General features: G+C 33.5%; 6 protein-coding genes across 7 annotated transcripts; 5 read left to right on the top strand and 1 right to left on the bottom strand.

Annotated features, from left to right (window-relative positions):
• The first annotated feature begins 2,549 nt into the window (after positions 1-2,549).
• On the top strand, positions 2,550-24,468 carry LOC114335502 (uncharacterized). Of its 2 annotated transcripts, none has more exons than XM_028285748.1 (3): positions 2,550-2,795; positions 8,135-8,337; positions 24,057-24,468. In XM_028285748.1, the coding sequence occupies exons 1-3, from the start codon at positions 2,579-2,581 to the stop codon at positions 24,417-24,419; spliced, it is 783 nt and encodes a 260-aa protein (XP_028141549.1). In that variant the 5' UTR covers positions 2,550-2,578; the 3' UTR covers positions 24,420-24,468. The 2 variants fall into 2 exon arrangements, with proteins under 2 accessions (XP_028141549.1, XP_028141550.1); XM_028285749.1 differs by having other exon boundaries at positions 24,049-24,199.
• A 26,417-nt stretch (positions 24,469-50,885) lies between these two features.
• On the top strand, positions 50,886-55,361 carry LOC126879488 (uncharacterized). Its single transcript, XM_050642528.1, has 2 exons — positions 50,886-51,018; positions 54,762-55,361. The coding sequence occupies exon 2, from the start codon at positions 54,762-54,764 to the stop codon at positions 55,359-55,361; it is 600 nt and encodes a 199-aa protein (XP_050498485.1). The 5' UTR covers positions 50,886-51,018.
• On the top strand, positions 51,028-54,747 carry LOC126880669 (uncharacterized). The gene is made up of 4 exons (XM_050644722.1): positions 51,028-51,165; positions 51,631-52,174; positions 52,940-53,790; positions 53,869-54,747. The coding sequence occupies exons 1-4, from the start codon at positions 51,028-51,030 to the stop codon at positions 54,745-54,747; spliced, it is 2,412 nt and encodes an 803-aa protein (XP_050500679.1).
• A 5,128-nt stretch (positions 55,362-60,489) lies between the features above and the next one.
• On the top strand, positions 60,490-61,278 carry LOC126879487 (uncharacterized). The gene has a single exon (XM_050642527.1). The coding sequence runs from the start codon at positions 60,490-60,492 to the stop codon at positions 61,267-61,269; it is 780 nt and encodes a 259-aa protein (XP_050498484.1). The 3' UTR covers positions 61,270-61,278.
• Positions 61,279-62,892: 1,614 nt separating this feature from the next.
• LOC126880668 (uncharacterized) lies at positions 62,893-64,155 on the top strand. Its single transcript, XM_050644721.1, has one exon. The coding sequence runs from the start codon at positions 62,893-62,895 to the stop codon at positions 64,153-64,155; it is 1,263 nt and encodes a 420-aa protein (XP_050500678.1).
• Positions 64,156-66,379: 2,224 nt separating this feature from the next.
• LOC114335504 (bromodomain-containing protein DDB_G0280777-like) lies at positions 66,380-110,481 on the bottom strand. Its single transcript, XM_028285751.2, has 5 exons — positions 110,177-110,481; positions 101,265-101,510; positions 97,750-97,929; positions 85,818-85,910; positions 66,380-66,561 (listed from the first exon to the last, which is right to left on the bottom strand). Exons 1-5 carry the CDS (start codon positions 110,465-110,467, stop codon positions 66,478-66,480), a joined length of 894 nt encoding a protein of 297 aa, XP_028141552.1. The 5' UTR covers positions 110,468-110,481; the 3' UTR covers positions 66,380-66,477.
• Positions 110,482-122,771: the final 12,290 nt, after the last annotated feature.

The following is a 122,771-nucleotide window of genomic DNA, read 5'->3' as shown; positions in this document are numbered from 1 at the left end:
AATGAATATGAAGAAAATGAATGGTGAAGATTACAAGGAATACTTTGTTAAAAATATTTGGAATGTAACAGCCAAAATGATTCAAGAAAAATATTTTTCAGAGTTTAATATAAGTTTTAACCCGTTTATCGACATTGAATTTAAGAAGGCAAGAGACGTGAGAAATGCAAAAAGGAAAGAGTTACAAAGTCGTCCCGAAAAAAGAAAACAAAGTGCTATAGCGCTGGATGAAAAAGAATATTTGAGTATTATAGACTCGTGCGATGAAAATAATCCGCTAGGATTAGAGATGAAATTTTTTTATGTTGTCTCTTACGAGTTAGCATGGCGCGGTGGTGAGGGTGTTCATTGTAGAATTGAATATTTCAAATATGAAATAAATAATGCCGGCAAATAAACAGGAAGGATTGAATATAATCCAATTTTTACCAAAACATGCCAAGGTGGTCAAAAAAAGTGTTCGGATTCAAAATGGCTGACACCAATCATTAAAGATCCAGAAAGGTGCCCAATAAGACTATATAAAAAAATCATGGAGAAGCGTGGTAAAAATATTACCAGCGATAGATTTTTCCTTACCCCAAATCCATACTGGCAAACAGGTAATGGAATATGGTATAAAAATACTCCCATTGGACCAAATGAAATGGCTAAATGGTTGAAGAACTCTGCAAAAAAATGCGGATTGGACACACAAAACCGAAAAATAACAAATCATTCAAGCCGATCCAGTGTAGTATCTCATCTTGTTAAGGCAGGAATTTAAGAACAGGAGGCAATAAAAATAACTGGACATGCCACAGCTTCTTCGTTAAAACCTTATTTACAAGTTAATGAAGAACATCATAAAAAAATTATTAATAAACTTAGAACAACTACTACAACTGAGTGCATTGCCAGTACATCAACTGCGATTGTAATTAATGATACTGAAAGTGACGACAGATTATACGTTACGAACGACATTGGAAAATCTCATATTAGTTATAAAAATTGTGTTTTTAATAATTGTTCATTTTCGATTAAAACAGTTTTTTATGTATTAACAATATAATAAATAAATTGGTTCATTTTTAAATCATAAAATAATTTATCTATAACCTACTTAAGACATTGATCCTAGTTGTCTTAAAATTATTTCACAGATGCCCGTATTTACTAATAATACATATTGGTTCACAAAATAATCTTTTCAAATACCACTCGTCCTCTAAATTTTGCTTGATAAATTTTTTCGTTTTCATACTTAAACTTCTTTATTTAGGGTAAAATCACTCAAACAAACCGAAATGATTTTATCCGTGATTTTATCATTCGGTTTGTTTTCGTAATTTTACCAAATAAAGAAGTTTTCGTGAAAAAAAAAATTATCTATAAAATTTGGAGGACTCGTGGTCCTTTGATTATTTTTTAATGATTTTAATTTCAATCATGTAGTATGATTTTTCATCGCGTGTTTAATTCTGTCAAATCAGATTATTATTACATCGGTAATTTTCTACTGTACAAAATTACAGTGGGAATTTTTTTAAGTAGATTGTTTCTGTTTAATTGCAACCAGTTAGTTTTGACCACTGTCACATTTAAAAAAAATATTCATAATAAACTTTGAGTTCTGCATCTAATGTCAAATTGTCACAAGGAGAACACAAATCGGCAAATTTAAGCACTCGAATTCACTTCATGAATAAAACTGTATTTATAAATAATTTTAACTAATATTTTATTAATATCTTCGTCTAAATATTTGCTAAAATGTGCTGTTCACTTTGACAAGTTGAAAAATGTCTGTAACATTAATTGGGATCAATGCCACTGACTGATTTTATACAAAGACTAAAATTTGATATCCAAGTATTAAAAAATAACCTTACGACTTACGAATATCACACTACGGTAAGAATAAATAAGAAAATAATGATCCACTGTTTCTCAAACTTGTTGTCATTGGGCAATAGCCACCAGACAATAAGTTTTAGAACAATTGTCGCATTATTCTCAATTTATTCTCACTCTCTTGTGATATTAATGCCGATAATTTTTGATAATATCCCGTGGTCAAGAATTACGTCAGATGCCCTTCGTTACTACACAAAAATGAACATAAGCAAAAAACAAAACAGGTTTAGCAAATACTCAGGTGAAGATATCAATAAAATATTAGTTAAAATGATTTAAAAAGACAGTTTTATCCATGAAATAATCTCAGCGAATTACACTAGAATACAAAGAACATGACTCAGTAGGAAAGATCCTTCATCAAGAGATACCTATAAAGCTGGGACTTCTCCAAATGGACCATCTCCCATATTACCAATTCTTATTCAATCAAGTTACTTAACATAAAGAATAAATTGTAAATAACCTTATACCTATGCAAAGATTCACCAGATGCACTTTCTATAGACGCCCTTTTACATCCTCGACGATAGGAGAGATTAAACAATATGCTGCTGAGTTTAAGTAATCGAAGAAATAAAAAATATAAGATGAGCATTTCAAGTCAATGAAGTCAATTATTATGAAAAAGAAGATAAGGTAGTGTCAAAATGACACTTTAAAAAAATTCTTAGTAAAAATGACTCTAATTTCAGGCCAAATTCTCAAAATTATCAGTAATGTACGGCAACAATTTTATTGCAGATACAGCTCTCGAGCAACTAAAAAATCTAAGAAAGCAAGTGATAGATTTTCACAATATCTTATTTTAAAAGCATGTATAAAAGACTATCCCCAAATTCTAGAAAGTATGCACCAGTATTACTATAATTTTGAACCTACGTGTTATTCTATAGGTGAGTAAAAACGAGTTTCAAAACACTTTTTAATAAAACCACTATGAAAATAAATTTCATTCATTCATTTACTCAGCATATCTGACTATATTTTCTCTCTTTAATTCTTGTTCAATTTCGACATTTGTTTTCATTCTTATTTTTCCCTCTGTTGTTATTTTGTGGCCCAGTATTGTTCTCGTTATCTGTCTTTCAAAATTTCAGAAGGCTAAATTCCTCTTTCTTGCTAATCGTTGTTGTTTCCATTTCATATGTAACAACAGGTCTTATATAGCTTCATCGTTCTCTTTTACTTAGTCTTGTTTCTCCGCAGATTTCTATTTATTCCATATGTTTTTTTGCCTTTTATAATTCTTTCCTCTATTATCTCTTTTCCGGTTTTCCCAATTGTTACTCCCAAGTAGCTAAAGATGGATGCAGTTTCTTTATCGTTCTGTGCTATTGATATTTCTGAGTTGCGATGTCGACCATAGTCGTGTATTTTCTTTTGTGTTGGTTTATCTCTAGCTCTATTAACTTCGCTTCCTTATCTAATTTTTCAACTGCTTTTATCAAGAAAATACTTTTCAAGAATCGAGAGAAAACAACAGAGAGATGCAGCTAATATTCATAGATTTCAAAAGTGCTTTTAATCCAACCAATCGGACGAAAATAATGGAGGAGCTAGGGAATCTTGGAATCCTAGAAAAATTAAGATATATGCTAACAGTGAGCCTAAAAAACACCACAAAGATCAGTTTCAACGGAACAACTTCTAAGGAGATCAATGTAAACAAAGGCATGAATCATTGGAGAATCGCTGGAATTGGCGACAGGAAGCTCATGTCCGACACAACTGAAGAAATCAGGGAATGTGTATGTTTAACTTTATACTCAGAAGGCTGAATGATGATGATGATGATGATAATGATAATGATGATAAAGGACTGTAGCACCGTGATGATGCTACAGCCAATATTTATGTATTAAACATCTGTTGCTCATTTATTTTTTTTATGATTTCGATTTTTAAATTTTACCTTATCTAATATTACTGTTAAATTATTTACTCACGGGCAAAAATATTGCATATTTATCTTCAATCGTTATTATCTGTTTATCTTTTATCTTTGAAATGCTAAGTATTTTTTTATTTACCTATTTATATATTTACCTTATTTATTTACTTGATGTATTTTACTTTATTAGAGATAAAAAATGGTTAAACGTAGCCCTTATAACCGAATATGCAATAATGCTACAAATTAATAAACATTGCATAGTATATAAAGTGTGCTTTGGCGACTTGACAATTCTTGTTTTGTGGAAATTTCAGTTAGAATATGTTAGTTGGAGGGTTTTATTTTTCGATTCTGCAGTTTTATTGCTGATATGCCACATTTAAGCGAGTTAGTGTGTGCTAGAATTGTTACTTTAAGAAATGAGGGTTACAGACAAGAAGATATTGCGCGGATAGAGAATATTCATCAGCCGACTCTTTCTCGTCTAGTAAAGCGATACAATGAGACTGGAGAATACAAGCGTCCGTCGCCCTGGTCAAGGACGAAAAAGATGTACAACTCCAAGAGATGACCAATATTGAAGACTTCTTCTTCTTCTTGTAGTGCCTATCCGTTTCGGATGTTGGCGACCATCATGGCAATCTGTACTTTGCACACTGCTGCTCTGAAAAGATTTGTAGTGGTTGTGTTGAACCACGTACGTAGATTTTTCAGCCACGAAATCCTTCGCCTTCCTGGTCCTCGCTTTCCCTCTACTTTTACCTGTAAGACCAGTTGCAGCAGTCCATATCTTTCACTGTTACTCATGATGTGACAGAGGTATTCGATTTTGGCTGTTTTTATTTTGATTAACAGCGCTTTTTCTTTTTGCATTCTCAGCAAAACACCCTCATTAGTAATGTGGTCGGTATAAGATATCTTCAGGATTCGGCGATAAAGCCACATCTCAAAAGCCTCAATTTTCTTGCAGGTGGCGTCTGTGAAAGTCCACGACTCAACTCCGTACAACAGTATAGGGAAGATATAACATCGTAGTAATCTGACTTTTATGGGTATCGACAAATCATGACATTTGAACAACTTTGCCATTTTTTTAAATGCAGATCTTGCTTTCTCTATCCTACATTTGATTTCTATAGAATGGTCCCAAGGTAGGTATATGTCTTTACTCTTTCTATTTGTTAACCATTTACACTGATTCGTCCAAATTTCTGTTTGTTCTTAGAGATAATCATACATTTTGTTTTCTTAGTGTTTAGTGAAAGTCCGTATCTCTGACTGACCTCCGCGATTCTGTTCATTAAGTCCTGTAGGGCTTCAGAACTGTCAGCGAATACCACAGTGTCGTCTGCGTATCTTATGTTATTGATACATTCTCCGTTAATTCTAATTCCGGCTTCAACATCATCCACTGCTTCTTGAAAGATTTCCTCAGATTTCCAGTAGATGTTAAACAGCAGGGGGGATAGTATACATCCCTGACGGACCCCACGTTTGATTTTGATATCGTCGGATTCTCCTGCCTCTGTCCGGATAGAGGATGTTTGATTCCAGTAGAGATTGCTGATAATCCTTAAATCACAGTTTTTAATTCCAATATTGGTTAGCTCCATCAGCTTGTCGTGCTTTACTGTATCGAACGCTTTATGGTAATCAATGAAACATGCATAAATATCGCAATTTACGTCTCTACATCGTTGAAATAGCACTTGTATACTAAATAGAGCCTCTCTTGTACCCACTGCATTTCGAAAACCAAACTGTGTTCGGCTGATTTTTTTTAAGACTTCAATCTTTGCGAAATCGTACCCAGCTCCCCATCTCAAATATGAACTACTGATTACAAGACAAGTTAATGTAAATGTCAAAACTGTGACTAGAAGACTAGAAGACTTAACGAGGTTGATTTGAATCCAAAATGGCTTGATAGAGTTCCACTTCTTCTGCCACGGCATAAAACTCAAAGGTTGCACTGTGCAAAAGCCCACGTTAACTGGAATGAACATCAATTGGAAAGAGTTCTTTTCACAGATGAAACGGGGGCACAATTATCGAAGCCAGATGGACGTGATCGAGTATACAGAAGGTCTGGGGAACGTTTCGCCGAATGTAATCTTGTACAAAATATTAGCTTTGGTGGCGGTTTCATAATGCTATGTGGTGGCATTAGTTGAGAAAGTCGTACGGAGCTTATTGAGGTGAATATTCGAATGAATGCTGACTGGTACATACGAAACATCCTTGAAGATGCATGTTTTCCTTATGCCGGCTTCATTGGGTATGATAACTAAAGACCGGATTATATGTTTTTTGCATATCGAAAACCATCAAAGATACAATCAAACGCTTCAGGATGTGGACGAATTATGATAATTAAAGGCGTTTGACACTAATTTAATTTTACATATTTAGAATATTTTCGGTTTTTTAACATATTTTGATGGTTTGAACATATTTTCGACCGTTTGACATATTTTGGCATATTTTTAACATATTTTGGCATATTTTTAACATATTTTGGCATATTTTGACATATTTTTGGCTGTAAACAGCTTGACACAGTTAACCATGTAACAATGGTTAGGTTTTTAAATGATGCATTCATGAACTTTTTCCTTCCCGACATTGTTCCAGCTAACAAAATCTTGCTTATGGTTTCCGATGCTGCGTCATACATGGTCAAATCTTGCCAACAACTAAAAGTTTTATATCCCAATTTAATTCATGTGACGTGTTTGGCGCATGGTTTAGACTTTTAGACAGAGTGGCGGAAGAAATTCGAAATTCATTTCCTACATTTAATAGTTTAATTAGTAACGTGAAGAAAATATTTTTAAAATCGCCTTTAAGGATTCAGATATATAAAGAAAAATTTCCAAATACTCCTTTGCCACCGGAGCCTATAATCACAAGTTGGGGAACATATTTAAAAGCTGCCTGTTTTTATGCGGAACATTTTCTCCCCATAAAAGAACTAATTTTATGTTTTGAAGAAACAAATATTGGTGCGATTTTAAAATGCAAATCAATTTTAGAAAACAGAATCGTTTCCACTACAAGAGTCCCTTAATTTAATTCAGAAATTTAAGGAAAACGCTGAAGAAGTTTCTGGAAAAATTGGACAATCAATAAATAAAAAATGGATTGAAACTTTACAGAAAAATAGTGATTTAAAATTATTATTACAGGAAGCAAACCAAATTATTTGTGACGATTTTGATGTCACTACCAATTTAAATGCGGAGATTGTTAAAGTTATAAAATTTGCATCAATCACATCAGTTGATGTTAAACAAAGATTTTCAACATACAAATTACTACTAACGGATAGGCGACATAATTTTACTATTGAAAATATTTTAAAAAATTGTGAATTGTTTTTATAAGAAGGAATAAAATGTAGAAACGTAAGTAATAGTAATAGGTACTAGATAGGTATACATTCGTATATTTAGGTAAATTTTGTCAATATATGTACTTACCGTTATTTAATAAAACTTTTATACATTTTTTAATGCACATTTTCTTCTTAATTTAAAATATTTTTCACATATTCCACATATTTGGAACATATTTTAAACTTTTAGGGAATATTTTCAACATATTTTACTCATATTTCAGACATATATATGCACATATTTCAGTCAAAACAGGAACATATAATCCGGTCTTTAATGATAACTTTGTGCTAATGCATGATAATGCCCGTGCAGATACCGTAGGAACAATCATACATACAATACCTTAAGGATGTTGGGGTAGAGGCTCTATACTGGCCACCAAAAAGCCCTGATGCAAATTCCATAGAACATATATGGAACATCCTAAAAAGACGTATACGAGCACGAAATCCAGCTCCAAACTCAATTGCAGAATTAAGAATTGCTGCACAGGAAGAATGGAATCGACTTCCACAAGAAATTATCCAAGATATTCTGCGGAGCATGCCTAGAAGGATGCAGGCAATCATTAGAGCTAGAGGAGGAAAAACTAGATACTAAATTGTTACAATGTTGCCGTAAAAATTGTTCTATTGTCTTTATTGTTACTCTCTCTAATTAAATGTTATATGCAAAATCAGACTATGTATTTAATTTTCTCTACAATCTAGTCGTGTCTATACAATATGCAAGTTGCTTGACAATAAATAAACGTAGCATAATCCAGCTCATCTTATTTAGCAATAAAAAGTAAAAAACAATTTAAAAGGAAAAAGATATACTTCAAAAACCAAATATGCAATATTTTTGTCTATACTTGTGTATATATATACATTTTTAAGTTTCATATAAATATGTATTTCCTTTTTGTCGGACTTAATTATTCTTTTGTGTGAAGGTTTACATCAAAACTCAATAATGGATCAAATAGCAATGCAGAAGATGGCCGAAGGAATGACACTTGTTGCCAGGTGTAAATATGATGGACACATAGTAGGAGCAGCTATCAACGAATCATCGAATCCTTGGGATCCCGATTTAAAAGAAAAATTGGCATGCCATATTAACTGTCCACAAATGAAGCATTGGCTTCTTTTTCAAGTAAATATATTTCAATTAATGTTTTTTAATAAATTCATTAGAGCTCTATATTATGTTGTTTTCAAAATAAACAACATCTTTGCTTCCATTCATTTCACTCCCCTATTCTCCAATAACGTGTGTCTGTCTTGTTCCTCTTCTTTTATTGTTTTTTAATATTTTTGCTTCCCGCACTCTTTTGATTTGTATGGCATTTTTCATCTGGTGTAAATGACCCCACCAACTTAGCTATCTTTGTTCTAGAATAATTTAGTGGCCGTTTGGCAAAAGCTGATATGTCCACTTTCGATATTTTTCAGAAGAGCAAATTCAAATGTCCACGACGTCCATAAAATCACAGTTATAGAAATATCATATTTGGATTTGAGTTTAATGTTTATACAGCTATTTACGTGAGTTGACATATAAGAAAAAACTTTAATTTTATGGCCATCGTGGAAATTTGAATTTGCTCTCGTGAAAAGTACATCTGCTTTTGGCAAACGACCAGTGAATTGTATTTTAATTTCGTTCCTTATATCCCTGTTTCGTATTATATCCATTTTTGTAACACCTTTAAGGGCCAAACAGACGGGCCACTCTGCAGCGCTAGTTTGTGGATCCACAGAGTGGCTGAAACAGGCGATATTCTAGCGCCGGCGACTACGCTGCGAAGTGGATCGTTTGGAAGGGTGCGGCGTTTAATGTAATGGGTAAGAAAAAACAGTAAGTTTAATCAAATGATTAAAAACTTGCCGGCTGTTTTTTAAAAAAAGCATTGTCGTCAAAATTAGTGTTTGTAATATCCATAGTTTTAAATATTTTATAAAATTTCAACGCTTTTGAAAAAATGCCACTAAACTCCATAAATGGAATTAAGAAGACCCAGACAAAAACAGCTATATCACAGAAAGATGCACATAAAAAATCAACCAGTACATCTGGTATCCTACAGGCGTAAATAGTTTGATACAACCTGGCCACTGAGTGAAAGTGAAAAACATGTTAGCTTGCAACCCCCTTTTAACTGATATCTTATCGTTTTGTTTTCAACAGCAAACAATGAAATCTTTTTTGACCTAGGATGGGGCCCCACTATTTAACATAAATAAACAAACAAGATTGTGAGTACATATTAGTTTTGTTCAGTTCAAATGCATCCAATGTATAATAAAATCGAAGGAAGTGAAAGAAATATATTAAATGTAATATAATATTAAGTATAATAAAATGTAAATATAAATAGAGAAAACATTGCTTATGGGATTTATTATTTTCTATAGGGCTACCTTCTTTAAAATCAGAAACAAATAATTCAAAGATGACGTCTCACGCTTTTCCTTTTAATGCCCTAAAAATATGCTCTCGGGTTCTTGTATCACATATATCCGGTCTGTTTTGCACTTCCATCAAAAACCGTTCCGAATTGAAATTCATTTTAGGTGCATACCCTATAAATTCTCGTAAACATCTGCGGCAGCTACAAAAGTGGTCCGTCTGAATGGCGTTTGCCACTAGTGGACGCCACTAGCAGTGAGGCTCGGCGACTGTGGCTGGCCACAGTCGCTCGTCTGGGGTGCGAAGTCCACTTCACATAAGAACCCACGGTAAGACCCAAACCAGACGGGCCACTCTGCAGCGCTACTCTGTGGATCCACAAAGCAGCTTCCGATGGTTTACCGTAGGTTCTTATGTGAAGTGGACGTCGCATCCCAGACGAGCGACTGTGGCTAGCCACAGTCGCTGAGCCTCACTGCTAGTGGCGTCCACTAGTGGCAAACCCCATTCAGACGGACCACTTTTATAGCTGCCGCAAACGTTTACGAGAATTTATAGGGTGAGCGCCTAAAATGAATTTCGATTCGGAACGGTTTTTGATTAAAGTGCAAAACAGACCGGATATATGTGATACAAGAACCCGAGGGCATATTTATGTGACATTAAAAGGAAAAGCGTGGGACGTCATATTTGAATTATTTGTTTCTGATTTTAAAGAAGGTAGTCCTATCGAAAAGAATAAATCCCATAAGTAATGTTTTCTTTATTTTTATTTACATTTTATTATACATTGGATGCATTTGAACTGAACAAAACAAATACTTACAATCTTGTTTGTTTACTTATGTTAAATAGTGGGGTCCCGTCCTAGATCAAAAAAGGTTTTATTGTTTGTTGTTGAAAACAAAACGATAAGATATCAGTTAAAAGGGGGTTGCAAGCTAACATGTTTTTCACTTCCACTCAGTTGTCAGGTGTATCAAACTATTTTACGCCTGTAGGATACCAGATGTACTGGTTGATTTTTTCTGTGATATAGCTGTTTTTGTCTGGTTCTTCTTTATTCCATTTATGGATTTTATTGATATTTTTCAAAAGCGTGGAAATTTTATAAAATATTTAAAACTATGGACATTATAAACACTGATTTTGACGAACACACTTTTTTAAAAAAATATTAGCCAGCAAGTTTTTAATTGTTTGTTTAAACTTACTGTTTTTTCTCACCCATTACATTAAATGCCGCAGCCTTCCAAACGATCCGCTTCGCCGGCGCTAGAAAATCGCCTGTCTCAGCCACTCTGTGGATCCACAGAGTAGCGCTGCAGAGTGGCCCATCTGGTTTGGGCCTAAGTCTTCTTAAAAACCTCATCTCTATAGCCTGTATAATTGCTGTTTTGCCGTTCCGTTAGTACCCATGATTCGTTGCCAAAACTGCTTTGAAAACATTAATTCTTATATTCCGTGATCTTTCTTTTTTGTATAAGTATACATTTTTTGTTTATTGTATATTAGAGTTGTAGCGTTTTCTGCACTCTGCTATTGATTGCTAAGTATGTAAAAGTTTCAACGTTTTTTATTTTGTTTCATTAATTTCTGCACTATGATGTTCTCTTGTTTCTCCTATCTGCATGACTTTTGTTTTGTTGATATTTATCGTTATTCTGTTTTCAATCAGTACCTATTTTCCTATTTCCAGATAAGTCTGAAATTCTTTTTCAGTTTTTACAATTAGCACCAAATCATCAGCAAATACCTCTTTCGAGATTTCTCCTTTCTATAGATTTCTATATGATAAATTCGGCCTTTCAGTCCTTCTTGTGCAGTTCTTAATAATTTAGTATATACACTCACCGGTACAAAATTCCGCCACCCAAAATTTTTGATTAAGTTTGACAATTTATATTATTTGTACTCCGATTTTCAAGATTCCTGCATCAGTTTGTAGGTACATGTATTGATATCGTTTGGTATTATTCCGGTAACAAAAAAATTTTGCTTGCATGGCACTATACAGGGGTGAATGGAAGCGCTGTATTTTCTCCTAACTTTAAAAAATTCTGTGAAAAAATGGAATAGCTGATTTTCTTTCATAGTCCTATCATATTATCCCGGAGGCATCACTAAAATTTTGTTTCTTGAATTATCCGAATATCTTTTTTCTTGTAAGGGCTGTACAATTTTGTACAAATAAAAACACTGATTGACTCATAACATAGAGGTTGGATTGATAAGATTAGAATGGCCAGCATGCAGCCCAGATCGCAATCCTATTGGACATTTATGGGATAAATTAAAAAAAGCTATTCGCCATCATCCTAGCCCTCCAGAAAATTTGGTACAGTTATGCTTTGGTAGAGGAATATCGGGCTATTCCCCAGACAAGGATAGCACATATTTTTTCGATGCTAAACAGATTGCGAGCAGTCGTTGCTGCAAGAGGTGGACATACCCGCTATTGAATTGTTTTGTTTTGTTGTTAATTTTATTTTGTTTTGTTAATTTTAGTGCGTTTGATATATTTATTAAATAAATCTTCAAAGCAGTGTTTATATTGACAGCTCTTACAAGAAAAGAGATATTCGGATAATTCAAAAAGCAAAACCTTAGTGATACCTCCAGGATAATACAAAAGAAGTATGAAACAAAATCAGCCCCCCAATTTTTCCACAGAACTTTTTAAAATTATGAGAAAAAACAACACTTTCATTCACCCCCGTAAATGCCATCTATGCAAAAAATTTTTGTTACCGGAATATAATAAAAAACGACATCAATACACGTACCTACAAACTGATGCAAGAGTCTTGAAAATCGGAGTACAAATAATAAAGTTATAGATATAGATTTTCAAACTTAATCAAAAATTTTGGGTGGCGGAATTTTTTGCCGGTGAGTATAGATATTAGAAGTATTGTTGGACTAAGTGTTTAGTCCTGTCGCCAGGGGGGGGGGGTACAACGGCCTCCTTAATTCAGATGGACTTACCCAATTTTTTTTATGTATTTTGACCCGTAGAACACGAATTTTTTGGGTAACAGTTGATCCGGATGTCGATAAGATTGTTATAAAAAAAGAACTTGAGGAATTGCATAACAGCGATTTCTCGCAAAACAAAACTTTTTTTGGGTCATTTTAGGCAAAAAATGTACTTACAAGTTTTTTCGTAGGTTGCACAGTTTTCGAGATAAACGCGGTTGAACTTAAAAAAAGTCGAAAAATTGCAATTTTTCAACCCGAATAACTTTTGATTAAAAGGAAAATAGCAATTCTGCTGATCGTGTTTGAAAGTTCAAGTCAGATTATATCGGTTTTGATTATTTGCATTGCTAAAAATTTATTTTTTTATTGTTAATCAAAGCTATAAACACATAGTGTTTGAGTGATGTTTTCAATGATTTCCCCTTTTAAAATCGAACGAGTAGGTAGAGTATGTACAAGTGCAAGCGAGGGTATTTCTACGTAGCATGCGTTAAAACGCATGTATTTCCACGGGAAACACTATGTGTTTATAGCTTAATTTAACAATAAAAAAATCAATTTTTAGCAATGCAAGTAATCAAAACCGATATAATTTGGCTTGAGCTTTCAAATACGTTAAGCAGAATTGCTATTTTCTTTTTTAATCAAAAGTTATTCGGGTTCAAAAATTGCAATTTTTCGATTTTTTGAAAGTTTAACCGCGTTTATGTCGAAAACTGTGCATCCTACGAAAAAACTTGTAAAAACATTTATTGCTTAGAATGACCCAAAAAATACAAAAAAATGTTTTGTTTTTCGAAAAACCGCTGTTATGTGATTCCTCAAGTTCTTTGTTTATAACAATTTTATCGACATCCGGATCGACTGTTACCCAAAAAATTCGTGTTCTACGGGTCAAAATACATAAAAAAAAACTTGGGTAAGTCCATCTGAATTAAGGAGGCCGTTGTACCCCCACTGGCGACAAGACTAGTTCCCCCTGACTTAAACTTTAATTTATTGTAAACATATCTGATGTTAAATTGTTAGTAATCATTGTTAGTAACTTGCTCATTCTTTTTTATCTTAGTTTTCCCATGGTTCCTGACGTTCCTGTCTTGGTACTTTACCGAAGGCTCTTTCTAGGTCAAGAAATGCAATGTAAATTTTCTTTTTCTCTTTCAGAGCTTTTTGTGTTATTTGTTTTAAAGTAAATATAAACTTTTTCCATACCCCTACCACGTCTAAATTTACTTTGTGCATCCTCTAATATGTGTTGTGTCATTAGTATTAATCTTTTGTTTATTATTTTTTCTTAAGAGTTTCATAGCATAGCATAGTACATACAGTAGGAAAAATGAAAGAATACCCATGAACGATCACATCAATCACTTATTTTGTATTTGCTATCTTTTTCTATAACAAACGTTTGTTATTTATAGAAAAAGAGAGCCAATACAAAATAAGTGATTGATGTGATCGGCCATGGGTATTCTTTTTTTTTTCCGACTGTAGTAACACTAATCCTCGATAGTTATTATATTCTCTCCTATCTCTTTTTTAGTTTATTTTGTATATATTTACTCTTGTGACATTTTCCAATTTTCCGGAATATCTTAATTTTTCCATATTTTATTCAATATTCTTAGTAATATTTGTCTTTCCACTCCAGGAGCTTTTCCACATTTCAACGTTTTTATTGCTTCTTCTAGATCTTCCTAGTTCGTTGAGTTTTCTCTGTTACCTTCCAATACATTATTTTATTTTTCATTAATGTAGTCTTGGCTTATATCCTATAATATTTCCCCAAAATGTTGTTTTAATCTTTTAACTATTTGTTTTGTTTCCATTATTAATTATTCGTTTTTATCTCTAGTGCTGTAGTTAGCACGTCTAGCAACCTAACTTCCCAAAAAAGAAATTACTAACGTCACTAGATAGTTGTGTCTCAGATTAGACACATATATACAAGGAAACTTTTTAAACTGAGCTGCTCATGTTTTGTTGGGTCAATATCCAAATGCAGTATGCGGCAAAATAAACAGTACTGAAATGGATGTTGAAATGTTTATGATTATTTATATATCTAGTATAAACAATATAGCCTTGCAAACATTATTCACGAGGACGTACGTTCCCGATAAAACATATGTCAAAGATTCCCTCTAGCCAGTGGCGGATCTACGGATAAGGAATATGAGGAAATTTCCCCCCTAACAAGGTCCACAATTGAAGAAAAAAGATTGTTCAAACATAAAAATATATTAGCTGACATGAAACCGAAACCACAGAAAGAAAACTCAACCCAATAAACACGCTAGTTGGGAAAATTAAGGGAACAATGCCTATAGTCTGGGCAGATTATCGGAGATTAGCCCATTTTTGGGAGAAGTTATTTACCAGAAATTTTATTGCTGAAATCGAATCTTATGATTTTATATATTAATAATATAGGTATGCAAAGTCCGCAGATAGTGTGCTACTTTTTTTATAAACAAAATGGCAGCCTAAAATCGTATTTTTTTTCAATTTTTGCTCTATAACTCCACTTTACACCAAAAATACTCAAGTAAAAATTAACCATATTAAATTCTGCATAGAAACGTGTTTTTCCCGATTTACTTCGACGAAAATTTTTTCCGGAAAATGCATGTTTTTCCAACAAAATCTTTAATTTTGAACTAAAATTTTAGATTAGTAATTGTTTATCAATAAATAAATAACTTGGTAATATAAAAGCTCTTTTCGGATAGATTATAATTCCAGAAGCCAGTGGAAATTTAGTAAACAGTTTAGCAACAATTAAATTGTTAATTAAAAATTTACGGTCGCTATAATAACCACAATAATTATGATACATAAGAATAACTATGATTTTTGTATAAAAAGACACTGTACCTATCTAATATACTTTACTGAATTAAAATTGGACTATTCAAGCGGCCTCAGAAATATTTTAAAATTATAAATAATTTTTTGGCTTAAAAACAAATACAATATCTCGGGAAATGTTAAACTAAATTAAATAATGCAAACGGTATTGGAAAAAAAGCAACAGGACGCTTCTTCTAAAAGAAAAACCATTTAATTGTTATAAGTGGTTCCTGAGATACAATGGATCAAAGTTTACCGGCATTTACGGCAAAGATGTAAACAATAGGATCATAAATTTCGAACCATCACCTTTTTGTTTTTGCCCTCTTTCTCCACACCAGTTTTCATATCTGGAAAATACTCACAACATATATTATTATAATAAAAACTATCGATATTACGAGTAAAAATTGACAAAAATAGCAAAATTCCAATCAAAAATTAGGTTGGAGAAAATGTAATCTCAAAGTTCAAAATCGGTATTCGTTAAAAAAATGCATTTTCTCGGCTTCCCATGGAGCAATTTTCTTCATTGTTTTTTTGTTTCCCAAGTAACTCGAGTAGAGCCATCTAACTAACGCATTAGTAGCTAAGCATTAGGTTGCTTTTGTTTTTTTATAATAAATTAATTTTTTTATTATAACAAAATTTTTTTATTTGTTTAAATAGAGATTGTTTAAATCATTATACAGTTTTCAAATGAGAATATTTATGTTTTTAACGTTAAAAGGTAAACTTGAAGTAAGTTTATCTAAAAAAAGTCTACAACTGGAAAAAATATGTAGTTTTCTTTTCTTATAAATAAATTAATCTATTAAAACAAAACAAAAGCAACTTTGACATTTAATAATGCGTTCGTTAGATGGCTCTATTCGAGTTACTTGGGAACAAAAAAGAATGAAGAAAATTGTTCGAGAAAATGCATTTTTTTAACGTATACCGATTTTGAACTTTGAGATTACATTTTCTCCAACCTAATTTTTGATTGGAATTTTGCTATTTTTGGCAATTTTTACTCGTAATATCGATAGTTTTTATTATAATAATATATGTTATGAGCATTTTAAAAATATTAAAATTGGTGTGGAGAAAGTGGACAAAAATAAAAAGGTGGTAGTTTGAAATTTATGATCCTATTATTTATATCTTTGCCGTAAATGCCGGTCAACTTTGACAGGTTGTATCTCAGGAACCACTCATCACATTAAACGATTTTTCTTTCAAAAGAAGCGTCCTGCCGTTTTTTTCCAATACCGTTTTCATAATTAAATTTAATTTAATATTTCTCGAGATATTTTATTTGTTTATAAGCCAAAAATTGTTTATAATTTTAAAATATTCCTTAGGCCGCTTAAATAGTCCAATTTCAATTCTGTAACATATATTAGATAGGTACATTGTCTTTTTATACAAAAATCATAGTTATTCTTATGTATCATAATTATTGTGGTTATTATAGCGACCGTAAATTTTTAATTAACAATTCAATTGTTGCTGAATTTTTTATTTAATTTTCATCGGCTTCTGGAATTTTAATTAATACGAAAGGGCTTTTATATTACTAAGTTATTTATTTATTGATAAACAATTACATATCTAAAATTTTAGTTGAAAATTAAAGATTTTGTTGGAAAAATCCGTATTTTCCGGCGAAAATTTTCGTCAAAGTTAATCAGGAAAAACAAGTCTCTATGCAGAATTTAATTACGGTGAATTTTTATTTTGGTGTTTTTGGTGTAAAGTTAAAATTTTTGGAGTTACAGACCAAACATTGAAAGAAACACGATTTTCGGGCGCCATTTTGTTTATAAAAAAAGTAGCACACTATCTGCGGACTTTGCATACCTATATTATTAATATATACAATACAATCATAAGGTTCGATTCCAGCAATAAAATTGCTGGTAAATAACTTTTTTCACCTACCTCTACCGAAAGTATACTTTTCCGGACCTGATTGTAGGGAGCAAAGTTGTACTTTTCCTCCCTAGAGAGGAAAATATTTTTCCTCCCTAGGGAGGAAAAGTAAAAGTGACGTCATGGTATTTCATTCATGAAATATAACTTATTGACGCCCTGTACAATATCTATTTTCTATTACGTAATTATCTATACATTTTAACGTTTATTTAAAAACACTCTGTATTTTGCAGAATGGTAAAAAACAGTAAATTGTTATTCTGATTTAACAATGTTTACATTAATAATTTGACTATATTTGACAGTTGACAGTTATATTGTACCTACTTGTTAGTTTTAGTTCTAATAAATTTTGTTGGTTAGTTACATAAATAAATTAAGTAAAAATGAAAAAATGACTTGTTATTTGAGGAAGGTGGAAAAACCATATGTATAACATGGGAGTAAAGTTCCTTTTCCTCCCTTGTTATACAAATAGCTATTCCTTGTATTTTGCTAATTAGCGCAGAGTACTATAAGTTATTATTTATGTCTTGTATGTAATCTGAGCTTATCTTTTTTATGTCTTTTGGTTGGTTTTTCATTGGAAGTTCCCCCTAAAGCAAATTTCTCCTCCCAAGGCAAATGTCTAGATCCGCCACTGCCTTTGGCACAAAAAAATCTTTAATTCTAATCCGCAAGTATGAAATGGCAGAAGGTGGTTCTGTCTGACTCCTTCAGAATTTCCCATATGCACGCATCTGGTGGCGTTAGTCCTGGTGAGTGACAACTCCCAAAATAATCGCGCAGTATTGGAAGAGACTCCCTGGCAGTGTGACAGGTTGTCGCGTCCTGCTGAAATCAATGTTGATTGTAAGCTTGGACCATTTTCGTGACCTTTTCCATATGACCGAAAGTAGTACTCCACCATAAAAAATTTTTCTGCAAAAAAATGCAAAACGACTTTCACATATAGTCCTGTCGCCAGTGGGGGTACAACAGCCTCCTTAATTCAGATGGACTTACCCAAGTTTTTTTTAAGTATTTTGACCCGTAGAACACGAATTTTTTGGGTAACAGTCGATAAGATTGTTTATAAACAAAGAACTTGAGGAATCACATAACAGCGATTTTTCGCAACACAAAGCATTTTTTTGTATTTTTTGGGTCATTCTAAGCGAAAAATGTTTTTACATGTTTTTTAGTAGGATGCATAGTTTTCGATATAAACGCGGTTGAACTTTCAAAAAATCTAAAAATGTCAATTTTTGAAACCGAATAACTTTTGATTGAAAAATAAAATAGCAATTCTGCTTACCGCATTTGAAAGAGCACGTCAAATTCTATCGGTTTTGATTACTTCCATTCCTAAAAATTATTTTTTTTTTATTGTTAAACAAAGCTATAAACACATAGTGATTGAATGGTGTTTTCAATGCATTTCTCATTTGAAATCGAACGAGTAGGCGCGCATACAGACAATTTCTACGTAGATTACGTACATTAAAACGCATGCATTGGGCACGGGAAACACTATGTGTGTATGGCTTTGTTTAACAAATTAAAACTTAATTTCTAGCAATGCAAATAATTAAAAGCGATAGAATTTGACTTGAACTTTTAAATGCAGTAAGCAGAATTGCTATTTTATTTTTGAGTCAAAAGTTATTCGGGTTCAAAAATTGCACTTTTTCGATTTTTTGAAAGTTCAAACGCGTTTATCTCGAAAACTATGCATCCTACGAAAAAACTTGTAAAACTATTTTTTGCTGAAAATCACCCAAAAAAGACAAAAAATGTTTTGTTTTGCGAAACATCGCTGTTATGTAATTCCTCAAGTTCTTTGTTTATAACAACCTAATCGACATCCGGATCAACTGTTACCCAAAAAATTCGTGTTCTACGGGTCAAAATACATAAAAAACTTAGGTAAGTCCATCTGAATTAAGGAGGCCGTTGTACCCCCTGGCGACAGGACTAATACGTTATAACGACGCGACGCCGACGTTCGGAAACAACTCAGAACGTTGCGGCGCCTGACACATACAGGGTGTTTGGTAAAGAATGGGCCATAGCTTAAGCGGAGATTCCTAAAGTTAAAATAGGTCGATTTAAGGTAACTTACCTTAGTACAAAAGTTGATAATAACCGAAATACAGGGTGTCAAAATTAAACTTTTATTTTAATTATTTTTGAATATTTCCTGACAGGCATGGGACAACAACACGAAATTTGATAAGTGGTACTGATACTATAAACCCTACTAAATTATGTTAATCAAACGTTTCTGGCTACTACCAGAGACGTACGACGAGGGAACGTGAATGGTTAAGCCTTCCCAAATTCTACGCAACTAGCGAATGCTATATTAGTGCAATTTTTTGATTCTCCAATACTTTCTATGTAAATAACATACTCCTCATTCGTAACGATAAAGCCATTAGTTTTTGGAGATATTTGAAGCTAAAAACGAAGGAGCATAAATACATTAACTTTAACATAACTACATAACTTCAAATATCTTGAAAACTAATGACTTTATCGTTACGAATGAAGAGTATATTATTTGCATAGAAAGTATTGGAAAATCTAAAAATTATGCTAAAACAGCAGTTTCATCAGTGGCGTAGAATTTGAGAAGGGTCAATCATTCACTTTCCCCTGTCGTACGCCTCTGGTTCTAGTCAGAAACGATTATTTAACATATTTTAGTAGGGTGTACTGTGCCTACACTTTCTGCAAATTATGACACGAACATGTCAAACTATTTTAAATATTTTTTTTCATATAATTTATTCTTTATTTAAAACTTTAAGAACTATATGTGCCCGGTACTATAAAACTATTTGACATATCCTTATGATACTTTTTATAAAGTGCAGGTACTGCGCACCCTACTAAATTATGTTAAATAATCGTTTCTGATTATTACCAGAGGTGTACGACAGGGGAAAGTGAATGATTGACCCTTCCCAAATTCTACGCCAATGATGAAACTGCTATTTTAGCATAATTTTTAGATTCTCCAATACTTTCTATGTAAATAATATACTCCTCATTTGTAACGATAAAGTCATTAGTTTTCGAGATATTTTAAGTTAAAAATTAAAAGGCACACTTATTTTGATTAATGTATTTATGCTCTTTCGTTTTTAGCTTCAAATATCTCGAAAACTAATGGCTTTATCGTTACGAAAGAAGAGTATGTTATTTACATAGAAAGTATTGGAGATTCAAAAAATTGCACTAAAATAGAAATTCCGCCTGTGGCATAGAATTTAGGAGGGGTGAACCATTCACGTTCCCTGGTAGTACACCTCTGGTAGTAGCCAGAAACCTTTGTTTAACATAATTTGTAGGGTGTACAATACTAGCACCCCTTAACTAATTTCGTGTTGTTTCGTCCTATGCCTGTCAGGAAATATTCAAAAATAAATAAAATAAAAGTTTAACTTTGACACCCTGTATTTCGGTTATTATCAACTTTTGTGCTAATTTTGTACTAATATAAAGTCATCATCATCATCATCCAGCCTTCTGCATCCAAAGTTGAACATAGGCCTCCCCTAATTTCTTCCAATTTTGTCGGTCTTGGGCTTTCTGCAACCAATTCCCAGCAATCCTTTTTACGTCGTCTGTCCATCGTGTAGGTGGTCTACCTCTAATTCTTCTGTCTTCTCTTGGTCTCCACACTGTAATTCTTTGGGTGCAACTCCCGTCCTTCATTCTGGCTACATGGCCCGCCCAATTCCACTTCAGCCATGCTACTCGCTCTATGACATCTGTGACGCCTGTCCTTCTTCTGATTTCTTCGTTTCTGACCCTGTCTCTGAGAGTCAGTCCAAGTAGTGACCGTTCCATTCTTCTTTGGGCCACTCTAAGTTTCGTTGCTGTAGCCTGGGTTAACGATAATGTTTCAGCGCCGTAAGTCATGACTGGAAGCACACATTGGTTGAACGTCTTCCTTTTCAAATAATTTGGCAAGCTGCTCTTGAAAATGTCTGATAGAGCTTCATATGCGGCCCATGCTAAGGTAATCCTTCTCTGTAATTCAGCAGTTTGATTGTCCCTGGCAATTTGGATTTCATGCCCTAAGTATTTATATTTATGGACCAATGCTATTTCGTTGACGTCGACTTTTGGATTTTCGCTTGGTACCAGGTTTGTCATGTATTGTGTCTTTCCAAAATTTACGTTTAAACCAACTTTTTTACAGGCGGCATCTAACTCAGTAAGCATAGTTCTAATCTCTTTTAAGTTGTCTGTTATAAGAACTATGTCGTCTGCGAATCGTAGGTGGGAGAGCCTTTCACCGTCGACATTTATTCCTTTGGCGTCCCACTCCAATTGTTTGAAAGCATGTTCAAGGACTGCCGTAAAGAGTTTGGGAGATAACGTATCTCCCTGTCTAATTCCTCTTTTGATTTTTATAAATTTGGTATCTTTGTGTAGTCGGACGGCCATGGTTGCATTATTGTATATGTTCGCTATCAGCTTGGAGTACCGATAATCTATACGACTTTCCTCCAATGCTCTCATTATGCTGTTAATTTCAATCGTATCAAATGCTTTGCGAAAGTCTACGAAAGCCAGGACTAATGGTCGGTTGTATTCGATAGATTTTTCTATAATTCCTTTTATGCAGTGTAGGTGGTCGTTAGTACCAAAGTTTTTCCTAAAACCCGCCTGTTCTCTAGATTGGTAAAAATCCAATTTTGTTTCCAGTCTATTTGTTATTATTCTTGTGAATAACTTGTAGAGGTGGTCTAATAGGCTTATGGGCCGGTAATTTTCGAGGTCTGTTGGATCGCCCTTTTTGTGTAATAAGATGGTAAGTGCACTGTGCCATCTTGTAGGTGTTTCACTTTGGTGCAGGCATAAGTTGAACACTTCCTTTATGTTGTTTAAAAGTCTGTCTCCTCCAATCTTTACGGCTTCTATAACGATATTGTCTTCTCCCGGAGCTTTATTTCTTTTCATTTTTCTCAATGCGTTCCTGATTTCGTCTGTTGATATATCAGGCATCAATTCCGATCCTTGGTTGACTAACCTTTTTCCTGAATCTTCTAGTGACTCATCATGGTTTTGTTGGCTGTTGTACAGTTCTGTATATAAGTCTTCTACTACCTTTAATAATTCATCTCTGTTGATGATGATATTTCCATCTCTATCCTTTAATTTGGTTATTTCTTTTTTGCCATTTGTTAATTTTCTTCTTAGAACTTTGAGGCTCTTGTTATCTTCAATTGTTTGTTGAATTTGTTCGTTTTTATATTTTCGGTTGTCCGTCCTAATAGATTTTTGTATTCTTTTACTTATCTCTCTAAGTTCGTGGTGTTCTTTATTTCTATTACTTTGCATTTTTCTCCGCTCTTCCATTAATGCTTGTGTTTGGGGGCTTACTCTTTTGTTATGTGATGTCTTTTGGCAGTGTATCTTCTGGCTTTCTTCTATAGCTTGTATTATAATGTCATTAAGGGTGTTAACATTTAGGTCTGTATTCCTGTCGCTTTCGAGAATGCTGTTGATATGTTCTTCAAATGCATTTATATTTTTAGGCTCGGTCCAGGTAGTTGTGGACTTCTTTTTGATCATGCGGTATCTCTCTTTCCCAAGGTCTATTTCTATAGAGGCTTTTACCATTCTGTGGTCGCTACCTGTTGAAAACTGGTTTAGAACTGTAACGTCTTTAAAGATTTGCTTCTTGTCGGTGATTATAAAATCGATCTCGTTTCTAGTTTTTCCATTTGGGCTCTGCCACGTCCATCTACGATGTTCTTTTTTGTAGAAGAAGCTGTTCATTTGAAATAGGTTTTTCTCCAGCAGTAAACTAAGTAAAGTTTCACCGCGTTCGTTTCTATCTCCCAAACCAAATTTTCCCAGTGATGTTTCTGTATCGTCTGCCTTTCTCCCCATTTTAGCATTAAAGTCACCGCATATTATGGTATAGTGTGTTGTTGTATCATTTAAGGCTAGAACAATATCATCGTAGAATTCCTCTACTTCGTAGTCTGCATGGCCACTTGTTGGGGCATATACCTGTACGATTTTTAAGGCATACCGTTCATTTAGTTTTAAGGTTAAAGAAGCTACTCTAGTAGAGAAACTTTTTACTGATATGATGTTGCTTTCATGCTTTCTATGTACAAAGAAGCCAACGCCTCCCGTTGTTTCAGTTTCACTACTGACCTGATAAAATAAATTACCTGATTTCAGCTTTTTCAGGCTTTCTCCTCTCTGTTTTACCTCGCTGACGCCTATCACATCCCATTTAATTTTCGACATTTCTGCTTCCATCTCTATGATTCGTTCTTCAGTTGCCAGGGATCTAGCATTATATGTAGCGACGTTGAGTTTTAAGGGTTTTCTAGGTTTGGTATATTTATTTGTCATAACCTTGTCCCCCCCAGAATCCGAGTTCGTGGGACAGATTATCAGTTTAGTGCGAGATTCTGGAAGTTTTTTCCTACTCGCCTGGAGTACTTCACTTTTAGACAATGACATTTTCATTTTGTTTTAGGGGGTATTTGGCGTGATTTAAGGTAACTTAGCTTAAATCGACCTATTTTAACCCCAGGAATCTAAGGTTTAGCTATGGCCCATTCTTTACCAAACACCCTGTAAATTTGAAGCATACGAATTTCAGTACTGTTTATTTTGCCGCATACCGTAATTTTCCCAAAAAATATTTATTACTTACAATCTTTTATGAACTTTTAGTTTTTTAGGCACATCTACAAAGATTTCCGAAACTTTGGAACTGTATGCATGTACAAAAGATATTTGAGATGACCTACATTTTCGTTAAGAGAGAGATCGAACATCCTGAATTTTTAATGAGAATGATGGAGGAATCTCGGTCCTTGGCTGCAGATTGTGGTTTTAAAGCTGTAAGAGTAAACGCAAGTACGTTTAAAATCTCCGAGATTTGCAAAAAAATGAAAATGATACGTCAAGCGGAGCTTCCTTATTGTTCTTATTTAAGCAAAAAAATGGAGCCGATATTTAAACCACCGTATCCAAACGAATCTGTTAAAGTGTATATTGATAATAGCCCTCAAAAGAATGCACGTCTATTTAAATCTAATTAATCATTGTATACTGTTTTAATCAAATTTGAAAATAAAAAAATTAACTTTTTTTGTTTTGGCTCTAGGATTAGTCCATGCATCCTGAAACGAAGTCAGATTTAAGGCTATTTTTTTTAATTTTTAGTGTAAGATTATCTGAGTCTGACCAATTGGTCTTGACCAGTTATCAAGACCTGCGAGCGGCAGGCACCCCCAAAATGACATGGTACTAACCACATTGTGCTTAATGGCTTATTTTGCATCCTTTATGTTTTTGATGGTGTTGAAAACGAAAATGAGGTTTGAATAATAAGTGGGGGAACATCGTCAAAAACAAAAATTTTACTCTAAAAATAAAAAAAAATCACGATTTTTTGCGTTTAACACGCTAAAACTTTGTTGTGTTTTAATACTTTTTTCTGAAATTTTTACATATTTCTCACCTTTTATAAAGACTATGTGACCTGTTGGAAAAATATTTCGTTGGAATTTTTCCGCGCTGGACAGGTGAGATGTGAATTTAAAATTTTAGAATTTCCCCTTATTCTTTTGCTCCAGCATCCGCTTATCTTGCATTTTTAGAAGCCACGAAGGTGTAACCAAAAAATGGTCCCAATAAGGTTTTTAATTTAATATTATTTTATATTTTAATAAATTGAAAACTTTGACTTGTATCTTAAAATTATTAATCAGTATCTTTTATTTTAAGAGTGTAGGAGCAAATAAACTGCTCGTCAAAAGTTAGGGATATAGAAAATTATGCTCATTTTTAGTGATGCGAGTCGAGAATATTTCCAAGCGAATATTCGCGAACATTGGAAAGTTTCCGAGAATATTCGCCTATAAAAAATGGAAATATTCTCCTGACCGCGAATATTCCCGGAAACTTTCAATGGAAAATTCTCGAGAATATTTCCTAGAATTTTCAAGAAGGTTTCCGAGAACTTTCCATAATATTTCCGAGAACTCTTGAGAATATTTCCAAGAGCCTTTTGGACATAAGATTCAGTGACGTAATTTGAATTTACATGGAAGTAGCGCTATTTAGTTCACATGGTCGGCGAACCTATACCACTGCCAAGCCCAGTGGAACAATGTTTTGATCATTACCTTCATTATTTTTATACTAAAAATGCCTAAACTATACTAAAATCACAATAAAGATGCACTAGAAATAAACAAACTAAGACACGTTTAATGTTAAGAGGAGTACTCCCGAATCATGATTTACAATATATAAACTTTGCAAATCATGATTTGGGATTTACAATGTACATAAATATTGTAAATCTTGATTTCCCAAATCATCAATTTCCCAACAATCTTCCAAATCATCAAAGTCCTCCTCAAACATTCAATGTGTCTTTGTTTGTTTATTTCTAGTGAATTTTTATTGTGATTGTAGTATAGGTATAATGCATGGTAATATTTCAAAAGAAAAATAATAAATAAAAAGAAAAAATTCAAAACTACAAAACTTAGATCATTAAAATTTCTTGTAAAAACTAGACGGGGTTCAATCGTTAATTGTATATATAACATTATTGCGTCTAAAAGTGCTTTACCGATACTTATGGTCGTAGAGGGAGAAAATTTAAAATTTTCACGGACTTTTAAACAGACCTGTCTGGATGATGAAATATTTTCGATAAAGTTGCAAAAAGTAGCAGTTGTTCGAACACCAATTTTAAAGTGGATTAGGTACTTTATTAGAAGGCAATATGTTTAAAATATCCCAGGTTGTCGATGCATTTAAGGATACAGAAAATATTTTTATCTAGGATATTCCATTACTTCCAATCAGTAAGTCTGAGGAAAAGGAATACTTATCTAAATTAGAAAAAAAAAATGGCAGTGAAGCCTGTGCACTATGCTGCAAACTTACTGATTCTTCTTTAACAGGACAAAGCCTCACTGGTGAAGAGCATATTAGCTATGCAGTGTGCATTTTAATATTTTTTTTAAATAAAATAACTTTTTTATTTTTAAATTCTAATGACTAATAAAAAATATTCAGAGTATTTTTTTAATTAAGTTAAATAAATTTTTAGTATTTTAACAGATTTTCTCTGTAGTCGTAATACCACAAAAATAAGTAAAGCTAACTACTGATTTTTATAATTTATTATAATCATTTTAATAAAAATGCAATATTTCCATAACTTTCCGAAAATTTTCAATATTCCCGGAAAGTTTCCCGAAACTTTCCGGGGTTTGAATCTTCCCGGAAATTTTACATCACTACTTATTTTCATAGTTGATTTTTTCGTGAACAGATTAACGGATTTCGCTGTTTTTTTTAGTATTTTAGATTTATTTTTCTTTAATATTTACACATTTGTGCAAAGGTTCACTCAAACTCCTTTTTTGTACTTATACCAGGTGGAACAAAAGGAATGTGTTTCTTATGTTAAGTTTGTGACACCCTGTAGGGAAGACGAGGTACAAATGTTAGTATACATCGGAATTCTAGTGTAGTCTTATGTTTTGGAATATTTTGTTTTTTGAATGTCCCTGATATCTTTAGAAATAAAGAAGATAGGCTGTTTTACTGTTTAACGTGTTATAACTGAACCAAAACTAAAATAACAATAAAAATTAGCAGTTAACAAAACTTTAAAAACAGAAGCGTAGATAAGATAAACAATTCTTATCGACACCAATAAAAGTTGTTTATCGGCCAGGTAAGCGGTATGCACACAGCAACATAAGAGAGACGAGATTGTTTAATGGCGGCTCTGTGATGTTTTGGGGTAGAATTTTCTTGAAAATAAGTACGGATTTGGTGTATTCGTGGAGGCTCTTTAAATAGCGAGAGGTATATTATACAGATTTTTTTCTTTAAACACTCTGTTTCTTTAGTATTATATGTAGGAAATAATTTCATCTTAGTGGTATGATAGGACATAATCTCCTCACGTATTGCATGTCATCAGTTAAAGCACATATTAAACAGTAAAACCTTCTAGTGTTGTTATTACTTTTAATAATGTTAAAACTTTTGTTATTAAAGATATCAGAGAAATTAAAAAAAAATACTCACGAAATACCTTTTCACCTTTGTGCCTTTTCCTCCCTACAAGGTGTCTCAAACTTTTGTTTCGGTTAAAGCACATGTTAATTACAAAACCGTCTATTTTCTTTGTTTCTAAAGATATCAGGTATATTCAAAAAACAAAATGTTTACAAAACGTAAGACTACAATACGATTCTCATGTATACTCACATTTATACCTCGTCTTCTTTACAGGGCGTCTCAAACTTAACATAAGAAAAACATTTATTTTCTTCCACCTGATATAAGCTCAAAAGACAAGTTTGAGTAATCCTTTGCACAACTGTGCAAATACTAAAGAAAAATCTAAAATAATAAAAAAATCAGTGGAATCCGTTAATTAGTTCACGAAAAAATCGACAATGAAAACGAGCATAATTTTCTATATCCCTAACTTTTGACGAGCAATTTATTTTACGGCTATCCCTACTTTTTTCTTTATTTACACGGAAAATTACGTGTAGTAAAATTCTCACTGGTATGGAAATGTAAACATTACTTGGTCATAATTGTCATCATTAACTTAAAGATGTCTGTTGAATCTTCTTGGATAACCGTTACTTTTTACCACTTAAGTTAGTAATTAAGTTAATTAATATAATTATTTTTCACAACTATGTATTTAGTGATTATAATAATTTATATATTACACAATAAAAATCAATCATGAAACAAGTAATCGAGAAAAGAGAAAAGGTGATAAAGTGATTTTTTAATAATATATTGTCACTATGGAACGCTTAGGTAAATCTTCAACATCTTTAACAACAAAATACTGGGATCACAGAATATATTATTTGTGTATTCTCTGCTGGGATCTTCCACAAACAATAAATAATAAATAAATTTTAAAATCTTTTTAATAATTTCACGTCTTAAATCGATTATTTATCAAATACACTATCAATATTATTTAATATACAACTCAAAATATGAAACCCTGTCAAATATTTGGTAGCCTTATTTGTCACAGTATTGTCACCACATTCTGTTCGGCTAAGTGCGTTGTATGACAAAGATAGCGAATCTTCGATATGGAAAGTATCACTACGGACATGGTGTTCATTTTTTTCGAATCCTGAAGAAACTAATAAATATTTTTAAAAAATTTAAACGCAGGATAAAATACTATATTAATAACGAGGACGGAAAGTCCCTTAGAATAAATAAATAAAAAGTTTATTTTGAATGATATATTTGAAATTAAAAATCACACTTAATTTTCTCTTTTTTCTTCATCCTCGTAACTTATCAAAATAAACATAGAAGTTTTCATTGACTTTCGGCCCTCGGTAATAACGTAATATATTTCATCCTGCGTTTAAATTTTTAAAAAATACTTATTAGTTTTCTTAGGATTGGAAAAAAAATGAATGCATTTAAAATGTATTGTAGCCGACATTTTGCGCCTATCCCCTTACAATGTTTTTTAATGAAAATTGTAGTTTATTAAAATTAAATAATAAATAAATAAATATTATAGAGGTAGCACAAATAATAGATTCAAAACCACATCTATTTTTTCATTATATACAGAGATTATCTAGCAATTTAACATTTTAAGGAATGAGATTAGTATTTTAAGTAGCACTTACAAAAGAGAAATACTGTAGTTATTCGAAGACACAGACAATGGCTGATAATGGCCAAGTGGAAAAGGCAAAGGACATAAATTAACATTTATTAACGCCGATTTCCCGACACATTGATGTAGCTACTTTGAAGCCGACTGAAAATTTGGCATAAAATGTTTTATAGTATTCATAAAGCGTTCCTTTATTGAAATGGTTACATTTTATAAACGAGATATTCGTTTTATTCAATATATTTATTTTTATATAAGATTTAGAAAGATAAATTTCATTTTAATTGTATTTTCTCTGAGAAAACTACCTACAAAAATCTAAATTTACAACATACATTTTTATTATTAATATTCCCACTTCTTTAACTTGAATCTATAAGTCAAACAAATACAATTGTCAAAGCTTATCTTTCACTTTTTATTTTGTAGTGTTTGTGTAAACTGTTGTTCTTTGTCCATCATTCGCAATAATTTTTCACTTGGAGCACTTTCCATGCCTGTACATATTATATACGCACACCTTCTCTCAAATTATATTCTTTTTCTCATGATCATCTTTCAGTGCGTCACAGTTTTTTGATTTCTTTCTAACGCATTCAATTGTATGTGACAGAAAAAAACGCACGTCAGTGATTACATTCCATCGGTGACATTTATAACATTTATTCTAGTTATTCTAGTTGTCGATAGATGGCGCCATAATAAAAAAATATTTTTTTAATTAGATAATAATATTACAAATATAATCTGTATAATTAAGACTATACAAATCAAAGAAAATACCATTTTATAAATGCAAGAAACACATTTGATTTGTTTTTATTCCAAATTGAAAATAAAATGTGACAACTGTCAGATTTAACTAAAACTTCATGTTAGAATAAATGTCATGAATGTGTATTATCACGGACTTACCCTTTTTCCTATCATTTGTTACGCACTGAAAAATGCTCATGAAAAGGACAATACTATATGTATACGAGTATTACTCCTGTATTATATCACATTATCATTTTTTTCTTAGCCTTTATCCCTGTGCGGGGTCAGCTTCCATAATTTCATTTCCCCATAAGTTTCTATCTTGGGTCATATCAATATCAATATCCTTTACCGACATGTCTTGCTTCAGTGTCTAGTCTAGGTCTTCTTTGATATTCTTCTCCAACTCCTCCCAGAAATACGTGGATAAGCAAATCATATTGGGTGATTAACTTGTTAGCTTTGAACATGACCAAACCATCTTAACTTATTCTTTCTGATTTTGGCATCAATTGTTGCCACGCCGAGACTTCTCCTATTATACTAGTTCCTAAGTTTACCTTTTTTGTCACTCCACTGTCCACGTTGTTCCTCTTTCTTTTTGACTGCCCAACATTTAGTTCTGTACGTCATAGCCGATCGAATAGCTGTTTAATAGGATTCTTCCTTCAGTCTCATTGGATTTTTTCTGTCAGACAACACAACACTTGCTTTCTTGCATTTCATCCATCCAACCGTATTTCCACTATATACATCTCCATATATTTCCTCATTACACTGTAATAAAAATCCCAGGTACCTAAAACTATTACATTTCGTAATCATTTCACCATCCAAAGGGATAATTTTATTTTTGTAGTAACTACTTCTTTAAATCTAGATTCAAAATACTGTGAATCTGACAGTGAATAGATATTTATCGATCAGCTGTACAGCTAAAGAAACAAACCGATTAATAAAAACGTAGGATTTACCTATTTATTTATTATGAGTTAATCAACGGGTGGTAATGTGCCATTATGTAATGATACAAGCTTAATGGACAGGGAACAAACAAGCTGGAAGATGGATGAATCGGATGTAGCTACTAATTCACGAAATACTTACACCCACTACGTCACATATATATTACTCCCCGGCAAACCGTATTCTTCAAAAGAAATAAAATGTATTATACATACTTTTAGCCATACGGGAAATAAAAGTTTTCGAATATGTAAAATTTTTTGGAGGAACAAAGCCCAAAAAAAATGTTTTTGTGCATCCATAATCGCAAACGACCGCATTTGCATCTGCCTCTTGTCTAAAATTGTAATCGAGAAATCTCTTCATCATCATCATCATCATCATCATCATCATCATCATCATCATCATCATCATCATCATCATCATCATCATCATCATTATCATCATCATCAGTGGCGCCACAGCTCTTTATGAGCCAAAACCTTCTTCAAAACAATCCTTCATTCGCCCCTGTCTCTAACAACTCTTCTCCGTGCTCTAATTTCAATAAATTTTAAATCATTCTCTAAGTTGTCTTGGCACCTAAGTCTCGGTCTTCCCCTTGCTCGTTGTCCTATCTGCCCTCTTTGGCCAAATCTTTTCTGACTATGATATATACCTTTCGCTTGATTACATGCTCTATCCATCTAATGCGTGCTACCTTAAGGCTGTACAGTACACCTTAATGAACTTTACAACGTCCGGTTCTCCAAGACTTGGAAGCCTTGACAAGGCTGTATACAACTTAAAGTTGTAACGTCTGCCCCATAGACCTTGATTTTCATCCCTCGATTTACTCTTCTTAGGATTTTTCTCGACTAATCTCCCATAAATATATAAATGTTGATGGTAAACAGATCGAAGTAAGAAGACTGCTCAGCGATTAATCATATTAATTTATGTCCTACTATACCTATACAGGGTGTTTCATTAATAATTGTCCATATAGTAACTGGAGAAACCTTAGCACAAAATACGAAGATTTAACCTAAAACACTTAAATAAAATGTGGTGCCGTACTGAGTTACAGGGTGTTTAAAAATTTAAAAACTATTTTTGCTCAGCATGTTAAAACTATTCGACGTATCCTTTTCATACTTGGCAGAAAGTGCGACTACTAGACACCCTACTAAATTATGATAAACAAACGTTTCTAGCTACTACCAGAGGCCTACGACAGGGGATGGTGAATGTTTCACCCTTCTCAAATTCTACGCCACTGGAGAAATTACTATTTTAGTGCTATTTTTAGATTTTCCAATACTTTCTACGTAAATAATATACTCTCTACTAGTAACGATAAAGTCATTCGTTTTCGAGATATTTGAAGTTAAATATGAAATGGCACAGTTATTTTGATTAATTTATGATATGATTCATATGATTAAAATTTAAAAATTATTTGTACCTAGTACTTTAAAACTATTTGGCGTATCCTTATCATAGTTGACAGAAAGTGTAGGTACTGTGCACTCTACTAAATTAAGAAAAATAAACGTTTCTAGCTACTACCAGAGGCGTACGACAGGGGATAGTGGCTGGTTGACCCTTCCCAAATTCTACGCCGCTGACGAAATTGTCATTTTAGTGTAATTTTTTAATTTTGCAATACTTTTTATGTAAATAATATACTCTTTATTCGTAACGATAAAATAATTAGTCTTCGAGATATTTGAAATTAAAAATGAAGCGACACAATACATTAATCAAAATAACCGTGTCGTTTCATTTTTAACTTCAAAGATCTCGAAAAATAATGCCTTTATCGTTACAAATTAAGGGTATGTGATTGTCAGAGAAAGTATTGGAGAATCCAAAAATTTAACTAAAATAGCAATTTCGCCAGTGGCGTAGAATTTGGAAAGGGTCAACCAGTCACTTTCCCCCGTCGTACGCCTCTGGTAATGGCCAGAAACGTTTGTTTAACATAATTTAGTAGCTTGTACAGTACCTATACTACCTGCCAAGTATGAAAAGGATACGTCGAATAGTAAGGAACCACATTTCATTTAAGTGTTTTAGGTTAAATCTTCGTATTTTGTGCTAAGGTTTCTCCAGTTACTATATGGACAATTATTAATGAAACACCCTGTATAATAGCATAATTGAAGAGCACTTAAAAACGATGGTTATACAATTCGCCTACAGTATGACTTTTCTACGTGTAGGAATGTAAGGCTCGGAACACAGCCACGTACTCACCTTTAGGAGACAAATGTTTCTAAATATTTTAAAAAATGCATCAATTGCTGACACATTCCTAATCTCATACAAGACAATACATCTCCATAGACGGATTAAATTGTTCCAGATGCAAGATAGTCGGACACCATTTTCTTATGATCATCAAGTAGCCTAAGTAATCAAATGGAAACTGACCATCACGTGAATATACATAACTATTCCAAACATGATCACACTATCGATAAAATTAGTGCATATAAGTAATTGCAAAAACAAACCCAAAAGAGAATACCAATATTGTACGGAAACATTAATAGCTCTTGAACCAAAAACTATAGATATGTATTCAGAAATTAACATTATCTGCAAAGGAATAAACCACTTCTTTACAAACAAACTAGTAATCACAGATTTTGTCACAGCCGCTAGTTATCTGAGAAAGGACACCCACCGCACACATCTTATGGAAAATATAATTTACATAAATAGATTGGTCTCAAAATTGCGACCATTTCATATCATTGCGCCAACTCTTAATTTTAATTAATAAGGGCGTTAATTGTATATAAAATTTAGCGAAATTACATTTTTGAAGTTCATGAAACTGTCATTCATAAATAATAGTAGTCTAATGATTACTCACAAGGGCTTACCTTACGTGAGTTAAGCGGATTAAAGGAACTAGTTACTTTTGTACGCCTGGCCAAATTATACCTACTTTATTATCTATAATCCTCTGCCTTAAAGATTTATAAAGTGGCGATTCCGAAAATCTTTTTTTGCCTCATTTAAATTCACATTATTTGATTTTATATTTATTTATGCATATCAATTTACGCCCTAATTAAGCAAAATTCAGAGTTGGCGCAAGGATAGGTATAGAATGAGCGTAATTTTGAGACGAATCTATTCATGTAAATTTTATTTAATTTGGGTGATTATATTTTCCATAAGATGTGTGCGGTGTCCTTTTTAGAATGTCTCAGATACCTGCCCAAAAATATCTACCAGCTCTCGGACCATACATTTTCCAGTCAGTAGTAAAAAGAAAAATGAATCCAAAAAGAATGTCTCATTTAATTAAGTACACAGTTTACTATCTAGAGCATTTTAAAGTGGAATCTCTGGATTTTACCACTACAGACAAGTTATATTCTTGGAGACGCATTTTATAAAATAATGTTACATGAAGCTTCCCAGCAAGGTTTATGGATCCGACAACAAAAATATACTGAACTGACAGAAATATGAGGCGAAACTAGATCTTTCCACTGGAAAGGTTTGTTACTGTTTTAACTCGTTCGTAATGTTACACATTACATTGTCCAGTTCTTCTCTTAAATAATTTTTGGTTGTTTTATAAAAAGGTACTGGATTTATGGCTGCCATATTTGTAATATAAACAAATGTTTATATTTTAAGGAGTTATATTTTAGCAGCACTTTGTGAGATGTTCCGTATGTTGTAGGATGACAGTGGCGTTGCCTTTGTCGGCAGAAAAAATGACTAGATTTGGATTTATCAAAATATTCCAGAGCTTTTCTCTCGCATTAGCCAATGTTTGGGGAGGGATGCTTTGAGTTTCTAAGAACTCTAACGGTTTCTTTTCTAACTATTTCACCATCTTCGGAAGGTAAATTGGAAATCGCTTCTTCAGGTTGACAGATGATCGTCTCAACTGGAGTGTGACTTGGAGTAACAGAGCAATTGAAACCTTTTGCTAAATCTTGAGTGACAGGGGTATCAAAAGTTTTGAACCACTGTGGCGGGTTTCAAAGTTGTAGGTTTTGGAATTTGTTCAGCAAATGGATGCGCTAATTTGCGTTTTTTGAGCTTCGGAAAGATTAGATTTGAAAGTGTTTCTATCTATTTACTTATACGGTGAAGTCATCAATATAATTTGCGATATGTAGACGACACTAGTACTCCTAGTCTCTGCTCAAGAAGATCTGCAAACATCACTTGATAGTGTCGTTGAGAGCTGTAAGAAAGCAGGTCTGGAACTGAACATACGGAAAACCACAATACTCGTAATAAGTAAACAACAGAATATAAACCATCTTTATATGTATCTAAATAATATCAAACTTGAGCAAGTTGATCAAAATGTTTACCTTGAATATCTATTAAATTGTAACGAAGAGACTCACAGCGAAATTAGATCTAGGATAGAGCCAGCTAGAGCCGCTTTTAGATGGATGGCCAACGAATTTCTAACAGAGCCCTAAAATTTTCATTGAGGATTCGCCTACTTCGCTGCTACGTGTTCACGGTCTTACATTCTAGTGTCGAGTCCTGGATTCGATCTAGATCATCTTGAGGCTTTCGAAATGTGGTGCTGTAGAAGAATTTTAAAAAAGTCTTGGGTGGAGAAGATTCGACAGTCCACAATAATACTAGAACGTCTCAGCAAGACTACTGAGATTTTAAAAAGCATCAAGAATAGAAAGCTGGAGTATTTCGGACATGTAATGAGAGGTCCCAAATATGGGTTGCTACAAAATATTATGCAAGGGAAAATAGCAGGCAAACGCAGTTTAGGACGAAGAATAGGTCTGGATCCCGCGTATGAAAAAAAAGTTGATTAATAGCAAGCTGAAAATTTGTTAATAGCTTAAAGGTGTCTAGTCGGATAAACTTTGATATATGGGAACACTGGAACAGAGGCAGTTTTAATTGTGGAACAGGTTAAAAATTTGAAACGGCCAGACCTCGAAAACGGCACATTTATTTTGTCCGACAGAATAGAATTAAACTCTCCGAACAGAGATTAAACTCTCATGCAAAAATCAGACTGCTATTTATTACCTGTCATAATTCCTGTCATTTGACATATTCTACATGTTCCACTCATTAAAACGCCCATTTGGTGATAAATAACAGTCTGATTTTTGCATGAGAGTTTAATCTCTGTTCGGAGAGTTTAAGTCTGTTCTGTCGGACAAAATACATGTGCCGTTTTCGTGGTCTGACCGTTCCAAATTTTTAACCTGTTCCACAATTAAAACTTCCCCAAACTTCCCCTGTTCCAGTGTTCCCATATATCAAAGTTTGTCCGACTAGACACCCTTAAGTTATTAACAAATTTTCAGCTTGCTATTAATCAACTTTTTTTTCATACGCGGGATCCAGACCTAGAAGAACTTCATAGTTGAAGAATTTGAGAGATTTGTATGGCGTTGATGCAAGCATGCTATTTAGGGTGGCAGTTGTAACGGTCACGTTACAAAATTAGCTCTTTAATTATTATTATAATTATTTTCCCTCGGTCTCCATTTAAATTCTCTAATTTCTCGTATAGGACTACTGGGGTGACGTCATACCTCGGTGATGGAACGTACTCCACCTATCGAGAATGATTTCGTTTTCTGAGAGAATTTGACGTTCACCTTGGCGGAGAAACGTCTCTCGTTCGTCACTTGGTTTGTGGCTGCTAATTAAGTGGGTTGGTTTGGTACTTGGTACTGGTACCATGAAATGGCGAATGAGTTCCATACACCTTATTTTATAACATCAATCCAGTTTTTTTAAGTAAAAAGTTACCAGCAAGGGTTGTCTGGAGTTAGGGAGACATGTGTGTGACAACTCCTGTTGGAGCCTAATAGGAATCATTCGGTGAGATTTATTTTTTTTGTAATAATTTTTTAATTAGCCATTGTCATGTGTTTTTTGTTGTGGAATATTTAAAATATTAGTCCCATTGTTAAACTTTCTTAGTCAATCTATTAAGGGAAGGGTGTAGATGATTTCGATCTTTATATTATCTTTATATCGATCTTTATATTAATGGGGTTTTTGGTTTTACATAACCAAACATTTTTGAAGTCCTCAAATTAATATTGGAAATAATTACCATTTCTCTGTAGGTTTTAAATTTATTGAACATCCAATATTTTATAAATTCAAGATATTTTTACAGATATTTCCTCAAATAAATCATTTCAGTGTCATTTATTCATGTCTTCACACTTAAAATAGTTCAAGGTTACCTGAGATTGGTTTTTTTGTTCCATTTTTAATGGCCGGTTTTTCTATACTATTGCTTCTAAAAAGTATTTCTTCTTCCCTTTTACTTTTTGCTCATGTTTAAAATGGGAAATAAAACTGGGAATGTTTTTAGCCATTTGGAAGAAATCCTAACATGAAACCGTAGCCCTTTGACCACCTAGGGAAACCACTGCAGCCACGGCCAAGTCACCATTGGGAGTATGTCTATTTGGGAGCAAGCTATGGGAGCGTTCCAGCTCAATTTTCGTCTTGGCACCTGGGCCTACAGGAGTCATGGGGTCGCACCATCCTGGTGCATCATTTTCTAGGATGTAACTGCAACCTCGTTTGGGAACATTTAGTGAGGTGTTTTAGTAACTATTGGTTTTTTTTTATATTTCAGACTATCTGTTAAATACACTATGTTTTTTTTTCCAGATTTAGGTTACCTCTGGTTTTTTTTTGACATATTTGTATATTAGATTATTTGGTTCCCAAACTTTGTATCTACGGTAACTTCTTGTGCACAGGAATAAGCCTAGAGAAAATTAGGTTTTTAATACCTTATTATTGCTTTGATATTGGTTTATGTAATTCGTGTCAATTTATTTTTTAATATTACTAGCTTGTTTCCCAAATATTTTACTGTTATTCGCTTTATTCCATTTGTTCGGTTAATTTAGGTCATGGTCGGTATTTATCTCAACTTCATTTCTACTTTAGTCAATTGTATATTTAACTTTATTTATTCATTATTGTATTTTCCCTTAGTAAGGCTTGGGCCTATTTATTTGTAGTATTTTCATCTTTGTCAGTTTCCTTTAGTTGTACGTAGCAGGCGTACTATAACCATTTGGTAGAAGACTTATGTAATTTTGTACCCTATATATATGTAAGAGGTATTTAAGTTTATAACAGATAACATTATTGTTGTTATCTTTAAAATATATATAGCTTCTTGTATAACTTATGTCATTTTAGAGTTACATGATATATGCTTGTCTAACTCAGAGATTGTTAAAAATCTAGTAGTTATTTTAATAAATATTTATTTATTTTGTATATCATGAATTTTACTACTCCTTTATGTTCATTATTACAGGTTTGATATATTTAATATTTGACAGCAGTATAAGATACCTGGGAGAATGATCGAAGATCATTTTCATGGCGCCCATGATTAGTTAGTTTTATTTATTTTGTTCGTTTTTAGTCATTAGTCATCTCCATTCATTTTCAGTACATTATTCTTATTTTATTATTTCATCTTTTAGTCATCATTACTATCTATATAGAGCTACTGTTCTTCGACAGGCATGCAAATGAGCCGTATCCATCCTTGAGTGTCAAGTTGCTCTCTTGCATCTATAGCTAGCCAACTCTATTCAGTTTGCCTCTGTCTCTTCCCACTTCTACTAATTATCCCTTCTAATCCCCCTTTCTTCAGTATTACATTTAAAGTAGTATTTTTCCTATTGCGGCTTCTCAACGTAGAAGCCACTTCACCCTTTCTCTTTACAGCCCATCTCTCTACATCTATGTCCCATTAGTTATTTATTTACTTTTTCCTTCGTCTGTTGGAGTTTATCACTCTCTGTGCATTCATTCCAACAGAAAATCCTCTTCTTTTTTTTTTCCTTACTTCTGTTGGAGTACCTATATCTTTCTTTTTACTTTCACTCCAACAGAAGTTTTCTTATTTTTGTTACAATGGCTGCCCAATGCGTGGTGCCAACCGTTTTATGGTTCTAAGACAGTAGTTCTTTTAGTTCAATTTTCTTTTATTGGAATTTTCTGTTTTATTAACTTTTTGATATCTTTGTATACATGTTACTTCTGATTTATTTTTGGTCTTTAAAACTTTACGAATACTAAACAGGTAGACTTATGCTGCTTTTGGTTTTGATTAGTTGATTTCGATACCTCATTTTTAGTTTTAGTGGTACAGCTCATATTTTAGTTTGAATTTTATATTTTTATTGGAAACTTATTTGTGTATTTAGAATGAGTATACATGACTGACATTATGTTCTATTATTATGGATTTTTAGTCCTTCTACCAATGGTAGTATGTTTGCACGTACAATTAATTATTGACTATATGCATATATTTTTTTTCTAGTGTGGTTATATTTTACACCTAACTAGAAATTATTTTCAGTATTTAGGTATTTTATTTACTTTATTGATTTGATTATTTATATATTTTGCTGGCATTTTGATTTGTTGGTGTGTCGCTAATATTTTCTCCATATGTATCTTTGTCTTACAAACTTTAGATTATATTTTATATTTGTTATTTTTGATATTTGGGTTGTTTGGTAAGACAGGCACACACCACAAAGCAATATCGGTCCACAACATTAGCTTCTATACATGATACGTTGAATTCGCATGGTTCGGATGATTACAGATGGTCATCCAAATTTAATTTCTTTAATTGGTAGTGTTAAACATTACAATGATAAATTGTATAGTAAAGTACAGTGGAACCCCGATAAGTCGGCCCCCGATAACCCGGAAGTCCTGCTAACCCGGACCGATTTTCATCAGACAAAAATTTAACAAATAAACAATTTAACAATTTTATCAAATAAAAATGTATGTAGGTCAAATAATATTTGAGAGATAATGTGTATTTGTGTAATTTGAACACATATAAGTATGTATGTACAACAGTAAAAATGATTCATGCACACGGCGGCAGGCAGAGCGACCGTCTCAGCTTATCGGAAAGAACAGGCACCTGGCTGTATTCCTTTTCCGTTATTTATGTCAAACTGTCTTAGCATTGTTTAAAATAGACGTGACTATTTAAAAATTCTTTTTTAAAACAATGGCCTTAGTCTGTTCTTAAATAACAACATTGTTTTAATCACTTCCGTTCTGTAATCGTGCTTCAGATTGTGTTTGCCTGATTTTTGTCTACGTAATGGTAACAAAACTGTAATGTTAACAAAACGTAAAAATGTTGTGACAATGGAAAATAAACTAGAAACATTAGGTAGGATTGATAAAGGCGAATCTTTAAAATAAATTTATTGCAGCATCATAATATGATATTATGATACCATAGGTCTGGATCCCGCGTATGAAAAAAAAGTTGATTAATAGCAAGCTAAAAATTTGTTAATAGCTTAAGGGTGTCTAGTCGGATAAACTTTGATATATGAGAACACTGGAACAGGGGCAGTTTTAATTGTGGAACAGGTAAAAAATCTGGAACGGTCAGAACACGAAAATGGCACATTTGTTTTGTCCGACAGAACAGACATAAACTCTCCGAACAGAGATTAAACTCTCATGCAAAAATCAGACTGCTATTTATCACCTGTCATAATTCCTGTCATTTGACATATTCTACATGTTCCACTCATTAAAACGCCAATTTGGTGATAAATAGCAGTCTGATTTTTGCATGAGAGTTTAATCTCTGTTCGGAGAGTTTAAGTCTGTTCTGTCGGACAAAATACATGTGCCGTTTTCGTGGTCTGACCGTTCCAAATTTTTAGCCTGTTCCACAGTTAAAACTTCCCCTGTTCCAGTGTTCCCATATATTAATGTTTGTCCGACTAGACACCCTTAAGCTAATAACAAATTTTCAGCTTGCTATTTATCAACTTTTTTTTCGTACGCGGGATCCAGACCTACCATATTATGGTGTCGGTACATCTCTACAGTATGACTGAGTTTTTTACCAAGAAATGAACAAAACTCTACACTCTATACAACTATACGTAATTTAGATGTGTACTGTGCATATGTGTTTCATGTTTTTGTAATTATAATGGAGGTTATTTATTAATTTTTACTATATTCTCCGGCTAACCCGGATTTTCGATAACCCGGATCGGCCGCGGTCCCGATTAATCCGGGTTATCGAGGTTCCACTGTAGTTCCATTATCCATCTCACCTTCTAGTTTGTTAATGTTGATAATAATATTATACCAGTGTGGGTACCATAATATAATGCTTATATAAATCAGATGCTTTGGGTTGAGATGTAAATATAAATTTTTTGTTAGCTAAGAAGCATTGATAATAGTCCTTATTTGTCTATTAAGTTTTAGAACAATACTCAGAAGAAGATTGACTTAACAGTGGTTGAGCCAATCTCTTCTTTGGTTTGCCTTTAGCTCAATTTTTATTGTTATATTTTAATCTAATGTTTTTAATCATCAGGTAGTGCAGGTACCTACATTACTCGATTTCATCTTTTGGCTTTGTTGTCGATGACTTTTAATTTATTATTTATTAATTTAATTATTATGTAGTACTCTGGTTTATGAGCTTATCATTTTGTTGCATTATTAATGGTGCACTTTTCAATATGTAAGCTCAGACAAGTACGTTGGTTTAATATTGATATTTTGTATGGAACTATGGAACTTATCATAAGGTACACTACTATATCTCAGTTTATGTGTTATATTTTGAATATTTGATTACTTACTATTTTTTTATATTATTTCTATATCTTGTTCTTGGATTTGCCATAGTGGAAAGATGTTGTGGTTTATAATTTGTTATTGGGTTACTCTATTAACATTTGTCTCCAATATCTTAAACACTTTATAATAATTTATATCCTTATATCCTACACACTATGATTCTGGAATTAGTTTGGAAGTTTGAGGTATGTACGGATTCTTAAGTCTCTAAGTCTGAATGTATGCATGGTATGTGGTTGTATGCATAATGTATGTATGTATGGATGATGTATGTAGGTATGGATAATGTATGTATGTATGAATGAGGTAGGTATGTATGGATGATTTATGTATTGATTTCTTCTTTTGGACTAGTTTGTCATTACTCTGTTGATACCCTGATTTGTGAATGCGTGGGTTCGAGGTTGTTGCTCAGCAACTGATCACTGCTGTTCGATTGACTTCGTGATCTATGTCTTTCATGGCTGAGTACGCAGATGTTTTTTTTCATCATAATATTTCTGGTCAGGAAATGTTGGCCACATTTCCTAACCATTCTTCTGTAATTAGTCCAATTATTCCAGTTACATTTTTACCATTAGATAGGGAAGTATTTAGTTCATATTAGGTCTTTTACTTCATAGTATGTTTGTACTTTGAGTTGATGAGTAAACATGGATAAATATCTTGCGCACTTGTTTATAAATCAATGCTTAGGCCATCCCTATACATAGTAGGTTCGTTAAGTCAGTATTTGCAGTGTTTAGACAGATGAGTTGTTCATTTGAGTATATTCCCACTTCTTTCCTTAGGCATTAGTGTTGCTATTCCGATTTTGGAACATTTCCAGAATAATTCCACGTATGTGAGAGCGCATGAATCTGCAGTTTTAATTAAAATTGGTTGCCTGTTCTCGTCAATTTTTTTTCCTATCACTTATCATATTTTTTTTTCCTATCACTTATCATGGTGTCATAGAACTTGTAAGTTCACCATTCATTCTGTTTTCCTACTTATTCTTACATTATTGGTACCTTATCTGAGTCTGGTTATTCTAATACATCTGTTGTAGCAACATGCTATAGTTCGTGAATACCAGCACGAATTAAGTTTATGTAGTTTCTATAAATTTTAGTCAATACACTGTAGGTATTTATCATACCTTTGATTTAGTTTGGTTATCTCTCTGTTACTTAGTCTGTTAGCAATATTTATTCTGACTTATTTTGATTACTTAGTTTGGATAGGTTCATATTACCGGATGAGGGTGTATGTAGACCTAATTTATTTATTTTGTTCAGTATTAGTTACCATTGGATCCAATAATTTAGTATATTTAGTATTAGTAAGAATTGGTCCATAAATTTGCCTGATCGTTCTTCTTTGGATATGCTCTTATATAAATCTGGTGTCCATTGATAGTCTGATTCTGGATAAGTGTCCGATTCTTCATTTATTTTGTGTATTTGGTTGGATAGGTTCGTATTACCGGATGTGGGTGTACGTAGACCTGGTCTGTTTATGTGGTTTAATATTGGTGTGAATTGGTCCATAAATTTTCCTGGTCGTTCTTCCTTGGTTATGCCTTTTATGAATCTGGTGTCCACTGATAGTCCGACTTTGGATTAAGTGTCCGATTCCACATCTATTTTGGTTATTGAGTTTTGGATTCCTTTGGTATGTTTATTATTGGTATTATTTGGCATTAGTGAGAGTTGTTCCATAAATCTTCCTGATTGTTCTTCTCTGGATATACTATTATGAATCTGGTGTCCATTGTTAGTTCAATTTTGGATTAAGTGTTCAATTCTTTACTTATTTTAGTTACTGATTTTTTTTTATTCACTTGGGTACATTTACTTTTGATATGGTTCGAATTGGCTCACACCTTTTCCTGGTTGTTCCGTCCTTGGATATATCCTTTATAAATCTGATGTCCTTGGATATATCCTTTATAAATCTGATGTCCATGGATAGCTCAATTTTGGTTTTAGTGCCCAATTCGACACTTAGTTATTAGTATGAACTTTAGTACAATATTTAGTTTGTTTGGTTTTTGAAGCAATTCATTAATATTGGTAACAGAGAGTAACATAGTAACATTTTAGCATGAGTTTGAGTCATATATTTATTTATTTTTCCTTGAACCTTAGTTTATGCTTAGTGGTAATCTTGCGAATCAACGTGGATTGTTAGACTATTGTAAATTTAGTTGTTAATATTTTGAAGTTTAGAAAAAAAATTTTATGGATAAAATTTTTTTTCCCGAGTAGAAGGGGATTGTAACGGTCACGTTACAAAATTAGCTCTTTAATTATTATTATAATTATTTTCCCTCGGTCTCCATTTAAATTCTCTAATTTCTCGTATAGGACTACTGGGGTGACGTCATACCTCGGTGATGGAACGTACTCCACCTATCGAGAATGATTTCGTTTTCTGAGAGAATTTGACGTTCACCTTGGCGGAGAAACGTCTCTCGTTCGTCACTTGGTTTGTGGCTGCTAATTAAGTGGGTTGGTTTGGTACTTGGTACTGGTACCATGAAATGGCGAATGAGTTCCATACACCTTATTTTATAACATCAATCCAGTTTTTTTAAGTAAAAAGTTACCAGCAAGGGTTGTCTGGAGTTAGGGAGACATGTGTGTGACAACTCCTGTTGGAGCCTAATAGGAATCATTCGGTGAGATTTATTTTTTTTGTAATAATTTTTTAATTAGCCATTGTCATGTGTTTTTTGTTGTGGAATATTTAAAATATTAGTCCCATTGTTAAACTTTCTTAGTCAATCTATTAAGGGAAGGGTGTAGATGATTTCGATCTTTATATTATCTTTATATCGATCTTTATATTAATGGGGTTTTTGGTTTTACATAACCAAACATTTTTGAAGTCCTCAAATTAATATTGGAAATAATTACCATTTCTCTGTAGGTTTTAAATTTATTGAACATCCAATATTTTATAAATTCAAGATATTTTTACAGATATTTCCTCAAATAAATCATTTCAGTGTCATTTATTCATGTCTTCACACTTAAAATAGTTCAAGGTTACCTGAGATTGGTTTTTTTGTTCCATTTTTAATGGCCGGTTTTTCTATACTATTGCTTCTAAAAAGTATTTCTTCTTCCCTTTTACTTTTTGCTCATGTTTAAAATGGGAAATAAAACTGGGAATGTTTTTAGCCATTTGGAAGAAACCCTAACATGAAACCGTAGCCCTTTGACCACCTAGGGAAACCACTGCAGCCACGGCCAAGTCACCATTGGGAGTATGTCTATTTGGGAGCAAGGTATGGGAGCGTTCCAGCTCAATTTTCGTCTTGGCACCTGGGCCTACAGGAGTCATGGGGTCGCACCATCCTGGTGCATCATTTTCTAGGATGTAACTGCAACCTCGTTTGGGAACATTTAGTGAGGTGTTTTAGTAACTATTGGTTTTTTTTTATATTTCAGACTATCTGTTAAATACACTATGTTTTTTTTTCCAGATTTAGGTTACCTCTGGTTTTTTTTTGACATATTTGTATATTAGATTATTTGGTTCCCAAACTTTGTATCTACGGTAACTTCTTGTGCACAGGAATAAGCCTAGAGAAAATTAGGTTTTTAATACCTTATTATTGCTTTGATATTGGTTTATGTAATTCGTGTCAATTTATTTTTTAATATTACTAGCTTGTTTCCCAAATATTTTACTGTTATTCGCTTTATTCCATTTGTTCGGTTAATTTAGGTCATGGTCGGTATTTATCTCAACTTCATTTCTACTTTAGTCAATTGTATATTTAACTTTATTTATTCATTATTGTATTTTCCCTTAGTAAGGCTTGGGCCTATTTATTTGTAGTATTTTCATCTTTGTCAGTTTCCTTTAGTTGTACGTAGCAGGCGTACTATAACCATTTGGTAGAAGACTTATGTAATTTTGTACCCTATATATATGTAAGAGGTATTTAAGTTTATAACAGATAACATTATTGTTGTTATCTTTAAAATATATATAGCTTCTTGTATAACTTATGTCATTTTAGAGTTACATGATATATGCTTGTCTAACTCAGAGATTGTTAAAAATCTAGTAGTTATTTTAATAAATATTTATTTATTTTGTATATCATGAATTTTACTACTCCTTTATGTTCATTATTACAGGTGTGATATATTTAATATTTGACAGCAGTATAAGATACCTGGGAGAATGATCGAAGATCATTTTCATGGCGCCCATGATTAGTTAGTTTTATTTATTTTGTTCGTTTTTAGTCATTAGTCATCTCCATTCATTTTCAGTACATTATTCTTATTTTATTATTTCATCTTTTAGTCATCATTACTATCTATATAGAGCTACTGTTCTTCGACAGGCATGCAAATGAGCCGTATCCATCCTTGAGTGTCAAGTTGCTCTCTTGCATCTATAGCTAGCCAACTCTATTCAGTTTGCCTCTGTCTCTTCCCACTTCTACTAATTATCCCTTCTAATCCCCCTTTCTTCAGTATTACATTTAAAGTAGTATTTTTCCTATTGCGGCTTCTCAACGTAGAAGCCACTTCACCCTTTCTCTTTACAGCCCATCTCTCTACATCTATGTCCCATTAGTTATTTATTTACTTTTTCCTTCGTCTGTTGGAGTTTATCACTCTCTGTGCATTCATTCCAACAGAAAATCCTCTTCTTTTTTTTCCTTACTTCTGTTGGAGTACCTATATCTTTCTTTTTACTTTCACTCCAACAGAAGTTTTCTTATTTTTGTTACACAGTGAATAAAATTAAGATAGCTATGATGGTAACCAAAATTCTGAAAGGGCATGGTACATGAAGAAAAAGAAGAGTTTACTTATACCCTCGAAACTGTCCCATACTATAAGCAGGAGGTATATTAAAAACATTAAAAGGATGAATATTCGACCAGATATTAAAAATTTGTGTTTGTGTGATTTAGTTATCATCTATTAGACTGAAACGTTTCTCGGAGAAGCAAAAAACTGGGCTTTCTATGAGATTGCGAGATTGAAGAAGAAAAAGTATGGTGTTTGAGTTTTAGAAATTTGGGCATGACCATATGGTCCCGACAGGTTTTAAGGAATGTTAAATCGCAAAAAAGACGTCGATGTAGAGGCGAATAATATATTCGGAAAGATTTCTGTGGTTAATTTAAATAAACCTGAAATTGAAGTTAATATTATTACAACAATGAAGATTATACTCACCAGGCTTCTAGGTTGCACCGCGTCTATGTTACTGTGCCGTGTTTTCGACATCCTCTCTGATGTCTTCCTCGGAGCTTTCGGTGTCTCAGTCTCCCGAGTCCCCAAACAATATACTCTTCACTAATCACTGCACTACTGCTGTTGGGGATGGCGGACAGTTCATAAATACCATCGATGGTTTATTTATTACATGCAATCAATACATAAAAATTATAAGCATGTTTTTTGTTGTTACAAAAGGGTGTATGTATGAATTTGGATTTGTTATCCAGTAATAACAAAAATTCCACTAGTATCTTTAATTGTTAAAATGTCCCTTTAACGCTAAGTACTTAATTGTACCTGTACTTCACTTCACTGCTGTTTAGAATCTATGTGGTAGCTCCAATGGTTTGTGCCCCTTCAGTCTCCGAGTCTGCTCACTATTATCTAGCAGGCTTAGTGAAAGACTGTTTGGATGGTTTTCCAATTTTACCAAATAGCGGCTGTTGTATTCACTTACTACTTCCTTAACTGTGGCTACTAGGAGATCGTCTCGGATTTCCCTGTTTGGTATAAACCAAGGTGCATTTGTTATGGTCCGTAGTACATTCGACTGAAAGCGTTCCAATATCTCTATGTTTGAGTTTGCGGCCGTACCCCATAGTTGTGTACACCATAGGTCCATATTGGTTTTAAGGCTACTTTATAAACCAATAATTTGATGTTTAAGCTAAGTTTTGACTGTCGTTCCAATAGCCAATAATATTTGATAAGTTTCAAGCTAAGTTGTTTTCTTTTATTGAAAATGTGTTTTTCCAGGTTAGTCCTTTGTCCAAGTGCATCCCTAAATACTTAACGCTGTCCGATTGAGGCAAATTTTGTCAATTTAATGTAACAGGTGGCACTGTACCTCGGCATTGGCTTAATGTAACCTGCACTGATTTTACTTCGTTGACTTTGATTCGCCAGTTTCTTGTCCAATCCTGTATTTTCACTAGATGTTGTTGGAGTGGAGAATTGTTGCAGCTATGACTGGGTCTTTGTGTTTGACCATTATCGCTTTATCATCTGCAAAGGCATCTGTGATTATTTGGTTGCTTACTGGAAGGTCAGCTGTGTACATAAGATAGAGAAGTGGATCAAGAACACTGCCCTGTCATACCCCTGCCTTTATCAATGTGATTTCTGATGCTGTCTGTCCGTACCTCACACTAATATATCTTACTTTTAAGTAGGATTACATAGTGTGTGGGAGAGTGATTTTTAATTTAATTAGTAGATCATCATGCCACACGTTATCAAAGCCTTAACTCACATCTAAGAAAGCAGTCGTGCAGTTACTCTTTTGCTCAAATATTTCATTTATTTTGTCCACCACTCTGTGTATCCGTTCGATTGTGCTATGATCCTAGTAGATGATCTAAACGGGTGTCACTACAGATATAGGGAATTCTGTGTGTTAGAGAGAGAGGTATGTGATGTCACAGCTGATATAGGAAAGTATGTGTGTTAGAGAGAGAAACATGGTATCTCTGCTGCTATTGGTCCGATTTAAACGTACGACGGCTCGTTGGAATGGGCGGGAGATAACGAATACAAAAAAACATGGCGGCATAGTGTCAAAAGGGCGCTTTCCGATGTGACGACGTCCGATGGGGCGCGTTCCGATGTGACGGCGTTCTAGCGCTGATCGATCGGTGCGCGATACCAGATGTGCGATCGGTACCTTAATTTTTCGCGGAACGCGAAGCAGATGCGCGGTCGGTACCTTAAGTTTTTCGCGGATCTCGTAGATACGAAGCGCGCGGTAATTTTGGAATTTAAATAAAACAACAACATAATGCAATTTTTTTATTAAAAGAACTTAAAAGGAACACAGCGGCGCAGCGGTGCGCGATACCAGATGTGCGATCGGTACCTTAATTTTTCGCGGAACGCGAAGCAGATGCGCGGTCGGTACCTTAAGTTTTTCGCGGATCTCGTAGATACGAAGCGCGCGGCTGGTAATTGTGGAATTTAAATAAAATAAAAAAACATAATGCAATTTTTTATTAAAAGAACTTAAAAGGAACACAGCACGTCAACGCGTCACGTAAAAACGTCACATCAAAACGTCACGTAGGCTTGTGAAATGTCACGTGAAAACGTCACGTCAAAGCACGTCACGTAAAACGTCACGTCAAAGCACGTGAAAACGTCACGTCAAAGCACGTCACGTAAAACGTCACGTCAAAGCACGTCACGTAAAACGTCACGTCAAAGCACGTAAAAACGTCACGTCAAAACGTCACGTGGGCTCGTGAAATGTCGCGTAGGCCTTATTGTCATGGGGAGCTCAGTCGCAAGAACTTATTGTCACAGCGCGACGTGAGGTAGTAACATCATGTCTTTGAATGAGTATAGACGTAAATTAGCAGAATTTAGAGAAAAACTGACACAGTTAAGAAGTCAGGTTTTATTTTATGAGGATAAAAATAAGGTTATAAAACAAATAGAGAACCTAACACTGGGAAGCAGCATAGACTGGACACCTAAGGAATTTAGCCAGCAGCTGCGACAAGAATATTCAAGTGCTGCGGATTACTTATTTAGGGAAACTCCAACAAGGCGAATTCATCCAATTACTATTAATGATGTTATCGACGCCGGCGCCAACAACGATGAACAAAGAAAGCATGAAAAGTGAAATAGATAATGTTTTTGCAATGACTTGTATAATATTAGCTTCAGTGTTTATTTTAATTATAAAGATTATATTTAAAATTGTTAAGAGAAAATTTGAATCATCATGTAATATAAGACTTGATCAATAAATAAGGCGTTTAAATAAAAAACCCATAACTCTAAAAAATATTTAGTTGAAAATAATGAAAATAAATGTTAGCAGATAATTTACATATCGCATAGGAAATAGCGGTTGAGGGTCTAATCGCATTACTATGCAATTTTCGTTATCATACCCACATTTTGTTATTGAGTTATATTTCTTATCATGTGCATAGAAAATGTTGGAATTTTTAAAACCAATGACAATGATAAAACTGAATATAATTTTGCACACGCACACTTTCTACAACACGTCATAGGGTGGGGCACGCAACCTTATAAATTTCAAAATCCACCTCAGGACGGTCTATTCCATAGTCTATTCCTTACTGTTAGTGCTCGTTGTGGTTCAACTAGTTTTGCAAGGTAAGTGTTCTCTTAATTATTTTTTGTTAAATATTTTTTATTTTTCTTGTTTGATTTTGAATAAAACTTAATGTTTTCTGCTCTGCTATTTATAAAATCTCTTCATTCCAGCTGAGATTTATTATTTCAACATTAAATAATTATCTAATTGTCGACATTTTGAATGACATTTATTTTTTATTTTCTCGTAATTATTCGTTGTTAAAATCTTTTCGGTTTTTCAAGTTTTTGGTTAGCTATTTATAAAATTCCTTCATTCCAGATGAGATTTATTATTTTAGCACCTGATTGTCTACAAGACCTCATGTCAGCATGACAATTATTTTTTATTTTCTCGTAATTATTATTTGTTAAATCTGTTCGGTTTTTTCAAGTTTTTGGTCAGCTATTTATAAAATTCCTTCATTTCAGATGAGATTTATTATTTTAGCACCTGATTGTCTACAAAAAAGACATGCTAGCATGACAATTATTTTTTTATTTTCTCGTAATTATTCGTTGTTAAATCTGTTCGGTTTTTTGGTCAGCTATTTATAAAATTCCTTTATTCCAGATGAGATTTATTATTTTAGCACCTGATTGTCTACAAGACCTCATGCCAGCATGACAATTATTCTTTTTTATTTTCTCGTAATTATTCTTTGTTAAATCTGTTCTGTTTTTCTTTGATTTTTTTAATTAATGTTTTCTACTCTGCTATTTATCCCTTTATTCCAGATGAGAGTTATTATTTCGACATCTGATTGTCTACAAACAAAAAAGACTTACTGTTAGCATGCTGAATGTCAATTATTCGTCATTCTTCGTAATTATTCTTTGTTAAATCTTTTCGGGTTTTGATTTTGAATACAACTCAATGTTTTTTGCTTGGTTATTTATATCACTCCTTCATTTCAGATGGATTTATCAAAAATTAATGCCTCATCTGTCGTAGCGAGGAAACCCGTGAAGAAACTCAAAGAATTACCGATCGACATTCCAGTACCCATTACGGGAGCCAAAATTGTGAAGACAAAGTTTGGGCAAGCTGTTCTGTTAGATTTGGGGGAAGAGGTGGTGTTTCTACCGCCTAGAGTCACAGATACCTACAGCCCCGTCATTGAGGAGTTTTCGAGCGGGAAGTATTCGATAGTTTATCACGGCCTGGTGGACTGCGGCCAACAGTACCAGCCCATGACATCATTTAAAATTATCTAAGCGAAAATACTGAGAGAAAGAGAGGTAAGCAATATGGATATTGTTAAACAATGTAAAAATTTACTGTTATTCATCAAAAGAATCAGAAAGATAGTTTTTGATAAATTCACAGCTAAAGACAAAGAAATTTGGGTGAAACGCTTAACGAAACAAATCAAAACTTGTAATAAAGTAATAAAAAAACGCACTTTGCCTATAGGTACAATTAGAAAACTGCAAACGCATGTAGGACATTTTAAACATTTTAAACAGATTATTTTCAATAGACATGTCGGTATGGGGCTAGACAACAAACTAAAACATAGAGTTAAATGGGAAAATGTAGTTTCCGCGTTTAAAAGTCGAATTAAAACTGGAGTTATAGTTAATTTATGGCATAAGGACTTAGCACATTTCCTAAATGATTGTTATATTATTTTTAAAAATAAAATCAGAAAAATTTTAAAAGCAGATAAAGTTGTTAAAGTTAATGTTTGTTTTTGTGGAGAATTTATTAAAAAATCGGGGGAGGAGGAAATTGTAAATTTTAAATATTTTAATACAAAAAATGCTGTACTAGACGTATCTACCGATACAGAGCGGTGGTTTTTTGAGAATGTTAAAGATAAAATAAATCTTAAATTATCCGAGTTTCAGGAAAGGGACTCCGGTTTTGCATTAAATAGAATTGTATCTTTAGAAGTAAATATTAATCGATATGAAATTGGAAATGGTTCCTCGTATATTAAACTTCCTGAGAGTATTCAAAAAAAGCGTGCTTGTATTAATGTAAAAAATTCTGATCAAGCATGTTTTTATTGGGCAATAGTTAGTGCCCTCTATCCAGCTAAAGCACATAAAGAACTCCCATCCTCATACCCATGGTACAGTACAGTACTAAAAACAGAAGACCTAGAGGCACCAATGCCGTTACATCAAATTTCAAAATTTGAAAAATTAAATAATATATCAGTCAATGTATTTGCTTTAGAATTAATAGAAAATAATGAAAAGTCATTTTTCACAGTATATCCAGCTAGATTAACTAAAACAGTCGTTGCCAAACATGTAAATCTTCTTTTAATTCAGAATCACTATTTTCCTAAATTAAACGATTATGAAGCACCTCCAGTGGATAATGATAATTCAGAAATTAAGTACCACTACTGCCACATTACGGATATGTCTAAATTAGTTGCTGGTCAATTAAATAAAAGAAAGGCCAAATTATTTCTTTGCAATAGATGCTTAAATTATTTTTCAACTGAAGGGAAATTGTCGGAACATGAAAAAATGTGTGCAGATATGAATAATTGTAAAATGTCTTTTCCTAAATATGATGCTGTTAGTTTTAAAAATTATACTTATAAACAAACAACGCCATTTGTCATATATGCAGATTTTGAGTGCATGTTAGAAAAAGTTACAGACCTCCAAACATCCTGTTGTACTAAAAAATATCAAAAACATATTCCGTATAGTGCTGGATACTATGTAAAATGTAGCTATGATGAAAAGTTGTCTTTTTTTAAGAGTTATAGAGGCATTGACTGCATGGAGTGGTTTGCTAATGAATTACCAAATTTAGCTCAAAGTATTCATTCGAAAATTAAGAAAATTATACCAATGCAGGAAAACCCGAGTACCAGTAAAGCCACAAGGTGTCACATATGCGAAAAATGTTTTTCTCCTACAGATATCATTGTTAAAGACCACGACCATTTTACGGGGGAGTTCAGAAATTTCGCCCACCAAGCCTGTAATTTAAATTTCAAAAAATTGTTTGTCGTCCCAGTTATTTTTCACAATATGAGTGGCTACGACAGCCATTTTATAATTTCAGAGTTAAGCAAAAAAGGAGATATTAGTCTACTTCCAGTCAATAAAGAAAAATACATTTCATTTACACTTAACGATGCTGTTACTAATATAAAATTTCGATTTATTGATTCATTAAGATTTTTAGGAGCCTCTTTAGATGAATTGGTCTCAACATTAAATAAAAATGACTTTAAAATTTGCAAGCGAGAATTTAGCAGGTTAAGTGACGATGAATTTAAATTAATAACTAAAAAAGGGGTATTTTGCTATGATTTTATTGATTCTTGGGAAAAATTAAACATTACCGATTTACCTCCAATAGAGGCATTTTATAATAAGCTAAACGATACGAATCTTACAGATGAGAAGTATGCTCATGCTAAAATAGTTTGGGATACCTTTAACATTGAAAATTTAGGTCAATATTCAGATTTGTACTTAAAAACCGATATTGTGCTTTTAGCAGATGTTTTTGAAACTTTCCGCAAAAAATGTTTTATAACTTATGGGTTAGATCCAGCCTGGTACTACACAATGCCCGGTTATTCTTGGGATTGTATGTTGAAATACGTGGGGTGTAACCTCGAGTTATTGCGTGACGTTGACATGATACTATTTATGGAGAAAGCAATTCGTGGAGGAATTTCAGTATGTAGCGGTAGAATGTCGGAGGCCAATAATAAGTACATGTCTAATTATGACCCCGCACAGCCCTCAAAATACTTAATGTATTTTGATGTCAATAATTTATATGGGTGGGCTATGGGAGAACCCTTGCCCTACGGAGGGTTCGAATGGATGGATGCCAAAGACATTGATGTTATGTCTGTACCTGATGACTCTCCCGTAGGGTACATGTTACAAGTTGACTTGGACTATCCTCGCCAATTACATGATCTGCACTCAGATTTTCCATTCGCTGCCGAACACCGCAAAGCTTTGGGTTCAAATCATACTAAACTAATGACAACACTTTATAATAAAAAAGAATATATCGTTCATTATAGAAATTTAAAACAAATGCTGGCTAATGGGTTAGTTTTAAAAAAGATTCATAAAATTTTGAAATTTAAGCAGTCTGCGTGGCTACGACCCTACATAGAATTAAATACTCGACTTAGAGCTGCAGCTACGAACGATTTTGGAAGAAATTTATACAAATTGGCCAATAATAGTGTATTTGGAAAGACTATGGAGAATATAAGGAAACATAGAATAGTAAAACTAGTCAGATCATGGAATGGGCGATATGGTGCTAAAAATTTAATTTCTAGTGCCAGGTTTCATAGCAGAAAGATATTTAATGAAAATTTAGTAGCTATAGAACTGATTAAATCAGATCTAGTTTTTAATAAACCCTTATACATTGGCATGACTGTTTTAGATATATCAAAATTATGTATGTACCAATTTCATTACGACTATATGCTTCCAAAATTGGGCGCAGATAAATGTAATTTAATGTATATGGATACCGATAGCTTTATTTATGAACTGTACTGTCATGATGCATATGAGGAAGTAATAAAACAAGATCTATCAAAATTTGATACATCCGATTACGCTGTAGATAATATCTATAATATTCCTCGCGTAAATAAAAAAGTTTTAGGAGTAATGAAAGATGAAAATAAAGGAGAAATTATGACAAAATTTGTGGGATTACGATCAAAAATGTATACTTTTAAAGTTCAATCTGGTCGAATCACTAAAAAAGCAAAAGGGACTAAATATAATATAGTAAAAAATGTTATAAAATTCGATGATTATGTAAACTGTTTAAATGATTTTAAGGAACAAACTGCTACTCAACACTCCATTCGGTCATATAGCCATAACGTCTATAGTATAGAACAAACAAAAATTGCGCTAAGTCCTTATGACGATAAAAGATATTTAATTCCAAATAGTTTTAGAACCCTACCATTGGGACATTACAGTATTTTAGAATAGATTTTTTTTTGTAGATGAATGTTCCATCATTGACCGACCTGTCTATCAAAAAAATCTGTGAAACAACAGTATCAGCATCATATTTCATCGAGCAGTCCCCCTTGCCGTGGACATTAACAAAAATAATATTAAAAAAATTTCCTTTATATAAATGGGAAACGATGATAAGCAGTGCTAAAAATGATCCTATTCCTTCATATAAAGGAATAGAATTTATTGCTTGCTCTAAACACATACCGTCACATTTAAGAAATGTCGTATTAGGAAAGTCAGATTGGGGGAGTATATTTGAAGATGAACACTCCAGTTATTGTGTATGGGCTAATGGATATTATCTTAAGCAGCATCGCCTAAACGTATGTAAATCATGTTTTTTTGCATTCAAAAATGCTCATGAGACCTTAAATAAATTTTTACTGGTGCGTTACGACCATACTCACGAAGTTTATGATGCTGATGATATCGTTGAATGCGTATATCAGCAACCATATTATTGGTGCAATAGTTGCTTTACTCAAGTTTTATTCGATTTAAAAGATTACGAGTCTTGCGTTAATGCATTACATGAAATGCCTAGAAATAACAGGTTTGATGATTCTGAACCAGAAGTCTGAAGTAGGCAGTAATATTGATTCTTTTTTAAGGAACAAACTGCTACTCAACACTCCATTCGGTCATATAGCCATAACGTCTATAGTATAGAACAAACAAAAATTGCGCTAAGTCCTTATGACGATAAAAGATATTTAATTCCAAATAGTTTTAGAACCCTACCATTGGGACATTACAGTATTTTAGAATAGATTTTTATTGCAGAAGAACGTTGAAATGTCTCACAGATGTGTTACACCAGACCTATGGACTCCCGCTAATCTGCAACAAATAGCAGCCAATAAAATTTATTGGGATGTAGTTGATGCTAATACAAAGACATTTACGCTTCCAAGTGGAGAGCAACATCCTCTCCCTCAAGATGTGATTGGTATTGAACGATGGTACAGCAAGCAAGGATGTACCGCGAATTTTAAGATTCCCAAGCAAATACGATTCAGTTTAAACGTAAATTGTATAAGAGAATTAAAACTACAAATTGTGAAGAACTGTGAAAAAGTGATGTCATGCGGGTGTCGAAGATGCGGGGCTCCCTATGGATTCCCCCCAATTTACAAAAAATAGCGAATACAATCCTAAGTAAATTGTCTAAGAGAATTAAAACTACAAATTGCAAATATTTAAAAATTGATTTTTGAGACGAATTATGTTCATAAGCTACTATCTCTCTTTTGTACTAAACGCATAACAATATCCACTTGCTATCTCTCTCTTTCTTGTATATATATTGTAAAATAGTGTGTAATATATATTATGGTAAAATAAAAACTCTAAATTGGTATTTTTTTTTATTTATTCAAATCATTAATTACCCTAATTTTATAAAAATAAATGAACTCCCTAAGAGCATTGTTTGTCATATCATCTGACATTATAGAACAAAAAGCATACAATATTTGCAAGGGGTTTAAACTATCTGCAGCATTTTTACAAAAATCTAAAACATTATAATAATATTCACAAAAGTTCAAATTTTCTAACAACTGCATACGAGGCGATAGCACACTAGTGTTAAGTTCAACAATTTGCTTCACTTCTTCTTCATCCATATAGTACTCCACACCATGCTTCTTAACAATAATGAATTTACAATCATCGTAAACTATCGGGGTAACAGTGCAGTATTCTTCGCATGGAAAAGTTGGGTGCATGAGGTCATCAGTTGATTGGAAAAAATCAATTAGTTGTTGTGTAATGATTGAAATAAAGGAATACCATTCGTATGCGCTGAGTGATATTCTGGTTGGTTTATATTGCTGAGATAAAATCACTGCAGGCGAAAATGATCTTGCAGGGCTTATACCACATTGTACTTCATAGCCCGATAACGTGTATTTTGTTGCAAGCAGGTAGAAAACTTCTGATTTGGCGGCAGCCTCATAATTTTCCAAAGCTCTATCTAATTCTTGATTATAGTCTTCGTTGCTAGGCATATCGATGCTAAATTCACAACCACCTGAGGAATACCCACTATCTTGAGAGCCACCTGAAGAATACCCACTATCTTGAGAGCTCATGTTCACTTGTACTGACATTGATACTGAAGCATGAGTTCTTTTATATTCCCCTACTCCTTGTGGTAAAAACAACCTCTTTGCAAAAAATGTATTGCTACGCGGCGGATTAAAAGATAGATCCTCCTAAACTACGTCATTAACGTTAATCCAGCTGTTATGTTTGCTGTCCATACCGAGCCATTTCACATACATCTTATTGCCTTTTCGTCTAAGTACTTTTTCAACCAAGTAAATGTCAGGGTTTAATGTTTTCTGTAATTCTTCTTCGTAAAACCCCCCGCTAATCGGTATACCGTGCATGTCTTCAAGCAAATACGTTATAGGATTTGTTATCTTAACTTTTACAATTTTAAATAATTCCGTCGTCCAATTGGGCGTGTAGGCCTTTTCAAATAAATGTTTTGTCTTTGAGACACGCACAATGTCACCAATTTTATATTTTCTTGGACCAGCAATTTTTAAATGACTATAACTCTTGTTTAAAATAGCTTTTTCGTTGGATTTGTTGACCTGAGATGGTGTGTATCCCGTTTTACTGTGCCTTGTATTGTTGTATTCCTCGGTAATTACAGGTAGAGCTTCTAACCATTTGTATGATCCATGTAAACTGAAATACTTGTACAACTTTGCTTTTAACGTTCTAATGACTCTTTCACAAATGGCGGCTTTTTTAATCGTGTAGGTGCTGTAATGATTAATTTCGTGTTTTTTCATTAAATTTTGAAATTTTCTGTTATAAAATTCTGTTCCCTGATCGGATTGGAGGTTCTTCGGAAGTCGTCGAGTATGGGCGAGAATATCCGAAAATGCTTGAGTAATTTCCTCGCCAGTCTTGGTCTTTAGAGGGCGTGTCCACACATATTTTGAAAAACAATCAATTACGACTAGTATTAGTTTAAAATTTTTATTTTGGTGTGCGTAAGGACGCATTTCGGCCAAATCCATTTGCCACAAGTCATCGATTCCTTTGATTATTGTTCGTCGACGAGGATAGATTTTTCGTGCTGGTTTATGCAATTCGTTCACCACCTGTTCCTTTTCTGTAGACATTTTCTTATTAACGACCAGCATCTACATCTACAACATGTGTGCGCAATAGATCAATATTACGTACTATATCCTGTAATGTTTGCTCCACTTGTTTTAACCTCTGTTCCATCTTCATATCGTGCATCGTATGGTTTGCAAGTGTTTCTGCAGCTTCTTTTATGCTTTTATCCGTATCCTTTTTTAGTGTATTCACATCATCTTTGATTATTTTTTTCAATTTTTGCTCGAGAAGTGGAACTGTGGTTTTATGAAGCTCTTCTCTTACTTGATTTAGTTCGATCGCTAAATGTGGAACTGTGGTTTTATGAATTTCTTTTTGTACTTCGTTTAGTCCGACGGCTAAATCCTGTATATCATTAGTTTTTTGTTGCAACAACTTATTTATATTGTTCTCCGTATCCTTTTTTAGTGTATTCATAGCATCTGCGATTATTTTTTGTAGCTTTTGCTCGAGCAGTGGAACTTCTTTTCTTACTTCGTTTAGTCCGATTGTTAAATCTTTTATATTAATAGATTTTTGATCTAATATCGCATCATGGGCTTTAATTATTGGAAAGTATACGCTACGCATCTCATTTATTAGATTATCAACGTATTTTTTCGTTGCAGCATCACTATATTCTGATGGGTCCTTAACATTACAAATTTTCACATTTTCGGCATTAATGTTTCCGGCAGGAGTATGTGGAAATGTAACTCGTACTGCCTTTTGGGTGATACTGTTACGAGAGTGATGACCGAATTTGTCGACACTCATAATGGAAATGATGCCATCATTCTCAGTTACTCTATTATATTGGCTTCTTTTAGTTCATTGATGATAGCCACGATTTCGTTGTCGTGAGATGTGTTGCCGGCGTCTTTCGAAGCCACCAAGAGTTTAAGACGATCAACTAACTCATTGACGTCATCCCAATAAATATACTCTAAGGGTGCAGCGTTGTATGTTAAACGAGAGTCATCCAACCCCGTTCCTTTGACCGTAGATGAAGATGCTGACCGAGCTGTTTTCGTTCTGTGGTCGAGTTCTTTTTGTGATCGAGTTGCATGCTTTTTCATTGTTGCATCAGATGGTTTGAATAGAGGTTTAATAATAGAATGATATTTTTCTCCGCTGGAACCTTTAAGGCGTCCTAAGGTATCCAGATGAATCTCTGTGTTAATCAGCAGTGTTTTATACTTTTGTAAATCCTCATCATTATACTGTTCTGGGTTTGGGTTGGCATAAAATAAAAGGTGATATAGGCCTGGCGTACCACTTAACCTACGTTCTTCAAAATCCCGTTCTCGAATTATTACTATGTCTCCATTGTCTTTGTCAAAGTTTATTCGACGTTTTCCCAATATCCAGCCACTAATACTATCGTAAAATGGACCATAGTTTTTATCGATTTTATCGTCTTTTATCAAATATTCTTTTATGTACTTGTGACTTATTGGAGGATAGTGGTCGATATATTCGTCTGTGGCGTCCATCGGAATCTCGTTAGAACCGGAGATTGGCTCTTGAATGTTTTCATCAGGTGCCTCGGGTGCATCAAGAAATACATCTTCATCCTCCTCCTTTTTCACCTCTTCTTTTTTAACATGTCCAAACTTGTTAGTGATAGTATGATGTAACGTTTTTGATGATTGAGCAATATCCTTGAGAGGCTTCGAGATTGGTTTAAAAAGTTTATTTAGTGACTCATCTTGCTCTGTTCTACCTAACTTCAATGCCAAATATTTTTTGCGAATTGATCTAGCCAATTCGGTAACTTTCTTCTTGCGAAGGGCAATGGCGACCGTATCATCTGGCATTTTGCTGGCGACTAAACAAACACCTTACAATTTTATATATTTATCAAATCCTTTGCGATATCGTCCATTGTTGAGAGCAAAATCTTTCATAATTACCACAGTACCATACCTATCTCTCCAACATTCTGAACACATTTTTTTAAATTCATCAAATGACATGTCTGGCGATACGTGTTCATCAAATATATGTTTCAAATTTATCTCGTCTTGCTTGAACAGCACAATCATGTTACAATTGTCTCTTATTAGCTGCTTAGGTATTTTTGAATATGTTTGGCATAAGTAAGCCGCATCGATATCTTTATGTCTGCACATGGAATAATACTCACGAATCTTGTGTTGGCCATCACATGCGACATCGTCAAATAAAAACACAGAGTTTGGTTGAGCTTTGTTGGGATCAATAATTTCTTCATTGTCTTTAAATGGAAAATACCCTACACCTTTGACTTGCGCTAATGCATCTCGCAATAGTTGGTATTTCGGTTGAAAGAGGGATTTTGAATAAACATAGACATTTTTAAACTTGACGCCATTTGGACTAAATAAAAGTGATAGCATGGCGTTAGTTTTTCCACATCCACTTGGACCACAAATAATGGCTCTGAATGAGTTTGGTAATAATTTTCCATGTTTACTGTTGGTTGCTTTCTGTACAATATCTAGATTATCAATTGGTAACGTCTGCTCTTGTTGAATGACTCTCATCGTGTGTTAAACATAGTAAAAATATGAACAATATATTACCAATGTCACCAAATGCATGACCATCAGTCCAATGTTGGTGTTCAAAGGGGAAGGTCTTTTGAACTCTCTAATTAATAAACTTCCAGTTGAGCTTCATATTCCTGGTTATCAGTATTGTGGACCTGGAACAAAACTAAAAAAACGTCTTGCACGCGGAGATCCAGGAATTAATCCTTTAGACGCAGCTTGTAAACAACACGATATCGCTTATTCGCATCATACATCTCTCGAAGAACGTCACAAGGCCGATAAAGAATTGGAAGATAGGGCTTGGGAGCGATTCAAGTCTAAGGACGCTAGCTTTGGCGAAAAAAGTGCTGCTTTACTTGTAACCGGTGGAATGAAAACGAAAAGAAAGTTGGGAATGGGATGTCCTCGTCGTCGTGGAAGAAAGGGACGTTATTCTTTCAATCGGGATGTGGTACCTAAAATTGCAAAGTTCATGAAGAGAGGAGCATCGTTAAGAGATACTGCTTTGACAGCTGTACGAATAGCAAAATCGGTAATTAAAAAACTTGGTGGACGAAAAACAGTTGATCTTCCACGAGTGTTGCCACTAAAATCTGGAGGTTTCCTACCCCTCATACCCCTATTTGCAGGTCTTTCTGCATTGGGGGCTTTAGCCGGTGGTGCAGCAGGGGTGGCGAAGACTGTGGTTGACGCAAAGAACGCCCAAAAGAAATTGGAAGAGGATATGCGCCATAATAAGGCGATGGAACACATCGGCTCAGGTCTGTACTTGCGTAAGAAACCAAGAGGCGGATTCGGTTTGTATCTGAAAAAAAACTTCCAATAAAGCTACCCAATCGTCCGCTGTACGACTTAGAGATTGCGCATTACGCGAAAACACTTAAAATCCCACATTTTCGAGGTGTTTTCATGAATGACACTCTGCCTAGACACGGTCCTCGAAAACGTGAATGCGCAATAGTTAATCTAGATGCATCATCACACAGCGGAACACATTGGGTAGCATATAGAAAGATAAACAACGACGTAGAGTATTTCGATTCATTTGGTAATTTGAAGCCGACCAAAGAACTTGTTAAATATCTAGGTACACATACAAAAATTTTCTATAATAACCATCAGTATCAAACCTACAATCAAATCATTTGTGGACATTTATGCCTAAAGTTTTTATATAATGGAGCATATTAAAGGCATGGAACTGCTTCTGGACCATATGTTTCACAAAAAACGTTTTGAAGGATTCAGTGAAGAAGAACTAAAATTAATACCGCTAGATTATATTATACGAACTGTAGAACCTATAGAATTGTTATATATATGGCATAAATTGCCTGGGGAATATCGACAAGAATTTAACCTGCAGATACTACTTCCCTGCTTCGTGCATTACAACAGACCTGATTGGAGGACTCATTGTGATGGCCCACCCGGTTCTCAAGCATCTTGTCATTTATGTAAACTTGCTTTAGAACAAATAAAAAAAATGTGAATAAATTTGTTTTTTTACTGTATATAAACCTATTAATCTCTTGACCTGAATCAGTCATTATGTCGCAGTTGTTGAGAGTAAACAGCACGAATAACATATTCTCGTTTCAACCTCCCACACCGATCGTATTAGATCCGAAAAAAGATTACGAAATAGCTCTTCGATTTTTCCATTCTTACAACAGTATACCAAACATCGAAAATTGCAAGTTTTATTACTACGATGTCAATAACCGAGTGCAACATTTTGATTTCCCCGATGGATGTTATGAAATTATCGATATTGAGGAATACATACAAAAGAAATTGGGGGCTGCCAATACATCTAAACCTGACATGATATTTAGTCTAAAACCTAACCACAATACGTTGCAGTGCGAAATCTTCAGTCAATTTAAAATTTCATTTCAACCAAATGACAGTCTTGGTACAATATTAGGGTTTTCTCCCGTAATACTAAATCCTAGACAGACACATTCTTCAGATCTACCTGTTAGGATTATTAAAGTATCTAGCATACGCTTTGAATGCAACATTAGTACCGGAGCCTTTGACGGTAACAGACCTGCTCACACGCTCTACGAATTTGTCATACAATCAAATCCTGGGTACGCAATTGACGAAACCCCTCACAATTTGTTGTATTTACCTGTTGTGCCACAGCGTGAAATTACCAATATCACTGTGTTGGCTGTCGATCAAGAAGGACGACCTGTGAACTTTAGAGGAGAAGAGAGCACATTGGTGCTGGAACTTAGATCAAAAAGCAGATGGGATTAGTAATAGAACAATCTACCCAGAGAACGCCATTAGTTGTGCAACCATCTCAGCAGCAATATCTTAAACAATCTACCTACAGAACACCATTAGTTGTGCAACCATCTAAGCAGCAACATCTTACGTCCGCAAACAAATTGTTTTTACAAACGTTGGGTTTTAAACTGAAAAAATGACTACAATGTATGGAAAGAGAGCGCGTTCAAACAACATCACAATGCCTCCAATATTTGATATTTATCGTAAGCCAATATTTGATGAATCGATTCGAAAGGCTGAATACCGAACTTATGCACCATTCATCAAATCATTCAACTGCAATGATATTGTCGAATTTAGCATTAATCAAGTTGACTCGTTTTTTGCAATGAGCGAAACCTTGTTATGCATTAAAGGATCACTCGAAATAACTGGAAATGGTGGCGTCAAACTAGCAAATAATGTGGGTGCCTTCCTTTTCGATTCGTGTACGTACAGCGAAAGCGCAAGGGAGATGGAAACAGTGCGGGATCCTGGCATCGTAAGTGCTGTACGTGCCATGACATGTTATACGCAAGAAGATTCTAATTATATGGTTATGGCTGGATGGAATTACCCTAAGGATCCAATTCTAAACGCTGCAGATCATTCATTCAGCATACAGATGCCTCTTAAGCATGTTTTCAACATTTTTAATGATTATCCATTGATTACGTGTGGTCGTCAAACAATAAGACTAGTTCGAGCTCGAAATGATAACGATTGCATAGTTATTACAGAAAAACAAAACGCTGACAAAACTACAACTGTTACAACCGCTAAGATTAACATTACCAATATTGAGCTTAGAGTGAAGCACATATTCCCCAATGATGATATTAAATTGGAACTCATGAAATCTATTCAACAAGATCAACCTATAGTTATTCCGTTTAGAAAGTGGGAATTACATGAATTACCTGCTATTACGAGAGGTGCCAGGCGTGAAGTTTGGGCTGTTAAAACTAGCACATCAGTTGAAAGACCTCGTTATGTTATTGTTTTCTTTCAAACCAACAAACGCGACAAGATTACAGCTGATCCTACTTTATTTGACAATGTCAACATCCAAAGTATTAGATTATCGTTAAATGGAGAATACTGGCCAAACGAGAGAATGCAATTGGATTTTAGCAAAACCGATTACAATGAAGCCTATTTTAACTATACCGAATTTTATCCTAGCTACATACATTCCCAACAAAAACGACCTCTACTCGATTTCTCAGCTTTTAAGAATCGTGCATTGTTCGTTATCGATTGTTCGAAACAAGAAGAAAGCATGAAAGCATCCACCGTTGACGTAAAACTCGATATTGAAGCGAATAACGGTTTTCCCGACAATACCAAGGCCTATTGTATTATTATTCACGACTGTGTAATGGAGTACTTCCCTCTCACCGAAATTGTAAAAAGTCTAAATTAGATGCATGAGGTGTCAGTAGTACACGAGCAATCATCATGAGAATAGCATTCGTAGATATTCAGGGATTCGTTGTGGATGGGTGGTTTGTTCCTAAAGAACTTTCCATTGAAATAGGTTATAAACGAAGTCATTACATCTTTTTGCCTCCGAAACCATTCAATGCGCTAAGTAATGTGGATAAGAAGACCGCATCATACGTGGAGAAGAATCTGCTAGGCATCCGGTACTCTGATGGAGAAGTTGAACTATCTGAAATAAATAAGATACTGCAAACCGAGTTGTTATATACAGCTGACTGTATCTACGTTCGAGGGAAACAAAAAGCAGAATATTTGGATAAGAAACGCCACGTTTTTGGAATTTTTCCTCATATTATTGATGTTTGCAAGTTCGATGGTACGCCTCGTGCTGCTGGAAATCTTGGTTTTACTGCAAACCCCCCATGTCATGCCGCTGGATTATTTTCATGTGCAGAAACAAATGTGAATCGCCTGCGTGACTGGTTTGTCAATAAAATAATGCCAATGTAATTTTTCTGTGTACAAAATAAATATTTTTTAAAGTTATGGGTTTTTTATTTAAACGCCTTATTTATTGATCAAGTCTTATATTACATGATGATTCAACCATGACAATAAGGCCTACGCGACATTTCACGAGCCCACGTGACGTTTTGACGTGACGTTTTTACGTGCTTTGACGTGACGTTTTACGTGACGTGCTTTGACGTGACGTTTTACGTGACGTGCTTTGACGTGACGTTTTCACGTGCTTTGACGTGACGTTTTACGTGACGTGCTTTGACGTGACGTTTTCACGTGCTTTGACGTGACGTTTTACGTGACGTGCTTTGACGTGACGTTTTCACGTGACATTTCACAAGACTACGTGACGTTTTGATGTGACGTTTTTACGTGACGCGTTGACGTGCTGTGTTCCTTTTTAGTTCTTTTAATAAAAAAAATTGCATTATGTTTTTTTATTTTATTTAAATTCCACAATTACCAGCCGCGCGCTTCGTATCTACGAGATCCTTCCGCGAAAAACTTAAGGTACCGACCGCGCATCTGCTTCGCGTTCCGCGAAAAATTAAGGTACCGATCGCACATCTGGTATCGCGCACCGCTGCGCCGCTGTGTTCCTTTTTAGTGATAGTTCTTTTAATAAAAAAATTGCATTATGTTGTTGTTTTATTTAAATTCCAAAATTACCGCGCGCTTCGTATCTACGAGATCCGCGAAAAACTTAAGGTACCGACCGCGCATCTGCTTCGCGTTCCGCGAAAAATTAAGGTACCGATCGCACATCTGGTATCGCGCACCGATCGACCAGCGCTAGAACGCCGTCACATCGGAACGCGCCCCATCGGACGTCGTCACATCGGAAAGCGCCCTTTTGACACTATGCCGCCATGTTTTTTTGTATTCGTTATCTCCCGCCCATTCCAACGAGCCGTCGTACGTTTAAATCGGACCAATAGCAGCAGAGATACCATGTTTCTCTCTCTAACACACATACTTTCCTATATCAGCTGTGACATCACATACCTCTCTCTCTAACACACAGAATTCCCTATATCTGTAGTGACACCCGTTTAGATCATCTACTGATCCTTATCCGACTTCGGATCAGGATTGGCGAAAAGACTCCTGACGGAGGGATTTTGATTAGTAGGTAGAGGGGCGATGTTTTGTTTAGGAGAAGTCTCCATGCTATCATCTCTTTTATTAGGTTATTTAGGCATAGAGATGCAGACCTCTTCTATAGAAAACAACTTTCTCTCTACCTACCAATCAAAATCCCTTCGTCAAGAATATTCGCCCCAATGACCACCCAAGCGCCACGTCAGTGAACCCCACCATCGGCTGTATAAATGAACCGTCCACCGTCCCGAGCAGCAGTAGTGCAGTGAGTAGGCACTGAAGTGTGTAGTGTCTGGAAATTGGGAAGATTGAGACCCCGGAAACCCCGAGGAAGACATCAGGGAAGATGTCGAAAGCTAGGCACAGTGACAATCGACGCTATTCAACCCTGAAGCCTGGGCCTCGATTTTTGACCCTTAGCTTCGTATCTGTTTAGTATACGAAACAAATACGTTCGATAACGAAGCGAATGAAAAAAATCGAGGCCCTGGTGAGTTTAAAACTCATTTTTGTAATAAACTAAATATAATAAATATTAAAATTAGTTTTTTGAAAGCATATTTTATTTGATATGTATAATTTATTAAAACGAAAAATATAAAAAATAAACATTTTACAATTAACCACAGTCTTCTACTTTAACATAACTTAAATAAAATAATAATAATTTTTAATACTGTTACTGGTATTGGTATACTACATTTGCCGGTTGTCTGCGTTCTTCTACAGGACGTCGCTGTTGAGGATGAGGTTGCTGCTGTTCCTACAATAAAAATGATACGATGAGTATGCATACTTATTATCTAAGTATATTTTGGCTGAATAAATTTAAATAATTGCTTATTTAATACTGGAGTTATCCTTTCTTTCTTAAGAAAAACGTAATTTACATATCCTGATTTAGAAGATCGACCATTGTAAGAAACAAAGTCACCAACGTGAGAGCGACTTTTAATAAATTAGAGGTAGTGGCAAAAAAGCTGGTCTGAGGGTCAATGAAGAGAAAACCAAATATACGTGCATTACACACAAAAGAGACGAGATAGAATAAAGAAAAATTTTACTATTTTTGAAAGAGTAGAAATTTTTAAATATCTCGGAGCGATAATCACCGCAGGTAACGATTTTACGGAAGAGATAAAAGGGGGAATCTAGGCAGCAACAAAATGTGTGTATAGCCTCCACAACACAACTAAACCTAAAAGCCTAACACGAACATGAACTGATAAAGGGAATGGAAAGAAAACTCCAGTGTTTTGAGAGAAAAACCCTTAAAAGAATCTTTGGACCTTATCATGACCAAAATACTAACCAATACCGAATGAGAACAAATTCCGAGGTCAAACAGATTTATAGGGCTAGCGACGTAGTTTAACCTTCCGATGACCAACCTTTTTTTGTTACACGGATGACCAATGGGGGCAAAAAATGACCCCAGGTCTGGAATGAATGTTTTCAGCATTTAAATCTTCGACTAACAATACATCCTCGTTTTCTGATACTATTTCATCTTCTATATCATCATAAAAATCGCTAGTAGTAACAATTTCCTGTAACTCAGCCTCAGTAAGATATTTGCGGGCCATATCTTATATGTACACAAAATACTAAGAAACTAAGAAAATATAATAATATACGCCAGGAAATAATAATAATGACTAACTGTAGCAGACAGGAATATCATGATTCGTACATAACAGGCACCAGAGTCTAAAAATAGATTTTGATAACGCGCAGTGTAAAACTACTTCGAATTCCACATAATAGACGGTATTTTACTAAACATCAACTTCACAATATATTTTTTATTCATAAAATATAGGGAATTTTTTTTATTTCAAAATATGAGGATATCGAGATCAATATTAAAGTCAAATAAAAAAATAATGAGTTAAAAATTGAAAATACTTTTGAATTTATTAAAGAAAATCATACGCTGAGGTCCAAATTTACCCCCCTTGGTCATCCGAAGGTTAGGAGATTCAATTCCAACGTCTAGGATGGGCAGGTCTTATCCATAGACTCCCTAATAACCGCCTTACCGTTAGAGATGGAAGCGAGTTGTGCAGTCAGTCAAGACCCACTTCTTCTTCTTCAAGTGCCGTCTTCTAATCGGAGGGTGGATATCATCATCACCATCTTTACTCTATCCACCGCTGCTCTAAAGAGTTCTATAGAACTGCATCTAAACCAGTCCCTTAAATTCTTTAACCATGACACTCTCCTTCTTCCTATACTCCTTCCGCCTCTTATCTTTCCCTGTATTATCAGTCTTAGCATTTCATATCGCGGTACCCTCATTACGTGTCCCAGATATTGTAACTTTCTTATTTTTATTGTGTTTATTATTTCGCATTCTTTACCCATTTCTCGCAGTACTTTCGTGTTCGTTTTGCTCTGTGTCCATGCTATTCTAAGCATCCTTGTGTAACACCACATTTCAAATGACTGTAGCTTATTTATATGTTCTTGCTTTAATGTCCAGCTTTCAAGTCCATATTGTAGTATCGAGAACACGTAGCATCTCAAAGCTCTTACTCTCGGTTCTAAGCTAAGGTCTTTGTTGCAGAGAACTGTTTTAATTTTTACAAACGCATTTCTTGCTATTTCTGTCCTGGTCCTTATTTCTGTTGTTTGATCATTTTTCTCTGAAATCCAGGTTCCTAGGTATCTATCGGTACATTTCACAAATGTATGCTTGTTTGTATGTTTGTTTCCTTAGTTATTATCATGTATTTGGTCTTTTTATATTCATTTTTAATCCATATTCTTCACAGAAATTGTTTGTTTTGTTTAGTAGTAGTTGGAGTTGTTCAGCAGAGCTTGCCATAATCACGGTGTCATCTGCATATCTTATGTTGTTAATAGATCTTCCGTTAATTAGTATTCCTTCACTTTGAGATAGCAATGCTTCTTCAAAAATGGCTTCACTATATGCATTAAAGAGTAATGGAGACATAATACATCCCTGCCGAACTCCTCTCCTGATTTCAATTTCTGGACTGGGTTCGTTATCTATTACAATGTGTGCTCTTTAATTCCAGTAAAGGTTTGTTATTATTCGTAAGTCCCTTTTGTCTATGTTTTTTGTCTTTAGAATTTGGACTAATTTTTCATGTCTTACATGTCTTACTTTGTCAAAAGCTAAGATCCACACCGAGTTGTAGTGCTACGAGAAGAAGAAGAAAATCCACTACACAAGCAGTCGGAAGCAGTAGCCAGCTAAAATAGAAGTTTACTTTTAACACTAGAAAATTCGTCATATAAACAACAATATGGCTGCTACTATTCCGTTCATCTCTTTTCCATTGTATTCTATGCTTGTTGTTTCAGGCATAAAATATTGAATTTTTCTAAGTATCTGTTCTTGATGCATGTTTTGTGCTTATTTATCCTGACACATCGTGATCTTGCGGTTGTCCCTACGTAGAATTTGTTGTATTCACAGGGTATTTTATAGATGCAGTTTTCTGATCTTTCTTGCATGTTGTTGGATTCAGTTTAGGATAGGATAAATCTCACTGTTGGTTGTTTTGAATGTTGTTGAGTGTCGTTTCCTTTTACTTCAATAAGAGATATAATCCAGATTAATTTTCTACTTTACGTGCCATCTCCGACGGCGCACATGGATTCGCTCCCAACCCCCTATAAAACCACTTTTATTGTACACGAGTTGGCTCCGAAACTCATACCCGAAAGTTAAGTTATGACCGAAGGGTTAGGTCTTCCTACCTGAACCCGGGAGCGAATCCATGTGCAGCCATCTCCGAGACGAAGGTTGACAATCATCATTGATATTCTGACTTTTAACACTACATCCTGAAAGATTTCAGTTGAGCTGCGTTCAAACCATTCTCTGAGGTTTCTCAGCCAGGACATTTTTCTTCTACCTACGATGCAGCTTCCTTGAATCTTTCCCTGCATTATTAATATTAGGAGTTCATATCTGTCACCACATGTTATATGAAGCAAATATTACAGTTTTCTTATTTTAATGGAATCAAGTATTCCAACTCAGATTAATACCGCGTGTCTATTTTTTTGCAACATTTTGAAGTTATCTGTATGTCTTTATGAATAGGGCTGTAGGAGCACATCTTTTGGATCTCGCAAAGGCCAATAAAGATTACAGTCATTTGAAATGTGTTACTACAGAAATGGTCAAAAACAATAACGTTCAATATCTGGAACACGTAATGGGGGACAGCGACAAAAAATGCTACGATTGATAATACCGAAAAAGATAAGAGTAAGAAGGAGTATGGGAAGAAACAGTTGAAAAATGGTTGAAAAATTCACGGGACTGGTTTAAATGCAGTTCTATAGAACTCTTCAGAGCAGCGGTAGATAGAGTAAAGATAGTGATAATGATATCTAACTTCCGATTGGGAGACAACACTTAGAAAAAGAAGAAGAAGTACAAGATAATTCAGTTGCGTTAAGTTTCGATCCGATAAATATCCCTGCTGCGTTTAAATAGCATAAAATATTTACTTTAACTACAGTTAATCAACACTGTGCTTGTCAAAAGGAAGATATAGCAATTTCTGGTGTATTCTGTGCTTCGATCTTCCATAAATAATAAACAATAAATAACTTTTTATTAATTTCACGTCTTAAATCAATTATTTTTCAATTACACTATCAATATAAGAACTAAAAAAGGATCTCTCTCTCTCCTGTCGGTTCCCCATTACTGAGGATCGTGATTTCTTCCAATATTCCTAACAATGTTTCTCCATTGGTCTCTATCTTTAGCTGCTCTAAGAGCTTCGCAGAATGAGTTTCCAGCTGAATGCTTTATTTGGTCAGACCATCTAGTTGGTGATCGTCCGCTTGATCTTCTCCCCGGAACGTTTCCAGAAACAATTAATCTCTCCAAACTGTCGTCAACTCTGCGAACCACGTGACCAAAGAACTGCAGAATTCGTTGCAGACATATTGTGGACAGCCTTTTTTAATATTGAGTTGGTTTAGAATCCACCACATCTCAAAGGCATCAATTTTTTGGCGCTCGCATGCGCGAAGAGTCCAAGTCTCTGCTCCGTATAGAAATATTGAGAATACAAGGGCATTCACCAGTCTCATCTTGATATTTTGAGAGATAGATCTGTGTTTCCAAACTTTAGTTAGGCGACTTATCGCATTTTTTGCCATACCAATACGTCTCCGAACTTCTGTTTCACAGTTACCATCGTTAGTTACACGTTATACTAGACCCGAGATACACAAAGGTGTTTACTATCTGGTATTCCTGTAATATGTTAGTCAGTTGAATAGTGTCAAATCTGTCGACCACCATTATTTTTGTCTTTTGTATTATTTTTTTAAAAAAGGATGCCAAATGGGAAAACAACTTAAAATAATCTGCTATGCGGATGATGCAATACTAATCTCTCAAAGTGAAGATAATGTACAACGTATGCTGCATGTAAATTTCCTTAAAAAGCAAAATGCATGGTTATAACAGCATATCCGATAAGATGAAAATTAGAGCTGGAGGGTCAGATAATAGAACAAGTGAGGAAGTTTAAATATCTATGCATCACACTATCTAGCTACGGAAGGCTCGAAACAGAAGTGACAGATCAAGTGAATAGAGCAAACAGAGCCGCAGGTTGCCCGAATGGCACAATATGGAGAAATAAAAATATCGGAAAAGAAATGAAAGGCAGAATTTACAAAACAGTCATCAGACCAATAATGAAAAATGCGGCAGAAACACGACCCGACACAGAGAAGAGAAAAAGATTGCTTGAAACAACAGCGAAGATGAAAACCCTTCGAAAAATCGATGGCAAGACTCTATGGGATAGAGCTAGAAGTACAGATAAGCGACGGAGATGCAAGGTGGAAAACATTAATAACTGGGTAAGAAACAGAAGAAATGGAATGACCACATAAGCCGAATGACAAACAAAAATAGAGTAGTAAAGACAGCGAGAGACAATTCCCTAATAGGAAGGCGATCAGTGGGAAGACCACGAAAACGATGGAAAGACAATTTACTAGAGGCACACTGAAAAAACAGACACATCCATGTATATACAAAAAGAAGAAGAAGACTATCAATATTATTTAATAAACAACTCAAAATATTCCTGAAGCCGTTTCAAAGATTTAGTAGCCTTGTTTGTAACTATCTTGTAAACACATCCTGTTCGATTGAGTGCACTGTACGATAAAGACAGCGAATGTTTTATTTTTAAAATATCACCACGGATACAGTGTTCATTTTTTTCGAATCCTGGAAAAATTAATAAATATTTTTGAAAAATTTAAACACAAAATGAGAGATTTCATCATTACCGAGGGTAGAAAGTCCTCTAGACAAAACAAACAAAAAGTTTCTTTTGAATGAGATACATATTTATAATGAAAAATCACACTTAATTTTTTCTTATTTTTCCCCCTGTAACTTACTAAATTAAATATTATAGAAGTTTCAGGAACTTTCTACCATCGGTAATAACCTAATCGTTCATTCTGCGTTTAAATTTTACAAAAATACTTATTAGTTGTTTCAGGATTCACAAAAAATTAACGCATTTAAAAAGCATTGGAACAAAAAAAAATAACGCAGTTGTTAAAGCATTAATTTTTTTAAACTCTAGTTTTCTGATGCGTCAAATTATCCTTTCGGCTCCCTCAAACTTAGTACTATCTCTACGAAACTAAAGTAAAGCGGTTGATGAGTTGCAAAGATCCCTCAGTCGGATCCTACTTTACAATCAGGATAGTCATTAGAGTAATTACATAATAAGCTATTGGTTAACTAAATCCTTCTCTAATTAATTCAATGCGCCCTGACAAAATAACTGAAATTGTCTTGTGTACTGTGAGTAAATCGTGTAAAGGAGAAATGGATTACTAGAACTTAAATACACCTAAATATAGGTACACTTTAAAGAGCACAAGTCACAAACTTAACCGAATATTGTTTTTAGATTAGATTTAGTTAAGATGGCAGGCGCAAAATCTTGGTTTAATGCTATTTAAATGCATTAATGTTTTTCGAATCCTGAGAAAATTATATAGCGATGACTTAGTGTGAAAACCTCGTATCTCATTAAATTATAATTTTACAGGAGAGGCAAAAAACTGATTTTCTGCATAATATAATCTAAAAACAAAAACTGCTGTTACACATTTTAATTTGAGCACATTGAGACAAATATCTGATCTTGGCCCAGAGCTGAAAGTGTTAAATGTTGCTATTAAATTGAAAATACAAATGTTAACTATGAAAAACACGTAAATATCCTTGCAGTATATAGAGCCTTTGTCCAAGTAACTATGATAACCTCGTATATCTTGATATACCTGTTTTTCATCTTAAATGAGGTTGTGTTTATGATTATTTACGAAGTTTTCATTTTTCATAGCTTATTGCACACCTCCAAATACTAGGTTGATACAGTACAACAATCTTTTGATTTAAGGTTCACAAAATGTTTCTATATGCCGGACTACCTTTTGTTGTTCACAAAAAAACGTATCTCCAAGTCGAATTTCTTAAACAAACACTCCAAATTAAGTACCAAATTCTTGGTTATAAATATACGTGGTATTCACACTAAATCAAGAGAGCAATTGATATACGTGGTTTCTTTTTTCGCCTATAGAAAATAGTCTGGAGTATTTGGATTTTTTCTAACAGTTGTAAATCGTGAGATACAAGGTTTTCAAACTAAAACCACCAAAATGTCATTTTCGAAAAAAAATGAGATACGAGGTTTTCACACTAAGCCATCATACTAAGCCATCACACTAAACCATTCACGCTCTATTAGGTATTTTTGAAAAATTTAAACGCAGAATACATTATTACCGAGTATCGAAAGTCCCTGAAAACTTCTATAATGTTTATTTGAATAAGTTACAGGGGTGAAATAAAAGAAAATTTAGTGGGATTTTTAATTACAAATATTTCGTTCACAAGAAATTTTCTGTTTATTCTAAGGGACTTTATGCCCTCGGTAGGGATGGGAAAACCTACTGGTTTATACCTAAAACCGGTTTTTTTACTTCGCAATAACCAGTTTTACAGGTTGTTTTTTGTCCCGGTTATAACCGGTTTTTTCTTTTTAAAGTAAAAACCGGTTATTAGGTTTTCACGGTGATTAGGATTAGGTTAGGTATTATTTTGGATCCCAATCATAATTATTATTCTCAAGTAATTATTCCAAACAAAACTATAATTTAAATTTTATTTTATTTTATAAATAGAGAAGCAAACTGAAAGTGTAATCTCACATCAGCCAGAAACAATTTATAAGTTTTATTATAATATTTCCTTGAAAAGGTATTTGTAATCACAATATTTACATAAGAAGTGATCTGGTTGAATTAGACGCAAACATCCTCTATTTTTCACTCTTAACTCTTGACATTGAAAGTGGGTGAATGACTTTTTCTGATTACCAAAAATAATGCTCTGACTATGAATATCGAATTACTAATTACGAATACGAATCTCCAAGAATTTCCCTACGTTTTCAAAACGATACATCCATACAGGAAGTATTAAATGAGTTAAATGTACCTATTCTACAAATATACAAACGTGTTAAAAGTAATACATGATACATTTTTTCTGATGGTAGTAAAAATAAAAGATAAATTGCATTATCCAATTTAATTTTAAATAAAATATTTATGTTGATACTATTTTTTTAAATCCCATTTCAAAGAGTCTGGGAAATTTTTTATAAGTTGAAATGGTTGGGGATTTTTTGGGTTTGGGAGGAGAGGAAAACTGGTGGGTATTTTAGAGGATTATATTTTTAAATGGTAAATTAAATTTGCATCATTAATTGAATACAATAATTGCATATTATATTCTACTCTCATAATATAGTCAATGACGATAGAACCTGAATTATTTCAGCGCTCTCTGTTGAGCAGTAGTATAATAATAGCCTAATAAAATAAAAAAAAAATCAAAATGTAAATTCGTACAGGTTAAAACAAATTTTATATCAAAGTTTAGATGGGTACAAAAGATATTTTCAAGAAAGTATCCAAATCATACAAGGGGATCATTGTTTAAATAATTAAAAAGGGGTCATTTTTGCAAAAAAAAATACTTTTTTAACTGCTGAGGTAATTCACTTATTAATGAAGGTCTATGGGATTCTTTTCTGCAAAGTTGAAGGGTAAATCTTTCACATAAGACTTACTGTATTAAAGTTGACCCCCTATTTATTTAAATAATTGTATATAAAACTTTAACCACAAATTTGCAAAAAATTATTTTTAGCGTTTTAGATAAGCACCATAAAATATCTTGTTTTACAGATTAAGTTGCGCTATGTTTCCAGTATTAAGCAAAAAAAATTGGTCGGAAAATATTTTATATTTTTTGAGACATTGAATTTGTTTATTAAATGTTACTATATTTTCAATTGCAAAAACGCGGTTGTTGCCAAAGAAATATTCACCTGCTTAAGATCTCATTATTTTTATTTTTATGTATATTTTCGATAAATGTATTGATAAATTTAAATTTCAGTTAAACTTCCCCCTAAAATGGCATTTGAAAGTTATTCAAACTTGTTTATAATTTGTTTTTTAATAACGTCGCGGGGATTAAGTATTTTGAAATTCCGTTTCGATAATTGGGTTTCCGGGAATTTTTTACTAATTAACAAAATTTTTTTGTCGTTTTTTCTTCTTCTTTTTTTTTTCTTATAGTTATATTACTACGGGCCCTTTTAGGGCTAAATTTTATTAAGAATATCGAATCTCTAAGTTGTAGGTTGTAGACCTAAAAATATTAAGATTTAACTAAAATATCTTAAATACAATGTGGCTACTTACTGAGTTACAGGGTGTTTTATTTAAAAATTTAATAATTATTGTTGCCAAGTACTTTAAAACTATTTGACATATCCTTATCATACTTGGCAGAAAGTGTCGCTATTATACACCCTAATAAATTGTGATTAATAAACGTTTCTAGCTAGTTCCAGAGGCGTACGACAGGGGATAGTGAATGATTGACCCTTCCCAAATTCTACGCCACTGAGTGAAGTACTATTTTAGCGAAATTTTTCGATTCTCCAATACTTTGTATGTAAGTAGCTTTATTGGTATCGATAAAGTCATCAGTTTGAGAGATATTGGAAGTTTAGAATGAATGAATGAATGAATCAAAATAACTATGCCGTTTCATTTTTAACATCCAATATCTCGAAAAATAATGACTTAAGCGTTACCAGTAAAGAGTATATTATTTACTTAGAAAGTATTGGAGAATCGAAAAATTCTGCTGAAACAGTAATTACCTCAGTGGCGTCGAATTTGGGAAGGGTTAACCATTAACTATCCCATGTCGTACGCCTCTGGTAGTAGCTAGAAACTTTTATTTATCACAATTTTGTAGACTGTATAGTACCCACACTTTCTGCCAAGTATGATAAGGATACGTCAAATAGTTTGAAAGTACTTGGTAAAAATAATTTTTAAATTTTTAAATAAAACACCCTGTACCTCAGTAAGTAGTCACATTTTATTTAAGTGATTTTGGACCAATCTTAATATTTTTAGGTCTAAAATCTACAACTCAGAGATTCGACATTTTTAATGAAACTTAACCCTAAAAGGGCCCATAGTAATATAACTCCAAGAAAAAAAAAAGAAGAGGAAAAAAAGACAAAAATATTTGTTAATTAGTGAAAAATTACCAGAAACCCAATTATTGAAACGGCATTTCAAAATATTTAATGCCCGTGACGTTATTAAAAAAAAAATTATAAACAAATTTGAATAATTTTCAAATTCCATTTTAGGGGGAAGTTTAATTAAAATTGGAATTTATCAATATATTTATTGAAAATATACATAATAATAAAAATAATAAGATTTAATACAGGTGAATATTCCTTTGGCAACAACCGCGTTTTTGCGATTGAAAATAGAGTAACATTTGAAAAACAAATTCCATATCTTAAAAAATATTAAATATTTTTGGACCAATTTTTTTTTTGTTAATACTGATAACATAGCGCAACTTCTCCTGTAAATTAAGATATTTTATAGTGCTTATTTAAAACGCTAAAAATATTTTTTTGCAAATTTGTTTTTAAAGATTTATGTATAATTATTTAAATAAATAGGGGGTCAAATTTAATTTAGTAAGTCTTGTGTGACAGATTTACCCTTCAACTTTGCAGAAAATACTACTATAGACCTTCATTAGTAATTGAATGACCTCAGCAGTTGAAAAAGTAATTTTTTTGCAAAAATGACCCCTTTTAAATTATTTAAACAATGATCCCCTTGTATGATTTGGATACTTTTTTGAAAATATCTTTTGTACCCACCTAAACTTTGATACAAAATTGGTTTCAACCTGTACGAATTTACATTTTGATTTACATGTAGTGTAATTTTATTTTACTAGAATATAATAATTTTGGTTTACTGTTCTCTACATCTGACTACTGAAATTCACAAATCTTTGGGATTCACCCAAATCAAATTTTATTTCGATCCAATGTATGTATTAATCTTACGCTATATTATATTTAATAATAATCAATAAATATATAATAATAATAAAATAATAAATAAATATATTAATTAATAGAATAAAATGGTTTTATTAAAAATTGTGTTTTATCTATATTGATATTGATGTTCTTTCGATAGTACTAATTTTGATCATATTGATATCGACTCGAATGGAGTATCGCAAACTAAAGTCATTGTAAATGTAACTTTGTAACCTATTGGATTAAAAAAACCAAAAACCGGTTTTTTCAAAAACCGGTTTTTTTTGGCCGGTTATAGCCGCCAGGTTAAACCATAAGCAAAAAAAAACGGTATAACCGAAAACCGGTGTTTTGTCAAAAACCGCCATCCCTAGCCCTCGGTAATAGTGTAATCTGTCATTCTGTGTTTAAATTTTTCAAAAATATTTATTATGTTTGTCAGTATTCGAAAAAAATCAATGCATTTAAATAGCATCGGACCAAGATTTTCCGTCTACCCCCTTAAATTTACATTTAAAATTTTCTATAGACAAAAATTACCTCTTAAATCTCTAATTACTCCAATACCAATTCACATCAAATTGAAATGAATTTTAAAAAATAACTAAAATTGACGTTATATATTTACAGAAACAATATAAACGCCAGGATTTAAAAGAGACATACATCACTTCAAATAAAGATTGATGTGACTTACAAGGAGACAATATAAATTGGGGATGCAATATATAAATCCAAATATAAGTGTGGATGATTAGCGAAGCACTCTTTCCTAGTGTTGCCAGGTCCGGTTTGTGTTTATCGGTACATACGCAAAAACAAATCGGGATTTAGGGTTGTCGATCGGGAAAAATAAACAACAATAGCCCACTAAATGACCGTATTGAAGTGTAATTTTCAGAGTCAACTCCGAATTGCATGAAAATCTGGTTTTAGGTTCTACGTACTGTCTACTTCAAAGTTGAATTTGTACCGTTGGTTGCTTTTACTTGGGGGGTGACAGTTTGGGTTAACCCTTCTCGGGGGTAAAAAACGCTCGTTTAAAGTAAGTCCCAAAATGGATCAATTGACTAACTCTAAAAAACTTTTGTTCTATATAATTTTTAAACCAAGTCAATACCTTTCGAGTAACTTTATCGAAAAAATATTTTTAACAAAAATGTAGCCTTTAAAAAAGCAAAAAAAGGTGTATGTTCAAAAACTATACAAAACCAGTAAAAGCAAAGTTGTAGCTCATCAAAAATACGTTCTTATTCGTCAAATTCGAACTCGAATTTTTCAACTTGAAATAACCAAAAAATTAAGCAATTTTCGGGCAAAACCTATTAAAATTTTTTAAAGTGTTTCTAATATTAAAACTAAGCGAGTTACGCTCAAAATAAAATTGGTTCCTTTTTTTGGTGAAAAAATCGTGAAAATCTCCCCCTATTTAGCACCGTAAATAAAATTTATCGTTACCACTTTACCATTTACTTTATAGTGTATTGTTTATACGATCTGTAAGGTTTACCGGTTGAGAGTGCTTAGTTTACAAAAAATTTTACTAACTATAGTTTTATAGTAAAAAAAGATTTCCTAAAATATTGGAAAATGCCCTTTTTTCAAAATAACTTAAAAAGTATTAGAGATACTAAAAATCTCAAGGAGTGAAAAGTAGGTAGGTTTTGCTTTTATAAATATAATAGATTCATTCTGTTTTTCTGTAGATAAGACAAAAATTGGTTAAAATATGACTGTTTATATTTTGCATACACTCGTGGTTAGTGACTCGTTCAGGCCCTTTCAATCATGTAAAAAATACATAAGTAAAATAAATTGTTTGTAAAGGGGTAACGATTAATTTCATGTGGAGTGCTAAGTAGGGAAAGATTTTCACGATTTTTTTACCAAAAAAAAAAATGGACTCAACTTGATTTTTAGCATAACTCGCTTAGTTTTGATGCTATAAATTTTTTTTGAACATAAAAATAAAGCTTTATTAAAAAAGTTTTAATTAGTTTTTCCCGAAAAGTTCTTCATTTCTTGGTTATTTCACGTTGAAATATTTGATTTGGAGTTTAACGAATAAGAACGTATTTTTCATGGGCTACAACTTTGGTTTTGCTGAGTCTATAGACTTTACGAGATCACAATTTTTTTCATTTTTTTATATTATGCTACATTTTTGCTAAGATTTTTTGCTACATTATACAGGGTGTAACGAAAATACAGGTCATAAATTAAACCACATATTCTGAGACCAAAAATAGTTCGAATGAACCTAATTTACCTTAGTACAAATATGCACATAAAAAAAGTTACAGCCCTTTGAAGTTACAAAATGAAAATCGATTTTTTAGAATATATCGAAAACTATTATAGATTTTTTATTGAAAATGGACATGTGGCATTCTTATGGCAGGAACATCTTAAAAAAGAATTATAGTGAAATTTGTGCACCCCATAAAAATTTTATGGGGTTTTGTTCCCTTAAACCCCCCCAAACTTTTGTGTACGTTCCAATTAAATTATTATTGTGGTACCATTAGTTAAATTCAATATTTCTAAAACTTTTTTCCTCTTAGTATTTTTTTGATAAGGCAGCTTCTATCGAGTTGCGGCTTCTTTTTTAATATGTTTACATAAAAATTTTATGGGGGTTTTGTTCCTTTAAACCCCCCAAATGTTTGTGTATGTTTCAATTAAACTTTTAATGCGGTGCCATTAGTTAAACACAGTGTTCTTAAAACTTTTTTGCCTCTTTGTATTTTTTTGAGAAGACACTTTTTATCGAGATATTACTTCTTTTTTAATATGGTTCAAAATATACCTAAAAATGTAAATCATAAATAAATTTTCATATTATTACCAAGGCTCCATAATCGTACTTAGCCACATACAAATATGTGGTGGATTTGACAAATATTCAAAATATCTCGATAAAAACTGACTTATCGAAAAAGTACTAAGAGGCAAAAAAGTTTTTAAAATATTGTGTTTAACTAATGTTACTACAATAATAATTAAATTGGAACGTACACAAAAGTTTGGGGGGGTTTAAAGGAACAAAACCCCCATAAAATTTTTATGGGTTGTCCAAATTTCACTATAATTTTTTCTTAAGATACTACTACCATAAGAATGCCACATGTCTATTTTTAATAAAAGATCTCTAATAGTTTTCGATATATTGGAAAAAATCGATTTTCACTTTGTAACTTCAAAGGGCTGTAACTTTTTTTATGTGCACATTTGTACTAAGGTAAGTTAGGTTCAATGGAACTATTTTTGGTCCCAGAATATGTGATTAAATTTATGACCTGTATTTTTGTTACACCCTGTATATTATGCTACATTTCTCGCATAATTCTTCAATATTGACGTGTGAGCGGCTTGTTTTTTGATGGCCAGTGTGGGATCACCAATTGATTCAGTCTTCCTGAATTTTGCAATTGCTATCTTCACTTCAAACTTTTATTATTTTCAAAATATTGTTCAACAATGAAAACACGTTGTTATCTCATGTAACGCTCGATTATTACTAACCCTAAGCTATCAGCTCTCAAAGTGATTTTGTTTTGATGTTATTAATAGTGCATAACAAAACAAATGGTCGAATTATTGTGAAAAAATAAGACAATGTTTGTAAGTTACTATTTTTATTGATAATAAGATACAATTTTACTTTAAAATAAGTTAATTTGACGTTTCTATTTAAACTTCAGAAATCGTTCTCATTTAGAAAGTGGACATCGAATTGTCAAATGTTAGTTTAAAGTAAAATTTTGGCTTATTTCAAATAAAAATAGTAAATCGCATGAAGTTGACACCAGAAAATAGCTTGAGAACAATATACTGTTGTGATCTTACTTTTGAAATCTAATGATGTTCTCAGATGTAATTTATCTTAATTAATTAATCAATAATTATCTCATTAATCAAACAGATCAAATACCAATATAGTGTCAATCTCAGGGCTAAATTATAATATCAATTACTTACTTTCGTGGCTTCAAAGTATTTCTCAGTGGATTCCTAATCGGGATAGATAAAAGAGAGTAAAATAATACACACATACGGATTTCAATTAGAAATTATAAAAATCGCTTATTTTATCTAAATGGCAATAACTGCTTAATATTTCTTATACCTTATCTTTCTATCTTTATTTAATACAGCAGTTACAAAAATGGGAATCTTATTTCTTTTTGTCTTCAAATTTATTTTATTTATAATGAACTATTATGATTTATCAGTAACAAATTGATTTAGATTTGATGAAATTTTTTTAATAGTGATTGTGTGGCTCAATTTTCAATGTGGTTTTTAATACACAAACCATACATTCATGTCATAACAAATTAGACTGACCTTTACTGATGATTTGACAATGTCTTCACACAAAACACGTTTCCTATTTGCTTGGGTTGAGATCCAAGGACTCGTCCCAGTCTTCCAGTAATGCCTCTGCTCCTTTGAAAACTAAGCCTCGTACAGCCCTCGTTCCTGCCTTTTCTTGATGCTGTGTTCTACCTTTTTCAAACACTTCAACAAAACCGGGATACTCTAGACTCAAGGAGTTATATACTATCTCGACTCGGTCTATCACTCGTTCCACGATATCTTACTTTTTATTTTTTTAAGACAAAACTAACCAACCCGGCGTTTCACTTTTTTGTACACTCTTCTCGAAAACTGGACTTCGCCTCTCTATCGCTCTAAAAACTCTGACTCTCATTGCTCATTCATTCTCCTGTTCCAAAATACCCCTTCCAGCATTCAAAAATCAACCAATCACAAGCAACTTTCAATTATCCGTATTTACCAACACAAACTTTCCTTTTTCTAAATATCTTAATGGATTTCAAGAAAAAATAATATTCCCCATTTCAATTTTACTTTCCACATTAACCCTCTTTACAAATTTAATAACCTATTATCTTATTTGCTAGAATATGAATTCTTCTTAGCCTTCTATCGTCCACGTTTGGACATAGGCCTCTCCCAACTCCTTCCATCGGTCTCTATCCTGAGCAACATATTTCCAATTCGTTCCGGCTACTCTTTTAACATCATCAACCCATCTCATCTGTGGTCTTCCTCTCGGTCGTTTACTTTGGTAAGGTCTCCAATGTTGTATCGTGGCATTCCAACGTTGGTCTTTTTGTCTAACAGTGTGGCCTGCAAAGCTCCATTTAAGTTTGGCAACTTTTGTTGTTATGTCCTCGACTTTTGTTTTTGATCTTACCCAGTCGCTCCTCTTTTTATCTGACAGTCGTATACCTAACATTGCTCTTTCCATAGCTCTTTCTGTTGTAGCTAGTTTATTCATATTTGCCTTGGTTAGGGTCCAGGTTTGACACCCATATGTCATGATAGGAAGGATGCACTGGTTGAACACTTTGGTCCTCAAATATTGATGTATTTTGCGGTTCTTAAGTATCCAACCAAGTTTTCCAAATCCTGCCCATGCTAGTCTTGCTCTCCTATTAATTTCCGCACTTTGGTTTTCTTTGTCAAGTTTCAGGATTTGGCCTAGGTAGATATATTCCTGGACTTTTTCTATCTCACTGCCATTTATAGTTATGCGTCTGGGGTCATCTGTGTTTGTCATTATTTTTGTTTTCTTCATGTTCATTTTTAGACCGACGTATTGGGAGCTGCCTGCGAGTCCCTCTATCATAATTTGCAGTTCCTCGAATGAGCTCGCTATAATCACAATGTCGTCAGCGAGTCTGAGGTGATTTAGCTTCTTGCCATTAACGTTAATGCCATAGGTTGACCAATTTGTCGTTTTGAAGACGTCTTCTAGTGCTAGGTTGAAAAGCTTTGGCGATATTACGTCTCCTTGTCTCACGCCTCTCTTAATAGGGATGGGATTTGTATTTTCGTCTAGTTGTACTATCATAGTTGCATTTTCATATATATTATGTATTAGTTGTCTATATCTCGAATCTATTCTACAATTATTAATAGCTTGTTCTATGGCCCACATCTCGATACTATCAAACGCCTTTTCATAGTCTACGAAGGCAAGAAATACGGGTAGTTGGTATTCATTTGCCTTCTCTATCAATGTTCTCATTGTCAGCAGATGGTCTGATGTACTATATCCTTTGCGGAAGCCAGCCTGTTCCACTGGTTGATAATTGTCCATTTTGTAGGTCAACCGGTTGTTAATAATTCTCATGAATAGTTTGTATACTTGACTGAGCAACGATATCGGTCTGTAATTCTGTAGGTCACATTTGTCCCCTTTTTGTGTAAAAGTATTACTAGACTTTCGTTCCAGTCTTTAGGGATCTTGCTATTATGGAGACATTTATTAAATAGCTCTGTTAGTATAGGGATTTTTACTGTCTTGAATATGAATTATCGGTGGTTATTCACACCTTTCCACGAACACTTTCTTTTTAAACATCACTCTAATTGTTTACTTAAGTCGTATTGTTCCTGGGGTTCGTAAACACTTCTCCGAAACACTTTCTTAAAAACTACGTATACATAATTTGTTTTATACAGGGTGTTCCAAATTTACATGCCCGCGGTCGAGAAAAACGAAAACCTTTATTTTTATTTGAATTTTAAATATAACTATAGACTTTTATTTCTTATGTCAAATAGGAATATAACAAAATAAAGACAAAGTTTTACAAAACCTTCTTTTTTGCTACCTAGGAAAAAAAACAAGTTACCTTTACTCGACTTCGACTTGGTCACATCCGCCATTCACATCCTTACCGAAACACAGGAGACAATCCACATATTGTAATTTTTTTACTCCAACATGCTGTTATATTGGTTCCCTTTTTCATGTTAGTATGAAGTTAATATTATAACCTTTGTATATATTTCCATTGTCAACATCTGTAATTCCCAGGGCCGGCGATAACGGGCCTGCAAGGGATGCACTGCAGGCGGGCGCCCCTGTTTGGGGGGCGCCAGAATGAGCTTGTTTCTGCTTGTGTTATGCAAAATACTTAAATAGAAAAATTATTTTTTTAAATGTGGTTTAAATTCGTCATAATACCCTAATCTGTGTTTGTTTATTTTTGCATATCACACATGTAAAATATACAAAAATATGCAATGCCGCATAGAAATGAATGATTTCTAGTAAAATAAACAAGATTCTGATATTGTTTTCTTGCCGCCTGTCTAATTTCGATCGAGGTTCAACAAGGACGAGAGTGTAGACGGCCACCTTGTCTAACCTAGCCTAACTTCGTTCTACTTCCGAAATCTGTCGGTCTGGCGTGTCCGAGTCGAAGGGATCTTTGTCGGTATCGCACCGCTTGAATGTGTTCCTCGCGAGGTAGAACAAGTGTGTAGAGAGGCACTTCGTATTTCGGTCAACTTTGGCGAAGTAACTTCGCCGAGAGTGTGGAGCCCGTTTAAAGCCTGCACTTCACTCTCGCCGAAGTCGATCGAGGTTCAACAAGTACGGGAGTGTAGACGGCCATCTTGTGTAACTTTGCCTGACTTCGTTCTACTTCCATTCTCTGTCGGTCTGGTCAAAGGGATCTATCGGTCTCGCACTTCGAACGAGTGTGTAGAGATGGTACTTCGGACTTCGGTCAACTTTGGCAAAGTAACTTCGCCGAGAATGTGAAGCCCGTTTAAAATAAACATTTTACAAAAAATCTAGTTTAGAGCTCTTTAGATTTGGTATTATTTCATGTGATTATAATACAGGATAGTTTGTCAGTTGTACTCTGCAGTTAAAGAATCTAGTGTTTTATTCAATTAATATAAAATTATATTTGTTAAGTCCTCAGTACTATTATTAAATTACGTTTTCACATTACTGCAAAAGCATAATCTTGAGGTTTTAAAGTTATTATTTTTATTTAGTTTTTCTTAAAAAAGTTGAAGTGAAGTTGTTTTGTCAGATGATGGGCCCAATAAAACTGTAACCGAACTTTATTTTCCGTAGATATTTGCGGATAGCGGGACACCGACTTTAATCGGTGCCTCGTTGCCCGGAACACACATTTTTAGAACACAAGTCCAAAATGAAGCCATTAATGGGGGAAAAGCTCTTCTATCTACCCCTAAAATCACGTGGTATAACCACATAAAGTAATACACAGGACGTCTCATTACCCAGGACATCCAAGGTAACGTTCAGTACAAAGCCTCCTCATTCGTTATGTACTGCGATGGGGAGGGGTGGTGGTATAGCTTGAGGGTCAGATAGATACTACTCCAGGTTATGGGCGGTCAGATAGGTACCACTCCAGGTTACGCAGTCTCACTTCACTGTTTCATTAGAACACACATAATGTCCGTGAGGCTGGGGTTGTATGAGTATCTGTGTGTATGTGTGTGTGGGGGGGGGGGGGAGGGGGCGCCAGTGCTAGTTTTGCAGGCGGGCACCTTATACCCTAGCGCCGGCACTGGTAATTCCTGTGGCGCGGACGACATTAAATGAATGTAGTGAAAAGAAAATTTTTGTACACTGCTTAAATTACCTTTTTTAATACAAATAATGTAATTTCCATCACTTATAATGTACATTTTATAACTGGACATAACTTACCTCAACATATTGTACTCGCTGTTTCGGTACTGCCTGAAATTGTGGTAGAGGTTTTGGAATTTTCACAACTATATCCGTTGGCTGTCTATGAACCTAACAAAAAAAAAAGAGAACTCTTTAGTATTACTCGTCTAGGTTTAACGCGCAGAAAATATTTTTGTTTGTCATCTCTCTGCATGCCTGCACTCTCTCCAGCGGCCCGTCAGTACCATTGCATTCACAGCACAAATGGTTTTTCCAAGTGTCATTTTTACTAATATTATTTTGGTTGGTACTTGGAACTCTTTTAGCGTTTCTATTATTTTTTGTCTATGTATTTAGCCCAGTCGGGATAGCATTTGGCCTTGCATTACGAGCTGCCCCAAAATTTTATTTTTGTAATCTTTAGGGAGGTTCAATGTTAGTATAAATTTAAAATTTCGACTGAATTTCACTGTTGTGTTAGCCGCCATCTTGATTTTAAACGAGAACCGTTTTTGCTCAATATCTCCGTCATTTTCAACTTTTCGACAAAAAGTGTAGAAACTGAAATTGTTTAAAATGCGATTTTCTATAATTTTCTTTAGTATATTTTTTTCGTGCGGTCGATATTTTCCGAGTTATGGGGGGAAATAGTGACAGCTAGAGCATGAAGATTGCATTATTTAATTATCTCGTTTATTATTAGTTTTACAACAAATATGTACATTCACAAAAATGAAGAGAATTAAATTTTGTATAATATTGATGTAGTTAATTTTTTTGCTAAAATCAATATTTAAGGTAGTACGTATGCGGTAAAAGTGTGAGCGTAAGACCTGATTGATTTTAAAGCAATGGTTTTTGTTCAATATCTCCGCCATTTTCAACTTTTCGACCAAAAGTGTAAGAACTGAAATTGTTGTAATTAAGATTTACTACAATTTTTCGAGAGAACCAGTGGCGGGTCTATAAGAGGGTGGGGGAATGGGAAATTTCCACCAACAGGGTCCAAAATTAAAAAAAAATGTTGAAATATTGAAATACAGTGAAACTTGAATAATTCGAATCTCAGGGGACCGTTAAAAAAAATTCAAATTATTAAAAAATTCAAACTAAAAAATAACTCTACAAAAACAAGGATTACCTACAAAAACATCTGCAAATGATAAATATCAGCAGTTGATCAGCAAAAAACAGTAGTTGGTCATTTTTATCGCTTGGAGATGTTTTTGTTCCTATTCTTGCCCGAGTTTTGTCAACCTAAAAAAATGGGCTAACAAAATTCTGCCAAAAATACCAATTAAAACATTTGCAAGCTATAAAAAAGACCGAGTTTATTTTTTCCAAAGAGTTCCTAAATTTTTCGCTGCTTTTTAGAATTTGGCTTCTCAGTAATGACAAAAGATTCTAAGATATTCAGAAAAGATAGCAGAAAAGTGCGAATTATCCAAAATATAATTCGAATTATTCACGACTTTTTACCATTACTTATATAGGAAATGCTAGGGACCAGAATAAAAATTCGAATTAAAGAACATTTCGAATTATGAAAGTTCGAATTAAGCAGGTTCCACTGTATATCAGCTGACATGAAACTTAAAATATCGACAGACAAATTCAACCAATAAAACCCGCTAGTTAATAAAATTAAGTGAAGGTAATGCATGTAAGTTATTATTTATGTCTTTTATATTAGTTTGGTTGATGTTTCATTGGAGGTTTCAAAAATTGTATAAAATATAAATTCTCTTTATTTTTGTTTATGTACAATTATGTCGTAAATTTAATAATAAATGCGACAATTCAATAATTATTTTCCCTCTCCGCTTCCACTATTTTCCCCCTTAACTCGGAGAATATTGATCGCATAAAAAACTATGTAAAATAAATTGTAGGAAATTGCATTTCCAACAATTTTATTTCCCACCATTTTTGTCGAAAAGTTGAAAATGGCGGAGATATTAAGCAACCACAGTTCTCATTTAAAATCAATATGGCGGGTTATGCCCTATAGGAACCTTTGTGTCGTAAATCTAATAATAAACGACATAATTCAATAACTATGCTCTAACTGTCAATATTTTCAGCCATAACTCGACAAATATCGACCGCACGAAAAATTGTAATAATAGAAATTATAGAAAATTACATTTTCATCAATTTTGGTTCATATACTATTTGTCGAAAAGTTGAAAATGGCGGAGATATGTATTGAGCAAAAGCGGTTCTAGTTTAAAGTCAAGATGGCGGCTAACGCAACGGCGCAATTCAGTCGAGGTTTTAAAATTACACTAATATTCACCCTCCCTAAAGATTAGCAAAATAAAATTTGGGGCAGCTCCTAATGCAAGGTTAGGCCTGTTATTCGTCTAACCCGACTGGACTAATTGTATCGTGAGCAGCATTGTAATCAATAAACAGTACTTGTGCTGGAATTTTGTATTCATAGCAATTGATCAGGATTTGTTTCAACATAAGAATTTGATCGGTTATTGATCTTCCCTTGCGAAATCCTCCCTGATGTTCTCCTAGACTCTTCTCCACATATTTATTATTCTAGTCCTTTTTAAATTAATATGGCGAGCTACTTGTATGTTACCTCTAACAAGGATATTCCTCTCTAGTTTGCGCATTCACTTCTATCTCCCTTTTTGTGAATCAGCATTAATGGACTTGTTCCAATCTTGGGGCGTTTCTGGGTGATAGAACTGAATGCTTTTTATACTTGATTTTATTGGTATTTTATAAGAACAGACACTAAGTGGGAGTAATAACTACAAGATAACTCAATATACTAGTTGTTTTACTCAGAAATATATCAAGTGCTGACCTACTTCAGTAAGGGCGACGTCCAGATGTATTTTTCTTTTTATGTTTTTCTGTTCAAGAGTCTCTTCAAGTTTGTGGTGAAGCTTATTGGCAAAAAGATATCGAAAAAGTTTTATTCTTCCCACGCTAATAATAATTGTTTTATTGTACGGCCTTAAATATATACACAACGGCAGAATTTCGCAGTATCCGAAGGATTAAGGGAGAAGGTAAAATTTCTGAATATTAAAATGTGACACAAGTTTTGATTATTTTATGGTAATGTAGCAAAACTTTTTTATTACGAGGTGCGTCAGAAAACAATAAAATTACTTTTGTTTCTATTCTTAAAAATTGACATACAATGTGACTTGAAGTCTTCTGTAGCAATATTTTTCCTTGTACCACTAGATTTAGAAAATTATACTTTTGCGGGTATCTCAAATGAGAAAATATGTAGGTTTTCAGGTTTTATTCATTTTTGCTATTTTTTTTCTTTATTATAATTTAAGCTCTTAAGTTATTTTATTCAAAAAATTGGTGAAATTTGTATTATTGTGAAAATTGGTGGTATTATAGTGAAAATTGTTCGCTGAAGAACCCTCTACAAAATTTCTATAATATTATTTTATTGTATAATGAACTAAAAAAAAGTTATAACTTCCAAAAGGAAACTTGTTAAAAAATTTTTACTTATTTTTGTTTATATCTTTTTTGTTGGTCACTTGACGATAAAAAGTAATAGAAACAAAATTGTAGAAAATTTAATTTGCTACATTTTATTTTTAATTAGATTAATAGGGTTGGTAGTTTACGAGATATTGCGCCAAACCCCTTTACACCCCTTTTCCAATATGGCGGTCGGGGGACAAGAGTGGCGACCCCAAAAACTTGAACTTAAGCTTCTATAGTATGGTATAACTAGACCCAAACCCAGACATCCAAAGTGAAAGTTATCCTCCAACACCAAATTGTTCTATATGGTCCACATAATGTTCAGAAAAAAGTTCTCTATGGTCTTACATCTGATCTGATTGAAATAAGAAAGGAAAGTAACGAAAGCTAACATATAAAAAAAACTCAATTGTTTAGAGACGAAGTGAAAATAAAATTTGTAAAATAAAAGAAAGTTTGTTTGCAATACAGAACATAATAAACAAAACAGGTATAAAATAAAAATACACAAATCAGAAATGAAACAAATACTTTTTACGAAATCACCAGGAGAGGAAAAGGACAATGAACTCCTAAAGTGCAGGAAACTAATCCAAAAATAATAGATCAAAACGGAATACCACAAGAGTGGAGATCCAGTATCCTAATGCCTCTCTTCTCTTCAAAAAGGGAGAAAAGGGAAAAAATAGAATCCGGGAAATTACAAATGAATTAATGTCAAGACAACAATAAAATTATGATTAATTATTTATATGGGAAATAAGCCACAATTAAAATGAAAAAAATAATTTTATGAACGTTTCGACGTCCAAATCGGGTGCCGTTGTCAAAATACAAAATATTACTAAAATAAACAAAAGTGTTGTTGCTAAGCAAAAAAATTCTTCTAATAATTTATTTAATCTCACTCATTTATAATGGCAATTCAGACATATATTATACATTTTAAAGAAGAAGACTTTAAAATGATATTGCCAATATTTATGAGTTGCGTTCCTGGGACGACTTACTGAAAGATAGTTCATTCGATTACATGAAATCAACCCCAACTCAAGAATATCCGTCATAAAAAATTATAGCATGTGATCTGTCTATAAAAAGACAACCAAATACAACGACAGTAAAATTCTCGCGTTAGAGACTTCATAGTAAATCACAGGGGAAAACCAGGAAAAACCCTGTGATACTATCCCGACATCGTAAGTATTTGGTCTTACATTAATTTACTCTCAAAAAATAATACCAAATTCTGACTTGTAACATGTTTAAATTATAAATAATATTAATAATACTAGATATATAAGTAATACTAAAATATAAAATATGTACTAGCTCGATATTATTGACTTACTAATCTTGGTATTTTCTTTCTATTGACTTCCTCTTTCAGTATGGGTAACCACATCCTACTGCATTCTAACACATAATACATTGGCAACTAGGACAAGACTAAATGTATCAGCTATAATGGAGTTATTGACATTATGTACCAATAATACCTATTTTCAACTAAACAGTGCACTCTATAAACAAAATTTTGGTCTAGCAATGGGCTCTTCTTTATCTCCATTATTGGCTAATATATTTATGGAGGATTTCGAAACTAATATTATTTCTAAACAAAATTTAAAACCCACAGTATGGTGGAGATATGTAGATGATGTGTTTTCAATATGGCCTCATAGATAAGAATTGTTGGATACGTTCCTGAATATTATAAACGATCAAGAAGAGACAATAAAATTTACAATGGAAACGGAATACAATAACAGCCTACCTTTCCTCGATGTTTTGATCTCAAAGAAGGATATTGGATATGAGACTCAAGTTTATAGAAAACCAACACACACCAACAGATATCTCAATTACAAGTCAAATCACAACATCAACGTTAAAAAGGGAATCATTAAATCCTTATATGATAGAGCCAAAATTACTTGTTCTAACGACAATTCCTTTTTAGCAGAAAAACAATTGTTAACATCTGTTTTATTAAAAAATGTTTATCCTTTATCGTTTATAAATTTATAAATAAGGAGTTGTCAAGATTGGATCGAATGGAACAGAACAACTTAGAACGGGATCCTACAACATTCACCAGAAATAATACGAGGAAAATATCAATACCATATATAAAAGGACTATCCGAGAAACTTAAAACAATAGGAAATAAATTCAACATTTCAACAACATTCAAAACAACAAACACATTGAGATCTATTCTATCTAAAACTAAACCTAACAATGATCAAGAAAGAACAAAGAATTGCATTTATAAAATACCTTGTGAATGCGAACAATTTTATTTAGGTGAGACATCAAGACCATTAGACGTTAGAATAAGTGAACATCAATCTTATATTAAAAATAGAGAATTTGAGAGATCTCAAATATGTCAACACGCATGGGATAATGAACATAGAGTTCAATGGAGAGATTCAAGTATAGTCCTGAAAGAATCAGATAGTAAAAAGAGAAAAATCAAAGAAGCGGCTCTAATTATGCTAAATAAAACCAATTATGTCGCAAATTCCTCGGTAGAATGCAGTAAGATGTGGTTACCCATACTGAAAGAGGAAGTCAATAGAAAGAAAATACCAAGATTAGTAAGTCAATAATATCGAGCTAGTACATATTTTATATTTTAGTATTACTTATATATCTAGTATTATTAATATTATTTATAATTTAAACATGTTACAAGTCAGAATTTGGTATTATTTTTTGAGAGTAAATTAATGTAAGACCAAATACTTACGATGTCGGGATAGTATCACAGGGTTTTCCTGGTTTTCCCTTGTGATTTACTATGAAGTCTCTAACGCGAGAATTTTACTGTCGTTGCATCTGGTTGTCTTTTTAAAGACAGATCACATGCTATAATTTTTTATGACGGATATTCTTGAGTTGGGGGATGTAATCGAATGAACTATCTTTCAGTAAGTCGTCCCAGGAACGCAACTCATAAATATTGGCAATATCATTTTAAATTCTTCTACTTTAAAATGTATAATATATGTCTGAATTGCCAATATAAATGAGTGAGATTAAATAAATTATTAGAAGAATTTTTTTGCTTAGCAACAACACTTTTGTTTATTTTAATAATATTTTGTATTTTGACAACGGCACCCGATTTGGGCGTCCAAACGTTAATAAAATTATTTTTTTCATTTTAATTGTGGCTTATTTCCCATATAAATAATTAATCATAAAAATGCCACAAGGAAATAACTTCAGAAAAACAATAAAATTAGCAACTCAAACTGATAACAAATAAAATTAATGACAACGAACGAAATTATAACACTAGCAGAAGAACAATAAGATTCTACGTCAGGAATATAATGCACCGACGCTATATTTATAATCATGCAAGAGAAATCATTAGAATACAAGAAACCGGCATATTTATGTTTCTTGAACTTTATAAAAGGCATTTGACAGGGTAAAATTAAAGGAAATTATAACTTATTGTATGCAAGAAAGATAGGTACTCATACTCCGTGGCGTTAAAACCCTTCGTAGGTTTCAGCCAACTCGACAACATGCATCCATTCTTCTCTGTCTTGAGCAATATTCATCTAGTTCTCCACTCCCATAGCTTTCAGATCTCCCGCTATATTATCTGGCCACCGGAGTCGAGGGCGTCGGCGTGGTCTTCTTCCAGTTGGGACTTCCTCTCATACCAGCCTTACTGCCTGTTATTATTGCCTTACTAGCCAATGGGCAGGGCATCTCAAAAGACATTCTGACTAAAGAACAGTAAGGGTGACTGGCTGATAAATATACCTCTAGCAATAATCAAATATTTACCATAACAACACAATAGAAGTAAAAGAAGAACTAACTGACCCAATTGAAGCTGGAAATAGGATAAGATAGGGGGATTACCTGAATCCTCCATTGTTTAACCTGATCATAGAGGAAATTCTATAAAAAAAATAAGATTTAAAAAGCAACTTAAAATAATCTGCTATGCAGACGACACAATTCTAATCTCTCAAAGTGAAGATGATTCACAACGTATGCTGCGCCAATTTTATATAACCGCTTGAAAATACGGAAACTACGGAACTACGGAAAGCTCGAAACGGAACTGGAAGATCAAGTGTATATACAATTTTGTATTATGTATATACTTCCATTTTTTATAGTGTCTTTCCTGTTTGTTGGCATCCATGGTGATGTGATGTTTTCTTAGTGTATAACTTTTTAGAAAATAAAAAATAAACGGTCTGGTAAGTTGAAAATAGTCCAAACTAATCTAAAAAGTATTACCTCAGCTTAGAATCCTTCTTTGGGATCAGCCGTATATGAAAGAGTTCGAATGAATCCATCGGAGTCGACTACTGAATAACTTCCTCTAATTTTGTTTCCTTCTCTTTGTTCCTTTCTATTCTGATAGTTGGTGTGCAACTCATCTTTCACATCGCACCCAAATTGGTAGAACAGATGAAAGCAATATTTTTAGGATCTACTGAACACTCAAAACGTTGTAGACAGCAAACAAGAAGAACCAGAAGAGGCAGCGCAGAAAGACCAAAATCCAGGAGAAATAGATATAACAGAAATAATAGAAATTATACACAAAAACTTAAGGGGATGGGTACGTATTTTCGGCTGCAATCCTGAGAAAACTACTCAGTATTTTTGAAAAATTTAAAAGCAGAATGAAAGATTACGTTTTTGCCGAGGGCCGAAAGTCCCTGAAAACTTCTATAATGTTTATTTTAATAAGTTACATGGGTGAAAAACTAAGAGAAAATGTAGTGTGATTTTTAATTTCAAATATCTTATTCAAAAGAAACTTTTTATTCATTCTAAGGAACTTTCAGCCCTCGGTAATAAAGTAATCTTTCATTTTGGGTTTAAATTTTTCAAAAATATTTATTAGTTTTCTCAGGATTCGAAAAAAATAATTACATTTAAAATACATTGAAAACTCTGACAGGCGTCAAAATGTTCCTTTCCTCTTAAGAAGGGTAAAGCGGCTTTATTTGATAAAATCACAGTGGAAATTCTAAAAAATATGGTTGACAAGGGATTGAATTGACGTTTGTATTATGCCATGAAGTGAAAGTAAAATGCCAAAAGATAGGGTGGAGGGGGTTATTCTAACTATTTTCAAAAAGGGAGATGGGCGCGAATGCAGTAAATACAGTGGACACAGGTATAATAATACTGAGCATCTCATCTAAAGCATACCAGAGAATATGAGAGAAACGTCTTTTACAAGACGTTGATTCTAAAATGGAACAATCGCAGAGTAGATTCAGGAAAGGCAGAAGCATCAGACCCCATTTTTCTTATCAAAAAATTAATAAAGAACGCAGTTAACTCAAGAATTGAGTTATGCCAAGCCCTTATTGACGTAGAAAAAGCATTTGATAATACTCCAAGGAAGGTGATAGGTATGTGTTTAAAAAATAAAGTTGTGAATATCAAACTCAGTGAAGCCATTATGAGTGTATGCAGACATACAAGGAACAGGGTCAGAATCGATAATATGGAATCCAAAGACTTCATAGTAAATGAGAATCTACGTCAAAGGGGAATCCATGGTTCTATACTATTTAACATCGTCTTGGATGACATAATTAAAGAAATCTGAGCAGAAACACTGATATTATATGCCGGATATAAAACTGCCGGACAGAGCAAAGAAATGAAGTTTCTTAAAAGCATAATGGGCATAACCAGGTTAGACAGGATAAGAAATGAGGCAGTTTGAGAATATCCAACCAATTATTACGAAAATTGAAGAGGCCCAACTGAGATGGTATAGAGACATGGTTAAATGAATCAACAAGGACTAGCTAAAAGAATCCACCAAAAGGAGGAAGGCAGAAGATCATAAGGAAGATCCCCAACAAGGGATCGGTAAGTGTCGACCAAATTAGAGGAATATACAAAAGACCTAATTATGAGGTTGGTAACATAAATGACCAGAGAGAGAGAGAGAGAAAGAGAGAGAGAGAGAAAGAGAGAGAGAGAGAGGGAGAGAGAGAGAGAGAAAGAGAGAGAGAGAGAGAAAGAGAGAGAGAGAGAGTATACTGCTAAAAATTGCATTTTTAACACGGTTGTAGAAAAAAAATTTAATTACCAACAATTCTGTTTAATGTACCGGGTGTCCCAATAAGAATGGCTCTCGGCCATATCTCAGGAACCGTTTATACTACAGCTTTGGGAAAAAAATTTTTATAACAAAAGTTGCCCCGGGAAAAGCCTGGAAATTATTTTCATAATTGTAAGTCCACCGCTAGAGGGCGTAATTGGATATCAAAAATTAAACAATCGAAATTTTACCAAATTTGCCTAATGAAAGGGCACTGGAAATCCAATCATCGTATTCTTCATACAATTCTACGCATATTTTATTTCACAAGTTTAAGTCTACCTGTGCAAATAAGAGGTGGGGGTGAGTGGGAACCTTGTTATGAAAAAATCGCTGTAACTCCGGTTCTACTTAATCGATTTTTGCAAGCTTGGTCTTGTTTAAAAGAGCTCTTTTTCGTTAATGTAATAGTTATAATTTGGAAACAGCCTATTACGTAATATGCCGGCTAGGAGGCGGTATTTATTTTCTTTTTTGAAATCTAGTTTTCTTTGGAAAATATTAAATACAAGTATGTATTTTTTTTCCTGTGTTACAAAATTAGACCAAATTAGCAACAGAATACCGAAAACCACATGTCTATACCTTTTTTCTATCTCAAGATATCTTAAGAAACGTGTAAATTTTAAACAACTGTTGCTGTCATATAAGTGGAAATATATAGAAGCACGTAGTGTGCTATGGAAAAAAACAAAGGAACATTGTCCAGATGTCACCTTATATAATGAATCAAAACAACAATAACACAAATAACACTATAAAATTTAACAAAAAAAAAAAGAGTGTGTTTACTTTGCACCCGAGTAAGAACTTATACTTCTATTATTATGATTTTAACGAAATAAATCTATTTTAAACAGTTTAATTTTATTTTTATTTAAATATTACACTAATTTTAATACTTAAAATAATACCAAAAAAATAGCGTTAATATGTAAATTTTTATGAATTGTTGCCTCTGCGCGTTTGCTTTTCTCTCGATGAATCGTAGAAAATGTAAAAACGTCAGATTTTTTACACAAATTTTTAATTTTTATTTCATTATATTTTAATACCAATTATCCTATTCCCAACTAAGGTAAATACATAACTGTTATTGTCACCGGTAAATTAAGTTAGGAAGTCAAAGTGGAAACAAGTAGTGTGCTATGGAAAAAAATAGAACTATTAGAAGTATTAACTTCAAAAAGTCATCATGTGTCAAATTATGTGTCAAATCAGTAAAACATAAAAATTTGTTCATTGATGGTTTGCTGCGGTTTGTTTCTATTAAATTTTATATAAAATTTATACAGAGTGAAATTCAAGATGATTCTTACAAACTAAGAAGCATTTCACATGATAACCACATTCTTTGAATGCATAAGAAATGCAACTGTTGCGGCTAGAATATATGCAATGAAATATCCCCAAAGACGTCACCCCAGTAGTAGAGTTTTTCATATTTTGTTTTGATTTAATATATACGGTGACACCTGGAAAATGTTTCTTTGTTTTTTTCCATAGCACACTACTTGCTTCTATATATTTACACTTATATGACAGCAACAGTTATGTTTAAAATTTACACGTTTCTTAATATATCTCGAGATACAAAAAAGGTATCGACGTGCAGTTTTCGGTATTCTTTTGTTAATTTGGTATAATTTTGTAACACAGGAAAAAAAAGTACATACTTGTATTTAATATTTTCCAAAGAAAACTAGATTTCTAAAAAGAAAAAAAAAATAGCGCCTCCCAGCCGGCATATTACGTAATAGACTGTTTCCAAATTATAACTATTGCATTGACGAAAAAGAGCTGTTTTCAACAAGACCAAGTTTGCAAAAATCGATTAAGTAGAACCGGACTTACAGCGATTTTTCATAACAAGGTTCCCACTCACTCCCACCTCTTATTTGCACAGGTAGACTTAAACTTGTTAAATAAAATATGCGCAGAATTTTATGAAGAATACGATAATCGTATTTCCAGTGCCCTTTCATTAGGCAAATTTGGTAAAATTTCGATTTTTTAATTTTTGATATTCAATTACGCCCTCTAGCGGTAGACTTACAATTATGAAAATAATTTCCAGGCTTTTCTCGAGGCAGCTCTTATAATTTTTTTTCCCAAAGCTGTACTATAAACGGTTCCTGAGATATGGCCGAGTGCCATTCTTATTGGGACACCCGGTACATAGTCAGATTTTCTGTTTTTTTGTATCCATAGTGATGTTTTCTTAGTGTATAACTTTTTAGAAAATGAAAAATAAACGGTCTTGTAAGTTGAAAATAGGTTAATAGGCGTATGATATCTAAAATTTCGTTTGCATCTTTAGAAAATTCTCATCGTAGCTTAGAGCAACCAAACTAATCTAAAAAGTATTACCTCAGCTTTGAATCCTTCTTTGGGATCAGCCGTGTATGAAACAGTTCGAATGAATCCATCGGAGTCGACTACTGAATAACTTCCTGTAATTTTGTTTCCTTCTCTTTGTTCCTTTCTATTCTGATAGTTGGTGTTCAACTCATCCTTCACATCGAACCCGAATTGGTAGGAGGGATTGGGCTGAAACACAAAAGTTAAAAGGGGGTTAGAGCGGAATACTGACAAAAGACTGTAATTTGCGGCATATGATTTTCTCTTTTCTTTGTATTGTTATTTTATACACTTCGAAAACAACGGTTTTTGTTCTTTGAAGAAAATAATTATGACGAAAGGCTTATTACAATTACCATTGTCTCTTAGGATTCGTCGTTCAAGCATTTCAATCATTATAAATGTTTCAAAAACACGATGCTGAAAAAAATTCTGTTTTATGCAAATTTTATTCCACAGAAAACATTTTAATGAAATTGGTGCATTATCTACATTTTATTCTACATGGTTTTTTATTTTAGTCGTTTCGTTAATCGGGGTATATTGTGATGTTATTTTGTTTAAAATTCTTATTGTATTTTCATTTTATACAAAAAAAACTTGCTGTGTAATTATACATATTATGTGGTTCTTGAACTCCTAAGTGGAGCATAGAGCTTCAGTAAAAATGCGCCATCGAGTTCTATTTTGCGCTACGGCCTTCACCTCATTCAAAGTCTTTCCTTGACCTCTTCTCTCATCAATGATGGATCTTCTTTAAGTTTGCGACCTCTGTTTATTTTTCCTTGAGGGCTCCACTCTAGGGTACTTTTGGAAATACTGGAGCTATTTTTGTGACCGATTTAACCCTACTTTTTGGACTTCATTTAATTTTTTATCCTCTTTTATTTGGTCCGGTGTAGCAGACCTGCAGTTTGTCTAAAAATGTTATTTTCACTTTCCAAGTTTCACATCCGTAGTATAGAACACACATCACATTTGACTGGAATCAGCGGATCCTTGTCTTTGAAGTAAACTGACCAGAATTCCAAACAGGGTTAAGCATGCTGGATTCTTGTTCAGTTTTTCGTATCCTCAAGAATATCATCTTCTCTACCTCCGCTTTCTGTTATGATACTTTAAGATATGTAAAATTGTCCACATTTTCAATAAGCATGTTGCTAATAGTAAATAGTGTGTTGTTTCTTGCATTAATTCTCATAGATTTGGTTTTATTATTGATTTTCAAACCTACTTTATTGGCTTCAGTGGAAAGTGTTTCCAATTGGTCAGCCACATCTTGGAACTTTTGTCCTAATAGGCCGATAACGCTGGCGTATTCTAGATCAATTAGGCGTGTGGTTAACGTCCATTGTACTCCTCTTGTGTCAAAAGGAACGAAGAGAGTACGCATTCCTGTCTGACTTCAGTAAGTAACTTAAATTCGTCACTGTTGATCCCATTGTGTGTCACGCTGCATTTCGCCTCAGTGTACTGTGATTTTATAATGAAAATTTTTTTGAGGGATATTTTTTAGGGATATTTTCATATAGGTAGTAAATTTAGATAAGCTGTCAAAGATACGCTAGAAATCGAAAAAAAAATGTATAATGGTGTGTTCCATTCAACCGATTGATTCATTATTAGCCTCATAGTATTGATATGGTCTATGCAGGAGGAACAAGCGGGGTTTGTAAAGGGTAAATGTACAAGGGAACACATCCTGAACCTGAGACAACTTATTGAAAAGTCTAGAGAATTTCAAGTACCTATGATTATATGCTTCGTTGACTACCAAAAGGCATTTGATTGTGCAAGCTGGATAAATCTGTGGTCAATTTTAATAGAAATGGGCGCACAAATGCACCTGGTGACACTTATTAAAAATCTGTACCAGTCCAATATAGCGACAGTACTACTAGATCATAAGTTCTCAAACCAATTCAAGACCGAGAGAGGTATTAGATAAGGATGCGTGTTGTCACCTGACTTATTTAACATTTATGGTGAACATGTCATGAGGATGGTTTTAGAAGGATGGGCCGGTGGAATAACAGTAGCTGGTAGGAAAATCTCCAATTTAAGGTTTGCTGATGACACTACACTTATAGCAGCAAATGAGCAAGAAATGTTTGATTTTCTGCGAAGAGTTGAGTACGAAAGCAGTAAAGTTGGTCTGAAAATCAATAAAGGCAAGACAAAAATAATGGTGGTCGACAGATTCAACACTATTCAACTGACTATCATGTTACAGGAATAAAAGATAGTAAACACCTTTATCTATCTCGGGTCTAGTATAATTGACGATGGTAACTGTGAAGCAAAAGTTCGGAGACGTATTGGTATGGCAAAAAATGCGATGAGTCGCCTAACTAAAGTTTGGAAAGAGAGATCTATCTCTCAAAATATCAAGATGAGACTGGAGAATTCCCTTGTGTTCTCAATATTTCTATACGGAGACTTGGACTCTTTCGCATGCGAGCGCCATAAAACTGATGACTTTGAGATATGGTGTTGGAGAAGAATGCTGCGCAGTCTGACCAAATAAAGCATTCAGCTGGAAACTCATCCTGCGGAGCTCTTAGAGCAGCTGAAGATAGAGACCAATGGAGAAACATTGTTAGGAATATTGGAAGAAATCACGATCCTTAGTAATGGGAAAACGACAAAAGAGAGAGCTGCAGGACGATTCTGGCCTAAAGCCTGCTTGATTAGCTCGAAATTCCACATTGTTGGTTAACCTTTTCAATACGATGGTCGTGAAAATTTTATTTATGGCGGTAAGCAAGTTTATTCTTCTCAAATTTTAGTACAGTGTGAGTTTTTCCTTTTTCGGAAGCTTGATAATGATGTCTTTTTTCGATTCCGCTGGAATGAGGGAAACCGGGAATGAATGCGGGAATAAATGCGGTTAATCCAATACCTCTCAGATTATGGAGTACAAACTTTCAACAGTTAGATGCGGATCAGTTTTTTTGTATTCCAGCAGCAATATTGTCGATTCTTGGGGACTTGCTTAGAGATTTGATAGCTATCTCCTTTTTAAATGGGGCCTGGTAAGATATAGACAAATCTATATTCTACGGGGTTTTGACATTTTATCTTCGTTATACCTGGCAATACCTAGTATCTCTTGAAAATGCTCTTTCGATCTCGTCACTTGGTCATCTTTTGTATTAAGAAATTCACCTGTCTTGGATCTTTCAATATTCGAACAGTTAGCCCCATTTTTTATTAGTCATCTAGTAATTTGGTATAGCTCTTTAGTTCTGTTGATTTGTGCAACTATTTCTCCTTGTTTTGACAGTTCTTCAGCCCACCTTCTCTTCTCGAATTCTCTTTAATTACTTTATTTATTGTTTTATATTCTTGTTATCTATTATCCGATGAAGGTATCTATCTGCTGGTCGTGGAGGATGGTTCTGGCCTTTAGGAAGATAAAAAGTTTAAAAGGATATAAAATCGTATTTCAAATAAAAGTGTAAATTAAATATCTAAAAATGTCAACAGTCTCCAAGATAACAAATAAACTATATAATACTTACATCATAATCCTCTTCTTCTCTCTGTTTAATTTGCTGGGGTCTTTGTTTTGCAGGAACTTGTTTTGTTATGTATCTCACTTGTGGTTTTTCCACTACGTATTGCTGAGGCTGTGTCTGATATTGCTCGGTTTGATATTGTTGTGGTTCACTGACATACTTTTTTTGTTGGGCCACTTGAAAGGCCTGTCTAGCTTGTGAAGCTAGGAGAGGTTGAAAGTCGTACTGTAGTTGGTCAGGACTCTGAACCTAATTACGGGTACAATAATAATCGTTAATAGTTAGATATACACTTGAACCTATCAACGGTAAAGAATTAATTAAAAACATCTACAATCTACAAAAAGAAAGAAAAAACACTAGAAGTCAACACCACCTTGCAATATTACATGCTTCTTCTTCTTTTTGTGTAGACATGACTCTCTCTCTCTCTATTTTTAATGTGCTTTCACTAAGTTGTCGTTCCATTGTTTTCATGGTCTTCCCACTGATGTTGAGCTTTTCGAGTGGTTTAGTACCAGACTTGCCTAAGCAACACAATGTTATATTTTTGTTCTCTGTTGTATAAGTGTTTTCCACCTTACATCTCCGTCGTATATCTGTATTTTACAGTAGCTCTGTCCCATAGTGTTACACCATGGATATTTCGAACGGTTCTCATCTCTGCTGTTTCAAGAATTCTTTTTGTTCTCTCTATGCCAGGTCATGTAAATTGTACCTTTCATTTCTCTTCCGATATTTTTATTTCTCCATATTTTTTCGTTCAAGCACCCTGCGGCTCTGTTTGTTTTATTAGATTCAGTTTGCTAATAGATAGTTAAACTCAATCGCTTGTTCTATTATCTAAAGCTCTTATTTAAATCTTATTGGATTTGGTGTTATAACCATGCAGTTTGTCTTTTCTGATGAAATTAACATGTTAAAATTGTAAATCGTTACCACTTTGAGAGATTAGTAATGCATCTTCTGCATTGTAGATTATTTTTAGTTGTTAATTTTTTAATTTGGTATCTATTTTTAGTTCTTACTTGCTTATTGTTTCATCCAAGATCAGGTTGAACAATATAAGACTCATGGATAGAGCTTCCATTGCCAGCTTCTTATTCCATTGCCAGCTTCAATTGGATCAGTTAGTTTGTCTTCTACTTTTACTTTTATTGTTTCGTGCTGGTAGATATTTACGATCGTTTTAATTATTACTATTATACACGTACCTCTCTTGATAAAGTCTTTTTTTGGCTTTTTTTTAATAAATAACATCCTAGACTTTTAAAGAGGGGTATTAGGAAGCTTGATCTCCATTCTGGTGGTATTCTGTTTTATTTTATTATTTTTTTGATTCGTTTTAATAGTAGTCAGATCTTGTCCTTGATACTTTGGAAATTCATTTGATATGATGTCCTCTCCAAGTGATTTTCTATTTTCTTTAATTTCCTTATGCTTCCATTACCTCTCCCTCCTTGATTTTTGTTAGTTCGTTTGTCGTCACAATAATATTACAGGCAAAAATATATTTTATTGCATTTTAAAAAGTAGTGCCGATGGCGGACAGTTCATCTCAGGATTGGGATCTTCAAAATAAAAAAATCGTACGGCATTTGAAAAAGGAAATTTTCTTACGTGACAATTTACCACAATTTGACCAAAAAATGCAAAATAAATATGTTTTACTAATGAAAAACTGAAGAAAAAAGGGCGATTTTTTTAACAAAAATTCTTCAAATTTCAGTAAATTTTTTTTGCGGAATTTTCCACTAACGATGATAAATTGTCAAGTAAGAAACCTCCTTTTTCAAATGCCGTATGTTTTTTTTGTTTCGAGGCCTCGACTTTTGCACCCTCTACAATATTAGTGTACGTGCATAATAAATGAAAAAATATATATGTTTTTGTACTCTTTAAGAGTTGTATATTAATATGAAAAAGTTTTATGGTCGTTTTTAATAAAGGTTCTGAGAAAGAAATTCTGGAAAAAAATTCTTAATTTTGGTCTTCTAAAATGTACTAGTACCTTAAGTATAATTTTTATGCTGCTGTTTACCGTGTTTCATAAAGTTTATATAAACTGACCAGTCTATCTTGTTTATTTTATTTTAATTTACAAATCGCCTTTAAGCGTTATTGAAATTTATTTAATAAACTCTAAATAAACAAAGGTAGTTAATATAAACCTAAATACAGGAATATATTGTTTTTGCTACCACATATTATTTGCACACGATTATCGATAAACTATTCTCTTTATATAACAATGAAACTAAAACTAAGGCAAATTATTAATTAGTAAAATAAATAAAATTTTCATAAAAATAAAGAATCTGTTTAATAACCGTTATAGTAGGCAGGGGCGGTTTCTCCATTGGTTTACTTGTGCAGTGAACACCCAATAAAAGTTCATTAAAATACAGCTTTTTAAATCTCATAAATATTACAATATTATTAAAAATTTTTTTTAATCTTATAGAATCATTAAAATATACCTTTATTTATTAATCATATTTACTTGCTCTACGCCGCTGGATGCACGTGGCCAGTACAGATAATATGCTCTGGTGCACAATTCAAATTGAACCAGCCAGTCCTAACCTAACCCTGTAGTTAGAAAGAGAAATCTTAAAATCCGTGAAAAAGCATTTCGCCTATTTAAAACAGTGAGGATTTGTGCAGTGCACACAGAGACCAGTAGAGGACCGTTTCGTTTCACAGTTTGGAATTTTCTATTGTGGGATTTAGTAAAATACGGTAAAATCATAAATACAATATTAAAATTTTATGATGGAACCTTATTCATCATCATCTTGGTGCTACATCCCTTAGAGGGCCTCGACCTTCTCAAGCTTTCTAGGCCATTCTGTTCTGTCCCTTGCTTGCATTTTCCAGTTGCCGACTCCGATCTTCTCGGCATCCTGTGTTACCCCGTCCATCCACCTCAGCTTTGGTCTACCCCGTCTTCTCATTCCCACGGGTTGCGCTGTTAGAATCTTTTTTATCATGTTCGATTCAGGGGCCCGGGCTACATGTCCTGCCCACTGCAGGCGGTTTCGCTTAATTATAGTGATAATATCTTTTCCACCAAACGTATGCTTGTAGATATTCTGCAGTTCAAAGTTATATCTACGCCTCCATATTCCGTTCTCACAGACCGCTCCGAATATCTTACGTAGCACCTTTCTTTCAAAAATCGACAGAGCGGATTCATCTGTTTTAGTTAGCCTCCATGCCTCTGATCCATATGTGAGAACGGGGACTATCAATGTTCTATAAAGCCTTATACGAGTTTTTTGAGACAGATGTTTGTTAGCTAAGTACTTTGATAGACTATGATAACACCTGTTTGCAATTATTATTCGTCTTTTTATTTTCTCTGATGTGTTATTATTGGGGTTAACCGATGTCCCTAGATATATGAACTCTTTGACCGCTTCGAAGTTTTGGTCATTGATGATTAGATCTGCGTCAATATTTCCAGCTCTTGTGTTTGTGTTAGTCGCCATGAATTTTGTTTTATTTCGATTTATATGTAACCCCATTTGTTCTGCTGCTGCTACTAGCTCGGTTAGGATTTCCGCAGTTCTCGCTCTGGTTCTTGTTATAATGTCCACGTCGCGCGTCGTCTGAATATGCTAGAATTTGGACAGATCTATTGAATATTGTTCCCCTGCTATCTATATTAGCGTCTCGTACGACTTTTTCTAATGCTACATTAACAGGAGCCTTATTCAGTGGAATTAATAAAAGAAAATGCAAATAGTTTTGAAAATCGACTTATTACAAAAAATAATGGTCCACCTCAGCCGGAGATACAAGAATGTGCTATGAAAAACAAAAAGTTTTAACGTTGCTTTTAAGTTGAACAATATAAAAAAAACTTCGTGGTTGTATGGGTGTGATAAACTACATTTTTTTTTTGTTTTCCACGTTTAGTATTTTCAAAGAATGCAATTATTTCTTTAGGGTGGACAAAAAACGGCGTTTGGGATTTATCTCATTTATCAACAAAAATTAAAAAACACGGATCTTCCCAAATTCATTTAAAAAATGAATTGCAACTCTCAGATATTGGCAATATTGATGTTCGCCAATTATTAGATTCTGGATATAGGAAAAAACGTGCCTTGCATTTTACCTCAATGGTGGTGTGGAAATGAATGCATTATTTAATCGAAATTAGTTACAGATTTTATGTATACCTACCACACGTAAATAATAAAAAATGATTAATATTCCACAACATTTAAACAGGCGAAGCACTCACTATTGATAATTTTTTAACGAACGCTTATGCAATAAGTAAATATACAGGGTGTAACAAAAATACAGGTCATAAATTTAATCACATATTCCGGGACCAAAAATAGTTCGATTGAACTAACTTGCCTTAGTACAAATGTGCACATAAAAAAAGTTACAGCCCTTTGAAATTACAAAATGAAAATCGATTTTTTCCAATATATCGAAAACTATTGGATATTTTTTATTGAAAATGAACATGTGGCATTCTTATGGCAGTAGTATCTTAAGAAAAAATTATAGTGAAATTTAGACATCCCATAAATATTTTATGGGGGTTTGGTTCCTTTAAACCCACCCAAACTTTTGTGTACGTTTCAATTTGATTATTGTTGTAGTACCATTAGTTAAACACAATGCTTTAAAAACTTCTTTGTCTCTTGGTACTTTTTCGAAAAGTCAGTATTTGTCGAGATATTTTGCATATTATTTGTCAAATCCACCACATATATTTGTATATTGCTAAGTATGATTTATGGAGACTTGATAATAATAGGCAAATTTATTTATGATTTACATTTTTAGGTATATTTTGAACCATATTAAAGAAGAAGTCACATCTCGATAAAATGTGCCTTATCGAAAAATACTCGTACAAAGAAGCAAAAAACTTTTAAAAACACTGTGTTTAACTAATGGTATCGCAGTAATAGTTTAATTGGAACGTATAAAACCATTTGGGAGGTTTAAAGGAACAAAACCCCCATAAAATATCTACGTAAACATATTAGAGAAGAAGTCGCAACTCGATAAAAACTGCCTTGTCGAAAAATTACTAAGAACCAAAAAAGTTTTAAAAATATTGAATTTAACTAATAGTATCACAATAATAATTTAATTGGAACGTACACAAAAGTTTGGGTGGGTTTAAGGGGACAAAACCCCCATAACATTTTTATGGGGTGCACAAATTTCACTATAATTTTTATTTAAGATATTCCTGCCATAAAAATGCCACATGTCCATTTTCAATAAAAAATCTCTAATAGTTTTCGATATATTGGAAAAAATCGATTTTCATTTTGTAACTTTAAAGGGCTGTAACTTTTTTTATGTGCATATTTGTACTAAGGTAAGTTAGGTTCATTCGAACTATTTTTGGTCCTAGAATAGGTGATTTAATTTATGACCTGTATTTTTGTTACACCCTGTATAATTTGGTGAGAAGCAGGAGAGTATAATAATTTCACTAATCCGCTTAGGTACCGCTGGGTTTTTTCCCCAAATATTTTTTCACCTATGCCGCAATTGCCCGCGGCTTTTATTCACCATTTCTATAATTACATTCCTTAATTGAACACCCTTTTTAACTAACCACGAGCCGCCACTGATTGTAGGGATGTAAGATGAGGGGTTAACCCTTGAAGCCTAACCCCTCATTCAGACTACTTACAATCGTGTGACATAAAAAATATCAATTATTTTAATGTTTATAAGCTAAAACTAAGCCCCTTTTGAAACTATTTTTTAATACTAAATTTAATGAAACGAGGATTTTTTTAGTACTTTTAGTATATTATAATATATATTTTTTTAATATAGTAAAAAAATTTAATAACTTATAAACTATTGGTTGATTAGTTTGAAATTTAGCACATTTTTTTCTTATTAACTGCTATAAGTTTAACTAGTCCATAGTCCATAGACCCAGCATAAGCAAAGTTGTGTAGCTCAAGAAAAATACGTTTTTATTCGTCGAATCACAAATCGAATATTTCAACGTGAAATAACCAAAACTGTGAATAACCAAAACTTGAAAACAAGATTAACTTTCTAACCTAAGGTACTTTTAGGGAAACCCATTAAAACTGTTTTAAAGTGTTTAAAAAAAGCTTTATTTTTTATAAAAGTTTATAGCATTAAAACTAAGCGAGTTACGCTCAAAAGTTGGTTCCTTTTTTTGGTAAAAAAAAATCGTGAGAATTACCCCTGTCTAGTACCTTAAATGAAATTATTCGTTACCACTTTACACAAACAATTTACTTTAATTAAGTATTTTTATAAGTTTATATAAGTTTTTTCATCTGTAAGTTTCACCAGTCTAAAGTGGTTATTTTTGAAAGGGTCGTAGTTTAAAGGGCTTGAACGAGTCACTAATCACGAATGTATGCAAATTTTGACCAGCCATGTCTTAACCAATTTTTGTCTTATGCCGCGTCCGCATTGGTAAATTTTTCGAGCGTTTTGAACTAATGGTTTGTCGCAAATTTTTGCCAGTGGAGCAGCGGTGTTCAAATCATTTGATCCTTGCTCGAAAACCGACAACCGATGGAGCGTGTGCGTTGTGTGCGTCGAAAATTCTTGCATCCGATTTATGCGACAAACACGTCCACACTAGCACAATTTACCTCGAGCACGCAAATATTTGAGACGAACAGCTGGTTGGACGCAAATTTTTACCAGTGAGGACGCGGCATTACAGAAAAATAAAATGAAAGTATCATATTTATAAAAGTGAAGCCTACATTGTTTACTGTTTCAGATTTTTCGTATTAATAATACTTTTAAAGTTATTTTGAAAAAAGGGCACTTTTGTAAAAATTTTAGAAAAACATTTTTTTACTATAAAACCAAATTTCTTCCAAAATAAGCACTTCGAACAGGTCAAACTTACAGATCGTATAAATAGTACACATACATAAAAGCAATATACAGTGCGTCCATAAAGTAACGGATAAATTCATTATTGCGTAAGCCGGCGACTTTGAGGAAAAATCCCGAAACAGGTCGATTTTTATTTTTAAATTGCGATTTTTTTGGCATATATATCATACTAGTTACGTCATCAATTTGGGCGTGATGACGTAAACGATTATTTTTTTAAATGAGAATAGGGGTCATGTTATAGCTCATTTGAAAGAGTATTTAGTTCTTTATTCAAAAATATAAACAATAACATAATTATTTATACAGGGTGTTCAAAAAAAATTTAATTTAATTATTTGAGACAAACAGAAGAATATTATGTAATTTATTTAATTCAAAATACGTTTTTCTATTGTCAGAAAACTGGACAAAAATATTTATTTGAAAAATAAACATTGATTTTCGCTTAAACGAATGTGTTCAAACTGCAATGAGGCAGGTAATGGCAGCTTTAACATTGAACTTAAGTAAGAAAGAATGTTTATTTGTGAAATAAACATTTTTTTCCAGTTTTCTCTCAACAGGAAAACGCATTTTGAATTAAATAAATTACATATTGTATTCTTCTTCTTGTCTCAAATAATTTAATCACAAAATTTTTTTTGAACATTCTGTATAAAGAATTATGTCAATGTTTATATTTTTGAATAGAGAATTGAATATCCTTTCAATTGAGCTATCACATGGCCACTATTCTCATTTAAAAAATCATCGATTACGTCATCACGCCCAGATGAATGACGTCACTAGTATGATATATATGCCAAAAAAATTGCAATTTAAAAATAAAGATCGACCTGTTTGGGGATTTTTCCTCAAAGTCGCTTAATTACGAAATAATGAATTTATGCGTTACTTTATGGACGCACTGTATAATAGTACACATACAAAGGGTAAAGCGGTAACGATTAATTTTATTTATGGTGCTAAATAGGACATTTTCACGACCAAAAAAAGGGACCAACTTTATTTTGAGGATAACTCGTTTAGTTTTGTTGTTAGAAACGTTTATAGAAAATAAAAATAAATGTCTCTTAGCACTTTCTAAAAGGTTTTCTAGCACTTATCAGTTTTTCCCGATAATTGCTTAATTTTTTGGTTATTCCATGTTGAAATATTCGATTCGGAATTTGACAAATATGAACGTATTTTTCATGAACTACAACTTTGCTTTTACTTGGTTTATATACCTCATTAAGAGACGATTTTTTCGTTTTTTTTATAAGCTACATTTTTGCTAGGAATATTTTTTTCGATAAATATTTACTTTTTGAGTCATTTGGGAAAAACCGCCTGAAAACGTTGTTTTCTTTGTGGAAATTTCAACATTTTTAATCGCAAATAACTCGAAAAGTGTTCACTTGCTTAAAAAAATCTACAGAATCAAAGTTGCTTAGAAGTAGCCAAATTATTCATTTCCGGACTTACTTTAAACGCGCGTTTTTTCACCCTCGAGAAGGGGTGAATATCACCCTCAAGTAAAAGCAAGCAACGGCACAAATTCAACTTTGAAGTGTAGGGTAAGTAGAACCTAAATCCAAATTTTCATGCAATTCGGAGTTGACCCTTCCAAAACGATGATTTACTGGGCTACATAGCAGCAAAAACATTTTCACGAATCGCTTTGAACAATTTTTTTTAGGCTTATGTCATGAATATTTTTGCCTTCTGTGTAATTTTTCGAAAACTTATTTTCCAATTATTTGTAATTTTTGTTGAAAAAAATCCGTATTTAACGGTTTTTGCAATTTTTTTGTAAAAAAGTACCAAACTAGTTGCAATTCTACGAAAAGCTTTATGATTTTTAAACCTTGTACAATGTACAAGTAAGAACATTTTGACAATGATAAGTTATTTCTATCTTGCTAAAATCAGTTTTAAATCGAATATAAAAGACTTGGTGCGGTAAAAGTGTGGGTAAAAGTGTGGCTTAGATATAATATTGTTCTATAGTGAAAAAAATAAACGCAATAACTTACTTGTCTATCAACACTGGTACCAAAAATTACTTGAGTACTCTGATCCTGCGTCGCATAATTCTGCAACCCTTCCCTCTTGGGTTCGTGCACTGGTCGTGTAATCTGCTGACGCACATATTGGGGCTGAACCTGCACGTACCCTGGCGCTTCAGGTTGCTTGTACTGCACTTGGGGTAACACTTGAGCACTAAGGTACTGATTAGTCTGGTACGCTGGTTGTGACACCGGCTCGGGTAAACAAAACACACTCGGCACCCAGATGAATAGAAAGTACTTGAAGGAGTTTTTCATTTTTTTGTTGCGCTGTTCTGTATAGTAAAAGTACGAAAAGCGAGGTATTGTCTATATATAGTTCTCCTCCTATTTTACTTTCGATTTACCGATGAATATACACCAATTATAGGGTCAGTGTATTGAATGTATTAGCGATGTCGTGAAATTTTCTACCTACGAGGTATTGGTAAATAGTTGCATGAACTTGGCTATTTTACAACGATTAATTTGATGATCATTGCAAATTATTGGTCAAGGATGAGTGTATTTAAAAAAGAAATAAATATGCGAAGAAAGTTTTTCTAATAGTTGTGTTATACTATTGATTTTACGCTAACAATATGTATTTTCACTTTCGTAAAACTGTTATATGAGAGTAATAAAATTTTATTTGAATAAAAATACCTTAACAAATATGAAGTCGTTAGTCATATTATATTTAATAAAGCAGTTATTCTAAACGTGTGTCAATTACAGTGCTTAATATCATAATACATATAATATTCAGGTAAATATGGAAAAATGGTTCAAGAGACTAATATTTTACGAACGAAAATAATGAGATCCAGAGAAAGAATCCAAAACCTTTAAAGCGACAAAAGGAGAACATATTCAAGGAATCCCGATAGATACAAATAATTCAAGTAATAACCCATTAGCGCCCACTGTACAGTATTTCTCATGATCATCTTTCAGTGCGTCACAGTTTTTCGATTTCTTTCTTACGCATTAAATTGTATGTGACAGAAAAAAAGGCACGTCGGTGATTACATTTCGTCGGTGACATTTTTATAACATTTTTTCTAGTTATTCTAGTTGTCGATAGATGACGCCATAATAAAAAAATTATTTTTTTAAATTAGATCATAATATTACAAATATAATCTGTATAATTTATAAGACTATACAAGTTAAAGAAAATACCATTTTATAAATGCAAGAAACACATTTGATTTGTTTTTATTCCAAATTGAAAATAAAATGTGACAACTTAATTTAACTAAAATGTCATGTTAGAATAAATGTCATAAATGTGTATTATCACGGACTTACACCTTTTTTCCTATCATTTGTTACGCACTGAAAAATGATCATGGAAAGGACAATACTAATTTATGTACAGCTGCTATTTTGACACACTAGTGCCATATACAATAAAATAGTGGCAGTTCTTAGTAATTGCAGTAAACTAAATACCCCTATGAAGACAACCGTAACAGATTTTGTTGGATGATTCAGCTGGTTTATTGTTAATAAAACCAACACAAATGCGTTTTTTATTTTCTCGACATCGACTTATTTATCGTAAATTTACAGTAAGTTCCTCTTATTTACTTCTTTTTACCATTAAGTGGTTTAAGTTAGAATATAATAGGTTTAGTAAAAGGCTTACGTGATTAATTTTTTCGAATTTTAATTATATCGTGATGTATTTGTTGTTAAAATTAGGTCTACTCATATGAGTACAATGGGCGTATGGAAGTATTTTTGATATTTTAATAGAAATGTTCTTGGAAATAAATATTGCTATCATTCCTCCACAGCCAGATATATTAACTGATAAGTAAGACATTGAGGGTGATAACCTTATAGGAGAAAATTTGACACTACCTAAAGACGTTGTAGGAGAAACTGAAGTTAATTGGTCTTCAGATGAAGACGAAGACTTCGAGGAGGTGCCTTTGGAACTGTATGGAAGTCTATGGAACCTGTAGCAGAAGTAAAACGATGGTCAACTGCTGTTAAGGCCAAAGTCGATGTTTCTCAAGTTGCTTTATATAAAAATTATAATCCGTAATTATAACTCCATGGTTGGTAACAACATCTGATGTTGTGTTGAACCAGGTTCTGCGGTTCCTTAACCAGGATGTTCTTCTTCTTCCTGGACCTCGCTTTCCAAATATTTTTCCTTGCAGGATGGCTTGTAGGAGGACATATCTGGATTTATTTCGCATAATGTGTCCAAAGTATTTCAACCTTCGAGATTTGATAGTGGTCACTACCTCTAGGTTCTTCCACATTCTTCTAAGGACCTCCTCATTTGTGACCCGATCAGTCCATGGGATTTTAAGAATTCTCCGATATAGCCACATCTCAAATGTTTCCAACTTTCGGCACATATCCTCGTTCAAAGTTCATGATTCAACACCATAAAAAAGGACAGAGAAGACGTAAGATCTCAACATTCTTACTTTTATACCAAGAGAAATGTTGTGGCTCTTGAAAAACGCGCCCATGTGGTTGAAGATTGATCCAGCTTTTCCGATGCGCGCTCTTATCTTTTGGTTGTTCCATTATTCATTTATTATGGCGCCGAGGTAGTTGTAGTGCCTCACTCTTTCTACAGGGGTTTGGTTGATATAGAGTTTACCTTCTGTTATCTATTTCTTGCTGAAGTTGTTTTTTTACGTTTGTATTGGGTCCATATTGTTGACTATAATACGTGATTTTGTTCATAAGGACTTGTAGGTCTTCTAGGTTGTCCGTAAATACTATGGTGTCATCTGCATACCTGATGTTATTTAGCCATTACCCGTTTAGTAGAATACCTTTTTCAGTTTCGTGCAAAGCCTCGATAAATATTCTTTTAGAGTAAATATTGAAAATTAGGGGGGACAAAATGCAGCCCTGCTTCACTTCACGCATGATTTTCACATATTCAGTGTGTTCACCGTCAACTCAACTGAGGTTTGCAGTCTGATTCGAGTAAAGTTTTCTAATTATTTTCAGATATTGGTTGTTAATTCCTGCTTCTTTTAGTATTTGCATCATCTTGGCGTGTTGTACTCGATCAAACGCCTTCTCGTACTCAACGAGACAGGCGTATACGTCGCAGTTAACGTCTTTGCATCTCTGGAATAAGACTTGTATTGAAAACAGAACCTCTCTCGTACCAACAGCATTTATGAACCCGAATTTGGACGAAACCCGGGCGAAATTTGACTTTCACATAGCTTGTAAATCCTCGTATGGATTACCTTTAGGAACAATTTTAGGAGATGAATCATCAGGCTTATCATACGGTATTCTTCGCATTTTTTGGCTCCTGGTTTTTTTGGAAGTGCAATAAACTCAGACTTCAGCCATTCTGATGGTATTTCTCCAGAGTTGTATATGTTGTTGAATATCTTTGTGATTATTCCTATTGATTCGTTATCCATCAGTTTAAGTAGTTCTGCTTGTATATTATCAGGACCTGCTGCTTTGCCATCCTTTAGCCGTGCTATGGCAGAATAAACTTCCTGCTGTAATATTCTTGGTCCATCATTTACCTCTTTTTCTAACTCAAAGGTGTTATCCATTTGATCTTCAAATAGTTTTTCTAGATATTTTTCCACGTTCTAATTTTACTCTGTTTGTCTAAGATGGTATTTCCGCCAGAATAAGTTAGATTTCCTCTCTGTCTCCGTCTTAGTCCACCTGTGAGTTCTGTAACTTTCCTATATACATTGTGACTATCGTACTTTTTCTGTAGATGACTGTAGATGATGACATAATTAAACAAAACAATGTTTATTTCTATTGTTGCCCTTTCTATGACATGTTATCTTGTCCCTTGCTATTTTAAGGACTTATATATTCGCCATTCTACTCATGTGATTATTCTATTCTTTAATACCTATTTAAACTTGTTAAACGAACGATTTTCATCTGCAGTTGTAGTCGTTAAGTAATAATAAGTCAAAAGGATGATCAATTTAAAATTATACTTTAACACTTTTCAATTAGGGAAGTGAAACTTAAAAACTATTTTGTGGTTATATTTCATAGTAATACACTCCAATGAAGATGAAGAATAGAATATTTGTTGTATATTCTCATATTGTTGTGTGCTGCCTGAAACAATGGATATTATTTTCTTTTTAATTATTTCCGACTTTAGCAATTAATCAAATTTGAGAGTATTGTTTTAAAATCGTTGGAACTTTATTAGTTAATTTTTTCACTACAGTTTTTATTACGTAAGCATAAAACTTAGTTAACAAATTAGTACTGACTAAATTTCGCTAAAATTCATGTCTATATGGATCTATCTCCAAAGTCCAAGTCTGGAAGTCTCTTAAGTTTTCTCACTTCCCTGTTGTTGTCCAATAGGTTTACTGCACTTGAATTTTGGTGAAATTATAAACGCTTTAGACTTTAGATGCCTATCATATACTTTTTTAATTCCTAGCTCATATCATCATTCTCTTTGCCTTATCCCTATGCGGGGTCGGCTTCCCTAATTGCATTTCTCCACACAATTCTCTCTTGAGACATATCAATGTTAATCCCCTTTACCAACATATCCTGCCTTATCGTCTCCCTACAGGTCTTCTTTGGTGTTCCTTTTCTACTCCTTCCAGGAATCTGCACTTCAGCTATTCTTCGTATTGGGTGATTAACGTCTCGACGTTGAACATGACCAAACCATCTTAACCTATTCTCTCTCGTTTTGGCATCAATTGGTGCCACACGTAGACTTCCCCTAATATACTCATTTCTAATTTTATCTTTCTTTGTCACTCCATTCATCTATCTAAGCATTCTCATTTCCACCACATGTATTCGTTGTTCCTCTTTCTTTTTTACTGGCCAACATTCAGTTCCGTACATCATAGCCGGTTTTATGTCTGTTTTATAGAATTTTCCCTTCAGTCTCATTGCAATTTTTCTGTCGCACAACATACCACTCGCTTCTTTCCACTTCCCTCCATCCCTCCAGCCCTAATTCTATTGCATGCATCTCCATCTATTTCTCCATTACTCTGTAATACCGATGCTAGGTACCTAAAACTATTGCTTTTCACAATCATTTCACCATCCAAAGATACCATTTAATTTGTAGTAACTCCATCCTTCAATGAACATTCCAAATACTCTGTTTTTGTCCTACTAAGTTTTAAACCATTTTCCTCCAGAGATTGTCTCCACTGTTCCAGTTTTTGTTATAAGTCTCTTTCATTATTTCCTATTAACACTACATCATCAGCATACATTAGGCACCATGGAATGCTATCCTGTTGTTTCGCTGTTATCTGGTCCGAAACTAATGAGAATAAATAAGGACTAAGCACCGAGCCTTGGTGCAATCCTACTTTCACCTGAAATTTATCAGTCTCTCCCACACCTGTCCTAACACTAGTCGTTACTCCCTCATACATATCTCTCACAATCTTTACATATTCGCCAGGGACTCCTTTCTTATTTAGTGCCCACCACAGAATCTCTCGAGGAACTCTATCATATTTATGCTTTCTTAGCTCATAATAGCTCTATATTCTATATTCATATAGCTCATAATAGCTCATAATTCTTAGCTCATAATACGCCGATAATTCCCTTTGAACAAAAAAAAATCAGGAAAACGGAACACCTCTGGGGTCATTTCTGAACCCAATTGTTTTTCTCGTGGCTATCAACGATATACTTGACCACTGCTCCAACCTATGTAGTTAAGGAAGACTATGTACCGACGATCTGATTCTATTTGCAAAGCGCAATAATAAAAGAATGATTAATATACTTCTCATATTGCCTCAAGAGCAGATAAAAAATCTGATGGTACAACCGTGTCTCAAAAGTTCTGTTCAACCGCGTAAATTAGGACTATTTCAATAGCATAAAGTTTGGCAGTGAAGATAGATATAAATTTTGGTGGTCTAAATGAATTACCATTTTTTATATTAGCGACATAAAAAGCGTTACCTACGTTATGACATGTTGTGGAACAATCTGTGTAGATGTGTTTATAATAATTAGGAAATTCAGATAGAATTAATTTTCTAATTTTACTGTTTTGTCATGGTAAGTTTTTTTATGTAGGTTTTATGATCTTTGGAAAGATTGCGGTTTTCTCGATAAAAAGCTTATCTATGAGTAATTTATTTGTTTAGTGTTCACTCTAAAGTTGTTAGTTTCTAGGTAAGCATCTGCAAGAGGAGTTAAAGTTTTAATTCTCCAATAATTACTTGTTAAGTTGTATTAGGTGAGACTTTTCATCATCATCCAACCAATTTACGTCTACTGCTGGACATATATCTCCACCAATTGTTTTCACATTTCACGGTTTTGTGCTGATTGTTGCCAGTTTTTACTAATCCGCCTGATATCATATGTCCATCGTGTAGGCGGTTTTCCTCTGTGAGATTGTTCATTCTTCTTTAATAATTTTTGTGAGTCGCAAGCCTGGTCTTTATTAGAAACTTATTAGACAAGAATCCTCTTCTCAGGTTTAGAGGAGGTTCTTGAGCTTCTGCTAGAATTGAAGACCTCGGTGCAAGAACGGGACAAGTCCACTTTTCTGAATAGTTGTGAAGTCGACAAAATTTTAATATTTTTTAGAAAATATGAATAAATTATGCTTAATTAAATTAAGCTAGACAAGTTTTGTCTAATAATCTTCTAGGAGGATTAATTAAATTAAGCATAATTTATTCATATTTTCTAAAAATATTAAATTTTTGTCGACTTCCCAACTATTCAGAAAAGTGGACTTGCCCCGTTCTTGCACCAAGGTCTTCAATTGCAGCACATGGACATGACTTAAACGCCCTAATGCATTTACGTATTTTCTTATAACCAATTTGATCGATTTTTGATAAATTAGATTTTAATAATGAAGCATATAAATATCATCCATAATCAATTATTGAACGGATATATGATATACAACACCATCTAACTTTTCATATGCAACGAAGTTTTTAACCCTCGCAGGACCAACCTTTTAGTAGAGACAGCGAGTACCAAGGAGGGTCAATAAATGTCCACACATAAATTAATCAAAAACGTGCTTCTTTATTTAAACTAATTTAAAAATAACACTTTTATATTATTCCTAGACGTTAATGGAACAGTTAAAAGATACGAATTTATAATTTACCCGGAGTCTTCGGCTTCAGTGGAATTGACATCATCGTAAGATACAGAAACATTTTTGACCTCTTGCTATGCTTACCGCATACATACTTGTATTTTGAACAGACTATGGTTGTTTTTGCCCACTTATTGGCCTTTTTTCTTTTAGATTTTGCTAATTTGAAACATAAATAATATCGTCCCTTTCCATTTTGGGATGGTGTTGAAGGTATTCAAGAGGATTATTTATAGTCCAATGTCAAGTTTTTATAAAAGTATGAGGAAATGAATTAAATTGTAGAAATGCTAATTATGCCATCTAATAGGGCAGTAGTACGCCGACAACTACTAATTATTTGAGATTTTTAGGAACAAAGGTATTTAAAAAATCGGATATAATGAAATGTTGTGGATAGTTTTTAACCCTCCTGGGTCCTTCTAGGGTTAATAGTGTATAAAATCTTCAAAATGTTTTGAGATTGTTATAATTAGTTTATGCACATTATTTGCAAGTCAATTTCCTTCTTTTTTCGGATATGTGAGAGGTAATTAACGTATGCACTGTTACCAAGAAGTAATTATTCTCACTTTCGTTACGGTTTTCTGGTCATATATGTCTACTGTTATTAGAAGAAAGTTTGTTAGCATTGGATCAACGAGTCTTAGTGGTACGAGTATAAAAAATATTTATGTCTTCCACTATTAACATTGTTCTTTTTGTTTTAAGTCTATAATTAAAATTCGCTGACATAAGAATGCAACAAATAGTATTTCAGAGTAAAAAAGTCTAATAGACAATCATCTAATGTGTTTCAAAATATATAAATTAAATACAAGGCACTAAAGAAGTAATTATGTAAAGCACTATACAGGGTGTAACAAAAAGGTAAGTCATAAATTAAATCACACATTCTGGGACTAAAAATAGATCGACTGAACCTAACTATTAGAGATTTTTATATTCAAAATGGAGGTGTGGCTTTCTTATGTCAGGAACATCTTGAAACAAAAAAACAGTGACCTTTGTGTACTCCATAAAAATTTTATGAGGTTTTGTTCCCTTAACCCGCCCCCCACAAATATTTTGGGTACCGCCCAATTACTTGTCTTCTAACTCTCTATAAATTGGTCACGTCCCGTGTAGTCCGGCGTATCTACCAACACTGTGCTCTAAACAATATCATAGAGCCTCAACAGAAAGGATGCACTAAGGGTTCCATGGGTTGCAAAGAACAACCTTTCATCGACTCAGTCATTTCTAACCAGGCATTCATCAAACAAGTAACCTCTTTACTGCTTTTATTGACTACAAAAAAGCCTTTGACTGATTGCCGCATGAATGGCTGATAGATACATTGAGAATATACAAAGTCGATGATAACATAGTGACATTTTTAAGGCATATAACGACAGATTTGAAGACTACAATTTACCTCCAAATTCCTGATGAAAACAATATCGATTCGGAAAATATCGTAATCAACCGAGTCCTGTTTCAAGGATCGTAAGTCCATTGTGGTTGTGTTTAGCTATGAACCCCATATCCCAGCTATTAAATTCCACTGACAGGTTTTGGCATTAAAAACAACAATACTGTAGTAGCGAAGCTTAATCATCTGTTGTATATGGATGATTTGAAATGAATGGCTTCCACTCGATACCAGTTAGAACAGATGCTAAAAACTGTAGAAACATTCTCTAATGATATTAGTATACAGTTCGGTCTAAACATGTGTAGTGTTTTAAATATAGTTAAAGGAAAGGTACAGCCCGGTGGATTCGATATGCAAAATGGGCAGAACATGGAGGCTATGGGTGAAAACGATATGTACAAATATCTTGGAGTAAAATAAGCGCGGAAAATTCACCATAAGCAAATTAAAATTGAGATAACTACTTAGTTTATACGAAGGATAAAACAGCTGCTTTGTTCACAGCTTAACAGTAAAAATGTGTTAAAGGCACTAAACACCTACGCGTGTTTCGCGCTTAGCTATTCATTTGGTATTGTTAAGTGGATAAAAACGGATAAGGAAAATCTTCAGCGAAAAGTACAAACACACCTCACAAAGGCACAAAAACGCCATCCTCGAAGTGCAGTAGAAACAACGACATTACCACGGTGTTTAGGAGGACAAAGACTTATGGATATAGGTGAACAATTAGACAAACAAATTGCTAACTTAAGAACTTATATTTTCAGATGCAGGCTGAGACATCTACTCTACATCGCGCTATTTGCGCAGTAGATGATACAATACCGATCAAACTGACGTAACCAAAATGTGCATAATCCACCTTATAAAGGACGAAAAAATGCGCACCTTGATGGGTAAACCTCTGCACGGCGACATCCCAATAAAATCAGCCAAGACAACGTTGACAATACATTGTACAACTATTGGTTGACATCAGGAAAAATGTTCCCTGAAATTAATAGAAGGTTCATTACTGGCCATTCAAGATCAGGTTATACCAACAAAAAATTACCTGAAATATAGAGTCAAAGACCCTCAGGTCCAAAACAACAAATGTCAATATGGATGTCAACCCCAAAAAACCATCTTACATCTTACAGGTGGCTGCCAGGCATTTGCTGCAACTAAAATTTACAGAACGACATAACTCAGTGGGAAAAATTCTTCATCAAGGGATAGCTATCAAACTTCTCCAAACGGACCATCTCCCATATTTATTACCAGTACGTCCCTGAGAGTATGCTTGAGTATAGCATATACTGGGACAGCACTACACTGACAGATCAAACAGTAGCACATAATAGACCAGATCTCGTACTAGTTAATAAATTAACAAGACAAACAACATTAATTGATGTGGCGATAGCTAACAACAATAATCTACGTACTAAATTTACTGAAAAAATCGTCAAGTACAGAGATATGGAAATTCAAATACGAAAATAATGGAGAATGCAGAGTACCCAGAAGATACCTATTATTATGTCTACTACTGTAGTCATTCAGAAGAACCTCCTCGAAAGCATAAAAAAGCTGGGTCTAAATGAACATCTTTATAAGGTCATGCAGGAAGCTGTACTTCTCTGGACGCCCAGATGTGTACGAAAATTTTTGAGAGATACTCTAGCATACCAAGACACCTAGGGCTCGATAACACGGAAAGAGTCTCACCAGAGGTCAATCCTTTTGATACAATAGGTATCAGGGATTAGTCAATTTTCCCGTTAGAAGAAGTGTGAGCCGTATAGGTAAAGCTGGATACTAATAACCCAAAATGCTGGTATGCTGGAGTATCTCCCAATATTTTTCGTATACATTAGGCAGTCGAAAGTAGTACAGCTTGCTGCATGGTCTTGTAAAGACGTTCATTTAGACCCAGCTCTTTTATGCTTTCGAGGAGGTTCTTCGGAATGACTCCAGTATTAGACATAATAATAGGTATCGTCTGGGTACTTTGCATTCTCCATTGTCTTCGTATTTGAATTTCCAGATCTCTGTATTTGGCAATATAATTATTATTATTAAAAATTAAATATTTCTTACGAAATAATATCAAAATTTAATAACTCCTTTATGGAAAAATTTTCCGGGATTTTCAGCGATAATCTTTCATAAGATTTACTACATAATATAAATTAAAACTTAATGTTCTGAAATTAGAACTCATTTTCGTTCCAGTCCATCATAAAGTGTCTACTGTGAAGCCGGTGAGCCTCCTCTCTGGATTAGACGGCAATATCTTCTTCTTTCCTATGCTGCATCTGTCTCTTTTAACCCCCTTAATCCTGTATACCGTTTATTCACAACAACCTATACCACCCCCTCATCAAATAAAAAAACCTATATTTTCTATATTGTCCACAATAACAAGCGACATCAATTTTCGACTGACAAATCCTATCCCCTTTCATCGAATTCCTCCTTGGATTATGCAGACCTTTCAAACTAACACAAATTTAACAAAATTCAATAAATATGAAACACCTAAAGAACTCATGATATAAGCTTTTTTTGAAATTATACACAATAACCAATTTGATCAAGTAATATACACCGATGCTTCCAAAAGTGATTTGGGGGTTGGCTGTTCAGTCACCTCTCAAAACAATCTCATTTGTGCTTCTTTTATTCCTCTTCTGTGCAGCGTACATACTGGAGAATTATACAGTATCTTACAGGCTGTTAAGAATATTAACCTCCCGAACATAAATGTTGCCATTTGTACAGACACTCTAGCTTCCATTTTATGCATTTAGGAATTATTTACCGATCATCCTCTTGTCCAAAATATCCATCATTGTTACCACCACCTTTTTACCTTAAACACTAAGATTACATTTATATGGATTCCGTCTCACATTGGTATACCTGGCAATGAACTTGCAGATCAGCATGCTAAAACGGCTTCAACAGATACCATGTCAACAACCCACATCCAAATTTGTAAAGATTGTTACGTTTTAAAAATTCAATCATCTATATATTATTTTTTCCGAAAATCGCCAGGAAATTTTGACATTCCTGTCAAAATTTCTTGAAGAAAAAGTCAGGACTTCCTTACTGTAAGGAAATGTCATTTCCTTACTGTAAGGAAATGATATTTCCGTACAGTTGTTAGTGTTCTACATAAATGATAGAAAACACATTGCTTACAAGAAATTAATTTATATTTTGAAAACATCAAGTCATTGCTGAATACATTTTTAAGATCAATTTGTTATATTTACAGTAATTTGACAGTTAGTACAATTATTGAACATTGGAGGAACACTCTTAGAACTATGAGAAACATTTTGGACAACATGCAGGGTGGAAGGGTCATTTTGTTGAATATTTTGTACTGTGAAAATTTTATTTGCCACCTCAACCTTATTGTTAAGCGATTCTTCGATATATCCTTCTAATAATTCTAATGAAGCAGTATTCACTGCCTCAACCAGCTCTGGAGGAGTCCCAGGAATGGAAATTTCATCATCACTTATCATTTTACTTTCGAGAACACCAGCAATTAGATTTATAAGCGTCAAGTTTGACAATTCAACCTCAATACGTTTCCATAGTAACCCAAGTAATTTTATTAGGAATTTCAAAGCACCATTTATTTGGGAATAAAATTATCGCGTTTTTTTTTTAAATCAATCAATATCTGTCGAATTTTAAACGATTTGCGGAAAAACAGTATGTTTACCTCGTAGGAAAAGCCACATTCCTGAACTATGTGTTGCTAAGTCTCGGCTTGCACCTCGACTTAGCAATCTTCACAGTCGTCCAGGAATGTTAAGCTTTTCCTACCCGGTAAAAAATGTACTATTATTAAAAGATTATTTCACTCTTTCATATCATTTCCCACATCTTTCCTATTTTCTTAAAGAAATAATCGAATAGATAGCAGACTTTCAATTTGGCAAGGGTTGTCATGGATACGTTACGGTACGTCATCTTGACAGGCGTCAATTCTAAAATTGGGGTGCTACTTGGAACATAAATTTTCAGGCAATTGATCT

The sequence above is a fragment of the Diabrotica virgifera genome, chromosome 2, assembly GCF_917563875.1.
Source record: "Diabrotica virgifera virgifera chromosome 2, PGI_DIABVI_V3a".
Taxonomy (NCBI): domain Eukaryota; kingdom Metazoa; phylum Arthropoda; class Insecta; order Coleoptera; family Chrysomelidae; genus Diabrotica; species Diabrotica virgifera.
This window is presented reverse-complemented; position numbering and strand designations above follow the sequence as displayed.

Excerpts from the sequence above, each read along its gene's own strand:
- LOC114335502 (XM_028285748.1), top strand. The coding sequence starts at position 2,579 with ATGACTCTAATTTCAGGCCAAATTCTCAAAATTATCAGTAATGTACGG. Across the intron at positions 2,796-8,134 it reads ACCTACGTGTTATTCTATAG|GTTTACATCAAAACTCAATA; the intron begins GTGAGTAAAAAC and ends TTTTGTGTGAAG. Across the intron at positions 8,338-24,056 it reads AGCATTGGCTTCTTTTTCAA|GCACATCTACAAAGATTTCC; the intron begins GTAAATATATTT and ends TTAGTTTTTTAG.
- LOC126880669 (XM_050644722.1), top strand. The coding sequence starts at position 51,028 with ATGGATATTGTTAAACAATGTAAAAATTTACTGTTATTCATCAAAAGA. Across the intron at positions 52,175-52,939 it reads TATGTCTAAATTAGTTGCTG|GAGCCTCTTTAGATGAATTG; the intron begins GTCAATTAAATA and ends TAAGATTTTTAG. Across the intron at positions 53,791-53,868 it reads ATAATAAAAAAGAATATATC|CAGTCTGCGTGGCTACGACC; the intron begins GTTCATTATAGA and ends TTGAAATTTAAG.
- LOC126879488 (XM_050642528.1), top strand. The coding sequence starts at position 54,762 with ATGAATGTTCCATCATTGACCGACCTGTCTATCAAAAAAATCTGTGAA.
- LOC126879487 (XM_050642527.1), top strand. The coding sequence starts at position 60,490 with ATGACCATCAGTCCAATGTTGGTGTTCAAAGGGGAAGGTCTTTTGAAC.
- LOC126880668 (XM_050644721.1), top strand. The coding sequence starts at position 62,893 with ATGTATGGAAAGAGAGCGCGTTCAAACAACATCACAATGCCTCCAATA.
- LOC114335504 (XM_028285751.2), bottom strand. The coding sequence starts at position 110,467 with ATGAAAAACTCCTTCAAGTACTTTCTATTCATCTGGGTGCCGAGTGTG. Across the intron at positions 97,930-101,264 it reads GAGAAGAAGAGGATTATGAT|CCCAATCCCTCCTACCAATT; the intron begins GTAAGTATTATA and ends TTTGTGTTTCAG. Across the intron at positions 85,911-97,749 it reads AAGAAGGATTCAAAGCTGAG|GTTCATAGACAGCCAACGGA; the intron begins GTAATACTTTTT and ends TTTTTTTGTTAG.